Source organism: Zalophus californianus, chromosome 7 (genome assembly GCF_009762305.2).
Source record: "Zalophus californianus isolate mZalCal1 chromosome 7, mZalCal1.pri.v2, whole genome shotgun sequence".
In the NCBI taxonomy this organism is placed as follows: Eukaryota; Metazoa; Chordata; class Mammalia; order Carnivora; family Otariidae; genus Zalophus; species Zalophus californianus.
The window spans coordinates 64914701-65058879 of record NC_045601.1 but is presented as its reverse complement, the minus strand read 5'-3'; positions in this window follow the sequence as shown (position 1 = coordinate 65058879).

Sequence of the window (144179 nt, the reverse complement as noted above, 5' to 3'; positions counted from 1 at the left end):
AACAAAGAAATGATGGTTTATGGGTAGTGTTTTGCGAGCAAGAATAATCAACTCACTGCTCTTTTGAAACCAAAGTCCAACTCTTTGCGGTAGTCACATTCCATTTTGTATTTGATATATTGCAGTACCAAATATGTTGAAAACAAAACATCTTTCACTAAAAATCCACAGGGCATTCTAAGAGTATTTGCAGTTATTTAAAAAATCCACTATACTGCTTATGAAAAATAGGTAAATGCTTGTGATTTCTAATTATTTGATACTACATCGAGAGTAAATAGTGCAATGTATGTAATATGAAAAGATGTAGAAAAACGCCAAGTGCCAGGATCCCAAATAACCTCAAATAGCTGATCACACATTGGCTCAGATTCAGGTGCAATGAATCTTTGTAATTTGCAAGAAGTTTAAATGAAGACTTCAAGACATACTTTTAAATACAATTAATGAAGGTATAATATAAGTGTATGATGTAATGTAACAGACTTACATTGGTGTTTACTAATAATTTATTAAAATTTTTCTAATTTTATCTGGAAAAAGCAACCCACAATGTTTCAAATAATCTCAAAATTTTTCTGTCTTTCATTTTTTCCTTTCAAATCTTAAAGCAACTAAAACTAGGAAACCAAATTCTGCATGATACTTTAACCATTACTACTGCAATGGATTTAAGGTATTGTTGAATAAGATTTTGGAAATATAGCTGAAAGTTGTCAGTAATAGAATTTGATGTTTAACTGGTTATTTTGAAGGAAATGGTGAGCACTTTTGGCATAGATATCCAAAACTATAGGTCTGAGTATCAAAAATTTCTAGTTAATTAAAGAAAATGCATCCTATGGGTAAGTTTTACTGGATTTTGCTTTTAGCAATTTCAATTTTTAAAAAAGTGTGATAAAATATATGAATTCTGTTTATGTATGCCTGGTTGCTGACACTGGGTATTTTGCAATATCATTCCATCTGTCAGGGGCCACAGTCCATGCCTCTACAATGTGGCAACACTTTTTCTCTCCCCGTAATGTCTCTATAGAGCCGTTAGCATGTGTTTTTTAAATGATTGATTTTCACATGTGACTATCTGTGAAGAATATGATCTCTGTAGGTGATAGATCATGTCTTATGCAGGTTTGATTGCTTAGAACCATGCACAGGACCTGACACAGACAACATACCTGAGTCCCTATATATGGTGTGGAATGTAATTTGAGAAACTAGAGAGAAGTTAAGAGTTGCTGACTTTGTGCTTTCAGAGACCTGGCTTGTGTACCAGCTTATCTGCTCTACTGCTTGGGATTTCTGAATGGACTTGAGAACATGACTGGAGATTACAGGTTCTTAATTGTGTTATATTCAAATTGCCAATAAGATTGCTTGCTCACAGGGTTGTCATGAGGATCAACTGCAATAATAATAACAATAGATATTCTTTATTGAGTAACTTTATGGAGGACCTACTCTGTAATAAGTGTGGTCCTCAGTGTGACATGCCAAATTCTCCCCTAAAAATTTTAGATAAATGATTTGATTTAATGTTCAATAACTCCAAAAATTATACATTATTATTTCTTAACTTTACAGATTAAGAAAATCAGACAAATGGAGATTAAATAATATGCTGAAGATCAAAAGAAAGTGGATTTGGAACCCAGGTAATTTGATTCCTCTGGTGCTATGTAAAGGGCCTGGATATAATAATGATCACTAAAGATTTAGATTTAAAAAAACAAAACAAAACAGTTGCTATTCATAAGGCTCCTTTTTTTTTGAGGAAAAATTGCAAAGCTTCTTTGGTCCAATAATTGCTAATGAGTGTGTCATTTTTATGAATGTATGAATATATTTAGGCCTTCAAAGACTCTCACTTCGGCAAGCTGTTGAACACTAAATGGATGTGAATAGCTACAGGGAAGTATTCTCTGCATAATAGGAGTGACTTATTTCTATTAAAGAAAACCACATGTGACTGGGGTAGGACGTGATACTTCTGCCATATGATTTACAACATATCTATTCCTTTAACTCTTCCTGCATGTTTTTGGCTTAAATTGCTCTTGCCTTTTAGTGGAGATTCTATATTTGAAAATATGAAATAAGAAGTATTATTTCCATCTAATTCTTAAAAATTTGGCTTCCATCTATACAGGCACCTGATTTGGAGAAAAGTGAAGGCTCTAGCCAGCTGGAAAGAATGAGAAAGTTAAAAAAGAGTCAAGGTTTCTAAGAATATAGGTCTCTCCCCATTTAAACAGTTCCAAACCACACTCATAATCATAGACCAAAAAAGTCTTGACTCTCTATAGAACCTTTTAAATCATCTATGGCAGGCCAAGGGCTACAGCTCGAGGCAGCCACATGGCCAGAATCTCTGTTCTCATGTCTTTGGCTATAAGAAAAGTCTGTAAACCAATTTCCAGACTGTGTTAAAAGTAGTTTAACTGCCGAGAGAAAAAAAAAGGTGCCTTTGATGTTTAATATTTGAAATTAAACATTTGGTTCATATATGTGTCCTTTTTAGGATTATTAAACTATAACTAGTCACTTATACTTGAATCTCACGTTGTTATACCTAACAATTATATTACTTTTCAGCTGACTCCAGTATTAAGCTCACAAGTGTCAGTTATAATTAAAAAGAAATTTTAAAGAAAACTCATGACAGATTATTCACAATAGTGAATGCATGTACTTTGCGGAGTTCCCTACAGGTAAGCTAAGCTAAATAGGCACAATTTTTCTAAACACTTCTCTCAGATTATTTTTTTCCTTAAATACTAATAGCTCTAAAAAAATGTGTTTTCCATTATTTTCTGATGTATAGCTATTGTAACATATAAGGAGGAACACTAGTTTGAGTGACTCAATTCTAGGAAAGTATATATTTTCTGCAATATAGAAATTTCTTTACTGTCATGATTCTTTCCTCCATTAATATTAGAGAGTCAGGGCACAAATTCCAACACATAGAAATGAAAATTTTAGTATTTGAATAAAATTGAGACCAGTTAGCTTGGTCTATCCCAGAAGACCAGATGAGTTCACGAAAACAGTCTATTTGCTGTCTTACAAACCAATACTGGAGAACATTCTCAAGTCTCTAAGGAGAAGTTCTGTTTCCACAGGACAGTTTCTACAGAATACTATCAAGTGACAGCAATAAGGATGTTTTGGGGTTCTTTATTTCCATCTCTATCAGTTCCCTTGGGTCACCCCATATAAATTGGAGTACGGTGTACTTGCTATTCAAATATATCTTCAGAACAAGTCCCCTACTGTCCCCTTCCAATTAGACTGACCCTCTTAAGCTTCTCTTAAATGGAATTTCTGCAGCTACTATTGGTGGTTATTCCTTCTATTTTGAAACAGCTTAAGCAAATAAATTTCTAGCGAGTTAATTGTCCTATTCTCATACTCTAAATGTTTGCCAACAGTCCTGTTTGTGCTAAGTAAGAACAGTTACTTGTTTTCTTTCCCTTCTGTGAAGTTAGATAAAAGGTCTCTAATTTTGTGTAATAGTGGTAAATTTGAATCATAAAAATTTGCTTCGAATTATCTTGACAGCATCATTTCTAAATTCATTAAAATATTCAAAACTGATAGATTTTGATTACTAAACAGACTTCTTATCAAAGTCCAAATGTATTAAATTTTTAAAAAGCTAATTCCATAAAATTATATTAAAATATTTAAAGTAACATTAATGATATTAACATCTATATTTTTGAAATTAATGAATTTGAAAGAGAACAATGAAAAAGAATAATATTCAAAATATTCAGTTTAGCCTAAATATTCTGTAAGATAAGGTTACATATTCATCCAGAGAATGATTCACATAGGAATATTATGTTCATTTTGGCTTATAGACTTTTCTCTCATACAGTCTATAAGGAAAGTATTTGTGAATACAGTTCAAGAATCCACAAATATTAGTGCTTATTATTTGATGTAATGGTAAGATACATATTGCTAACTTCTTTTAACTATATTATCTATTAGCCTGCAAATATAGAAGGATATCAAAACAAGACTCCTTCTTTTCAAGCTTATTTATAAAGTAATTTCATGAATTTAACATAAACATTTTTCTTACCAATGATTAATATATCATAGAGGCAATTATAAAAGAAGATGATTTGTAAGCTACAATAGGTTGTTTGGAAAAATAATTTTATTTTTACTCTAATTCTTCATTTGTAAAAAGTAGTGTGAAATTAATATAACTATGGTAAAATTATTCATGTAAAAAATCTATGTAATATTTCTTAATATTTAACTTCAACTTTATATTTAACCATGTAAAACATGCACAAAGGTAAGTGAACATATCAGAAGACAGTGGGAAGGGTTGTTTGATTTGTATGCTTACCTATAAAGCTACTAAACAAAGCAAGAAATAGAACTATATTCATATCCCAGAAACCTCTACTATGTATCCTTCTACTTATAATCCACACAAAGGTAAGTAATTTTCCTGCTTTCATAGATTTATTCACCTGGTTTGGAACTTTATATGTTAGAATCATGCAGAATGTACTCTTTTGTGTCCAATGTCTATCAGTCAAATATTTTGATTATGAGATCTATCTGTGTTAATACATGTTACAGTGTCATTTTCATTTCCATTACTGTGTTGTTTTCTGCTGTATGAATGTATCAAAATTTATTTATCTACCTACTATTAATGAACACCAGGATGTTTCCAAATTGAGACAATTTTGAAGAATACTGCTATGATCATTTTTATGCATGTCATCTGGTGCACATATGTACACTTAATTGGGTGAACATATGCACATATGTAGAAAGTATATGTGGAGAGTATACATAGAATTGCTATGTCATATAGTATCTGATGTTCAACATTAGTGAAGGCTGCCACTTTCCAAGTGTATTCTACCAATATGTACCCAACCAGCATGTTTAAGAGTTCCAATTGCACCATATATTTGGCAGTTCTTCATAAGGTCAATGTTTTGTTTGGTTTTAGTTTTGTTTTAATGTTCTGGGTGGATGTGAAATGCCATCTTTATTACAGTTTTAATTTGAATTTCATAATCATATCAAATATGTAATCATGCATTTATACTTTTTTAATATGATGTTTTGATAATTGCCTGTTTTATTAAGTTACTTATTTTTTCAAAATGACTTGTAAGTGATCTTTAATCTAAATTACTAATCTAATCTACTCTTCTGTCAATCAAATATATTGAACATATCCCATTTTATGGCTAGAGATTTCACCCAGTAATGCTTTATGATTTTTTAAATATTAATAGTAATGCAGTCTAAATTATCATTTTTAAAACTTTTATGATTCTTGCTTTTTGTGTCTGTTTATAATATTGATGTTTATCTCCATGGTCATGAAGGGTTTTTTTTTCTTTTTATTTTATTTGTTAGAAGGTAAATTAGTTTAAGATGCATATTTTGCTTGTGAAAACTATGAAAAATTCATTATGACATATTGTGCTATATAGAAACCAAGGTCTTTTATTTTTTTTCATGAAGATATAAAATGACTTAGAACACTTTTTTATTTTATTAAGATATAATTCACATATCAAAGAACTCATCCTTTTGAAGTGTACAATTCAGTGGGGTTTAGTGTATTTGCAAAGTGTACAACCATCACCACCACATTTTATTACTTTTAAAAGAAATTCCATAAAAGTCATTCTCCTTTTTCCCTTTTCCTGAGCACCAGGCAATGACTAATCAACTTTCTGTCTCTATGAATTTGTCTATTCTGGACATTGCATATAAGTGGCACCACAGAAAATGTAACCTCTTGTGTCTGGGTTCTTTCACTTAGCATAATCTTTTCAAGGTGTGATCACTTTGTAGCATGTATCAAGTGCTTCATTCCTTTTTATGGCTGAATAATTATCTATTGTATGGATAAACCATGGATATCCATTTGTCTGCTGAAGGGTATTTGGTTGTTTCTACTTTTTTAGCTATTATTAATTGCTTCTTTGAAGTTTGTGTCTAAGTTGTTGTGTAAACATAACTTTTAATTCTCTTGGTAAATACCTAGAAGTGGAATAGTTGGGTCATGTGGTAACTCTGTTTACATTTTTGAGGAATGTTTTGAGGTGTGTTTTTCAAAGTGGCTGTGCTATTTTTCATTCCAACCAGCAATGTATTATACTTTAATAGTACTCTCACAAAAAATCATATGGTCTATTTTTGATTAACAATCTTGGTGGATATGAAGTAGTATCTAGTGGTTTAGATTTCATTTCACTAATGACTATTAATATTGAACACCTTTTACAGTGCTGACTGGCCATTTTTATAGGCTTTTTAGAGAAATATTTTTTAAATAGTTTAGCCCATTTTTAAACATTTCTTTTTATTGTTGAGTTATAACAGTTCTTTATTTGATTTCGACAGTAGTCCCTTATGATTTTCAAATATTTTTTTGATTCTCTGTATGGTCTTTTTCAAATTATTGATGGTACCTTTTGAAACACAATGGTTTTTAATTTTTATATAGTTGATTTTATCTATTATTTTTCTTTTGTTGCTTTGCTTTGATATTTGGAGAAATATCTAAGAAACCATTGGCTAGTTCAATAATCACAAGGATTTATACCTTATGTTTTCTTCCATGAGTTTTATAGTTTTAGTTCTTACATTTAGGCCTATGATTCATTCTGTGTTAATTTTTTACATGTGCAAGGAAGTCCAAGCCACTCTTTTGCTTGTGAATATCATTTGTTGAAAAGAGTTTATTTTTTAAAGATTTTATTTATTTATTTGGCAGAGAGAAAGACACAGCGAAAGAGGGAACACAAGCAGGGGAGTAGGAGAGGGAGAAGCAGGCTTCCCGCCAAGCAGAGAGCCTGACGCGGGGCTCGATCCCAGGACCCTGGGGTCATGACCTGAGCCGAAGGCAGACACTCAACAGACTGAGCCACCCAGTGCCCCTCATTTGTTGAAAAGAGTTTAATTTCTCCATTGATTTGTCTTTGCAGCTTTGTTGAAAGGTAACTGACCATAATTTAAGTGTTTATTTCTGGACCCTCAATTCTATTCTGTTGACATGTATGTCTGTACTTACGTTGATACCACACTGTCTTGATTACTGTAGCTTTGTAGTGTTTTGAAATCAGGAAGTCTGTGTCCTTCAGTATCCTCTAAATTTGTTTTATTATTCCCTGAGAATTTTTTGACTAATTTTATAATGAACTTGCCAGTTTCTGCATAATGGCAGCTGGGGTTTTGACTGGATTTGCTCTGAGTCTGTCGAATAATTGGGGAAGCGTAGCCAGTATTAGTCTTCCAGTCAAGATCTTTTTTTCCATTTATTTAGGCCTTTAACTTCTTTTAACAGTGTTATAATTTTGTTTATAGAAGTCTTGCACTTTTTTGTAAGCTTATTCCTAGACATTTTATTCTCTTTGATGATATTAGAAATGAAACTGTTAATTTTGGAATTATTAAAGTATTGAAATTCAATTGATTTTCCTATTGATCTTGTGTCCTACCAATTTGGTGAATTTCTTTATTAGATCTAATAATAGATTTCTATTTATTCCTTAAGTTTTTCTAAATAAAAATAAGGTAATATGTGAATGGGGATACTTTTACTTCTTTCTTTCTAATCTGGACACTTTTACTTTTTGTTTTTGTTTTTGTTTTTCCTGCCCAATTGTCCTAGCTATAATATCCAGTCAGTGTTCAACAAAATGGCATATGTGGACATCCTTGTCTTGTTTTTGCTATTAGGATGAAATCTTTCTGTCTTTTCCCATTAAGTTTAATGTTAGCTATAGGTTGTTGTTATTATTTTTGTTTTCATATATTTTACTGGGGCTCCTGGGTGGCTCAGTCTGTTAAGCAACCAACTCATGATTTTGCCTCAGGTCATGATCTCATGGGTTCTGGAATCCAGCCCCATGTAAGGCTCAGTGCTCATCAGGAACTCTGCTTGAGATTCTCTCCCTTTCCCTCTGCCCTGGCCCCCACTCATGCTCTCTCTCTCAAATAAATAAATTTTTATAAACAAACAAATAAATAAATTTTCATCATCTGCTTAAGGAGGTTCCCATCTATTGTGTTCATTTTGTCAAATGCTTTTTACTACATTTACTGAAATGATCATGATTTTGGTTTTTTATCACCTACCTGTTTATTACCTGGGATACATAGCAAGGTAGGGTATCCTATGTCCTCTTGTGCCAAAGTTTACTAGGTCATGTTTCTGGATACAATTTGTTAGTATTTTGTTGAGAAATCTGTCTCTATATTCATAAAGGATATTGTTTTGTATTTTGCACTCCTTGCCATTCTAAATCTGGCTTTAATTTCAGGATAATATTGGTCTAATAAAATGAGTTTGGAAGTATTCCTTCCTCTTCAACTTTTTAGGAAAGTTGGTGAAGGATTAATGTTAAATCTTTAAATGTTTCTTAGAATTCAACAAGGAATACTTTTGGAGAAATTTTTTTAATCAATAATTCAACTACTTGTTATAGATCTACTCAGATTTCCATTTCTTCTTGAGTCATTTTCAGTACTGAGTAGATGTCTTTCTAGGCATATGTCTATTTCATCTAGGTTATCTAACATTGGTATAAACTTGTTCATAGCTTTCCCTTATAATTCTTTTTTTTTAATTCTGTAAGATCAGGAGTTTATCCCTTCTTTCATTACTTATTTTAGTAATTTGGGTCTTCTCTGTGTTTTTGTTGTTCAGTCTAGCTAAAGATTTTTTTTTTATTTTATTGACCTTTGCAAAGGAACAAGCTGTGATTTCATTGATTTTCTGTATATTTTCTATTCTCTATTTCATTTATCTGCTCTAATATTTTCAATTTCCTTCTTTCTCCTCACTCTGAGTTTAGTTTACTCTTCTACTTTAGTTTGTTTATAAATTTGAGATAGTTATTCCTTTCTAATGTATGCATTACTGGTATAAATTTCCCTTTAAGTACTGTTTTAGCAACATTCCAAAAGCTTAGACATGTTTTTATTTTTATTCACCTCAAAGTATTTTGTAAAAATTTCTGTTATGATTTTTTTGACCCAATTTTTATTTTGGAATGTGTTGTTTAACTTCATATATTTGTGAAATTCTCAAATTTCCTTCTGTTTTGACATCTAATTTAATTCCATTGTGATTGAAGAACAAACTTTGATAATGAGTTCTTTTAAAATTTTTCAGGCTTGATTTATGACCTAATATATGGTGTATCCTTAGAATATGTTCATTTTTTTCATTCATTTCCCTTATTGGTTCTCAGAATGGGTAATCTCAATTGTTTTATCTTCAACTGCACCAATTCTTTCTCTGGCTGATGGCCTCTAGGCTTTCATGCCAATTATTATACTATTCAGCTACAGGATTTCTATTTGTTCCTTTTTTTGCTTTTATATCTTTATTGATATTTTCTATTTCATGAGACATTGTTATCATACTTTCTTGTAGTTATTTATACATAATTTTTCCATAGTTCTTTGAAAAAAACTTAAAACAGCTGATCTAAATTTTGTCTCTGAAATCCAGTGTTTGGACTTCCTCTTGGACTTTCTTTTGACTACTGTGCTCTCATGTATTGGCCATATTTTCTACTTTATTTGTATACTTTTATTTCCTTTTTGTTAAAAATGGTTGTTTTAAATCATATAATAATGGCAATTGTGAAAATCAGATTTTTCTCCTTCACCATGGTTTGTTGTCATTACTGTTTAGTGTAGTTACTGTTTGTTTGCTTAGTAACTTTTTAAAACTAATTCTGTAAAGTCTGTCTTCATTGTTATGTATGCTCACTGAAGTCTCTGCTTAACTAGTTTAATGGCCAGCTGTTGATTAGACAGAGATTTTCTTAAATATCCTGGACCAAGAAGTCTTCCAGTCTTTGCTAAGGTGGTCTCTATGTGTTCTGAGTTATGCCTTCACTGTTTAAGCTAGTAATTTACAACACTGTACTATCCTTTATCTCTGCTTGTACAGAACCTCAAGTTAAGTCATATTTGAGAGCTAGAAGCTTCCTCAGGTCTTTTCTGTGCATGCACAAACCCTGAGCATGCACTCTCTTCTGTGCATGTGTCCAGTGGTCTTCTAAATTTTTGGGAACATGTCAGAGCTATTTTTTAAATTAATTAATTAATTTGTTTTGATTCCAGTATAATCAAACACATGAAAAGATGCTCAGCACCACTAATCATCAGAGAAATGCAAATCAAAACCACAGTAAGATATCACCTCACACCTGTCAGAATGGCTAAAATCAGAGCTCTTCAAAATTCCCTATGAACATCCATTCACCAGCTTTCCTTTTTTTTCAACCTCTTGTTTTCCAAAAATGTTATCACAGCCTCGGGCAGCTGAAATGTTAAGCAATTGCTGCTGATAATTTTCACAAACACTCTCAGAGAAGGCTGCATTGAATGAGCTCTGAGTCATGTCAAATATATATAATCTCTGTAGCTGGGAGTCTTCTAGAGACAGGTAAAATCGTGGCTACTATGTAGCTGCAGAGATAGGTGATAAGTGATGGAACAAGGGCAAATTAAAACACCCACAAAGCTCTCTGTTCTTACTGGGATCATTAAAAAAAAGAAAAGTTCCTTGGGTTGCTGCAAGCCTTTGGTTGATATCCAGAGCTCTGAAAAAAATAAAATCTGACTTTTTTTTTTTTTGTAGTTTACTCATTGCTGTTATGAAAGAACAAATTTCTGCAGTTCATACTTTACCATTTTTACTAACTGTCCTTCTCCATTTGTTGTTTGCAGACTGTTTTAGCCAGGTATAAATTTATAGAAAAAGATTTTTTTTTCCATGTAGCACTTTAAGTATGTCATTTTATTATCTCTTCACTTATATGATTTTCAACAAAAGCTTTTTTTAAATTATTTTCCTTATTCATATGTAGATACTCTATTTTTTCTATAGCTATGTTCAAGTTTTTCTCTTTGTGTTTAGTTTTCAGTAGTTTGAAAATGATATTATTTAATTTGCATATTTTTTAACATTTATTTTGCTTGGTGTTCTCTGAGATTCTTGGTTCTGTGGTTGGTGTCAGCCATTAACTTTAGGAATGCTTTGTATGTTTTCAATATTTATCCTGCCCCTTTTCACTTTTTTTTTTTTTGTGATGCCAGTCATGCATATGATAGTTTGATATTGCCCCAAAGCTCTTGGATGTTCTGTTATGTGTTTTTCATTTTCTTCTTTTTGCATTTCACGTTTGTTAACTTCAAATTCTCCTGATAATTCTGGAAAAAATTCTGATGTGTACAGGGTATGATTGTAAAACAGGTGAAGCTATAACTAATACAATGGGCACAATGGTTTTGTGGTAGTAGAAAGAGAACAATAATCTCATCACATGAGGAAACAACACTTCAGACACTGGATGACAAAAATGCTAAGTATTTTTGTCTTTTAGAATTTCCCCTAGAATGTTCCTCATGCAAGAAACCCTTCTCTATGTGACTCTCCTAAATTATTGCAGGTACTTTTAAACTACCTGACTGTAAGATCTGTTAGATCTTGACAGATAGCTCAAATCAAGATTTTGTTGCTGTTCTCTTAATATTTACCCATAAATATATTGGAACACAAAAGAGGGCCCCACGAACTCCACCTCCAACACAAAACATCTGTCAGTGTCTTTGGATATCACAGATCCACATTTCAGAGCCATCATTCAGTCATTCTATGGGGCAGACAAACTTGATCCTGCTGGTAATTTAGACACTCACTGTGGAACAAGAATTAGATCAATTAATCAAATTCAATTTGGAAACCTAAAGTTTATTAGTTTTCTGGGGGAGGGGAGACTATATCAGAGGCATTCTCAATCTCTGTCCCCTGCCAATGGATATTAGTTCCACTTGCAAGGCCCCAAACGTTTGAAAAATAATTTCTTCCTAGCGACGTTATATCTGTCTCTGGCATTGTGATTCTTTTCCAGGAATGGTGAACTAACCTACCAATTTCCCAAAATACAGTACCTTATAATTTAGGAGTAGATATAAGAGACCTTCAGGTGTTTTATGAACAAGTAACAAGAGATCATGCAACCCATATATGACTGTGGATATTTTCAAAATGAGGTGACTTTTGGTTGCTTGGGGATACTTCCAGAGGGTTAGCTGATTTATTATTTATGTCCTCCTTGAAGGCAGTTATCTCTATAATGTGAATCAACAAATTAGGAACCATGTACAAAATTTATCCCTGGCTTTAAGTAAAGTGATCAATTATATTGTAATAACCCTGGAGGGCATTCAGTTCAGCCTGAACTCACTAGTCATGGTTGTTATGGGTGACTGCCTGAGACTGTTTCCATACAGGCCAGGGCAGAGTCTGTACATTCCCTAATGTATCTGCTGTGTCTGGACTAATGCCTCAAGCCAAGTCAAAAGGTCAATGCTGAGGCAAATGGAGAAAGACACCAACCAGGCTTTCTAAGTTAAAACCTGATTTGTTTGTTCAGCTGTGTCTGCTACCTTGGATGGCATATTTGTAGTTAATACTTCAAGTTGTCCTCATTAAGCTGCTTGGAATCTTATTGAGAATAGCATTAGTTAAATGTTGTAAGAAACGATTGACTGGATTTTATTCCTGGTCTCTGTAGGTCAGATTAATCAGAGTGGTCAATGAAGTGACATACTTATTCAAAATGTTACCAAATTCAAGACAATGTAGAAATGAGGGGTGAATATTGTTGGGATACAATTTTCTTCAGAGCTCTCATGTCTCTGCATGTCTTGTGAGTGAGTCATTGATGGCTTTTTCATTACAGCCTGTGTTTTCAATGACATTTGTATAGAGGATCTCCTTAGAAGATAGAAATAGAATCTCCTTCAAGAGCAAATTGCAGACATGCTTAAAATCCAGCAGAAAAAGATGTCTTCCTCCAGAACAATGAGTAAGTGTAATTACTGACTGTAATAAAAAAAACCTCAGGTCCCCTAAACTTACTTGCCTATAACACAACCCACTGCATGTAGCATATCGTACCAAGGTGAAGGTGGGAAATTCTATAGGACATATCAGCCCATTTATTCAACTAACAAATGGCTTGGGAAAAAAAAAAAAAAAAAAACAAGGAAGAAGAATGGATGATGCCCTAGAGTAAGAAAGACATAAAGACTCATCAACCGAATGCAATGTATAGATCTTAAAAAATCTTAGTTTTTCACAAAAAATATATTTGTGAAACAATCAATGACATTAGAATATCAACTATGTATTAGATAATATTGAGGAATTATTATTAATTGTGTTAATAGTGGTTACTAAGTTAAGGTTTTTTAATAAAAGAAAGTTCTACCTTATTTTAAGGATTTCATTTATTTATTTGAGAGAGAGAGGCAGAGACAGAGCACAAGCAGGTGGAAGGGCAAAGGGAAAGGAGGAAGCAGACTCCCTGATGAGCAGGGAGCCAGATGTGGGGCTTAATCCCAGGACTCCGGGATCATGACCTGAGCTGAAGGCAGACGCTTAACCAACTGAGTCACCCAGGAGCCCCGAAAGTTCTATTTATCTTTATTTTAAAAAGAAATATTAACTCATGAAAGGATATTTTGGGGATTGTTTTAAGTTAAAAACTTAATGAAATACTTGCAAAATGAATTAGGATTTAGTAAAGGAAATAAAATACATATGTAGATGAGCAGATACTATGAATATAATCAAGTACAATAAAATTTTAAGTAGTCAAATCCCTAAATTATTTGGCTATTAGGGCTCACAATCATTTTTAGAATGCTGTGTAGGCGCCGGTCTAATGATCCAATACCTGTCCAGTAGTTGTCACTGTAAGAAGACATTTGGCAATGGCTAGAGACACTTTTGTTTGCCACAACTCTAGAGATGCTATTGGCATTTACTGGGTAGAAGCTATGGAGGTTGCTAAACATCCTACAACGCATAGGATAATCCCTCAGAAAAAGAATTATTCAGGTAAAAACGTCAATAGTGCCAAGGTTAGGAAGCCCTGATGATTAAAATAAAGTGTAATTACTCATTGTTGTCATGTTCAAATTAACACAAGTGTGATAATAAGAAAAGCCTGGATGTCCTGGCCTTATTAAGTCAAGTTCTGGACACTTTTGCAAATCTCCCAAGCACACCACTGTCAACCTCAGCTGATTCAAGAGAAGTACGTGATTTTTTAAGCTGCAATGGAGACAGGGAGGGTTTAAAGTCGACATGCACTTAATCCTCCCGGAAAGAGAAATACTAAGGGTGATGTCTGTTCCCACTTAGTCAATACCTTTGCCATCACTTATTATGTTTTCTGGAAGTTTTCAGATAACTGTGACTCTTCTTTGTTTTAAGGTAATAGTCAATGAGCTTAACTTTATCTAGATCTTTGTGTAAGTTCATTGTTTTCCACTTGGCTTTCTGGGAACCAGACTGCTTCTCCACCTCCAGTATTATACCTTGCTTCTCAAGTTTTCTAAATCTAAGATCCCCTTCAGTTCAGCATCACTCTGTTCCCCAAAACTTCAGTACTGACTGCATTTCCATTTCCATAGCAGAACTGGTTGTAACTTAGCCTTCCTTTGCTCCTTTTTGTTAAGAAAAAGTCATTCCTTCGGGGTGTTGCTTTTGTCCATTCCACTATCAGTTTGAGAAGAAAATTCTAAGTCAACAAAGTAATACATTCCCCTAAAAGGGAATTTTCCTTGGTTTTAGATTTAAATGCAAGAAGAGTGTCAGAAGGTTCCTTGTTAATCTGTCACTTAGTCACATCTGTGCCACCAAAAAATATTAAGAAGAGAGTATGTGGGGGAGGATATCACTGAAACAAAATTGGACAAATATTTCTAATTATTGAAACTAGTGATGGATACATAAGGATTCATTATGCTATTATCTTTCCCAACAAAACAGAACAAACATGAACTCTGGAATATAGCTTTTTTAAATTCAAATCCCAGGTCCACTGCTTAATAACTGTGTGACCTAAGGAAATTTCCTTAACATTGTTTCTTCAATTTTTTCAGCTCAGAATGGGGATAATATTAGTATCTGTTTCATAGAGTCACAATGTCTTAACTGTGTTAACATTTTTTGGCACTTAGAATAATGCCTTATATGCATTACTTAAATACTAATATATAAATATTGCTGGTTACAATAATTATAAAACAGAATTTTGCCCCACAATTATGTTTAAGGGATTAATTATTAATGCATGCCATGGAATAAATACATCTAATATTAGATACATAAGTTGTAATCCTCTATAAAGAACCAATTAACATGATTTATAACCACTGATGTCTTCTTGTATTTTTTACCCTCAAATGGTAATGGGAGCCTTTTAGACAATTTGATTCTAATTTAAGATCCCCCAGTATTTTTATAACTTCCACTGCATGGACTAAATCTAGGATGTATTTTAAAAATTATCTTTAACTTACATACAAGTTGAAAAATCATTTCACTTCTCCAAGTCTGAATAAATATAGACCATTTTTACAATAAAAAAATCCCCAGAAAGCAAAGAAGATTTTTTCTTCACTAAAATATACATTCAGAATTGTAGCCTTCATGCCTGGCAGATAGATAGCTTCCATTAATCAAACAACTCAATCAACCAATCAATCAATATTTTTAAATGAGTTACTTAACAGAATTCAAATGTTTCCTGACTCTAGGTAGGCAAGTAAAACTGTCTGCTTCATAAAATTCTACTGTGAATTCATAATAGAGAAAAGAATTCACAGCAAGAAAATCACATTATCTACTTCCACCTCCCCTAGTAAGTTAAAAGTGGTTTTTATATCTACTTCTGCCAGAGATCTCCATTTCCCACTCACTGCTGAATGCCCTTGCCTCAAATATACTTCACAGAGGGATAATAATTTACCTTTCTCAATAAGAAAAAAATGTTCAATGGTTTAGAGGAAAGAAAAGTCTTATATACTTGTTCATTTCAAATATTTCCCCACAAACTCACCCCAGTTATATTGGCTTTCTCTGAATATGAGAATGGAAAGTCCTGGAACAGAGATTCCATTTCCCAAGCTAAATGATGTGATAATTTTACAACTCAAGTGGATTCATTTCACATTATCTCAATTACAGTATAATAAACTCTAGAACCAGTGAATGATTGCTAAGAACTACTAAAGAAAATTAAATAAAAAAGAAAATATAAAGTGAAATAATATTTTTTTTTAGAAAGAACAAGTCTACTTAAGTTATATGATAAACATAATGAAACATTTTTGGGGTAATTTTCGTATGACATAAAATTTAAATGACAGTAACATCAATTCAATCAATAACCTCAGAAATAACTAAATTTGTACTTTAGAATTTGATACCAAATTTTAAAAGTCAACACTTGATCCTATTTTGAATTAATGACTCAATTCTTTGTTTTAGGCATTTGTGTTTGTATAAACTTGGAGAATGGTTTAAAAGTTGCATCTTAAATTTTGATAATTTGAAATACAAATAAGACTATTAATATAAGTATTTATTAGTACTGCATTTATATCTACATTAAATTACTTAAGAAGTTTTATAGTATTAAGTTGTTTTGTACACAGTTAATTTGCTGATGAGAGTGTGAGCTCTCTGATAGCAAGTGTGGGGATATAGTGCTGTGTATTGCTATAGAAATATATATTTTAGAGGTAATATGGGCCAAATTCTAGTTCTGACTCTATCATTTACTAGCTGCATGACCTTGGAAATCACTTAATCTTTCTGAGTCTTAGCTTTCTAATTTTATAAATGAGGATACTATCCATGAAACATAAATACAGATAGAACTTAGAAAATTATTGAAAGCTATATAATCAGGAAGTACATGTAATCCTGATATAACCTGCCAAGATAGCACAAGACAAAGAAAAAATTACAAAGTAGCACATCACAAAGTGTGTTGAATGAAATAATCATTGCTGTGATCATTATTGTTTTAAAAATCATTGCTCTAGGGGCGCCTGGGTGGCTCTGTTGGTTAAGCAACTGCCTTCGGCTCAGGTCATGATCCTGGAGTCCCGGAATGGAGTCCCACATGGGGCTCCCTGCTCAGCAGGGAGTCTACTTCTCCCTCTGACCCTCTTCCCTCTCGTGCTCTCTCTCTCTCATTCTCTCTCTGTCAAATAAATAAATAAAATCTTAAAAAAATCTTTAAAAAATAAAAATCATTGCTCTAAACAGTATATTTATTTCTTTAAAAAAAGATAAATTCTTGATTAAAATAACTGGGATTATACATTTCTATGGGTTGATATATTAATTTCTGTAGTATTTTTCTAAAAAAATAAAGTTTCTAATTCTCACTCATGGAAAAAATGATGTCAATTTCTAAAATACTTTGAGATAAAATTAAACATATGCTAAAAATGTTATGTTTTAAAATTCAAATAAAAAAGGCAAGAAAGGAGAAATAGGTAAACTAAAATTAGAGACAATTGCACAACAAATTATGGAATGGTATATCCAAACCCAACAATATTAATAATTAGATTAAATGCTAATGGACAAACCACTCCAAATAAAAGGCAAAGATTGTCAGAAGAAATTAAAAATCAACAACAACAATTAAAACCCAAGACCCAACTAGTTTTCCATACAGATATTTATATGGCTGTTCAGCACCATTTGGTGAATTAAATGTTATTCCATACTGAATTACCCTACTGTATGTGTCCAATCTTGTTCTTTTTCAAGGTTGTTTTTTACTATTTTAAGTTACCTGCCTTTTCATAAAAGCTGATTGCTTATAAAAAGCTGGGATGTTGATTGCAACCACAGATCAACTTAGATTTGGAAGTTAACAATATAAAAACCTTCAATCCATTCATACCACATCTCCATTTTCTATTTTCTTTAATTTCTCTTTGTAATGCTTTGTACTTCCCTGTCTTAAGCACATGTCATTAAATGTATTCTTTAGTATTTTAATGTTGATGTCATTACTGTTGGTTCATTGCCAGGATTCTGAATTACAAATGGAATTTGTATACTGATCTTGTGTCCTATGATCTTGCTAAAATTACAAAATATTTGTCCTAATATACCTCATTTATATTTTTTTACAGTTTGTTCCTATAATATCAATGCAGTACAATACCTGTAATAAAGACTGTTTTATTTCCATTCTAATTTTCATATCATTTATTTTTCTTCTTTTATTGTCTAATCATTACTGTTGAATAATATTGTAGTAAGCTAAAATAATAAAATAATCATAATAATAATTATTATATATCATAAGTAAATATGTTTACACACATATATTTAACAATAAATATATATTTGTATAAATATGTGTATATGTAAATATATATAAATTATAAGTAAAAATACAAAGAACCTAGATAAACAGATATTTCTAAAAGGAAAATATGCATATGGCCAAGGCACATATGAAAAAGTACTCAACAACAACACTCATTAGAAAAAAATGCAAATTTTACTGTAATGAAATACTATCACATGCAACTAGAATGGCTATGATAAAAACACTGACCCACAAAGGTATACCAAACTCTCCTATATTACTGGTGAAAGTAAAAAAGTATACAACTCCTTTATAATAATTATTTGATAGTTTTTTACAACTATATATCCATCCTATGATTTAGCAGTTCCACTCATATATTTATCCAAGTGAAATAAGGACATATTCACAAACGGTCTCTAAAATCAAATACATAGGAGCTTTCTTCATAATTGTCAAAATTAAAAAAAAATGGAAGCAGTCCATTATAAAAGGGTTGAATAGATAGATTATAAAATTCCATACAATGGAATACTTTCAGCAATTAATAAGAGTGAACAACAATTGGGGCGTCTGGGTGGCTCAGTCGGTTAAGCGGCTGCCTTTGGCTCAGGTCATGGTCCCTGGATCGAGCCCTGCATCGGGCTCCCTGCTCTGCAGGAAGCCTGCTTCTCTCTTTCCCACTCCCCCTGCTTGTGGTTCCCTCTCTCGCTGTGTCTCTCTCTGTCAAATAAATAAATAAGATCTTTAAAAAGAAAAAAAAGAGTGAACAACAATCATAGGCAACAAAACTTGAACCTCACAGAAATCATACTGTGCTTGCAAAAGATTTTTCACCCTCTGATACAACTAACATGAGTTTTAACTGGAGTAACACAGATTGGAATAGTGTCTACCTGTTGAGCAGTAGATTTACTGAGAAGGGACATGAGTGAACTTTCTGAGATATTTTCATATCTTAATATGGTTGTGAGTTATATGGACATATTTATGTGTCAAAACTTATTGAACTAAATACTTAAGATGTGTATTTTCCTATAGTTACTTATACTTACATAGAAAAAGAAGATATTAAAAAAATGAAAGGGAGGGAAACTGCTACATATAAAATTATACCTAAGTAAAAAATAAATAGAAACATATGTAGACCTTGTTTTATTATTATATTCCTTTATTATTATTATAGCTTACTACAATATTGTTCAACAGTGCACTACTAGGAAAATGAAGTGAAACTGCCTTATTTGACAAACTAGCTAAAAACTTTTTTTTTTGTAAATAAGGGACAGATCTCAAATTCCAGACATTTTAGATGGATTAAGATTTTTTGGTAAATTCACTGTGCTTAAAATTTTAAAATAACACTGAATTTATGGTAAAAACTTTTTCTAGAGATACAAACAGAAGTTTTTATAGGTAAATCATATATCTTGAATTTGAAAGAAGAAAAGAAAAATGGCATTAGTAGATAAAATAAAGGAAACAATATAAGAAAAATGTTGATAATCTTTGAAGTGCTACATGGGGATTCATTTTTAATTTCTCTTTTGGATACATTTACAATCTACCTAACAAAAAGGTTAATATGATCACTTTTTATAGCTTTTAGGTTTTATGTCATAAGAAAATTTCCCCACTCTAAGATTTCAAATGTCTCTCGTGATTTATTCTAGTTAAATGCTTTTTTAAAGAAAACATTATTTTTCATCATCAATACATATTAATGGTAGAGCAATTAGAAAATGCAGATTATACCAGAGGAAGAGGAGAAGCATGAACAATCAAACTACTTAGAGATAAGCACAATGTTAATGTTTTTCCATTATATACCTGTCTTCATTGAAGAAATAACAGAAAAACAAATTTTAAAAGCATCTTAGAATATTAAAGACTATGGTAAATACTGCTATATAGGACACTGATTAATTTTGCTTAATTATATCTGTGTATATGTATGTGTGTGCTTGGGTCTGTCATGTAGTGTGCATACCCAAGAATTTATGCAGAAGATTAGGCAAATGTTTTGTTACTATGATTTATAACTCAGTATAGGACACCATCCATTCATATTTTAATATAATTTTATCTTTTGATGTAATAAATAACTTTTTGTCCATCATTTACAGAATTTTTTTCATAAATTTATGTCTAAGTTATCAAATGCCATTTTGGACATATTGAAATGATTGTAGTGTTGTGCATTCATTGTTCTATGGTTGGAGGAATAGTTTCTCAACTATAACATGGGAGAAAGAGTTGAAGACAAAAGCAATGTTACTACTTTTAAATAATATGTAAACTAAAGTTCATGAGAATACACAAGGACTAACATTGCTTTTGAGAAACTATTCCTCCAACTATAGAATGATTTTCCCCAATTCCTTTTTAGAACTTCCTCCTTAGTCCTTTCTTTATGCACAAAATATATGGTGGGATTAACTCACTCTGAAAGGATATCAAAAGATGGTATCCAAGAAGTACTGATGGCTGCTGATGGCTTATAAAGGCCCCCAGGACAAAGTCCTAAATTTCAGATTGATATTTGTCCAGTTTTCTAATTGTTACATGCTCTGAATCTCTAACACAATAAACATATGGTGGAGGGGACTGCATAATTCTTGTTTTGACTGTTTTGGGGTAGTTTATATTATATTTAAGAACCTGGACATGTCAGGCAAAAAGTTGAAGACTAAATGCATGTTTTTTTCAGTCTGGCTCCATCTATCTTTATTTTTTTTCAAAGATTTTATTTATTTATTTGAGAGAGAGAGAGAGTACATGAGAGGGGAGAGGGTCAGAGGGAGAAGCAGATTCCCTGCCGACCAGGGAGCCTGATGTGGGACTCGATGCCTGGACTCCAGGATCATGACCTGAGCCAAAGGCAGTCGCTTAACCAACTGAGCCACCCAGGTGCCCTCCATCTATCTTTAGATACTGTTAATATATCCATGATTCAGGTATTCAATTGTCTGAGAATCTAATGTAGAGAGTACACAAATGTGTTCATGGTTACTTCACCAAAATTTTTGTATGACGATATTGTGGGCTTCTAGCCATATTACTTTTTCTCCCAAGTTTTTCCTCAAATTGAAGTTAACATACTGTTAGTTTCAGGTGTAGAATTTAGTGATTCAGCACTTACATACAAAATCCAGTGCTCATCATAGGTGCCTTCCTTAATCCCTACCACCTATTTCACCCATCCCCCCGCTCCCCTCCCCTCCTAGTCATATTATTTTGAATTGAATGTATACTTACTTAATCAGAGAAATACATTTGTTTGTATATTCTCATAAACTGTTAGAATAATTATAAATCAGCTGAAACTTTTAAGGGTCAATTTGGTGGTATCTACTTCATTCTAAATTTTATATATTTGCTGTCCAAATGTTATAAAGATATGTTCAAAACAGTGCATGATAGTTATATGCTCATTGGTCTTTGTAGCATTACTTAAAATTGAAACAAGCAGGGAAAAATATTTGTCAATTGGGGATTGCTTAAATATTAAACATATCTTTAATAGAAAGATTCGTATACTTGGACTGGTATATAAACTCCTCAAAATTCTATTGTAATGTAAAACAAGTTTTTGTATGCATTTTATTTTCCATTTATGTACATAATGACAATATGAAGATGTAAATACGAATATGTATGTAGTCTTTATAAAAATATATGTGTGTCTCTGTATTAATTTGTTTAATTCAGGTCTATATAGCTGGAGGAATGCATAGCAAAAAGACATGTTATACTTCTGAGTTCATGTAGTCCATTATTATTTTATATTTTAAATACGTTTATTATTTTAATAATTTAAAAAATACTGTTAATGAAAAGGCAAAAGAATATTTTAAAGAAAATAATAGATGCTATTTTAAAGGGTTATTATAGGATTTAAATATGATGTGCATAATTAACCTTTCTAATCTAGCATCCTTCGTGTTTTCCACAGCATAACATTTAAACATAGGATTGTTCACATATTACATAGTGTCCTTTTGTAATATACATATCTATGATAAGATCTTATGGTCCGTCTTTTATAATCATTTAACTCTTACTTATTCTGAAAACTGATTTATCATCAGAATTCTGCTTGCAGACATATATCATCTTAGTTGTGTTTCAGTTGCACTTTAACTCTTAAAAAATAACTTACTAGTTCTTGAAAAAATAAGAAGAATATCCTTTGTATAGTCTTAATAGACAAGAGCTACATTTCAGTTAAATATCAGACTATTCTAATTTTTATGTCCTTGCATGTAAGTTTTTAATAAAAAATATGCTTTCAAATATCATAATGACAAGTAGATAGATATTACTTAAAATATAAACATATCTAATTGTATTTTCTATATTTTCATTTAACATGTTTGACAAATCGACTTGAAAAAGAGCAGTGGGAGAATGTCCTAGCAGATAACAACCATCTGTGTAGGATCAAGATGTCCAATCCAGAGGGCATGTATGTTCATGAAAATTAAGATACTGAATTAAAAATAACTTAGTCTTTTAAACAATAAAGAACTATGGATATAGTTCTTTATATCACAAAATTCATGTTTCTGCAGAGTCATAGACAAGTTAGAAGTAGAGCATACTTTACTAACCAGTGAACAACTTAGCCTTTGTGCATTGGGTGTGAACTTGTGATAAGAGATTACAAATGTCTAATCTCTCTATGTTGACAAATAAAAATGGCTCATGAGCTTTGGTAACTGGCTAGGAACACATCTGTTGAACAAACAACATCCTGGCCTTTCTGTTAGTCTCTTCCTGCCGTCCATTCTCTGAAAGTCATCCAGGGCCCCGCGGTCACTTCCCTTAAGTCCACCAACTGTGCCTCCTTTGCCCCAGTGGGTTTCACTCCTGAGAAGACACATCACTCAATGTCTGAGTGGTTTGATTTAGGGCTTTCTTTCCTCTGTAAAAATCTCTCTAAACCGTAATGTTTAGTTCTTTATGGAACAAAATGAATGGAAATTAGAACTGACACAGTGGTTTTCATGGCAAATGTTATTACAAATATGATGATGTGTAAAGTTCATTAAGCGGTACTCATTTAAAGTTCAAATGCTAATAGATGCTGGATTTTCACAAAGCCAAGCAGAGGCTTTCCTGGAGTCCTGGGTTCTATTCAAGGTCATGGATCTGATTTGTTGAGCCATAGTCACTTATATGGCCTTAACCTAAATCTAGTGGGTTTTTCCTTCCATCTGTAAAAAATTAGGTTAATAACACGTTTATTTGTAAAGCGCTTCGGTATGCTCAGAATAAAAAAGTCACAAGTGCAAATATTGTTAGTATTGTATTTATTAATTGCTGAGGATGGCTTCAGTGCACCTTTGCTATTTAAAAATCCTGCTTGCAGCTGTGAAAACATTATGCTTAACACAGCAATTATCAGTGGTGGTTGATGCAGAACTCACAGGGAAGACAGCTGCTGGAGGGGCCATTTATTAGGAGCACAGTGAGAAGGGAAAAGAAATTACAGGTATTATTTTTAAAGTAAGGGGTAATTATATATGTTATCATGTTATAAGTTATATATTAATAGTGTGTATATATGTATATATATATGTACACGTGTGTGTGTGTATATATATATGTATATATTTAATACTCCCATATCTGTGATCAAAGAAAGAGGACTGAGATTTTTTGTTTTGTTCTATTGCTGTCAATTTCTTGCCTTTACCAGCTTCCCCTAGGCGTATAAATTCCCTTCCTTTCAACCAAGCTTGCTTTGTGTACATGTGTTACTGCACTTTTGTTTCTCGATAGAGATGAACATATAATATTATAATAAAAGAAGGGAGAAACGCTAAAGACAGCAAGTATCAGAAATACATGTCTTTGTGAAAATTGTATTTTCTCCTCTTTTGTTCCTCCAAGCCTAATAGAGCTGGTTCTTGTTCACTTTGGTAACGGAGAGGTTAACAGTGTTTCTCTTCACCTGTATTTTTCATTTTACTGATCATCTCTGGAAATGTGTTATCTAACTAACTATACCCAAATTAACTTATAGTCATGCACTTTTGTTGCCAATTTTTCCGAGATGGTGTGTGTGGGTTCTCTGGGCTTCCTAACATCAGCAGTTGTGTTGCTACTTATGGCAGCACATGGATGGTCAGAAGGTAAGACCCTGCCATGAAGGTGCAGTTAATGTGCCTCCTTCTTGGTTTTCACCTCCAGCCAAATTAAAACTCCTCTATAAAGTTTCCTTTAGTGGAAACAAAGCAAGTTTTCACATACAGGGAGGTTATGATTAGTAAAATAAATTCCTCATTTGCAAAAAGAAAAGAGAGGGAGAAATGGAAAAAGGGATAGATTTGCAATGTCCAGCTTATTGATGACTTTTCTGCTGCTGCTTCTTTCAGTTGAGTCCTTCATCTTTCATTTTTCTTTCTTCTTCTTTTTTTTTTTTTTTCATTTTCTCTTTCATTCTCCTCTGCCTTCTTCTTTCTCTTGACTGTGGAGTTCTATTTGGGTCACTTAACTGATAAGAAAGAAAGTCATCTAAGGAATGTGGCAGCCAGTAAATGGCAATAAAATCATGACAAACTGAAGCGAGTATACAGATTCTTTAGATAAATTAAAAATAAGTCAATATGCAACAGAAGTGACACATTGATTATTTACATCAACCAAATTAAACACCATCCATAACATGTTTCACTTTGGTTTTATGGACTTTCACTAACAAACTCTTGCAAATATGATATTATCAAGCTGTTCATTTTTAGCCTCACTTGAGAGGGTTGGGTTAATAATACTATGTCACATTATCATCCTTGGTCCACAGAAAGACTTTTTTCTCATTTCATATATTCCCTTTAACTCATATACTCCACTTGTCTCCCTGCCCAGTTCCCATTCTGCTATAAAAAGTCTTTCTTATTCTTGTCTTTGTTGTTTCTTTCTTTGTGTTCTTATGAAAATGTACTATGGCATTATGTTATTACACTTATCTTGTTGCTTATGTTTAATTCACTGAGAACTCTGATTTTTAAGATCCATGTGTTGGCTCAGGTAGATTTGTAATGTAATGCTTCTTAAGAGTAGCATCTTTTAAAAGGGAATGAGTTTGATTTGGGAAGGCAGCAGACAATTAAGCTACTTGGGTATCAGTTTGATATTTTCAAATATTGTTAGAGTAGATTTGTGTAACCTTTGCCTTAGGATTAGTACAGCCTTACTACAAGGTATGATCCTTTTGGGGTCTCTACAGAATATCATATTTGTTCAATTAATTCTCTTTGATCTGGCAGGTGGAACTTGAACATCTTCAAGCCCCATTTGAATTTGGGAAGCATTTTATCTTAAATCACCCTAGTTACTGTTCTTTCCCCTGAATTTGTTCTTTTTCAGGTCTTATGGATTCTTATCTTATGCATATACCTCTAAGTATTTACTTAAAAATCAGAATAACCCCCCACATAGATTTCTGGAGCTCTTTATTTATATAGCTTCCTCCTCTCTAGTAATCTGCTTCACAAATTCCAGCTTTTGAGCTCCCTAGAGTTTGAAATCTGTCCCTTTGTCACTTCCTGTTTTCAATTTCTGAAAACACTCATTTCATATTTTTTTTCAATTTTCTATCAAAGGAAGGTAATTACAGTACCATTTCTTCCATTCTGGCCAAAAGTGGACATAAGAAGTAAGTTTGGATTGTTTATCCTTTCTGCTTAGTTAATGTCCCTTAATTATCAAAATTTTAACTTTTCATATACAAAAGAAAAACTCCAAAATTTAAATGTAAAATGCTTTCCAGGATGCTGCAAAAGCAAACTAGTACAAATTTAGGGCATATTAACTAATCTAGGATAATTCATCTAATATTAGCTTAATAAATTTGCATGAGTCCATCCCTAGTGATTTGGTTTCTTCAAAGGAAACCATTATAACATTAGATTACCAGCAAATTAAATACCTGACCTTTAAAATGCCGTAAAAAGCTGGGCATTGGCAACTAGATCATGTGTTATGTCAATTAATAATATATCCATGAGGTATTTATTTATTATCAACTTATAGAAAGCAACGAATTACAGATAACTCTTGTTCTTGGACACTCGTGGTCCAACATGGAGGGAGGAAACCTGGTAAGCAAGTACTTACATCTTTTTTGTTTTTAAATATTTTATTTATTTGACAGAGAGAGAGTACTCAAGCAGGGAGAGTGGCAGAGAGACAGGGAGAAGTGGACTCCCCACTGAGCAGGGAGCCTGATTTGGGGCTGGATCCCAGGACCCTGGGATCATGACCTGAGCCGAAGGGATGTTTGACTGAGTCACCCAGGCACCCCAAATATATACATCTTTAAAAACTCTAAACATCATATAAATAAATCGATTACGTAAGTAAAATATAATTGTACTTAGGAATGTGTAGAAATCATTTACACAGTTTTAATAAATCTTTATGGAATACTGGCATTATTTTGGGCCCTGAATTCCAGAAAGGAGTTTTACACATCTGGAAAAAAAGGAAGGAAATTGGTGCTGGTAGATAAAAAAGAAAGAAACAACGTTTTCTTTTCTTTTTTTTTTTTTAAGATTTTTATTTATTTATTTGAGAAAGCGAATGAGATAGAGAGAGAGCATGAGAGGGGAGAGGGTCAGAGGGAGAAGCAGACTCCCTGCTGAGCAGGGAGCCCCATGTGGGACTCCATCCCGGGACTCCAGGATCATGACCTGAGCCGAAGGCAGTTGCTTAACCAACTGAGCCACCCAGGCGCCCAAGAAACAATGTTTTCATGAACCACAAACATAATGGTAAAGAGGCACAAAAGAATATTCCATTGAGAAGACCATTGTAGTTAAATCAGAATTTGTAGGGGATCACAAAAGATGAAGATTAAAACATAAATGAATGACAACTGTAGAGTGTATTGTTATTAAGATTATGAACTTTACAGTGTAAAATCAGATTTCAAGTTTTTTTCCAACATGTACAGGACAAACAAGTTTGAGAAAATGAAATTTACATTTCTAAAGTCTCACTATCGTCATCTGTAAAAATCTCCACCTAACACCTTGCAAAGTTGTTTTTTTCTCATCAAATGAAACGATGTAGGTTCAAACCTACTGTATTTTGAACATGTTCAAGAAGGTAGATGTCCTGGTGAAAAATTTGATTTAGAATCATAATCTAGAAGTTTGCAAATGATAGATTCCAATAAAGAATGGAGGAAATAATGGAACGAGATGTCTTTTGAAAGATTCCCCCTATTAGATAATAGGGCATAACCTGTTTATTTAGAAAGAGAAAAATGACAGGAAGAGTCTTTCAGGGTTTAGACCCTGAGCTTAGGAGAGATGATACAGTAAGTGGGTTAGTCCACTGTGACTCTAAATGGATTTAAGAAAGTATGATGGATCAGTGTAATGTATTTAAATTGTGATTATAGTAAAATTGCTTAAACTTTCCCATTATGTGAGGTATGGGTCAGATCCACAAATTTAAAAGTAATAAGAAAGATTAGCTACAATTAAGATCAGTTTTCTTATTCCTTTCTTATTTTCATGAATATTAACAAAATTTAGCTCTTCTAAGCAGTGTTTTTTAGAAGTAGTAAAAAAGGGTGCCTGGGTAGCCCAGTTGGTTAAGGGTCTGACTCTTGATTTCAGCTCAGGTCATAATCTCAGGATTGTGAAAGTGAGCCCCACATTGTGTGTTCAGAACAGAGTCTGCTTGGGATTCTCTCTCTCTCTCCCTCTGCCCTTCCCCCTGTTCGTGCTCTCTCTCTATCACTCTCTAAAATAAATAAATAAATCCTTTTAAGAAAAAGTAGTAAACACAACTGATTTAAGCATTCTTGTTTGTTTTTTTTTTCATATAAGGAATGGAAAACATAAAAACTACAGCATCTGGAGAATGTTAAATGAGACAGAGCTTTTTATTAAAAAGCTTAGACTTTAAAATCTGTACAATATAAATGAATAAAGGCCATATATCAACTACTTTTTTAAAAAAGATTTTATTATTTATTTATATTATGGGGTGTCTGGGTGGTTCAGTTGTTAAGCATTTGCCTTCGGCTCAGGTCATGATCCCAGGGTCCTGGGATCCGGCCCCGCATCGGGCTCCCTGCTCAGCACAAAGCCTGCTTCTCCCTCTCCCACTCTCCCTGCTTGTGTTCCTGCTCTCACTATCTGTCTCTCTGTCAAATAAATAGATAAATCTTAAAAAAAAAGATTTTATTATTTATTTTAGAGAGCGAGAGAGCACGTGAGTGAGTAGGAGGAGGAGCAGAGGGAGAGGATCAAGCAGACTCCACGCTGATTGGGAAGCCTGACGTGGGGCTTATGACCCTGAGATCAATCTCATGACCCTGAGATCAGCACCTGAGCCAAAACCAAAAGTCTGTTGCTTAACCAGCTGAGCCACCCAGGGGCCCCATATATCAATTATTTTTTAAAATTAGTTTCCTACATATTTGTTCTGAATTATTTGTGTTTTTTAGACTATTCATATATCCCCTCCAATTTTCTCTCCTATTTTCTTTGAGTAATCATTTTTAACTCCAATAATAATAGATTTCAATCTACATTCAAGTTGAATGTTGTGTTGTAGGGGGGGACATCAGATTAATTCTTGGGGAGAGGGTTGGTGCTATCTCTGCCCTTACTTACACTTGTTTTTATTTCTCCCTTTAAATTTATTCTCCATATTATCATTGTTAATGATTTTTATACTACCTGGAAAATGGTAGTATTAAAACAAACAATGTATTTTGATCTGTTTCTCCTATCCCCAAGTCATTTTGCCCAAATTGAAGACATAGCCAAGCTAGCCAAAAACATGACTATACTAATAAGTACTTTCAGCCAGTTTTCAGACGACTAAATTCCTCTTCTAAATATGGCCTTACATATGCAGAATGATTCTGTGAATACCTATAAATCAGAGCGAAATGGGAAATAATATAAAAAGGATATTTACAGAGGAGGTCATCCAATAAGTGAAGACTCTCAGAAAGAAATAAGTGTCCAAAATCATCAGCAATCATTGTCGGCACTCATTGTCCTAAAGTCTCCTTTTATCTGATAATAATAAGCTACTCCAGTTTTCTTCTAATGCATGTATACTTATGATTCATATATTATTTAATTTTGCCTTGCACATATTATTCCAGCCTATCTAACCTCTGTCAAATGACCGCAAGTGGCGTACACCACAGATGGAAGACCTCAGCCCACCTTCAGCTATGTATATCTGTGTGTCAGTTTGTTCTTGTTAGCTTGCCAGAATCCACATTTTTGCAGGGGTGGCTTGTAAGTGGGTGGTAACACACAGATGTTTTACTTAAAACAGAAAGTATAATCCAAAGACTGAATAAATGCACTTCAACACTGGGGATAAGAATACAAATAACAGGAATTGGAAAAAATTTTACTATTGTGCAGTACATACTTCAAAAAAGCTAAAAGGACATTTAAATAATTTTTCGTCAGATTAGGTGATTCACACACTCAGCAATTTATTCTATTTTGGAGAAGAAAAATATTAAGTTTGTTTTGGGTTGTTTCTAACAAGATTTACATTTAAATATACATGATGAGTGGCCAAATGCAATTCAAAATCTTCCTGTTGCAGATGACTTCGAAGAATAATTCTACAGATATCATACGTGATGTTAGGAACCCTTCATCACAATTACATAGAGCTATGTGGATGCAAAATTGGGTTCATTGTTTTGTTTGCTGATAGAAAATATGAACTTGAAGTTCATATTAACAGTCATAGTCTATGATGTCATTTGTATTTATAAAGTGATAGTACTTCGAATTAAAATAATACAATACAGATGATGATCTAGATAGTACGGATGTTGGTAGCTCTTGTCATTTTGTCCAGAATATCCTTATATACTAATTTTCTTGTTCAGTGGACTAGATTAGAAGTCAAAAGTACAGCACTGACCAGAATTATCTACAAAGAGGAATAGTTCACAACCTCAAATCAGCACAAAATCACATCAACTCAAAATCACTCCAAATACATAATCTATTCTCTAGCTGAGAGTTAAAACAGAACATATGTTGGAGAGATGAAATACGAAGGCAGAGACAAGACCCTGCTGCACTGCCATTCAGGCCTTTCCAGTCAGACACTGAATGAGAGGGCAGTCTTTTTTAAAAAATTGTTAAGTTAAAATGTTTTCTTTAGTTAAAAAGGTCTGTTCTGTTTATAAAAGTCATATATACTTATTATGTAATATTTGGAAAATGCAGAAAAATAAATTTTAAATTACCAGTAATCCAAACATCCAAGATAATGTTGTTGAACAGTTTAATGCAATACTTCATTGCTTTGCTACGTAAATGTAAAAAAATAATTTATTTCTAGCTTTTATTACATGTATATGAGAGAAATCAAAGTACCAAAATTATTTGTACTTCTGTATAAAAAATCAAATTTGTGTGAAATTAAAAAATGACATCCCGTACCTAATAATTGTCAATACATGGTAATTGTACATATATATATTTTCTCTGAAATTAAAATTTTATTTCTTGTAGCACTTTAAGACTTGAGTCAACAAGATTAGTATTTCCTGTTTCTGAATCTTGTATGGCATTAGATTTGTCCAAACATGTATGTCATTGTACAAAAGCAATTTTCTTCTCTTTACTTTTATCTCAAATACTCCTAAATAAATACATTTAAGATGTTTGCCATGTTTTCCACATTGTAAAAGTACGATATTATTTTGCTAATTTTCTCTCTTTTTCATAATTTATTCTTTGTATATACATAACTGTGAAAAATGATATAAAATTGGAAATTATATGTATATGTACATAAGGATTTAATGTTAGAGGTATTGTGCATATGTATATATATATACATGCATGCATATGTATATTTAACATTTCACAAATGCTCAGTTAAAATAGCAAAGAATTACATAGACTCATCAGTTGGAAGTGAAGGAAATATTAGAATGAGACATTTTTGATGAACAGAACAAAACATTTTAAAAAATAATAAAAAGTGATTACCTTAGATGTGTAAAACATTAAGTCGAACATATTTTAGCAACCAAGGATGCAATGTTAGTGAATTTTCTCGGTCCCTGATTTTAAAATGTTTTTAAAGTTACTGTTAGGAAATTGTCTTAAATTTCTAAGATTAATCCATGATTTTTAACACTCCCTATAGTGTCTACCCGTTACTATAAACTATTCCTCTTTGTAGATAATTCTGGTCAATTGTGTACTTTTGATTTTTCTGACTTGTAGAAGGATAACATAGCCAATAATGGAAGGTCAAAAAGCTGAAAAAATAAAGGTTAATTTCATAACAGTCACTAAGGATTTTGTTTATGTCCTTGAAAGCCACTATCAGGTGATGGAATTTTTATATGGATAAATAATAAAGATATGCTAGAAAACTGTACTCTTCTTGCTGCTATGGCAATTCCCCAAACTAACCCACCTTAGGTATTATAGAATTACACCATGAAAAGGATTCCTAAATTATTTTTAAAGATACTTCCAATTGGTTCAGTTCTAACTCACAAAAGTGACTTAAATATCTGTTTCAGATTGCAAACAAATTTTGTTCTGCAAGGATAAAGGCAAAAGGAAGATTGATGACCTAAGATGACCTATTCATTTGGAGTATTTAATTTTAAAACACCTACATTTAACCTACTGAGGAGATAAGGTTGTGACTCTACAATAAACTTATCACAAATAACAATCATTATTTACTTTCTTTTTAAACACTTCAGGCATTATTAAACTATATATTTGTATACTCTAGTAGTAGTAAATGACATCTAACACTTAGGAAAGTGCAGAAACTGGTATAATTGAAAGCAAACTAATTGAAAACAAATTCTAAATTTTACATTAAAGTAAATAGATATTGAGACCAGGTCTAATGTTTTTTCATATTTTCCTCTATTGTAAGCCACATATTTAAACATTAAAGATTTAAATCTAAAGCTTCTAATTCTTTCTTTTTCAGATTTTTATGTTAATCACATTTTTGAATACCTATGAACTAAGGTTAAACTTAAATAAAATCAGTCATTTTTTTTCCTGTCACTTTAGATGTAAGAAGATTCCAGTGAAAAGTTAAGATATAACAAGTGAAACTGGGAGAATTTATTTTTTAATATAAAGCATATGTATGCTTTTTCTCTTAAGTATCAAAACACATGCTTCTAGACATTATTACATATGATGCAAAGGGTAATTTTCTCCTTAGCCTCTTGGAAATTATAATAGATTTATATATAATTTATACAGGAAGGTATGTCCAGAATTAGCCTACAACAAATTTTAACTCATTAACAACATATTGGATATGCTACTAAAATTAAATTTAATGCTTTGAACAAAATTACTATAGACAAAAATAAAATTTATGCGAAGTAGACAAATTGAGCAATTGTGATAATGTAGATGCAAACTTGAAGGCTAAATTTAATGTAAACATACCCCAATCATTAACAAACTTCTTTGACAATATTTTGACAACAGAGAGAGGTATATTCTAGCTTTGTATTGAGGAAATAAACAAACAAAACCTCTAGCAAATCAGATATAAAATATTACATAGACATGGCATAATACCCTCCTCAATAGGGCTAATTCTTTTGTAGTATTTAATTATTTTAACTCAATGAAAAATATATAGTTATTGAAAATTATGAGTACATTTAGTATATAAGACTGAAGTTTGTCATATATATATATTTGTGTATATATATATATATATATACATATATATATATATATATACACACACACACACACCTCAAGGCCCAAGATATAGCACTCCAGGAGCAATTACTTTCCAAAGGGACACAGATGTAACACAATTTAATACTGAAGGAAAGGGAAATAGTACAAAAGAAATGCAAGCCTTGTGTAAAAAGTACATATGTAGAGGGAGATGTAATCACTTCACCAGAAGCACTAGGAATTTCTGTGAAAAGATGTCAAATAAAAGTATCAGTATTTCAATAAGAAGAGGATGGCACAAAAATCTGAGCATATATAAGTAAAGAGAGTAAATATATAAAGAGAGTAAATAAACAAGGAGGGATGGTTACCAGGTGTCAAACATGTGGTTATACACTTTACATACCTTGTCATCTAATCCCTACAAAAATTATTCGAGGTAAAGAGCATCTCCATTTAAAAAAAGATGAGTTAACACCACTTATAACTTCCTTTGAGTCATGGTAGAGCCCATTTTTATAACAATTTAAGCAATCTATTCTTTTTTTTAAGATTTATTTATTTACTTTAGAGAGAGCGAGCACTGGAGCAGAGAGAGTGGCAGAGGGAGAGAGGGGGAGAGAAGCAGACTCCCCACTGAGTGGGTAGCCCTGGAGGGGTTTGATCTCAAGAACTTGAGATCAGGACCTGAGCCGAAACCAGGAGTCCAATGCTTAACTGACTGAGTCACCCAGGTGCCACAAGCAATCTATTCTTATAAACAGAAGAAAGCAATATTTCTGGATCTTGTGCTGATAGGCTAACTTTGGGCATCATTTCAGTACCAGCCAGCCTTTTTATCAAACTAGGTCTGCAGTGAGACATGTAAATCTATTTCGTTTTTCACTTTTAATCTGGACATGTGTAACTTTAGAGAATTTCTGATCAGTTTATGAACTTAGGTAATTTTTTGTCAAACTAGAAGAAAATAAAAGTAAATATGAGAACAAAACCAAATTCAGTGTAATTAAATGTTTAAAATCTGACTCATTTACTTATGCTTTAAGGGCACTGTGTGACGTGGCTTATATTAGGGTATATGAAAAATAAGAGGAAACATGCAAGTTATTTTTAAATGAACACACATATTTAAAAAAGGTAATAATTGATTCAAACAAGAATGCTTAAACGTGATCTTTTATTTTGAGAATAGTAGAAATGCATCCAGTGCATATTTGTCTTATGGGATCTCCATTTTCTCCAGCTTTACTATAGAATAATGATGGTCCTTTCTATAGGGAATTAATAGAGACCATCTTAAATGTTCCTTTTTACCCAATGTCAATTTGTAAACCAAATTATAAAGTATTTCAAAGATTTGTAAAAAAAAAAAGCAAAAGGAGATGAAATTTTTAAAGCATATAGAGGGGTAAGAATATTCTAATTTTCTCCTCACTGGTACAAATATTGCATTTCCTTGAGGCTGTACATAAAGAACTCTGTTTCAACTCCAGTGATTTTTGAAAGTAACCAATTCGGCTTCTAACTAGATATGTGACTTTGAGAAAATAATTCAAACTCTTAGATACTCATTTCTTTCATATGTAAACTGCTAGAATTGAAATATATATTTCTTAAGCCCCAATCAACTTCAACATTCTGTTGGAAGCAGATGTTTTCTTGACTGACAACTGTTAGAGCGTTGAAGGAAAGATATACAGTTATGGTAGACTGATTGGAGTATAACTAGTTTGGTAGGAACACATAAAATTTGAAACCAAATGTACAAATGTTGCAACTAGTTTCTGGACATTGGAAACCCTATTTAATATATTATTTAATATATGCTGTTTTCCTTTAATGGGCAAAAATCAAGAAAATCTATAGGCTTATCGATCAACCTTTCTAAAAAGCAAGTAAAATGTGTTTTTCTATTTGATCATTTTATTACTTCCTTTTGCTACTCAACATAATCAGAAGGATAGAATAGTCTCAAAGTCTGAAACAGTGTAACTTACTTTAAGTAAATTATGACAGTTATATATATATATATATATATTACTCTATATTGAAATAATTTTATTGTTCACATACTTACTTATCATTCTTTGCCATATACACATATGTAAATTACTCTTGTTACTGGGTCTTGCACCTCCCCATCTAATACTTGTAATTAACTCTATTATTTCTACAGTTAAGAAGAACTATGTTTTAGGGCGCCTGGGTGGCTCAGATGGTTAAGCGTCTGCCTTCGGCTCAGGTCATGATCCCAGGGTCCTGGGATCCAGTCCCGCATCAGGCTCCTTGGGAGCCTGCTTCTCCCTCTGCCTCTCTCTCTCTCTCTCTGTCTCTCATGAATAAATAAATAAAATCTTAAAAAAAAAAAAAGGACTATGTTTTAAATGACCTAAATATTTCATTCAACACTATTAGACAACATATAGTCAATAATCACTGGTAAATTTTTGAAAGCATGTTTGAGAATTTATAGGTTATATATTATAGAATATATATCTGTATATGTATCTATCTATATATAAAATGGTAAGGTGCTATATATATATATTCATTAAAAAATATGTAGTCTACCTGATGACAATATTTATCAGTATACCAGGAAGTTCAGTTGCAAGATACCAGGTGGAAACCCTTCCCTATAGTGCAGTTGCAGTGCGATGTCAGTCAGGAACCACTGCCCTGACCCTACTTTTCCCTTGACTCCATGTCATACTCTCAGTGCTGTCCACTGTGAACAGACTAGTTGGTTTCCCATTTCCATCTTAGCTTTGATGATTAGCCATTTTCTCCCAGGTCTAGCAATGTGTCTGAATTTGTTAAACTACTTCTAATCACATACTCTCCTATGTGCATTCATTGAAAATTCTGTGATTGCCACTCAAAACAATAATATAAACAAAATTATCTTCCTAATTTGATGGTTTAGAACTCAAACACAAAATATAATTGACCACAGTATTTTTTTCAAGGTGTCTAACTTAGAGGATTTTAGTTTATCTTTAAGGTACAAATGTCTCAAAAATCTTTAGACTGCAACAATATCTCTACCTCTCATATTTGTGCATGTTTAAGGAAGCATTTCTTCAAACTCTAAGTCGTTTTATAAGAACTATAAATAAATTGAACCCGCAAAAACACACACAGTTACATGTATGAATATGTGAATAAATTATGGAATAAATCAATGAACTATTAGATATATGTTGGCCTTTTTCATTCTACTGTTTTTGACTCTCTTTGATTTTTTTAGTATACTGCATTTTGTGTAATTTCTTCAGATTTCTCAGTTTACCAATCTCCTCATCTGCTATATCTAATATTCTAATTAATCCATGAGTTGTTTTATATTAATAGTTATTTTATGCTTGGAATTTCAATATAGCTCCTTTTCAGTTCAGCATATGTGTATGTGTTGTTTGTATTTGTGTTTCTGTTCTTTTGCTTTATTTTTTGTTTTTTTTATATTTTTAATCATTTAACCATATTTATTTTATATTCTCTTACAGATTATTATCTCTTAGCCTTGGAATTGTGATGGTCTTATTTGGCTAATCTACTATCCTTCGTTATGGAGAATCGCTTCTTTATGCAGTTGTACATTTTTTTATTGTTGAATTCATTCTCAGTGGGAGATTATATTTTATGAGATTCCAATATATTCCTAAAATAAGGAGATATCTCTAGAGAGTGGTTTTGCCCTTGTTTTTGCCCCAGGGGTTTTACTTGTTTTTGTGATATTATTTCATGTCCTAGATTCCAACATCATGTGGACTGGAAAGTCTGTCCATATATACATGCCTGATGTTGGCATGGAGTTCTATTAGTGGAAGTATTTTCCTCATTCACAACTCCATATAGAGTCAAGCTTTCCTACACCAGAAAACAGATTATAGCTTTTCTTTGTTTGTATAGCTCTGTGAATTCAGCTGGACTGTGGACTTTGTGAAGTGACAACTCCAATTTCTAGCTTCTAAAGACTTTATCAGTATACAATATTTCTCTGGGCTTTTCAGAGCACCAATTCACACAATAATTGCTCAGTGACAGCCCTCTGTCAAGAACTGTGAAAGATTACAGATTTTACCCTACTTTCAAATTATCAAGGCAGCCTGCCACAATTTCATAGATGCTGGCAAAAGACATAAGACTCATGGATCAGAGGTAAAGGATAGTCTACTGTTCACAACAATAGCAGTAAACAGAGTATCAGTATTTTCTTGTACTGAATTACCACCCCTCAGATCCCACAAGAAAATGCAGAGGTCCAGATGAAACCTGCATACTCAGTAGGGGTATTATAGGAGAGGGACTATGAGTTTATGGATCCTGAATCTTTTATAATGAGCAACTATCATACCTGACTTTTTCGCAAAAGGCACTATCTTTATCTTCCAAGGCTTTAACCAAATCTGCCCTTTCCTACAGAGGGAAACACCATCTCTGTCTTCCAAGGCTGTTTGCCATACAGCTATCCTTCAAAATATAAGAACAAAATGACAATTTCTCCCTCAAAAGACATGCCCTCCTGTGAGAAATCCACAGGGAATGTTTTCCAACACTTTATTTCTACACCTTAGAAATTTATGATTTTTTAATAGTTCTACATGTTCAATCATTTTGTAGTTAAATTTTAACCAGAATTTCTACATGTTTGAAATGGGAAGAGAGTAGTCCATCTTATTTTATGGCTGCATGTGTTACCTAGTTACTTGTCTCTTTCAAAAATGATATTTTGGCTGGAAAAAAATTTTAGGTTTAAAATTATTTTCCTGGGCGCCTGGGTGGCTCAGATGGTTAAGCGTCTGTCTTCGGCTCAGGTCACGATCCTGGAGTCCGGGGATCGAGTCCCGCATCGGGCTCCCTGCTCCTTGGGAGCCTGTTTCTCCCTCTGCCTTTCTCTCTCTGCCTCTCTCTCTCTCTCTCTCTCTCTGTCTCTCATGAATAAATAAATAAAATCTTTAAAATAAATAAATAAATAAAAATAAATAAATAAAAAATAAAATTATTTTCCTGATCAGATTGATTTTATTCTATTCTATTCTGCCATTTTTATGAATAACAAGAAAAAAATCTGTGATTTTAATGTTCTTGAGTTATAAGTAAGCTGCTTTTTTTGTTTTTCCCTTTGGTACATTTTAAGATTATCTCTGATTGTAGATAGTATGCATCTATACTCCAATGTTCTTTAATGTTCTAGTTATATCAATGTTCTAGTTACAGTACAACTAGATATATTGTTACGTCTAGTTACAACTAGAACATTTACAACTAAAATGTTAAACTTGTCCTTAGAGTGTCTCATTTCATTTTAGATCTCTATGTAGATGCTAATAAAAACCAAATTATCAATCATCTCACTTTTATGTTCCTGGGCACATTATATAAATCAACTTCATTAGTTAATCACTTGGTAAAAAACCACTTATGCCAGTATACTCCACAGATACTAATAAAACTTTTGAGGAACTGAGGACAGTTGAATTACCTGGGTCTCTCTATTTAACATCAGTTATTCTCTGATATCATTCTTGTAGTCTGGGTCACTTCACCAAAAGAATTGTAATCCTGTTTTAGAGGCGGACTTACTATTTTCATACTTGTGATCATTACAGAGTATTTATGCTATCATAAGTGACATGCTGGGTACTGTTGGACTTAAGGCACAATGACTGCATCTCAGAAATAAATTTCTGCTCCTACTACTTTAATTGGACTTTAGCCAAGTGTGTTTGTGTATGCATTTGTGTATTAGACATTTTAATAAAATATAGAAATGTAATTTAATATATTTATAAACATGTTAAGTTTAAGAAACTTTAAGATCCTCATGAAGATGTAATGAGAATATATTCTGAATTTAATTCTTAATTTCCTAAAGTTTCTAAAAAGGCTCAATTCCAGACCTGCCCATAGCCTCTAAATATGACTATGAGTAGTGTTCAGTTTCAAAGAAAATAGCATATTAATGGCATTTTGATACAAATTATATTTTATGTTTTCCAAAAGAGAATTCCATGGCATTTTCTCACACTTAGTTGTAAAAGTTTCATAAATAATGGCTTACTCTAAACGGCTGTTGATAATAACTTTGTTTTTCATTTATCTAGATGACATTACTTAGTCTTATGGAGAATTTTGCTTCCCCCCCCCCCCCGCCCCCCAAACCCACCATTAAGCCAATTTCTCTTTCACCAGACTGATTAAAATGGAATTCTCCTCAGTTGAGCATATTACCTTAAGGCCTACTCTATTACTAGGACATTCACTGGATTCACCTATATATTTCCCTTGTGACCTTTCTTTCTTCATCTTTCTGAATATATTAATGATTGTTTTGCAGTATTAAGGCTTGATTACATAGGATACTGCTCTCCTACTTATCCTGGAGCTTTAACATGTGAAACTCTACAGGACTTTCTCTTGCTATAGTTTTCCTGATAGGTCATACAAAATTGTTAGACGTCTGTTCTTGTTGAACCCCCAAATAATAGTCAAAGTGTTTGGAGATAGGAAATATATGGAAATCACCTTATTTCTCCAGTTATCATTATGAAACTGTTAAATTGTCTTTTTTACTTTCTATTTTCTCTAGATGCCATCTAATATTTCTTTCTACTTTATAGGAATTGCATTTTGATCAAAACAAGATGTAATATATATACAAATGAATATACGTTTCACACTGTAGAGTTAAAATTCTATTACTTGCAAGTGATACTCAATTCAATCATTATATTGCCAATTGAGTACAACTGTTAATCTTTCTCTTTAGAGCTAAATAATATTTTATTGTCTGGGGCACCTGGGTGGCTCAGTCATTAAGCGTCTGCCTTTGGCTCAGGTCATGATCCCAGGGTCCTGGGATCGAGCCCCACATTGGGCTCCTTGCTCAGCGGGGAGCCTGCTTCTCCCTCTGCCTCTGCTGCTCCCCCCTGCTTGTGCTCTCTCTCTCTCTCTCTGTCAGGTAAACAAATAAAATCTTAAAAAAATATTTTATTGTCTGATAGTAACAGAGTTTATTTATTCATTCACATATTGAATGATATCTTGGTTGCTTCTACATTTTGGCAATTATGAATAAAGCTGTTATGAACATTTATATGCAGGTTTTTGTATGGACATGTTTTCAACTCATTTGGGTAAATACCAAGTTGCACAATTGCTGGATAGAATGGTAAGAGTATGTTTAGTTTTATAAGAAACTGTCTTTGAAGGTGGTTGCAATATTTTATATCCCACCCACAATGAATGAGTTTCTTTTGCCCACATTCTTATTAACATTTGGTGTTGTCAGTGTTTTAGTTTGTAGTCATTCTAATAAATATGTAGTGCTCATTGTTATTTTAATTTTTAATTCCCTAATGCCATATACTGTGGAACATCTTTTCATATGCTTATTTTACACTTGCATATCATCTTTGATGAGGTGTCTGTTCAGATATTTTTCCCATTTTTTAATTGGGTTGTTCACTTTCTTATTATTGAGTTTTAGGTGTTCATTATATATAATGGATTGCAGTTTTTTCAGACATGTCTTTTGCAAGTATTTTCTCCCAGTTTGTGGCTTATTCTCTCATTCTCTTGACAATGTCTTTGTAGAGCAGAAGTTTTTAATTTTAATGAAGTTCAACTTATCATTTATTTCTTTCAAGGATAGTCCTTGAAAGAAATAAATTGGTGTTCCTTAAAATCCACTGCCAAATCCAAGATCATCTAGATTTTCTCCTATGTTATCTTCTAGGACTTTAATAATAGTTTTACCTTTTATATCTTAATCTGTGATCCATTTGAAGTTAATTTTTGTGAAGGGTATAGTGTGTCTAGACACATTTTTCCTCTTATAGATGAAGATTTTATTTTTTAGAGCAGATTTAAGTTCACATAAAAATTGAGAGGAAGGTATGAAGAGTTCCTATTTACCCATTTCTTCTACCCATGCATAGCTTCTTCCATTACCAATATCCCCCACCAGAGTGGCATATTTGTTGCAATAAATTAATCTGTACTGACAAAATCATAATCATCCGAAGTCCATAATTCACATTAGGGCTCACTCTTGGTATTGTACATTGGTGGGTTTGAACAAATATATAATGACATGCATCCATCATTATAGTATCACATAAAAATATTTTCACGGCCCTAAAAATTCTGTGCTCTGATTATACATCCTTACCACCTTCCCTGCCCTGCCCCACCCACTGCCCCCTGGCAACTACTGATCTTTTTACTATTTCCATAGTTTTGCCCTTTCCAGAATGTCATATAGTTGGAATGAATGCTGGTAGGTTGGATTCGAGGACCCAGAGGAGGTCCTCCAGGACAAGCCAAGAGGGTCCTTGGCCACACACAGGATGAAAACCAAGTGTGAGCCAGCAGGAGGTGAAAGCAGAGTTTACTAAAGAGATAGAGAGAGAGAGCAGATAACAGATGCAGTGAGTGTCCAGGAGACACAGAAAGGAAAGGAAGGAGTCCTGTCTTTGTCCAGGGTCTGTTTTTTTTTTTTTTTTTTTAATTGAGGATAGAGATCTGGTGTACATGTCTTCTCAGGCATCCAGGAACCAGCTAGAACAAAGATGAAGGCCCAGGTGTTATTCCTTGGAGCTAGGGGATCTTGGCATCGGGATGACTGGCTCCAGTTGTCTGGAATGAACATATGATAGCTTTGGCTCACCTGGTTCTTCCTTAGATGTTATTTATTCTAGGGAATCATTAAATCCTTGTCCCTTACAAGGAGAACATATGCTATTTGCATTATACGGTATGTATACAGTCGGGTAAGGGTGCAGGTCCTAGCAAGAATAGAAGTCAGAAAAGAAGCAAAGGAAAAAAAAAGATTTTTCTCTCATGGGGTCCCTTCAGTTTCCCTGTCTCAGAATCATTCAGTGTGTAGCCTTTTCAGATTGGCTTCTTTGACCTAGTAGTATGCATTTATAGATTCGGTTTTTGCACAAGGATGCCTAGTTGTTCCAGCACTATTTGTTTAAAAAACTATCCTTTCTCCATTGAATTGCCTTTGTTCTTTTGTTAAAGATCAGCTCACTATAGGTGTAGGTCTATATTTGGGCTCTATATAATGTTCCATTGATTGACCTGTCTATTCTTACCCCATTGAATTTTATTTTATATTCTAGGAGGTTATTTCTACAAAGTATCATTTTTTATTATCAATTTCTAGAATAGTAATATTCTCACATCAGTACATTCATGGAATGCATTTAATGTGCACATTTTGGATTTGTTCATCCAGAACTTAAATAAATGCATTGAGTAATTAAACCTTAAAATAATTTTTATTGCACACATCTTTATTATAGACATTTAAGAGTTAATCATGGTGTGATTTGCAATAAGTCCAAATAACGACAATTATAGCTTAATTTAGCCCTGTAAGATAAATATAGTTTGCTTGTCTATTTAGAAAAGAACCAAGATAGATTCTTACCTTGTAGCTTCTTCTAAAATAAATTTCAGATTATAACAAATGAAACCAGAAAATAGCTTTTAAAAAGTGTAGGAGAATATATATCTAATCTTAAGCTGGGGAAGGCCTTACTATGTATTTCAGCAAAGGAAAGATTGACAGATTTGGGTATATAAAAATGTAATTATCCTAAAGTAAAGAGAAAAAGATATTGTAAACAAATGGAAAATGTTTGCCATATATGTAAATCAAAGCTTTAGATTCTTGTTCTATAAAAGTTTTAAGAAATCAATAAGAAAAGATAAACACTCTATTAGAAAAATAAAAGGCAGACCTAAGCAAGGAACATAAGAAGTACTAATGGCCAATAAACTTGTGGAAAAAGTGTTTAATCACAAAGAAATGCACATTAAATCAATAATAAAATACCTTATTTTACTTTTCACATTGGAATTTTTTATTTTAATACCAAATGTTGGCAAGACTGCATAGAAGCAAGTTAATAAAAGGAGCTGATATTTACCGAGCATTCATTTAGAGCCAGGAAATTTCAACTATGTTTGGTAGGATTGTACATTACTACCAAAAACCAAAACAAAAATCTTATACAGTATAATTTAATTATCTTATCACCTCATATTGCTTTATAAAGTCAACAATTGCTCTTTTTTTTTAATTTTTAGATGTGTTTGCTGTTTTGAACCCTAGATTTATGGTTCTTTGATTACACATGAACACTATGTGTTGCATTTCATATAATGGTCGTAAAGTTCATTAATTTAACTTTCACTTTGTTAAAATAATAACATGAAATTTAATTTCTATACTGCTATTTGTTTAGTTCCTTTTTTAGTGGAACAGAACAATGAAGAACTAATCATGTTTCTATATTTCCCTAATGTTTACTGCCTTAGTCAAATCACTTTTGTGCTTTTTCCAGTCTAAATAATTACACATTTTTGCAATTTCTCAAGCTTGTACAGAATCTTCCTACTTAAAGCAAATAGAAGACCATGATATAATCATATAATCAAAATGGAGACAAGGTTGTTTAAGAGAAAAATAGAAAACTGTAACCTGAAACTTGCTAAATATTTTTCTAAAAGAAACAAGAAAATGTGCAGCAAACAGAGAAGACACATTTACTGTAAATTCCACAGGGGGCTAATATTTTCTGTCTTCAATGTCAGAGCATTGCTAATCAGCCCAACATGGTTTTTAGAACAAAGTACATTTCTATCTGAGACCCAAAATATGCCTAGGTCATGGCCAACAGTATGTTCAAAACTTAAATCATACCAGGAAGGGTTTTATACTGCTGGGAGCACTCTGGAACAGTGTTAAAATTAAGAAAAGCAAAGGAACAGCACAAATATGATCAGGAATTATGTGTGTATATAACTATGTTTTGCCTTCTTCTACAGAAAATTTGAGGGGGATACATTAGTCATTCATTAAACTATTACGTATTGAGCACTGATGATGTGTGCAGTACTGTTCTAGGTGCTTGGAAACATCAGTGAAAACAAACAAAAATATGTCCCGTTGACTTCAAATTATAGCAAAAGAATAAAGACTCTATTTAGCAAATTATATAGCATGTTAAAAAGTGATCAATAATGTGGAAACAAGAAAAAAATAGAGATGAGAGGATAAAGGATGGAGTGGGAGTTAAGGGAAATTGTAAATGTTAAGTAAGATGGTCAGAAGTCAAGAAGGTGATAGATAAGCAAATACTTAAAAAAGTGAGGGAGTTAACCATGGGATAGCTGGAGGAAGAACATTTCAGGAAGAAGAAACAGACATTGCAGAGGCTTTAAAGAAGAAGTATGCCAGGCTTGCCTTAGGATCAGCATGGTAGGCAGCATGGCTGGAGTAGAATGAATGGAGAGGAGTGTAGTAAGGAATAAGTTTAGAGAGGTAATGAGAATGAGAGGGTGTAGATCATGTGGGTTTTGCAGGCTGCTCTAAAGACTTTGGAAATTGCTCAATGAAATGGAGAGTCACTAGAGAATGGATACATAATTATATCTTCCAAGGCTGCTCACTACATAAAAATCCTCAAAAAATACTTTTAAAGAAAGGTTAGTCAGTATGTTGCTCAAAGATGTGCAAAACTGTGAGATCCATGGAGAACTCTTTCCCATTGATCAATTTCCCCGTCATATAATTTCCTTTATTTGGCAAAATAATAGTGCCATACACTTTGTCATATACTTGTATAAGTCAGAAACATGAGTCATTTTTAAGCCCTCCATTTATAACAAAGATAAATGCTCTTGCTGCTGTAAGCACCCGTGAAAGATTCTGACATCATATTGGAAATTTGAGCAAAGCCAGCCTTAGGATGAAGCCAGTTATTTGTGAGGAAAACAGAGTACAGAGATACAGAGTAACTGGACTGACAGTGTTCAACAGCTTTCAAGCCTGACCTGAAGCCACACCTATCTTTAAACACTTTAATTCCTACATTGTGAATTTTAGTTGGACCCACAGCTAACATCATACTCAATGGTAACAGATTGAAAATTTTCTCACTAAATGAAGAATTAGACAAGTATGCTCACTTTCAGCACTCTTATTCAGCATAATTCCTAGCCAGAGGAATTAGGCAAGAAAAAGAGAAAAAGGCATCCAAATCAGAAAGATGTAAAATTGTCCCTTCTTGCTGATGATATTATCTTGTATATGGAAAATTATAAATATTCCACCAAAAACACTGTTAGAACTAGTCAAAAATTTCAGTCAAGTAGCAAGATACAAAATCAACGTACAAAAATACTCTTGTCTCTATACACGAACAACAAAGTAAGAAGAAATAAAGACAACAATCCCATTTAAAATACCATCAAAAACAGTGAAATACTTAGGAATAAATTAGCCAAGGGAGTGAAAAATCTGTATAATGAAAACTACAAGACTGATGAAATAAATTGAAGAAGCTATAAATAAATGGAACAATATTCTGTGTTCATGGATCAGAAGAGTTAACATTGTCAAAATGTTTGTACTGCCCAAAGCCAGCTATGAATTCAATGCAATGAAGCAGCAGAAAGGGAAATTAGAACTCAATCCCATTTACAATTGCAAAACAATAGATACCTAGGGAAAAACCTAATCAAAGAGGTGAAAGACCTGTACTCTGAAAACTATAAATTTTAGCACTGATGAAAGAAATTGAAGATGACACAAAGAAATGGAAAGACATTCCATGATCACGGCTTGGATGAACAAATATTGTTAAAATGTCTATACTACCCAAAACAATCCACCCTTTTAATTCAATCCTTATCAAAATACCAACAGCATTTTTCACAGAGCTAGAACAAACAATCCTAAAATCTGTATGGAGACACAAAACACCTGAATAGCCAAAGAAATCCATCAAAATCATAGAGGAGAACATAGGCAATAACCTCTTTGACATTGGCCACAGCAACTTCTTTCAAAATACCTCTCCAAAAGCTAGTGAAACAAAAGCAAAAATGAACTTTTGGGACTTCATCAAGATAAAAAGCTTCTGCACAGCAAAGGAAATAATCAACAAAACAAAGAGGCAACCCACAGAATGAGAGAAGATATTTGCAAATGACACTACAGATAAAGAGCTGGTATCCAAGATCTATAAAGAACTTCTCAAACTCAACACCCAAAAAACAAATAATCAAGTCAAAAAATGGGCAGAAGACATGAACAGACACTTCTCCAAAAAAGACATACAAATGGCTAACAGACACATGAAAAAATGTTCATCATCATTAGCCATCAGGGAAATTTAAATCAAAACCACATTGAGAAACCACCTTACACCAGTTAGAATGGCAGAAATGGACAGGGCAAGAAACAACAAATGTTGGAGCGGTTGTGGAGAAAAGGGAACCTTCTTACACTGTTGGTGGGAATGCAAGTTGGTACAGCCACTTTGGAAAACAGTGTGGAGGTGCCTCAAAAAATTAAAAAATAGAGCTACTCTATAACCCAGCAATTGCACTCCTGGGTATTTACCCCAAAGACACAGATGTAGTGAAAAGAAGAGCCAATATGCACCCCAATGTTCATAGCAACAATGTCCACAATAGCCAAACTGTGGAAAGAGCCGAGATGCCCTTCAACAAACGAATGGATAAAGAAGATGTGGTCCATATATACAATGGAATATTACTCAGCCATCAGAAAGGATGAATTGCCAACTTTTACATCAACATGGATGGGACTGGAGGAGATTATGCTAAGTGAAATAAGTCAAGCAGAGAAAGTCAATTATCATATGGTTTCACTTATCTGTGAAACGTAAGGAATAGCATGGAGGACATCAGGAGAAGGAAGGGAAAATGAAGGGAGGGAAATCGGAGGGAGAGATGAACCATGAGAGACGATGGACTCTGAGAAACAAACTGAGGGTGTTAGAAGGGAGGGGGGTGGGGGAAGTGTTAGCCTGGTAATGGGTATTAAGGAGGGCACGTACTGCATGGAGCACTGGGTGTTATACGAAAACAATGAATCGTGGATCACCACATCAAAAACTAATGATCTATTGTATGGTGACTAACATAATAAAATAAAATTAAAAAAAAACCTTGAAAAAGAAAAGAAAACTGGAGGCATCACAATTACAGACTTCAAGTTATATTATAAAGCTGCAGTGATCAAAACAGTATTGTGCACGCATAAAAAATAGACACATAGAAAATGAAACAAAATAGAAAATCCACAAATAAACCCACAACTCTATGGTCAATTAATCTTCAACAAAGCAGGAAAGAATATCCATTTGGAAAAAGACAGTCTTTTCAGCAAATGGTGTTGGAAAAACTGGATAGCAACATGCAAAAGCATGAAACTGGACCACTTTCTTACACCATACCCAAAAATAAATTCAAAATGAATTAAACACCTAAATGTGAGACTTGAAACCATAAGAATCCTAGAGGAGAACACAGGCAGCAACAATTTGACATTGTCCATAGGAACTTCTTTCTGGTTATGTATCTAGAGGCAAGGGAAACCAAAGCAAAAATAAACTATCAGAACTTCATCAAAATAAAAAGCTTCTGCATAGGGAAGGAAGCAATCAACAAAACTAAAAGGCAACCTAGGGAATGGGAGAAGATATTTGTAAATGACATATCTGATAAAGGGTTAGTATCCAAAATATATAAAGAACTTATGATACTCAACACCCCCAAAATGTATAATCCAATTAAAAAATGGGCAGAATACATGAATAAACATTTATTCCAATGAAGACATACAGAAGGCTAATAGACACATGAAAAGATGCTCAGCATCACTCATCATCGGGGAAAAGAGACTGAAAACTACAATGAGATATCACCTCAAACCTGTCAGAATGTCTAAAATCAACAGCACATAAATAACAGGTGTTGGCAAGGATGCAGAGAAAGGGGAAACTTCTTGCACTATTAGTGGGAATGCAAACTGGTATAGCCACTCTGGAAAACAATACGGAAGTTTCCTCAAAAAGTTAAAAATAGAACTACCCTAAGATCCAACAATTGTATTACTAGGTATTTATCCAAAGGATACAAAAATACTAATTCAAAGGGATACATGCACCCTGATATTTATAGCAGCATTATCTACAATAGACAAATTATGGAAATGGCCTAAGTGTCCATGGACTGATGAATGAATAAAGAAGAAGAATATGGAATATTCCTCAGCCATAAAAAAGAACGAACTCTTTCCATTTGTAATGACATGGATGGAGCTAGAGAGTATTATGGTAAGAGAAATCAGTCAGTCAGCGAAAGATATATATCATATGATTTGCTCATATGTGGAATTTAAGAAACAAAACAAATAAGCAACGGGAAAAAGAGAGAGAGAGGGAGGCAAACCAAAAACAGACTCTTAACTACAGAAAACAAACTGATGGTTACTGGAGGGGAGCGGGTGGGAGGATGGGTGAAATAGGTGATGGGGACTAAGGAGCGCACTTGTTGTGATGAGCAAGGGTGTTGTATGGGAGTGTTGGGTCATTATGTTGTATACCTGAAACCTATATTATACTGTATGTTAACTAACTGCAATTAAAAAAAAAAACACTTTAAAAAATTCCCATGTAATTTTTCACAAAAATAGAAGAAAAAATCCTAAAATCTATATCGAATCACAAATACCCTGAATAACTGAAACAACCTTGAAAAAGAACATAGATAAAGGCATCACACTTCCTGATTTCAAACTACATTACAAAGTTATAGTAAACAAAATAGTATAGTACTGGCATAAAAAGGGACACATATACCAATGGAATAGAATCAAAAGTCCAGAAATAAATCAATGCATATATATGTTTAACTAATATGTGACAAGGGAGTCAAGAACGCTCAATAAGGAAAGGATCATCTCTTCAATATATAGTGTTTATTTAAAACTGGATATTCACATGCAAAGAATGCAATTAGGCTTCTATTTTACGCCACTTACATAAATTAACTCCAAATGGGTTAAAGACTTAAAAAGTAAGACCTGACACTGTAAAATTTCTAGGAGAAATCATAGGGAAAAAGTTCCTTGTCATCAGCACTGGTAGTTATTTTGGAGGGATATGACACCAAAAGCCCAAGTTAAAAAACAGCAACAAATAGTCAACAAGTGAGACTACCAAAAAGCTTCTGCATAGAAAAGAAACTATCAACAAAATGTAAAGGCAGCCTACAGAATGGGAAAAATATTTTTAAAACATATGTCTGATAAAAGTTTATTACCCAAAATACACAGGGAACTCATACAACTCAAGCAAAAAACAAACATCCGACATAAAAACGGGCAGAGGACTTGAATAGATATTTTCCCAAAAGAGGAAAACATAGGCCAACAACTACATGAAAAGGTTCTCAGGATCACTAATCATCAAAAGCACAATCAGATACCTCCTCATGCTGTTAGAATAGTTATCATCAAAAATCAAGAAGTAATAAATATTGGGGAAGATATGGAAAGAATGGAACATTTGTGCACTTTTGGTGGGAATATAAATTGGTGCAGCACTATGGAAAACAGTATGGAGGTTTCTCAAAAAATTAAAAAGCTAACTACCATATGATCCAATAATACTACCACTATGTGTATGTCCAAAGGAGACAAAATCACTATTGAAGAGATATCTGCACTATTTTCATTGCAGCATTATTTACAAAAGCTAAGACATAGAATCAACCAAAATGTCCATCAACAGAAGAATGGATTAAGGAAATATGATATATATGTATAAATAAGCTATAACAAGGAAAGAAATCCTGTCATTTACAAAAACATGGATGGACCCTGAGGGCATTATGCTAAATGAAATAAGCCAGATAGAAAAAGACAAATAATGTATGACATCACTTATGTGTGGAATCTAAAAAAATCAAACTCAGAGAAACAGAGCATAAAGTGGTGGTTTAGCAGGGTCTATAGGTTGGGGGAAATGAGGTGATGTTGATCAAAGGGTACAAACTTTCAGTTATAAGATAAATAAGTTCTGATGATCTAGCATACAGCATGATGACTATAGTTAATAATACTGTATTACAGACTTGAAAGTTGCTATGAGAGGAGAGCTTTAATGTTCTCACCATAACAACAATAACAAAAGGGTAATTATGTGAGATGAAGGATGTGTTAACTAACGTTATTGTGGTAAACATTTCATAATATATATGTGTATCAAATTATCACCCTGTAAACCTTAAACTTGTATAATGTTAATTTTATCACCATAAGGTTGGAAAACAAACCTCAAGCTTCTCAGAGAGTTCTTAGTAATAAGTCAACACACATACTGCATACATACAGAAACAAAATCAAGAAACCTTCTCTATTGATCTCTGACAGTCCAGGAGGTTAGGAAATAAGAATAGAATTACTTACCCTGCCCCCGCGCACCACACACAAAATCAACTCTGCAATGTATTCAGTGATAGAGATATCTCATTTACTGTACATATTCTGGGAAGGCACACATCGTATGTGAATCTACTAAAGTTTTTTTAGGGGGAAAGGAAATAGAGGAGAATGGGTTGCCACATTCCCTTTAATAAGGGAAGGGTAAAATTGTAATTTTAAGTCCTGAAAACTATAAAGAAATGGCAGCTAATTTTAATAGCATGTTTCCAATGCCAGCTATTATTCTTCTTAACACATATTAACTCATTTAATCCTTAACACATGACCATGAGTTAGGCATGTTTGTTATTATTGGGCTACTAAGGCACAGAGAATAACTCACGGGAGATCATGCAAGATTCACAACCAGAGTTCCTGTTTCAACTACATCATGTATTGTTTGTAATCCATCATGGTTCATTCTGCTTCTCATTTCATAAACTAGCCTGAGACTATTATATCATTCTGTTTAAACTGTTCCTTATCAATTGTCATTGCAGTTAGTTTGCTATATTTTATGTGTAACTTTAATGAGAGAAACGCATTTATAAGGAATGGAGCACAAGTTTTCATATTAAAGAAAAACTTCAAGTTTGCCAGATTTGCCCTTGAACTTTTGATGCACTCAAAAGTAAGTTGCAGAAAAGTCCTCTTAATACAAAATTAAGTACAAGGATGAAGATGAGTCTCACAGAGTCAGTCTAATAGTGACTGTTCACCATCTGGCTATTCCATCAAAAGAGTAACACTGAAAAACCACACAGGAAATAAATTAATGATTTTTGTTTCTGCCAAAGAGTTGGTACCTAAGAAACCAAAGAAATGGAATCACTGAGTGATAGGAAAATTCCAACAGTCTGTGTTTACCATTGGTATGAATTTATGACTGTATAAAGCAATACTGTTCTCTCATCTACATACTCATTGTTGGCTGTCTCACTACAAGAATGCCTAATAGTGACTGAAAATACCTCAAGAATAGACTGAAAAATGATAAGTGATGCTGTAATTGCCAGCTCTTGGTGTAGCCTAGAGTTAACAGCGAGCACATATACCTTATTTGTGCCTTTCCAGCACCTCCCAACTAAGGGAAATAATAGCACATTTCGGATTACCACTCTCTATCTCTTAAACCACCCTGTCTCAATTTTGATGTTGTGATTATATCATAGTGTGGTATCTACCTTAAGTACGTGGTTCCTGGCATTACTTGGAGAAACAGAAATGACTGTATAATTATTTGGTGTAGAAGACAAAAGCCCTCAAGGGAATTTTATGAAGGAATTTAAAGTTAAAGATGTGGAGAAATATGATTATCTAATCATCAAGAAGTTAGTTAAATTGTGGTTAAAGAGCAATGCAGAGTAGTTCTATTAACACAGACAAAAAGGTTAGTGAAATCACTACACAAAAATTGGCGGAGCAGGCACAGTGCTGATACTGAATCAGTACTAAGCAGCAGGGTCAAACAGCCTCCTTTGGCTCCCGTTTGTAGGTCCAGGCTTTATCTCAGACGCTGAGGCTGCTAGGTTGCAGGGTTGAATTCAGTTGCTAGGTAGAGTTTGGGACCGACTAAGTGTGTGTGTGTGTGTTTTTTTGGGGGGGTGCGCGCGCGCACATGCACGTAAAATAGAAATATGAACGGTGACTTTGTAGTGGAATATGATTCTAAATTATACTCCAATTTAGTTTTTAATCATATAAAAGTTTTGAGGGTGCCTGGGTGGCTCAGTCGGTTAAGTGTCTGCCTTCAGCTCAGGTCATGATCCCGGGATCCTGGGATTGAGCCCCACATCAGGCTCCCTGCTCCGCGGGAAGCCTGCTTCTCCTTCTCCCACTCCCCCTGCTTGTGTTCCCTCTCTCGCTGTGTCTCTCTCTATCAAATAAATAAATAAAATCTTTAAAAAATAAAAATAAATAAATAAAAGTTTTGATATTTGGAAAAGAAAAGAAAACAAAAGCAGCAAATCTGGTTTTCCTTAAACCAGTTGCATACAGATGCCTCAAATTTTTGAGGGAGAAACGAAGAGTCTGTAGCTAACTAACTTGATTTATTGGCACAAAATATTAAAGTTCTGGTGAGAGGGGCGATAATTTGAGGGAGCTATAGACTCCTTTGAACTCTGGGAAACAAGGTCTACTGCAGCAGGCTTAATTCACCCTTGCCTGTTATTTTTCTTCTGAACCTTACTGTTATTCCTTTTGTCTCTCTAAAGATGTAAAGCAAAGGGGAAAAAGGAGAGGGTGCTTCCTTCCAAGTGGGAATCCTCTGGACTCTGAGAAGCAGTCCTCTAGAGAAAAATTCAAGAGGCCAATTCTCTTTAGCAACAGACAAAAAAAAAAAATCCCTTGTATCATCTTTTTGCACTTAATGTGTATAGTTCTCCCTAAATCTTGTGAAGAAGCATAGATTCAAACTAATGGTATTACCCCAAAAGACTAAACATATACTTTGATAAATTTAGGACTTTGTGTTACATTTCTTATCACAGAGAAATTTGCTTTGGTAGGTAAATTATAAAATGTATGACTATATGGGTCTAAGCCAAAAATACTAATCAATAATCAATAAAACTCAACAGGGTACAATTTTCATAATTATAAGCTGTACTAAGCAGTAGAGCAAGATTTAAGGTAGAGTCTTGTTACTTTATGAGAAATGCATACCCTTCAGTTCTCTTTTAGATAGCATAAATATCAGTTACCACAGGGTGAATTTTCTTTAAGCTTTATTTAGAGATAATACAATTGGATATTTTGCTTCTTAGACAATTTTCAGAAAGGATTTAAGAAAATTATTTTCTTGCTGTAAAATTCTATGTCTTTTGTTAGATAATTCTGGGAATAAGAAAAGGTGAATTAGAGTCTACAGTAGTGCCACAGAGGACTGTCTGAAGATTTCTGAGATTTTGAGGGAAAGTGGACAAAAGCCGGAACTATGGCATTGACAGTGACTGTCATGCAGTGATTTTTTGGAGTTAGAGAAACCTCCCTGAGGGGGAACTGTGTACCTCTGAAATGTAGGAGGCAAACCTAGCATGGTACCTATCCTAGCAGAAATGCAGACACCTTCCTGCCTCAACTTTTCATAGTAATACAAATTTGTTTAATCTTTATCATAGTACAGTTTACCAAAGATACCAACACATACACTGTATATATAATCCTTCACCCTAGATATCCCCCTTTAGGAATTTATCAAAGCACAGGCAGTAAAGAAGACACAAATACTTATGGTGATAGGTCCAACCCAGTACTGGAGTTCTCAGTTTCTCTTCCATCTTGTAGAAAACAGATAGCTCTTGTCTACAGCCTGATCATTTCATTACTGTTACATAATGGTGCATGTGTGATGTATGGTTATTTCTTCTTATAAATTGTGGAAAAATAATAAGATCCTTCCAGTGGCTTAATAAAAAATTATATCCAGAAGCCGGATGTTAAACATGGGTTGCTAAAGGCATTAGAAAAGGTTACTATAAAAGATAATTACCCCAGAATTTTATCATTACCTGGTTTGGAGGCTGAAATGTTGGAAAGCCACACTGAAGGTTTCCCATAATTTTGTAGAAATTCAATCTTTAAACTAATCACCTGGTGACAACTTTAAACTAATCACCACTGATCTAAGCTTCTCTCTCATGAGGACCTTGAGAAACAGAAGAGTCCTGATTGATTACCCAAGGCTGTTTTTTTTTTTTTTTTTATTGCAATGAATCTTTCCGGCTCTTGTAGATAACTGTTACTTATAAAAGACCTATTTGTCAAAGTGTTTATTTTTTCCCAAGGGACACAAAACCAGTCCTGTATGGTCATATATCAGGTATACATGAAAATGTTAAAAACAAAAAATAAACATTTAATATCAGTTTAGCAATGTTTAATACAGAACAATTACTGTCAGGATAGCTGTGAAAACAACAATGATGACAATAAGAACAGTTAATATTTATTGAGCATTCATTTTATGACCATACAAAGGTACTCTTTTAGTGGTTTTACATACAGTAACATTGAATCTTTATGGGAAATCCTTGAGGTTGGTATTATAACTACCTCTATTTTACAGTGTTTGAGACCAGCTGGATTTGATCCCATGTAATCTGACTTTAAAAAGCAGGATTTCTCAGAGGTGCCTGGGTGGCTCAGTCAGTTAAGCATCTGACTCTTGATTTCAGCTCAGGTGATGATCTCAGTGTTCTGAGATTGAGCCGTGTCGTGATCCACCCTAGGCTGGTTGTGGAGCCTTCCTAAGATTTTCCCTCTCCCCCTGCCCCTCCCTTCCTAAAAAAACAAAACAAAACAGGACTGCATATTACTCCATTCATTATTAAAGCAGTTCACATTTTTTTCCTTTCTTTCATTCTTTCATTTTATATAGATTATTATATAGACAGATTATATAAATTATCATATATAAAATATATTATATATAACGTATATATAATTGTATATATGTATGGGTATGTACACACATTGAAAGTCAGGGGATATTTATGAAAATGTTAATGATGTTTATGATGGAAGATTTGGGGGATTTTTTTGGTTTTCATTGTGCTTATCTTTCTACATTATTTGCAATTTTAACAAGACAATATATTATTTTTTATAAAAATTATTCTGAAAATTAAAATATATGTTTGTGGAAAATATTTGAAATATATTGTTTAAAAAAGTAGGTTTCCAAATTGGTATGCACTTATGATGACATTTTTGCACTCTTAAGCCTACACATACACCCACATCCATAACCACACTCACAGGTAAAATGTTGGAAGTACGTCAAAATATTGGTTATAATTATCTGTGGGTGATGAAATTATGTGTAGTTTCAGTATTCTTTTTGGTAAAATATGCTTTATTATTTTAGTACAAATTAACATATATCATTTTGTAATGGGAATTAAAGCCACTAAAAATAAACCTTAAAGAAGAAAAAGAGAGGGAAGTGACAAAACAGCAAGACAGAGCATGGGAGGTGGAGTTGGAAGCATCTGGAGTATAAAATTTAGTTCTGTTGTCATTTTTTAATGGCTCTCATTCACTTACATAACCTCAAATTCCTTATTTGCTAAGAAATGTATAGGAGTAACATTCACTTCATATGATTACTGTGTAAATCAAATTAAATAGTTTACATGAAATATATTTTATTAAAATGAATTCAAATCATAAGAATGACTCTTCTGTTTAGCCTAAAAAAACAATATAACATGATTCCTAGTGGGAAAAAAGAGTTGTGGTTCAGGGTAACATTGAAAAATTATAGTTCTTCCTAAACTAGATCTACTTAACTACTAATTTGACCATGTGTTCTTATCTACTAGCCTTTTTGGTGGTCTTCCCATTTTGTCTTAAACTTTTTCACCTTTGAGCAATTGGTTTCAGAAAAATTGACAAATTCAAGGTTTGCTCTTCTTCTGACTCAATGAAACAGCATAACAAGCAGTTTCTGTATTCCATGCCTACTCCCCAAATAACAGAGCTTAAAATTGAGGTATTTACTCACACCCTGATGAATGCTACAGACATGGAAGTATTGGACCTTCTGGTTGTAGCCAGATTGGTACTTTCTACCTCACCTTTCTCAGACTGAATCCTTCCCCAAATTCCAGATCATTGCTTTTGGCTGGAAAGTCCACCCTAGTCATTATTGGTAACTTCTAAATATGAACATCGCTTCTCTCACTAGACTCCAAAGTGTTGAGAATACCCAGGGTTTTATGCTGTAGAGCACTGCCTTTCTGCTTGTGCTCCCAGAGCAGAGACCCTACAGGTGGTATAGGGAATGACCACTCTGCAGATGCCTACACAACAGATGCTTTTTCAAGCTCTGTATAAGTCCAGGTTCTTTAAAGTATTTAGGCCAGACTGCCTTATGTGATTGCCCGTCTATTGGAGAGGCTCTTATAACTTCATCTGTTAGTCTGTGTTTAAACAATGTTGCTGATCTCTGGAATGAGTAACATGAAAATGCTGACTTTCTCTTGTATCTTTCAGATGTAATCAACTGACCAACTAATCAAGCAAACACCAAAACAAGTTTGATTTCTCTGTTAGCGACTGTTTGCTATCTTATTAGTCTGTCTCTACTACTGACCCATGTCATCACAATGGACATATCACTCTCTTAGCCGCTGCTTTTTACCTACATTAGAGCCTTCTTTGTGATTGATTTTTAAATGTTCATTTTTCCCCCTCTCTGAAATTATACTCTTTGATATCTGAGGGCAAATGCAATATCCAAAACATGTTCCTGCTTCTTCCTGTTCTAGGATTCAGAGGCCTCATTAGGCCTTTTATTCAATCCATCCTCACTGAGAATAAATTCACTTCAGCGTTGAATCTATTCTGGGGAAATAATTTACAGTGATTCATCTGTGCCACATGTATGCAGCGCCCGGCTTTGGATAAATAGAGAATAGTGACACAGTTTTGAGTAAAATTATATAATTGAGTTTGATGGATCAGTTTTATCTCAATGTCATATTTATGTTAAGTACTGAAAATGTTTGTCATAGAAATGATGAGGTAGAATAGAAATAACATTGGAACAGTCATAATGTTGGCTACGAGACATCAGTATTAGACTCCATTTCTAAAATGAGAATTATCTTTTGTGGATCAAATAAGATGACATGTTTGAAAATGTTTTCCCAAAAATAAAGGTTTCAGTAAATGTAAGTTAATTTTAAACTTATTATGCCTAAATGCAAATAACCACTGCAAAGATATTCTGGTATGTTAGATGAGTTGGGATTTGGAGACCAAATATCATTGTCAACATCACCATCATTACCATTGTTACCATCCCGATGTTAACAATAACAACTATAAGTATTGAGTGAGCATAACTATGTGCTATAAATGGTATCTGATATTTGAAAAATATCTCTAATCTTCTGAACTTGAAAGGAGGGTGGCTTGAGTAGCACCCACACAGCCAGTGAATGACAGACACTAAAATATAATTCTAAAGCACACAAGTTCTCATCTGGAATCATAAGGTGCCTGGAACGATAACACAGATTTGTGTTTTTCTTACAAATGTAATGGTTTGTTAAAAACATATGTAGATAAAAGGCAAGCAATTGGAGAGTACTTCTAGATCTGCTATTTGGGATTCTGCATCCACAAGCTGTCCACCCATTCTCTGAAAGATGACTCATCCTTCTGCCATGGTCTCAGCTTGGATACTTGTGATGCATGCATTACTTGGTACAGGAATCACCCAGCTGGACTTGAAGGGCCCAACAATGGTTAAGGATGCAAGTTACTCAAGAATTAACTTCTCCATTTTCTTACAGCTTATTTTTAATAATTTAGTTAGTTCGAAATTGTATTTTATCATTTGACTTCTCAGCCTATGAACACTACAGGACTCCTTTAATGTTTTAAGCTTCAACATCTAGTTTTGCTAAGGCCAATATTTGCAACTGTACCTGGTATAGATTTATGTGAACATTCTCCTGCCATTTATGCCATAATTATTGCGGAAAATTGCCTTCACAATCTCCAGAACAATCTCCATAGCTTTTTATCACCGTTATTTCAGGAAAAGTTTAATCTTTCAGAATTTCATTCCTGACTTTGTATTTATGAGAAACAATTTCTCTACCTTCAAGGTTCACATGTATAAAATGTAGGTAATATTATTGTATGGAAGCTTTCTTTAAATGAGATAATATATGCAGACTACCAAAAGAATGCTTCATACATATATATGTGCTCATTAAATTATAATTTCCTTCCTATTTTCATCCACCTAGGATGAATCAACCTTTGGAGAACACGTGGGTAATAAAAGACTGTGTACGGTTGTATACATGCATGATTTTTTTTAAAAGTACAGTAATTTTATGTGTGTAACACATCAATCTCATACAACAATTTTTCTTAAGAAAAAAACAGAAAATATAGTTTAAGTTTAATATGAAGTGAGGATATACATAACGAAATGTCCCTAAGAATGAAGGTTTATTAAAACTAGGTCTTGTCTGAGCCCTCTCTAGAGGCTTGGAAATCGAGCATAACTTCACTTTATCCCTTTTAACTACATCCACTTAATTTCTCTATTAAGTAGTTCTGCTCCATTTGACCCAGGGACTCTTAACCCTTATTTCAATTCTTCCCACTTTAAGTGGAGAATAATAATAACATCTCTCTTACCCCTCAGAGGGTTGTTGTGAGGAGGAAAATGAGAATGAATGAAAGTGAAAGAACATTAACAAGCTGAAAATGTTGAAATAAATATGTTAAGATTATTCTGTTAGGAGCTACCTTGAGGGGATAGTTTCTTTACTCAGAGATTTCAGGGTCTAAAAAGCTGAGGCAAAGATTGGTATATATATCACACAAATTTATGTTTGCTACTTTTCCTGGGCACATTGTTAGAATACTAGGCCTCCCTTAATTGTGATGGAGTGACTAAGTCATAATCAGGAGAGTATCAGCAGAATGATATATTTGACTCGTAGACTTTGCCCATAAAAACCTCCCATGTAGACTCCTCTATTGTTTGCTGTTGTTGTTGTTTCTTCAAAATGCTAGAATGGAGACAAACTGCAAGGTGATCCTGGGCACTCTTTGTCCAAAGTGGCAAAGTCTCTGTCTGCATGGTTCCATGAATGACTACAAGGAGGAGAGATGCATCCTTGACATATGAGGAAAAAATTAATTTCTATTGCATGTAAGTCCTTACACAGATTTGAGTCAGTTTATTAGTGCAGCCAAAATAAGTCTTACCAAGCTTGAAATCTACTCTAATCATTTTGAGAATAACCTACTTCCACATATTTTGATTCACTTAAGTCCTTCTAACGAACACTTGAAAATTAAAACATTTGCTACAATCGAAATAGGACATTTGCTGCCAACAAAGCCACACAAATATTTTTCGGTACTCCTAAATGGGATCTGTAGATCTGAATAATTCCTATAATGCTAATAAAGTTTTACAATGTTGTCATGATGATTTCTCATATTTTATGTAAAGTATCATTATGTTGCCAGGCTTATAGTTCGTATTCATTAAATAGTGGCTTAATATGAATGGAATTCATTGGGTTTTTCAACCTATCAAAGGATATACTGATAATAATAACTTATTACCAATAAAAATTGCTACATGTTTGGCATACTTTTAGAACTTTACATGCATTTTCTCATTTAATTCACGTAACAACCCTCAGGGTAAATACTATTATCACTCCCATTTTACAGACAAGGTAACAGAATAGCTAAGAGATTAAGCAACTTGCCAAAGGTCACAGACAGTATTTGTGAAGATGAACTCGTTTATGCTGCAATAAACAAACACAAATTTCAGGGGCTTGACAAAACAAGTTTCTTCCTAGGACTACGTATTAGTAGGTTTGCAGGGAGGAATCCATGCTGACTATTGTTGCTCAGGGACCCAAGCTGACCAAGTCCTCCATTGGACAATACCTCCCCCTCTTACTCTGACAAGAGGAAATGAACATGACACATCAGGCACTGGATCTAAAAACTTCTTTCCAGACATGACATATGTTTCTCCTTTCACATTTGGATTAAATCATGTCACAGGGTCACACCAACTTTTAAAGAGTTGTGATCCTACCATATAACGAAAAGGAAGAGACATAAATTCTTATGAATGACCTTAATATCTAAAGGTTACAGCTAGTAAGTAGTGGAGGCAAGGATGCAAAGTCAGACAGTCTGGCTGCAAAGTTAGGACTTTTAACCAGTAAGAATAGGCACTGGGTATAGTGAAATGAGATTCAAGTGAGGACTCAGTAGGTATTGACCTCCTGACAGGAACCTGGTAATTTCTTTGTGACGGTACCATGGAAAGATGACCCCAGCTCATATGGTTTTCATCAATATCCTCTATACCTTGAGGAATTAGGGCCAGTGGCATCAAGGGCCCCTTTGTCCTCCTGTCAAACATCTAAGAATGCAACTATAAAACTGAGCCTCTTTTCCAGGAATCCTTCTGCTGTTGGTTTTGTAGAATGCTTATCCCTGAATCTTACCATAATAACCTGGTTCTAATTCATATCCTTCCTTCAGTTAGCTAAATGACAAGGTCACTTTGCTTTTGCACAATGCATTGCAAATTATAGTGTTTTTTTTCTTTCCACAGTCCCATTTCCTACCATATCCACAAGTTTTGAAGGTGTGGGGGAAAGTAATTTAGAGAGTATCAGAAAGCAGCTTTTCAATTTTCCCAGTGTCCTGCATAGAATTTCTCACTAAGAGATTTCCTCCTTATCCAGGGGTTTGCTTTTCGTGGTTTTAGTCACTCACAGATAACCATGGTGTACAAGCAGATGACCTTCCTTATGATGAATCAAATCATCAGAAGGTCAATAGTAGCCAAAGGATAGGCCACAGTGCCTATCTTATACAACTCACTATCTCATCACTAAGGCTTTCTCTTCCATGCCTCCTTGCAAACAAAACAAAAAAAGCAAATAAATCCCCAAAACACAACATCAAAATGTTGGAATTTTAAAAGACATACTCCTACAAAAGCAAAGAGAATAAAAGAGTAAATGTTTTTTTTTTTCTTATTTTTTATCCCTTACTTTTTGTTGGCCTGTTTAGCATTGTGTGTATAATTTGAAACTTTCTGACATTGTAAACACAGTCTAGATAGTGAATTCTATCCTTTGTATGCTTTTGTAATCCCTCTTCCTCATCTCCCTGCAACCAACAGTCTCTACCTATCTTTAGGCAACCATTGACCAGTTTTCTGTCATTAGTTTGCATTTTCTAGAAATTTATATAAATTGAATCATATGTTGGTTTTATCTTTTTGCTTTTTGTTTTTGTTTTCATTTTTTTTTTTTACTCAGCATAAGAGATTCACCCATGTTGTTGCTGTGTCAATAATTAATTCTTTTAATTGCTAAGTAGTAATCCAATGTGTGGATATAACACAATTTATCCCTTGACTACTTGACAGATATTTCAGTTGTTTCTAGATTCAGGCTTTTACAAATTAAGTAGCTATGAACACTGATGCATGAGATTTAGTATAGATATGTGTCTTCCTTTCTCCTGAATAGAAACCTAGGGATAGAATGGCTGGGTTATCTGGCAGATGAATGTTTAACAATTTAAGAAGATGCCAAACTTTTCTAAAGTGATTGGACCATTTTCATTCTCATCAGTAGGATAAGAGAGCTCAAGTTGTTCCCCATCCTTGACAACACTTGGCAGAATCAGATGTTACATTTTACTCATTTTAATAAATATATACTGGAATCTGATTAGAATTTTAACTTGCATTTTCCTAGTGACTAATGATGTCAAGTATCATTTCATGTGGTTATTTGCCTTCCATTTATATATTCTTGTGAAGTGTTGGCTCAAAATTTTTCCCAAATTTTTAAATTAGATTGCTTGTGGTATTACTGAGTTTGAGATTCTCTCTTTTCTTTCTCCCTTTCCATATATATTTTATTTATGTATCTCTTATTATATGTGATACATTTTATCAATATTTTTCTTTTAAGGATCATGCTTTTAGTGTCATCTGCAAGCACTCTTTGTTTAACCCAAGCCTCTTATGTAATCTTCCATTATTTTTATGGTATTATATTTTACCTAATATAATAAATATATTAGGTAATATAAATATATAATATATAAATTATATGTATATATATATATATATATAAGACCTAAATATATAATATTTAGGTCTATTATCTATTTTGAATATTCTATATGGTGCAAGGTAAGGGAAAAAGTTTATCTTTTTTGCATATGTGTATTTAAAAATCTCAGCATCAAGTGTTGAAACTATTCTCTCTTCACTGATCATCTTTGTAAATGTATCAAAAATCAGTTGTTTATATGTGTGGCCTATTTGTAGACTCTGTTTTGTTTCATTGACTTAGTCTCTCCTTTTGTCTTTACCATGAAGTTTTTATTATCTGTAGCTTTATAATAAGTCTTGAAATCAGTTATTTTTAGCCCTTCAACTCTGTGCTTTTTCAGATATGTTTTGGCTATTCTGAACCCTTTGCTTTCTGTATGAATTTTAGAATCAGCAAGTCAGTTTCTATTAAAACCAACACAAAAACAAAAAAGCCTAATGAGTTTTAATTTGAGATATATGTTTAATGGATAGATCAATTTGGGAGCCTTCCCATCTTAACAATACTGGATCTTCTGATCATAAACAGGGTAAAACTCTCCATGCATTTAGTTATGTTTAGATTTGATAGTTTTCAGTGTACCAATTTTTCATGTCTTTTGTCAGATTTGTCTATACTTCATGTTTTTGATTCTATAATATATGTATTATTGTTTTCTTTCCAATTTTTGTTTGATCATTGGTAGTATATAGAAACCTGATTGATTTTTGAGTTGATCTTGCATTTCTATATAGCTGAATTTATTATTACTCTCTTCTATGAATTTTAGACACTTTGGTCTCCTCAGAATCTCAGCTCTGTCTCCTCAACTCAGAGGTCCACCTGGCTCATCTAGTTTCAACCTTTCTGGGATATATGTGTGTGTGAGTGTGTGTGTGTGTGTGTGTGTGTGTGTGTGTGTGTGTGTAAAATTTAACAGAAGAGAGAAAGCTGAAGTTTATGCTTATGAAAATGGGAGTAGGTATATGTGAGAGACAATCAGGGCTATTATCACTTGCTTACATTATTTTTTCTAGAAAGGCTAGGGGATTTGGTAAAACCAGATGCTTTTGAAGATGACTTACTTCTGAGGGTGGTGTTAAAACTACAGAATTCATTGAAAATTCTTACAAGGAACGATGATCAAACCCAGGCAAATAGGAGACAGCTGCTCAGAATCATAGTGAAAGGACTTCCTGTGACTGGTGTCCATATAAGTGCAGATCAGGGAAAGAAGGCAAAGGACTCCAAGAAAGGGAGGTCACCAGGGATAGGAAATAAAAGCACTTGACAGATTAGCTCTGTCTTTTACTGGCTTATAAGGAAATTTATAGTTTGTCAGGATACTTGGGAATGAATTAATGGTAGGTACTCAGAAATCTAAGCAAATGAAATGAGTCAATTAGCAACTTCAGGGAAAATTAAAAGTTGTACAGGAATGAAAATGTAATCTCTGTGGTCACTTAGTAAGACCAAAGATTTACATAATATGGTGTCATTAGGAATACTGATCTACCAAAACAAAATGAAATAGCATTGGTTGGGAGGGAAGGAGTAGATGCATGCATGTGTGCCTATGCTATGAAAGCACTAATTCTCCTCTTTTTGTAACAGGTAAGAAATAGCATGTACTTAAAAATCAAGAAAGAACAGTATGGGTGGGTTTTGTTTTAGTTTTGGAAATACATAGCTAAATTACAGGAGAAAAGAGAAAATTGAAAGAGGTTGCTTTGAGCTTAAGAATCAGATGAATAGTAGTGACCATAAGACTGCTGGTTATTATCATTGTTTGTAGATCTTCACACATGTATTATTTTGGTGAAAGTAAAAATAAATCATAACAAAATTTATTTCAATATCAAAACTTACATTTAGCAGCTTCAGTGTGTCTGGTTAAGAGCTAAGAACCTGTAGACAGATTGCCTGGTTTAGAATCGCAGATTCTCCAATGACTGAGTTACATTTGAATGTGTTACTTCACCTATTGATGCCTCAATTTTGTGATCTGCAAAATGGAAAAAGTAGCTATATCTGCCTCATTAGACTGTTAAGAGAATCCAGTAAGGTAACGTTTGTGAAGTGCTTAGTATTGGGTGGCACATAGTAAGTACTATCTTGTGGTCTATTATAGCAAAAACAAAACAAAACAAGGACATTGATGTAGAAATATTACCTAGGCTTCATTTTAAAATCTTTACTGAAGAATCAATGCCAAGAACATGGGAACATTTGCACTGATTCTGGATTTAAAATATTCAAAGATTAAAGAAAGTAAAAGTTATTTTTGATGTTCTTAGATCTGCTTAATTTTTTTTTACTTGCACATTACTCAGATTCTGATTGCCCATTTTATTCAAAATATATTCATTCAAGAATTTTTTTCGAAGCACTCAAAACCCTGCAATACAATTTTTCAAAAACGTCAGTGTGGAGAAACAGCCGGCCTGGCCAACCTTCCTGGCCTAATTGTGAGCCTGAGTCTGAGATGGATTATCAGAGAAAAGTTGGCCTACTTTGAATCTTTAGATAGGAGGAGTTTGTTAAAGCAAAAATGGCCCTGAAGGACATTACTGGTGTAAAGAATAGCTCATTCCAGTTTCCACTTATTTGTCAGGCACTAGGGAAAATATAAACTATATTAGCCTCAAGGCAAGAGCTTATCCTATGGAAGCACTGCAAAATTATTCCAAAATATGTATTAAAACCAGCAACAAAACAAAATAAGCCCTTTTCCCTATCTTTTCCTTATTTTAGTAACCTTTCTGGGATTTTTTTGTTGTGAATATATATTGCTATGAGGAATTTAGTATTATAAAAGGGACATAATTATCCTGAGGAAAATATTTTTCATTACCTCAGAAAAAAAAAAAATTAAAGAGCAAAATACAAGGAAAACTTCAGACTTACCTATTTTTAAACTACTTGGCATATCAGGATCTCCTCAAGGGCAGTTACTTTGACTTTATGTGTATGCCTCTGTCCAGGTCACATTCATTGTTCAGTGAATGTTTATTTCATTGAGTTAAATGCTGGTTAAAATTTTTTTTTCTGCCGTTTTATTTTCACTGTAACTCAGAGTCTGTCTTGATGAATATTCAGTTTATTCATAGTATTGTACCATAAAGGTCACCATGACAGGGCAATAGAGAAAATATGAATGTAGGAACTTGAAGATGAGTTGATTCATTTCACAAAGGTAAACACGAAATGCTGCATAGCTGTCTGCTTTTAATTAGCTTGTCAAAAGATTTTGACAAAGATCTCCAGTGGATTACTGAACAAACCTGGATAAAGATTACTTTTATTGAATCACTTATTGTCTTTCATAGGTTTTAAAAGAATTGATCTAATCATGCTCATCCTATTTTCTTATCAATTTTACACCCCTCTTTTGTTTGCATTTGTAACTATAAGGTTTTGTAGAGATAATTTTACCTTCTCCATGTTTGCTGTGCTGCTCTCAGCTTGAACACACACTTCAGATCTCTCCTGATATTTTTATTTGGGTCTGAGACTGATGTTTCTAATGGTGTTTATATTCTTATTTCTCTCTCTTGCTTTTTGATAAACAGCTTCTTATAGCACTCCTCTCCTTCTTACATGTACTATTATAACAAAATAAAGATATGGTCATTAAAAAAAAAAAACTCTAGAAGATAATGTCTTCAGTATAATATCTAATTTCCTTGATCTTCTCTTTCTCATAGATTTTTTTCCATCCTTCTCTTCCTCATTACAAATAAGAACAAAATGTTTCTGAAATTAGCAAGTTATCTACAGAATGAGATGATCTGATACAAATCAATTTTCATCTTCACAGTATTAAATGAATTAATTCACCAAAGTAGCTTGCAAGATAATGAAAGCAAAATGCAAGCAAAGAAATTGAATGACCTTTAACAAGCCTGAGATAGGATTAAATGTCAATGTCCTTAAAAGAAGTTCCCTCTGTTTATTTCTGGTAGCTACATGTTATGTTTTAGCCTAGCCATAGGATGTTGGAGAGTTGTTCTGTGATCCTGATAACTTGTATTTTATTTCTAGTGAAAATTTGCTATTCCTAGCAGGACCACAGTGTATTTTTTACTTTAGTAATTCCTTTCTCTTGAACCTCTCAAAATATTCCATTGTTTTCTAGGAGAGAGAAACTATTTTATCAAGTATTGCCTTTACTTGACATATATTAAAACTGCATATTTAAGTGAAATTTGGTGATAGCATGTGATACAGGTATTTTACAAATGTCACAAATGTTAGAGGTGTTTTTCTGACCAAAAGTCAGAGTAGACAAGCTGTTAAAATGCTGAGCAAATCAAGTGCAATTGTCCATATCAAAATGAAGACATAAAAGATTCAAACTCTTAAGAATCAAATCAAAAAGATAAGGAAGAAGAGAAATAAATAGAAGTAGAAATAATTAACAACAATAATAAAAATAAACCTAGACTTTGTGTGTAATGAATAAAGTCAAGCCAGATTCTAACATCAAATTATTAATACTCATACTCCAGCATATTATAATTGATTGCATATTCTACAGTATGTGAATTTAATTATAACTCCACCAGTCATTTTTATTTTGCATTTGGAAATTTATATATCACTCTTTGCTGGTGCCTCGTGTTCAATTATAAAGAGGTAGGACAAAGAAATGGGAAAAACTCAAGCTAGTGCTTCTCAAAATCATGCCAATATAAAAGGATTTCTTATGTACTGCTGATCTGAGTACATAGAAATACAACAAATTCCTCTAGGTAACATAGATTGCCAATGGAAGGAACTTGAACCAGTGTGTTGATCCCTATTTCAGAGCACTAGCTTGGTGTTATGCACAATAGTGGAAGAACCAACTGTTTTCGGTATAAAAAATAAGAAGAGAAGCATAGAGAATCATGTTTTGAGCCACTGGCTATGATGAGCATAATATTGTGCTTTTCAATGCAGGGACAGTTCTAATTTTTTCTAGGATCTGAAGCACCTCTTTCTACAATTAGAAATGAAAAATTAAGTTGTTGATAAACACTAAACTGCAACACATAGAGAAATTAGTTTTTTCTTACCTGCCTTGGTAACTGAATTTCAGAAATTCAGTCATTTCATTATGTTTAAAATATATTAGGATATGGGGGCGCCTGGGTGGCTCAGTTGGTTAAGCGACTGCCTTAGGCTCAGGTCATGATCCTGGAGTCCCGGGATCGAGTCCCGCATCGGGCTCCCTGCTCAACAGGGAGTCTGCTTCTCCCTCTGACCCTCTTCCCTCTCGTGCTCTCTCTCTCTCATTCTCTCTCTTTCAAATACTCCAAATGGTTGAAAGACCTAAACGTGAGACAGGAGTCCATCAAAATCCTAAAGGAGAACACAGGTAGCAACCTTTTCGACCTTAGCCGCAGCAACTTCTTCCTAGAAACATCGCCAAAGGCACGGGAAGCCAGGGCAAAAATGAACTATTGGGATTTCATCAAGATAAAAAGCTTTTGCACAGCAAAAGAAACAGTCCACAAAACCAAAAGACAACCGACAGAATGGGAGAAAATATTTGCAAATGACATATCAGATAAAGGGCTAGTATCCAAAATCTATAAAGAACTTATCAAACTCAATACCCAAAGAACAAATAATCCAATCAAGAAATGGGCAGAAGACATGAACAGACATTTCTCCAAAGAAGACATCCAAATGGCCAACAGGCACATGAAAAAGTGCTCAACATCCCTCGGCATCAGGGAAATCCAAATCAAAACCTCAATGAGATACCACCTCACACCCGTCAGAATGGCTAAAATTAACAAGTCAGGGAACGACAGATGTTGGCGGGGATGTGGAGAAAGGGGAACCCTCCTACACTGTTGGTGGGAATGCAAGCTGGTGCAACCCCTCTGGAAAACAGTATGGAGGTTCCTCAAACAGTTGAAATTAGAGCTACCGTTCGATCCAGCAATTGCACTACTGGGTATTTACCACAAAGATACAAATGTAGGGACCCGAAGGGGTATGTGTACCCCAATGTTTATAGCAGCAATGTCCACCATAGCCAAACTGTGGAAAGAGCCAAGATGTCCATCGACAGATGAATGGATAAAGAAGAAGTGGTATATATACACAATGGAATATTATGCAGCCATCAAAAGGAATGAGATCTTGCCATTTGCAACGACGTGGATGGAACTGGAGGGTGTTATGCTGAGTGAAATAAGTCAATCAGAGAAAGACATGTATCACATGACCTCACTGATATGAGGAATTCTTAATCTCAGGAAAGAAACTGAGTGTTACTGGAGTGGTTGGGGGTGGGAGGGATGGGGTGGCTGGGTGATAGACATTGGGGAGGGTATGTGCTACGGTGAGCGCTGTGAATTGTGCAAGACTGTTGAATCACAGTTCTGTACTTCTGAAACAAATAACGCAACATATTTTAAGAAAAAAGAAAAAGAAGAAGATAACAGGAGAGGAAGAAAAGGGGAGTATGTCAGAGGGGGAGACGAACCATGAGAGACGATGGACTCTGAAAAACAAACTGAGGGTTCTAGAGGGGAGGGCGGTAGGGGGATGGGTTAGCCTGGTGATGGGTATTGAGGAGGGCACGTTCTGCATGGAGCACTGGGTGTTATGAACAAACAATGAATCATGGAACACTGCACCAAAAACTAATGATGTAATATATGGTGATTAACATAACAATAAAAAATTTTAAAAAAAAAGCTTTTAAAAAATATATATATATTAGGATATGGGACACCTAGGTGGCTCATTCTGTTAAGGCTCTGACTTGATTTCTGCTCAGGTCATGATCTCAGGGTTGTGATATCGAGCTCCACGTTATGTCCACACTGAGCATAGAGCCTGCTTAAGATTCTTTTTCTCCTCTCCTACTGCCCCACCCCCTTCTCATGCGCAATTTCCCTCTCAAAAATTTTTCTCTTAAAAAAAGAAAAAATATATATATATTGGATATATAGATGATATGTAGATATATCCAATTATATATTGGATATATGGATGATATATAGGATAGATGATATGTAATTTCAAACCCCACAGGAAATACTACTAATTGACAATGTGTTTGCACTTTTTGCACTTTTGACAAATGTTTGCACTTTTTTATTTGACTATTTTTCTAATATAGCAAGATATATACCTAAATTCACTCTGCAGATCTTCTTGATTAGAAAAAAGAAAAAAAATTTGTATGTTGGGAACCTACTTTGTGAAAATCACTCTATAAGCATATAAGGGAGACAAAGAAATGCAAGACATAGTTCTCTTCTTTAAAAATATCAAAACTATATTTTATCAATAATATATGCACATAAGAAGCAATTATAATAAGGAACGGTGTATAAAATTACATTCATATATGAATCTAATGATCATCTGCTCTTCTGCATTGTATAAGAATCCAGTGGTGAATACTATCTCTAAACTTTGTACCCTTGTAGTCTTTATAGATTTGGGGGTAATTAGAAAAATATTGTATTGGAGTAAAAATTGTAACAGTGGTCCAAGAAAGAGACATAAATTTCCATTGCTATGGTTCAAGGCTAAATTTATTCTGCATATTAGAAGCTGGTTATGATAAATAAGTTGATAGGAAATAGAACAATCCAGGGAGAGAATGGACATGAGCACACCCCTTCCTCTGGAAGTCATAGTATTGAAGATGTATTATCTTTCTGATTTTAATATAAACACTTTGGGTCCCAATATTTCAATGGATTTATTGATCTTTAAAATTTATTTGTAAATTCTACTTCACCTAGTAACAGGCCTTGGATATAATAGGTGCTCCATAAATTTCTCTTCATTGAATGATATATTTTTCTTATCTATACATTTTTAAAACTTTGCATCTTCAGATAGAACTGATTTCAAAATACATATTTTCATGGATGAAATCCTTTGAGCATGACTTTTGACATATATGAGTTTTAATTTTCCTATGAACAAAATATAGCTTTAATATTTAACATGTATGTATTTAAAATATTTAATCAGAAATGCAGGTAACATGTCCCTAAATTGTGCCTGGAACATGTGTGCTTTTCCTCCTCAACTGAACTCCTTGTTTAAAGCTTAACACCACTGTCACATTTTAAGAGCTGATGGTGTTGAAGAGGAATATGTTCCTCAGCCTGAATTTTGACATTTGTATTAACATTTTGGCAGATTTAGTAAAATTAATCACTCAATATATTTTTCAATTCTGCACATTCTAACATTTGTATATCAGGATTACTTGCACATGTAAAGGTACACTTGGGTTGCCAAGACATGTCTTAGAATATGAAAAGATTTCAGAGGAAAATGCTCTATAGAGAAAAATTTGAAATAAATCCATTCAATATTAGCATTACTAAAATTGTATCTTTTTCCACCCAGAACCGATTTTTGGAGATAGAATGCATTGTGTAGTTCTCAGGGCTGACAGCAAATGGAACTTTTTTTTTTCTACTAAACTCAATAATTTCAGAAGCAGTCATCTAATCTGGATATTACATTTTTGTGTGAAGGTGCCTTTTCCCCATCTCATACGCTAGGCATTTAGTCCTAATGGATGCTATTTGCAGACACTGTCTCACCATAAATAACTGTTTCAATGAGGTCAGGACCCTTTGTGTTCAACTTATAGTCAGTGTTCCAAATGAATGGCATCTGTGCTTATATCCTGCTTCAGGGGGAAAAACACACACACACACACACACACACGAGTCACAACTGTTCCACAAACCACATCTCCATTCTACACATCATTATTTGTGTCAAGAAAGTTTTGGTCAGAATGAAGCAAGGTAAATTGAAGATGACAAAATTTCCCATGTTTTCTAGTCAAGAATCAAAATGTGTTGTGCTCTCCTGTATATCTGCTTGCATCCAGCCTACATATTTGATTTATTTTCTCATTTATTTCTAAATAACTAGACCTAAATGTAAATTTACAGATATAGAACATGGAGCCTCTGGGCATGTTTAAAATACAAGGAAATAAATAAGCATTCTTACAAAAGTGCTATAAAAATCACAATGGAACCCAATTTTCTTTGTATAGCAGATAAAGAGAGAAAAGGCACCTGAGTCTGGAGAGACCAATATTGAAGTAAAATTATAGTTTCATGAGTTTCCTTGTGTTACAGAGGATTGGAATAGCTGTGTAGTAGAATAGTATGGAGAAAAATATGGTTTAATTATACCAAACTTTTTAGTTTAGCATATAGAAAAGTGTCTATTATTTTTTATTACTGCCACCATAATTGTTTTAAATTGCTAAGCTGATTCATTAATATCCCTATATAAGTTAATCTTTGAAGGAATCATTAATATCTCTTGAATCTACTTCATATAATAATTATAAAGCAAAATTTCATAATTTAATCATAATTGAACAAACATTATTGACAAAACAAATGTAATAGATTTTCTTGTTGCAAGGTAACATGCTATTCGAACTCATGTATGACTATGAATATTAGACCTCAGGATGTTTCTACACAGAAGGGAATTTTAAAGAACAGTTTGCTCAGGTAAATTTATTGTACTCTGTAGTAGAACACTATGGAGAAAACAATGATACCAAATCTGCTGTGAAGAAAATAGTTAGGCACACATTTAATAAATGTGCCTATTATTATTGTAATCATTATTATTTAATTTTTAATCTGGTTGTTAAAATCATTGAAGAGTTTAATAATTCTTCTAACAACTATTAACATCTCTTATAGTCCATTACATATAATAATTTTAAATAATCTTGCAATAATTGAATAAACAATAATCATATAATATTAATACTCACATATAATTATGAATATGGGACCTCTGGATGTTCTTAGTAAAGAGAATTTTACAAAGAGAATTTTTCCAGGTTAATTTACTATAATGTAAGCATAAGAATTGAGGACAAATTTAAGTATGAAAAGATTTCTCCTATGATTGTTTTTTTAAGGATGTTAGTCATTGATTAAATTCAAATGGGTTGGGAAAAATGGCCAGACTCACCCATGAAGATTTTCCTTTATAACTAAAATTATATTTGTGTGGTTAATCTTAAATTATATTTTCAGGAAAATAAACTATAGTCTACCAAATGTAAAAAAAAAACTATCAGAAAACTAAATGTATATTCCTTCTGACACAGAAGTAATTCAAAAATATATAGTTTGGGACACTTCTGGGACTCTTGTCCCCAGTGAAAAGCACTAACATTCTTATTAAAATTTAAGCAATTTGTTCTTTTGTAGTTATTCTAAGTATAAATTATTAAATATTTACACTGCATTACTTATTAATGTCTTGATTTGAGTAACAATTGTCATATATGATCTTCCTGATGTTTTATCTGTAATTACATTTCCTCACATAAGAGAAAAGTACATAATAGAAGACTGAGAAACTTTCCTATGGTTTAAATATTTCAAATGTCAGAATCCTGTAGAAGCTAATTATCAATATTTCAAACTTTTCCAGCTCCAGAGAAAAAGAGCATCCTAGAACCAATGAATAGATAGAAATTGTAAAAGCCAGACAACTTTTAACAGTAATTTAGAAGACAAAATTTTATGCTAATAACACTAGGTATTTATTTTCAATTACCCTAGGTAATTTGCTTTCCTTAACCACAGGAAACTAGTTTTCAGTAATTAATATTGCTTTAAATTTTATCTGGAACTCCTTCTTAAGGAGTTCTTCCTAAGTGGCATAGATTTTAAAAATTAATGACCCAATTTAGGAAAAATACCACATTCAGATCCCTGAGTTAGGTAATTGTTAGAGTTAATTCAGAAGAAACATACAGAGCAAACAAGGAAACATGACAATAAGCATGAAATAAAAACCATTTATGTATATTTGTGCATGTGTGTGTGTGTGTATATATATATATTTATATATACATATATACACACATACGTACACATACATATATCTTCTGACCTGAGTGTTAACAATGTGTGCTCCCTTCCCTTTTTTTCCATTTTATTGGGGCACTTAACTGACTTCAAAAGGAGCTAGTATTTAATAAAAAAATGACTGACAAGACAGGGAATTGGAAATATACCTTATTATATACACAGCTTCAGTGCTGGTTTTGTCATTTCCCTGTCTTGATGGTTTAAGAAGGATACTTACAGGTCATCTTGCCCCTCCTTCATAGATATGTGATTCAGGGAACAGCACCATTGTGTAACCACAAACAGAATCCCAAGCCCTACCCCAAACCTACTGAAGTAGAGTCTATATTTTAACAAGGTCCCAGAAGCATTGCACACACACCTTGTTGTTTCAATCAACTTAATAGAAACCATAACCCCCAAAGTAGAGCTTACAATAATTAAGGTTGAAAAGCAGGAGCAGATCATGGAAGGCTTTGTCTGGCATGTGTAAAGATGTATATAAGAGAAATCCTCACTCAGTGGACTTTAACAATAAAGACATTTGCTCAGTGTCCAGAGTCAGGGTGGCCTACAGGGATATTAACTTCAGGGGATGAGTTAAGTTTTACTGCAATTTGTGTTCACTTCATAATCAGGCTGGTGGCTGATTCCGAGCACTACATCAAGAGGTGTCATTTCCTCCCATAAATCTTCCTTAGGAGTAAAGAAATTTTTTCCAAGAATTATCTCATAAAACACTCATTGTTTCTCATCTGCCAGACCTGAACCACATTCCCATCCCTAAAACAATTAGTGGCAATGTAAAACAAGACTGCTGTGATTGGCTTAGATAATCAGCATCGGCCCCAGAATCTCACCGTGGGGTCATTTTCCCCTAAGTCACAGAGTTAGTTTCCAAACTTGAAAAATAGGTGTTCTGCTGAGATAGAAGGGAAGAAAAAGATATTTTGTAAATAACTTCCTCCTATAGTCAAAGTGGAAACAGTGAAAAATTTTAAAGCAGGTTTGTGACATGATTAAATTGTGTATTAAAAACATTGTTGAAGATACATGTTGAATGCAAGGCAGAGAAACTATTGTTAAGAGACTACTATAATTCAAATGAGAATAGACTAGGGATCCAAATCAAAGTAATTGTAGAAATAAAGAAGAAATCAACTTAAGGGGTATAGTATCTAACAAGCAAAATAGAAAGGGGCTAGTGATGTGGCGCCTGGGTGGCTCAGTTGGTTAAGCGACTGCCTTCGGCTCAGGTCACGATTCTGAAGTCCCGGGATTGAGTCCCACATTGGGTTCCCTGCTCAGCAGGGAGTCTGCCTCTCCCTCTGACCCTCTTCCCTCTCGTGCTATTTCTCATTCTCTCTCTCAAATAAATAAATAAAATCTTTAAAAAAAAAAAAGAGGGTTAGTGACCTAGTAGTTGAGTGGATATGAAAAATGAGATAAGAAAGGGCCTAGGAAGGTTTCTGGGCTACACAGATTGAATATTTCCTCAAATGTAGAAATTATGTGTATTTTGTTCACTAGACTATATCAAATCCCTAGCACAGTGAAAGATACACTCTAAGTCATCTATAAATATTTGTAAAGGTAAGAAATGTGTCATTAACTGAAGACATTAATTCAGGTAGGAGAAGATTTGAGGATGAACAAAAATGCCTGTGGCTGTGTGAATTGATGCTCAGTAGACAACTAAAAATTCAGGCCTAGGGGCGACTCAGTGGGACAGTTGGTTGAGCATCTGACTCTTAGTTTTGGCTCAGGTCATGATCTCAGGGTTGTGAGGTTGAGTCCTGCTTGAGGGTCTGCTTAAGACTCTTTCGCTCTCTCCCTTCCGCTCCTGCCCCCACACTCATGCGCTCTCTTTCTCTCCCTCTCTCAAATAAATAAATAAATCTTAAAAAAATATCAGGTCTAGGGGAAGATATTAAAACTCAAGGTGGAATAGATACTTAGAAAAATCTCTAGCTCTTTTTTACTCAAATTCGCTGTTTCTTCCTTCTTTTCCTTTATGTTTCCTCTCTATCCTACTCTCTTCACCAGGGTTACTTTTCCACACTGATGCCAGGAAAAATGAGGATATTGAAAGCCATTCAGGGGAAATCATGGTCTCTGAATTTCATAACTTCAGACTTAGAAATTCTGCATACTTTTTCCATGAAACCACTGTTAACTTTTGTGAGAAAGGTAATAAACTAGGCAAATTTCCAGAAATTAATTTCTGAATCATGTTATAGGATGATCAAATGCTATATATTTTCTCATAACTGCATTTTTCACATTGTTTCTTCTTCCTAAAATGTTCTTATTGCCTTTATCTACCTGCTTAATTTTACTCATCCTTGCAGTTTCGAATAAGTGTCACCTGAATTCAATTTTGAAACATCTATTAAATAACTATTCTGTAACTCTAAACCGTGCTAGGTGCTAGACTTACAAAGATAATGAGATGTAATATCTGTGTTCAAGAAGCTTACCATGTAGGCTTCTTTCCATATAGGAAAACAATCTTAATACAAAGTATGTGAAAAGAATTATGGATGTGCTTTGGATTTTATGAAAGCCAAATGACTGCTAGCCAGACTTTGAATAATGTCAAGGAAATCTTCCAAAATTGAAACTCAATTCTGAGATAATATGGAAAAGGTAGTTTCAATCCAGGAAAAGGAGATTGTGTGAGCAAATGCAAGCAAGTGATAGATAACACTACATGTGCAAGGTGGAGTATGAAGGAGGGTGAGTTGTTGAACCTCAAGCAGGTTTTTTTTTTTTTTTTCTGTATGTATACATGAAGGATGACGTAGGGGATTGACATTTACTGAGGCTGGAAAAGTAGACATAGTTCCTTTCATGGAGGGCCTTAGATGGCAGGTCAGTTAGCTTAAAACTTATCAGATAGATGAGAAGACTTCTTTTCCAACCTTCCATTCCCCCTCCAATCCCACCGGATTTATTTCCAAATCCTTATCTTATACTCTAATACCAAATGCATAGCACTATTAGAATACTTATTTGTGTTTGTTTTCATTTTTCCTTACCATCTGTGAATGTTTTGTTTTACTTATTTAAGTCTGCTTTTATAGTATAATGCCTACACATACTGGACCTTCAATAAATGTTTCTTAAATATATTGATATGTGTACCTCTGTAAAACCAAATTCTCTTGTACAATTCACCAGATTGTTAGACTCTTGAAGTCAAGACCTGTGACTTTTTTGTTATTGTGCTACATTATTCAGTGATTATTCACACACACACACACACACACACTCATACATTTCTCCATAAAATCATAGCTTGAATTAAAGATAAATGGGGAAGGAGATCAAATCTGCTCTTTCAAAAGTTATTATGCCAAAAGAAAAGCTTCATTTTCAGTATTTTATATACTTGCAATTAGTTACTTTTCACTTGGGGAAAAAAAAGAGATGAACTGATACAATAGCTCCTAGATTTCAACCTTCTATGTAACATTTTTGTATACTCTTTACAGTAGCTCCTAGATTTCAACCTTCTATGTAACATTTTTGTATACTCTTTCAAGATCTTCCCCATAATCTAAGGGAATTAAGGTAAAATAAATGACCACTATCACTTGCATGAGTAACTTTGATATCATTTAATAGCCCATCTGCATAGATTTCTGTTACTGAATCTATTGATGTAATACAGACATTAGATTAACCTTCAGATAGACTTTATAGTAAGAGCTATTAAACATGCATGGATGGTTAAAACAGGTATACAAGCAAAATTTATAAACCAGCACGAATGAGAAACATCCTGACTTATTAAAGAGGTTCATTTCACTATCCTATCAAAATAGCAAACACTTAATAGGTTATATTCTGTATCTTCAAATGCTTGAGTCAATGGTTTTGCAGTACATTGCACAAGCAATAGTCCTGTCAAACTACCTGGAAGTTCCTGGAAAGTGTTAATTGACAAGAATCTATGGAATCTGGAGTATAATCTTGAATATTGTGCAGATCAGTTCTTAACTAAAACAGCAAAATATCAAATTATCTTAAGAAACAAATTATGTCTGGCAGGTGAGGTCATTATGAATTTTAAAATATCAAAAGAAAAAGCTTTGTGAAGTTATATTCATCCTATATCTACATTTTATAAGAACACATCAAAAGTGATGTAGTGGGGAAGATAGACTTTGGAGAAAGATAGTCCTTAGTTTGGATCCCTGTTCACCCACTTATTAGTTACCTTCTCTCTTGTTCAAGGTGAGTTGATAATTCCTACCTTGCAGTGTTGCTGTGGGATAAAAGAGTAAATGAAAAGGAGAAGAGAGAGACAAAGATAGGTATGGTGTCAAGCAGGAAAATGATAAAGTGGCTTCTAATGACATAGTTATGCACATGCCAGTAATAGGAATATATTAACATCTTTTATTTGCTAGTAAAGTTTACACTGAAAAGAAAAAAAAAAAAACCTTCTGTTTTCAAAGCACCAAATCTTCTGAATGATGATATGGTAATAAAAAAGCGGAAATTTAATAAAGCACCATATTTGTATATGCCCAACCTCCTCCATATCCTTTGGGATATGTTCCTTCTCTTCCAATTACTTATGGTTTTAATCACTTTTTAAAAACACACAGATGGCTTTGAAATACAGACGCTTGTATCTGCTGGTGAGATGGAGTCTTCAATCCATAAACTCACTTCTTCGGTACCAGGGCAGGCAAGGCCATCATCTGAGAAGACCTAGATTTGGTCAGATTACCAATTGGTATAAGATGAACCCTAGACATGTGCTCTCCCAACTTCAGCTGTCCCTTAACCTCTGCCATTCTGCTAGAAGTGGATGCTTTTTCTTTCCTTTATATATGCCCTTTTCCCAAAGCTGGGTTATAAATTTGCAGAAGCCCTGTTCACTTTGCCATCCATCTTGTAGGAGACAAACCAATGTTATGAATTATCTCTACATGAACCCAATGAAACAAGGTTCTGTTCTAAACAAATTAGTGACAAGGAATAAATGCAATGCTATCCACCTGAACTCTCCTGTTGCTTATTCCTGGAACGTTCTGCTCCTACGCTTCACTGACACACTAGATTCTCTTAAGCATGGGATGTACTATATTAAACTGTATTTCTAGCCCACTCATTTGAATTCTTACCCAAATCCTCATTATTCAGTGGGACAGAGTTCTCAGTATGCCTCAAATCCAGATCAGAATTGACTGTGGCGGACGATATATACCAATGAAAAATTAAGTTTCAGGAATGCAACAAAAACATGTACTCATTCAATCATTACAAACTATAGATATTAGTCAGGCCATTAAAATACACACACATAATTTGAATCTAAAAGAAAAAAGAACTTGCATTCATACTTTTCACATTTGTGCAGAGATAATTGTCATTTAAAAAAAAATCTCCCACAACATTGCAATCATTTTTTCCCAAAAATTTATCCTTTTTGTATGATTTGACACATTCTTTTTTAAAAATACATTCTAAAAAGGAATTTTTCTTAAAATCAATTGTTGTACGTATGTTTTACCAAGATAAATGTGCACATTTTTGAGCATCTTAGATTAGTCAGTTTAGGCTTGTTAAAACAGTACCATAGAGAAATCATTAAGAAATCGAATGAAGAGGTTTATACAATAATGCCCTAGGCCTGAGAAATGGAATAAAAATATACATGATGAGGAAAAGAGAATATTGCAAAAATAGCTCATTCTAAGAAAGTAGAAATGTATGGGCTGGAATCACGTGAATGATATAAGTAAAAGGATTACCCTATGATTATATTTTTTAAGAATAAAAATGCCCTATTTATGTGTTTTTATTTAATTTCTCATACCACATAAGTGTGGCAAACATTGATTTAAATTATATAATAATAGATTCCGATATATAATAACCTGTCACTTAAGGTAACTTTGTCTTCCATCTCACATTATATTTTAGATCGAAAATATCTTTTCTCTTAAATTCCGAAGGGGAAAGAAGTCTCTGTTTCTTAATTTCAAATTTGCAGTAGTATTAAACCACACAGAAAATAAAAAATGAGACACTGGCCTGGATGTATAAGCGTCCCAGTCCACATTCAGCTGAATCGAAGGCCATGCCAGGAGTAGAACATATTCAACTTGCAGTGATGAATAACTGGTGCTAAAAGCAGCTACCAAGGCAGCGCTATTAGAGAGATAGATGAATGTATCAGTAAGCATCACATATCTGCTGATGGAAAGGTCACAAAACAAACATTAACAATTAAGAACATTAATACATTCTCCCACACCAGTGCTTTCTCAAAAGTGACTTTTGACAGGTACAATCTGGCTCCCATATGTCTCCTGTTAAACCTTGGGGACAGTTTTAGTTCGGTACACAAACATGCCCACAGATTTGCCTTTCAAGATGATAGAAACAACTGAGACCAAGCGTTTCACTTTTTTTGTCTTTTGTATCCATTGGAACTAGTCTCTTCCCTGAGTATACAAATGAGACTGGTCTGTGAAGTACTATATCACATAGCATGTGTAAAATAATCATACTTCATTTATTCATTTTTAGGAATTATGTGTGTTGCTCCCTATTGGCATTATATATATATATATATATATATATATATATACATATATATATATATATATATATATATATATTTCAGATTTTTTTTGAAGGGACCAAAATGAATATTAAATAAGGAAGCCATGCTTACACTTTTGGGGAAAGGAGAAAAATAAATGACCAGAGAAGATGGAGAAATTACAAATCAGTTTTCCAGCTGGTGTATTGCTTGTCTTATTGTTGTATTTGGGGCCTGTGAACACCCCCTAGACCAAGAGTTTATACAGATGTCAGGCAAATGGCACATAGGTACCAATGAGTATGAAAAAAATTATTACTTGCATAATAAACAGCAAAAAGACTCTCCAACGAGAGGGGCTCAGATTAGGTCTGGAGTGAAATAAGAGAGATGGAAGTTGGTTACTTTGATTTTTATTTTGGCTAGGACATGGGGCAGCTTTCTTGCAGGCTACTTCATGTGTAGGGGGGAAGGGGAATGGGAATGTATGGGGCTTGAAAGCTGTCAATGGTCAAACATCAAAAATTAAGTTTTTCTCTTTACACTTATTTTACTGTCATAAACAACATAATATCCACCTGCTAAGTGCTGGATAAAATAGTTATTCTGATATTTTCTTTCCCTGAACAGCCACAATTTCCCAATTAGAATAATTATGCTCTGCATTTTCATAGTATTTCTAAGAGATTTTGCCCATTACTTCACTTGACCATCGCTAAATCTGAGAAGGACTTAGACCTGAAATTATTTTGCTCATTAATTAATATTTCCTTCCTCGAGTTAATTGTGATATCACTGCTTAAATTCCAGTTAAAAAATAGAGCTTAGCAATTATTATACTCTTGAACAAGATTTGATTTTACTGGAACTCTGCTGTTCTTATAGAATTGTCAATTGAAATTATTTGCATTTATAGAAACTGGGGTCAGACCAGAAAGCAAATAATTTTTTACAGCAAATGGTAGAGATATTTTGATATATGTGAAAAATATGTGAAGCCTAGCAATCATTGTAAAGATTAGGTATGTTAGCATTTTTAATTTGGGGGAAGGGGCATGGAGAGAAAAGAAAGCTGACATTCATTAAGTGATGATATGTGTCAGCCCCCATACCAGGTGTTTTACTTATTTTTCACACCTCTTCCATGTAAGGAGGGTGTCATTTTTCACAATTTATCTTTGATGATACTGAGATGCAGAGAGATTAAGAAGTCTCCTCAAGATTGCTCATCTACAAAGTTAAAACTAGGATTGACACTACTTCAAAAAGCCATGCTCTTTACGTTTTTTATATTTGCTTTGCCAAACTGTATTAACATATAATTTGTGAAATGATATACCAGTAAAAGGCATAGAACAATTACTTATGTAATTATACACACACACAATTTTGTTATATCACTATTTGAGGTACTATTTAGTCTGTTTTAATCTCAGCTTAATTATAAGTATCTAAATTTCCATTGCAGAATCTACATAGCTCTCTCACATGGTTATTTTTAACACAGTTCATGTTATATTGCCATACTATTTTCATTCATTACCATTGTGGAGTTACTCTTAAAGTAATTCTTGATTTTAAGCTTATTTTCCCAGGACAATTCAAGCTTTCTTGTGATTGTTCTCTGTATAGTATCCTTTTCCAAGCCTCTTACTATTATTCTATTTATAAAAAAATGGCCTTTATTGAGTTATGTTCTTTCTTTATTCAGTTTGTTGAGAGTTTTTATCATGAAAGGATATTGAATTTTGCCAAATGCTTTTTCTGAATCTATTATGATAATCATATGACTTTTATCCTTTATTCTGTTAATGCAGTGTATCTCATTTATTGATTTGCATATGTTGAACCATCCTTGCATATTAGCAAGAAATCCCACTGGATCATGGTGTATGATACTTTTTTTTAAGATTTTATTTATTTATTTGAGAGAGAGAGAGAGAATGAGAGACAGAGAGCACGAGAGGGAAGAGGGTCAGAGGGAGAAGCAGACTCTCCACTGAGCAGGGAGCCCGATGCGGGACTCGATTCTGGGACTCCAGGATCATGACCTGAGCTGAAGGCAATTGCTCAACCAACTGAGCCACCCAGGCACCCATGTATGATACTTTTAACTGAAATTGGTTTGCAAATGTTTTGTTGAGGATATTTTTATCTATGTTCATCAGGGATATGAACTTGTAATTTTCTTCTCTTGTAGTGTCTTGGGTCTCATTCTTTCCATGACTGTTGCACAACCACATTTTCCCTTTATGTAACCAGTTGCTTTTCCAGCCTTCAAATTTTATTTCCAACATCTTCAGTGCTGATGCCTGTAATTTCCAGTCTGTTGTAGCTCTGGGGGCTGATCAATGTCCTGGAGAAAAGAAGATTCAGTTCTTACCCCTACCATTTTAAGTTGTTTGAGATCAAACTTTGCTATTTCTTTCTATTTTTAGATACTTCTCAGTGTTTTTTAAATGTTCTTTTAATTTTATTTTACTGTTACAATTGTTTTCCATTGAGTGATTGCAGGGCCACTTTACTTATTTACCCTTACATGCTCTTTTCCCATTCATTTTTACTGTATGTTTTTCAACTTTTGTAATCACTGTAAAAAATAAGAAGACACTGGGCAATGCATAAATCAATCTTCTTATAAATGCTTATAATATGTACAATATTTATTAGTATATGATTTGCAATAAAATGTTAAAATATGAAGCATACTTTTAGTTATTATAATCTAGTGGAGATATTCCATATTGGAAAATAACAAATATTCTATAAGTATCAATATAAAATAGTTTATTCTATGATGTCATCACCTGGAAAAGCATTATATGGCCATGCTCATTTGGTCTGAAACACTTTGGAAAATTATGAAACAATTTGAATCATGAGATGTTGATATTTCTGGGTGCCATCATTGTAGCTTCTGTCTGGAATTCCTCAGGTCATTTCACTTTTATCTCAGCATGCTACCTAAACTTACGCTCCTACCAAGTAGACTCCAATCCTTCTACATTCTCATATACCATGAGTTTTGTGCCTGACATATCTTTACATTTTCATTAAATACATTCTTGTCTTGTGTTCCAGCTATTAGTTGTTCTAATATTGTACAATGTTATTGTTAGATAGACTTATACAATAAAATGTATGATACCAATCACTAGAGAATCCTAGGGGAGATTTCCCAGCTACCAAACAGTGGTCGTATAATGGTAACGATTTTGATGACCTTTAGGAATGTGTTTTGCATGGTTATCCACTATTCACATATTTTCCACTATATGTTTATTAGTCTGAGTGAAATACAGAAGGTCTTTTTATGCCTCCCAAAGCCTACTGAGATTGAAATAGCCCTCTTGATAATATATCTAAGACCCAAAGCAATCTCATACAGCAATATTTCTTTCTGTCCTTAGTCATCATGTTAGCATCCCTATGAACTTCCTTAGGAGGCACTGGTTAGAAAGAGAAGATACATTAAAGCATATTGCATAAAGAGCCTTAAGGATGAGAAAGAGAAGAGATTTGAAGGGCAATGGTGAGGTGAAAAAAGATCAATATGACATTTAGTAAAAGTTTGATGGAAAGGCATTCAAAGAATATCTCCACACAAGCAGATCAAGATTGTCCTTGCTAAAAGTGTGTGTGTGTATATATATATATATGGTGAGCAATGAGACACGAAGTTCAGAGTTTTGGGAAAAGTGAAGAATATAAGAGTCAGAGAATGTAAAATAGAGATCAAACCAAGAGCAAGTTAAGAGGCTCTGGAAGGCAGTTCACAGGAAGAAAGTGTTTAAGCTTGGTGTGAGTCTGGGAGGTCAGCATATCAGTCATGGAGAAAGTCACCCAGCAAAGAAGTAGAAGGTATTGGACATTTCTGATAATTCCAGTTTGTAAAATAGAAATGTTGTACATTTCTTTTTTAGGAATAAACAGTCCTGAACATAAAACTAAAACATACAAAGCTATTGTACGGAATTCATTATCATATTTGCTGTCATTTAATGTATCTTCATGATGAGATGTTCTATTCTATTACTCTTTCTGCTAACACAGTGCTAATGTTTACACTTAATCATACCAACAACTTCTGATGAAACTTTTTCCCTTAAAAATCGATACCCTCCAAATAGGGCTGCTTGTTAAATTCTCTTTTATGTAGCATGCACATTAAATATTGTGCAGAATTATTGGCCTATTAATGACTTTATTTTTAATGGCATGTATTGACTTTGTTTCTAAACTCAGTATTATTCAGGAAGAAGAGATGAAGAGTTCATTTTGCAAAGTGAATGGAACCACAATAAATTTTGCAGAGACCCAGTTTTGAACTACTGACCCAGGAAAAACTTTCACTGAAAAACCCAAATATAAATGTCAATATACCTAAAGAGAAAAGAGCAAAATTAGAGGATTGGAGGATAAATATGAGTAGTAGAAAAATAAACAAAGAGAAATAGTGTATTACTCTTTTCTTTCCCTTTTTCCTTTTCTTTTTCCTTCTTGCATCCTCTCTTCTCTTTCTTTCTTTTCTTTTTTTGAAGGATAATATAGGAATAGATTTTTACTCTTAATGGGGGAAATTGGATTCTCTTTGGAGATAATTGCAATAACCACATTTCTAGTTTCCGTTTTGATGACTTGGCATCCTACCATGGACTCTACTCCAACCATTAGCCTTGTTTACTACCTTAGGTCTAGCTCTGTCACTGCCCCTTTCAGAAAGGCACACAATTGATGTTATGCAATAACCAGTGCCCTTTAAACCTATGTTAATTTCTTGCATACACCAATGAGAAACTTCTGCTTTTCTCCCTTTCCTGCCATAACCACAAGAAAGGCTCCAGCCTCCAGTTTTCTCTCTCTGTCCACCCACCCTGCCTCAGAGCTTCCCCAATGGGCTGTCTTTGGTATGTTGTGCCTCTTGTTTCCAGAGACCTGTGCATATATTAAAAAAACAAAAACAAAAACAAACAAAAAACTTCTTTCTTCACAACAATTTTTTCTACTCTGAATGTCTTAAAATACCTGAATAAAACAAATCCCAGATACCTTAAAGTAATGATAGTAATGATAGTAATGATTGGTGGGTAAAAGTTATATTATTCTTGTTCATACTACTCTATAAAGTAACAGATACATCATACAATTTACATATATTTACTTATGATATGTTCATATCCCATAATGAAAGTAATGGGCTGGATTTAATTTAATGTTTTATTTTATATACTCAAATGGGTGTTTGAGAAATGTCCATTGTGGGAGAAAATAATTGTCAGCTATCCAAAATTTTAACTCTCTCCACAGTCCTATCTTCCTTTACTTAAGTTGATATCCTTGCTTAAAATTCTCCAGGAAATATCTACATCTTCTGGCAAAACTTACCTTAAATTGAAGTGCACCTAGACATAGAGTGCCTCATTCTGCCAAGACTACATCCTCTCCTGTTTTTTTTGTAATGCTTGATTTATTAGTCTTCTTCCATGCAGCTTTTAATATCCTCTGTGTGTGTGTCTGTGTTTAAGAAAACTAAATCAAACCTCACATGTATGCTAATATGTGCCAAATATATCAAACTTTAAAAATTTTATATCTAATGAATATAAAATAATTTTTCATGATGGTTCTAATTTGAATTTCTGTGACTGTTAAGGAAGTTGAGCCTGTTTATTTATGTTAATAAATTATTCCTGTTTCATCTCCTATGAAAAACTTGCAAGATTGTTATTAGCATCTCATTTTTGCTCATTATTTTTTTTCACTGTATTCTTTTTTTTGTCCCCTTGACATGTGGGTCTTCGTTACATATCTTGGATACTTGTCCTTTTTCACTTAAGATATATGGCAAATAATTTCCCCTGACATCTTTCTATTTTCATTGCCCACCAGTTTCCGGAATATTGGGGTGTCTCCCACCTAGATATCAATTCTTGCTCAAATTTTTCTGAGCATAAATGCCTAGAACCCCATGATATCTTTGTGGGTGTGTGGGCATCATCTAGATTCCCCAGTTGTTCCAGCTGATTAGGAATTGACAACTCCTGAGGGATCATGGGATAGTAACTGCAAAGAAAATGGATTAGCCATAAGATTATGTTCCTGAGCAAAGAAGCACAGTAAGAATTATATTGCCCAAACTGAAGTTTTTGTGCTAAGTTACATGTTTTAGCTCAGCTCATCAAAATTCCTTAGTGGCATTTCTGGTACAAGCCAGGCTAACAATAAAAGTACCTTTTATTCCATTTCCCATTATTCCTTGTTTATCTCCTTCCAGGAACTTAAGGGGGCAGGATGATAGTTCTGCTAAAACAAGATTAAGATATCCCTGTGCAATCTCATTAAAATGCCATGCAATGCCACATCAATTTTTCATAATTTCTAACCTTTAAGAAATATAATCAACTGGATTTAGTGAGCTACAGAACCTGGGAGGTGGGATGAGAGAGGCATCTAGAATAACCTTTATATGTCAGATGAAAAAGGGAGGGTAGATGGCAGTGCTACCATAGATAAAATTACAGAAGAGCATATGACCTTGGAGAATTGAAAAGAAAAATTTTGGGGGGTATATATTCTGTTCCTTTGTATAAAACTAAATGTATTTACTATTATTGACAATATATGTTCACTACCAGTTTCAGTGTTGCCATATATTATTTTATCCTTGCTTTCAGGAACAGAAACAAAGTTCTTCTCTTTATTTCACATTTAATGTGCAGGATATTTTGAAGTACATTATACATGACCTCTGTCGCAACTGAATATCAGTTTAGTTCATCATCACAGTCAGAGTATTAGAGTTTATGTACAGTAGACAGGTAGTAGATAGAACTGACTGACCCTCTGAGAATGATGACAAGGGGACAGATAGAAATTAGATATACTAAGAGGTAGAGGTTGGAACAAATTGTATTGTGTTTTAAAAGCATTACAAGCCAAAAAAAAAAAAAAAAAGCATTACAGGCCAAAAGAAGCAGTGTTTCAGCTTTTGAATGCTTCTTTTCACAAATAATTATTAATAACTATTATTAGTTAGTGCCAAATGGATCACTGTGTTTCCAGCATTTATCTTTATCACATATATACAAAATTTAATGAAACTATATAAACAAGTGTTATTTTTTTCTCAAGAAGCAGATTTTAAAGAAATTTTGATAAAACTGGCTATGCATATAGATCCAAATATAATCTGTTAAAAAAAACAAGATTCAGTTGACTAAATTTGGAGATCTAATTGGCTTCATTAAATGATCCATGAATTGGGCAGCACCCCATCTAGCAAGTAGAGGGGAGCCTCCAGGAGTTTTACAAAATGGGAGGTTTATATAAGAAGGAGGGTCAGGGGGATGCGTAGGTGGCTCAGTCAGTTAAGCGTCTGCTTTCAGCTCAGTCATGATTTCCGGGTCTCGAGCCGCATTGGGGTCCTTGCTCAGAAGGGTGTCTGTTGGTCCCCTTGCTTGTGCTCTCTCTCTCTCTCTCTGACAAATAAATAAATAAAATCTTTAAAAAAAAGGGGGGGAGGGTGGGGGAAGAAAGTTATTAGCAAATGAAAGGATTGATCTGGACAAGACAACTTTCCCTTAGGGGGGAGGGCAAGGGGTCTTATTATGCAGATTAATTCATCTTCCTTAGGGGAAGCCTGAGAGGGTCCAAGTGGCAGATTACTTCTCTGGTGCTGATCAGAAAATTCCTGACTGACCAGTTAAGACTACGTATCTGGAAGAGGTTGAAACCAGAATCCCTGTTTGAGGACTCAGCCATTTGGGGCCTGTGATTTTCTTTTTAACAAAACAAAAGGAATAGCTCATTTTAAATTGTATATTTCTCACATTTGAATTGTCTCAAGTACCTTAGGATTGGAAGTGCTAAACCTGTTAGGTTGTTATTAGCATCTCACTTAGTGGTTTTCCATCATTAGAAAGCAGATAGCCTGTGCTATGGTGAGCGCTGTGAATTGTCTAAGACTGTTGAATCACAGACCTGTACCTCTGAAACAAATAATACGTTGTATGTTAAAAAGAAGAAGAAGAAGAGGAAGATAACAGGAAGGGAAAAATAAAGGGGGGAAATTGGAGCGGGCGATGAACCATGAGAGACTATGGACTCTGAGAAACAAACTGAGGGTTCTAGAGGGGAGGGGGTGGGGGGATGGGTCAGCCTGGTGATGGGTATTAAAGAGGGCATGTACTGCATGGAGCACTGGGTGTTACACACAAACAATGAATCATGGAACACTACATCAAAAACTAATGATGTAATATATGGTGATTAACATAACATAATAAAATAAAATTAGAAAAAAAAGAAAGCAGATAACCTGGTTCTGTGGCTATTTGTAAAACAACAAAAATAAAAGATTTCTGATCCAAATATTTCTGAACTAAATTTAAGTGTATATCAATGAAAGATTGGCAAAAGCTTCTTCCAAATTTCTGGCACAAAATTGCACCCACATTGTCATCTGTAAACCACAGCTTGTGAGCATTTAAGAATCCACAGGCAGTCTAATCAGCTGAAAAATTTATTCTAGTTATGTACAATATCTTCCTGTATAATTAAAGACAGTTACTTCCTCCCTACTCTGATCTCACCCTTCACTGTACCATAATTACAATTTTAAAATAATCTTTACAATTTTAGAATGATTTGGGATTTATAGAAAAATTGCAAAGATAGTACATAGAATTACCATATATCCTACATCCAGATTCCCTTATTATGAACTTCTAACACAAGTGTTTCGAATTAATGAACCATATTGATGCATTTTTATTAACTAAAGCCTATACTTTATTCGGATTTCCTTAGTTTACCTAATGTTCATATTCTGTCCCAGGATCCCATCCAGGATACTACGTTATGTATAATGATCTTTAAGCTCCTCTTGGATGTGACAGTTTCTCACTTTTCTTGCTTTTAATGACCTTGGCAGTTTTGAGGAGGACTGGTCAGGTATTTTGTAGAATATCCTTCAATTTGGAAGTGTCTGTTTTCCTCATAATAAGACTGGGGTTATGTATTTTGGGGAGTAAGACCACAGAGGTAAAGTGTCATTTTCATCACATTATACCAAGGACACATACTATCAACATAACCTATCACTGTTGATGTTGACCTTGCTCAGCTGCCTTAGGTAATGTTTGTGCAGTTTCTCCACCATAAAGTTACTCTTTTTTTCCCCCACTCTTTTTTTTTGCGGGGCGGGGAGAAGTCATACCACTTAAGGAGTAAAGAGTTATGCCCCTCTTCCTTGATTCTGGAATTCTTCTGCACAGGACATAATGTGGGAAACAAAGGCAAAAGAAAAATTAAATTTCCTTACCTCTTACAGAGCATTGACAAGTCCTTGAAACAGGCAGAGTGACATTCCTCTAGAAACTCAGCTGCCTTGATGTTACTACTTTGCTATAGGCAAAAGGCAATCTTAACCTGACCCCCAGGATCCTGTAAGTCTACTTTAACATATAAAAATTCCTTTGGAAATTTCCTTTATCTCCAAACCTCTGAAGATACATGTTGGCAATCACCCCCAAGCATATGGTGCACCGATATACATCTGAAGGGTCTCATGACTAAGGTTTTATTAGACGGTAATAAATGACCCTTCCCAACAATATCTAGCCCCCTCAAGGTCCTGGAAACTTGCTTCCAAAATTCCTTAAAGACTTACACTATCCCTAACGCCCTCCCAACTTGAAAGTTAAATGGACCACTCCTCATGACCCTGATGCAGCTCTTTCTGCCCACGGGTCCTATCCCTGTGCTTTAATAAAACCACCTTCTTACACCAAAGACATCTCAAGAATTCTTTCTCGGCCATTGGCTTTGAACCCTAACATCTTTTCTACATCGATTGTTTTTGTTTTTCTTGCTGGTTTTTTTGTTTGCTTGTTTTTTAGTGCTTTAATTTTGGCAATATAAGATGCTTCACTATCTTAGTCCTGGAAACAGGCATCTCTCCAAGGAGTCAGGATTTTTTTGTTGTTGTTGGGGGAAGGTATTAGAAACCAATTATTTGGATGCTAGTAGGTTTCTTGCTCTCAGTAGCAAACTTTTTGCTTAAAAAAGCCAGAAACATAATATTTTTTCTGTATGCATCTATGTCTATATGCATACAGAACATCTGGATATTTTGTTTCTTCATTGTATTATTCAGTTCAAGTTAACTACAAATGTTATATGTGCCATACAAAGATTCTCAGTCGGGAGTCCAGTCTGTGTGTGTGTGTGTGTGTGTGTGTGTGTGTGTGTGTGTGTGTGTGTGTATGTGTAAAACAAGGAGCTGTATCTCACTATGATATTAATTGAAAGGAAACCAAAGGATGGGCATTTAACCCAGTCTTAGGATGGAAAGAAGGTCTCTTGAGAAATAATATTGAAGTTTTATTAGTTTCCTACTGCCGTATAAAAATTACCACAAACTTAGTGGCTTAAAACAATAACAACAACAACAACAACAACAGCAACAACAACACTCATTTATTATTTCACAGTATCTCCAGATCAGAGCTCCAGTCACAACTAAAGTGGTTCTCTGCTCAGGGTCTCATAATACTAATATAAAGATATTAAATATAAAGGCAAGGCTATGTTCTTATCTAGAGTTTGAGATTCTCTTTCTAAACTCATGTGGTCTGGCAAAATTTAACTCCTCGCCATTGTAGGACTGAGGACCTATTCCATTGCCAGCTGTCTTCCATGTGCCTCTCAGCTTTCAGAGATCACTCATATTCCTTGCCATAATGTTCCTCAACTTCAAAGTCAAAGGAGAATCTCCCTCACACTGAATCCTTCTCGTGCTTTCAATCTTTTTATCTTCCCTCTCTCCCGCCCCAACAAGAGCCTAATGTCTTTTAAGACTTCACCTAATTAGATACTGAATAACTTCCCTTTCTTAAAGCCAATTGTGCCATATCACAAAACCTAATTATGGAAGTGAAATTCATTATATTCCTAAATCCAGTGGATTATACAAGATTTGTAGACTGGGGGCAGAAATCTTGGAGACCATCTTAGAATTCTGCCTACCATAGGTTTGTATTTTGAAAATGTAAAAGAACATTCTCCAGGTGCAAAAATGGAGAAAGCAGGCACTACACAGAAAAGAGATAAGGAAGAGCAAGATATGTAAAGTAAAATTACAAGTAATTCAGGATTAATGCAGCAGAAGATTTCTAGTCAGGGCATTTTGGGACATGAGATTATATACATGCTTTGGCCTGAATTGTGAAGTGCTTCATTTCATGCTAAGCAGCCTGCAATTTTTCTGTACTTGGTGGAACATTTTTTTTAAAGATTTTATTTATTTATTTGAGAGAAAGAATGAGAGAGAGAGCACATGAGAGGGGGAAGGGTCAGAGGGAGAAGCAGACTCCCTGCTGAGCAGGGAGCCCGATGCGGGACTCGATCCCGGGGACTCCAGGATCATGACCTGAGCCGAAGACAGTCACTTAACCAACTGAGCCACCCAGGCGCCCTTGGTGGAACATTTTAATCAAGGGAGTTACAAGGTAAAATTTTTATACTGATAAAATACCTAGGCAAGAGCAGGGGTAATAATTCTGCATGATGCCAAGATGGAATCAGAATCAGTAACTAGGTCCAAGCAAGAGTTGACAAAGGCCTAAAGTAGGAAAATGATAGTGAAAAAGAGGCTTGTGCAATTAGCCTTGAAAATGAGGTGAGGTTCTGTAAGTTGTGTAGGCCATGAAAACATTGTCCAAGGAAAGGCATGAGCAAAGACACAGGCAAGGGAAACTTTGGGGTTGGTCAAGAGAATCTAGAATTTAATTATGAATCACAGGATACATGTAAAAGTTTGAGAGAAATAAGGCTAGAAAGCTGGAACCAAACATTCTTTAAAGTATCTTGAATGGAAACATGCTGAAAAAAAAAATCATCCATTTGCATTTTAGATTATTGAACCATTCCAAATGTGAGACAGGAATCCATCAAAATCATAGAGGAAAACACAGGCAGCAACCTCTGTGACCTCCACCACAGCAACTATTTGCTAGACACGTCCCCAAAAGCAGGGGAAGCAAAGGCAAAAAATGAACCATTGGGACTTCATCAAGATAAAAAGCTTTTGCACAGCAAAGGAAACAGTCGACAAAACCAAAAGACAACCCACAGAATGGGAGAAGATATTTGCAAATGACATATCAGATAAAGGGCTAGTATCCAAAATCCTTAAAGAACGTAGCAAACTCAACACCCAAAGATAAATAATCCCATCAAGAAATGGGCAGAAGACATGAATAGACATTTCTCCAAAGAAGACATCCAAATGGCCAACAGACACATCAAAAAATGTTCAACATCAATCGGCATCAGGGAAATACAAATCAAACCTACAATGAGATCTAACTCACACCAGTCAGAATAGCTAAAATTAACAAGTCAGGAAACGACAGATTTTGGTGAGGATGTGTAGAAAGGGGAACCCTCTTACACTGTTGGTGGGAATGCAATCCAGCCACTCTGGAAACCAGTATGGCAATTCCTCAAAAAGTTAAAAATAGAGCTACCCTACAACCCAGCAATTGAACTACTGGGTATTTACTTCAAAGATACAAATGTAGTGGTCCAAAGGAACACCTGCACCCCAGTGTTTATAGCAGCAATGTCCACAGTAGCCAAACACAACACACACACACACACACACACACACACACACAATGGAATATTACTCAGCCATCAAAAAAATGAAATCTTTCCATTGGCAATGACATGAATGGAACTAGAGGGTATTTATGCTAAGTGAAATAAGTCAATCAGAAAAAGACGGTTATCAAATGATCTCACTGATATGTGGAATTTAAGAACCAAAACAGGATCATAGGGGAAGAGAGGGAAAAATAAACCAAGATGAACCAGAGTGGGAGACAAACAAGAGACCCTTAATCATAGGAAACAAACTGAGGGTTGCTGGAGGGGAGGGGGGTAGAGGCATGGGGTAACTTAGTGATGGACATTAAGGAGGGCATGGGATGTGATGAGCACTGGGTATTATATAAGACTGATGAATCACCGAACTCTACATCTGAAACCAATAATACATTATATGTTAATTAATTGAATTTAAATTAAAAAAAATAAATTCTTCCTGTGGACAGTATCTTCCAAGTTCACGTCCAAAAGTTTCAGCCTGCCCATTTTGATGGCATGCTCTGTGGATTTCAGAACTGCCTAGCTAACAGCCACAGTTTCGTAAGCGAATTCCTTGTAATAAGTCTCTTAATATGTATCTTCTACCAGTTTGCTTCTCTGGTTGAACCCTGACTGATACACACCTACATGTTGAGGCTTTGCTTGGAGTGACAAGTTCCTTCTTGTTTTCTTTTGTAACAACAGCTCTACAAAGCCCCCATATCAAAGGACTTATACTTCCAGTCTCCCTCTTTCCTTTTCTACTTTTCCTTTACTGCAGGATGTCTCCCTCACCTCCTGAATATTCCCTCTACACATCCTGTTATCTCTAGTGTTATTATTTATGTCCTGATTCTGCCCTGAGTGACTCTAAAAATCCTAAGACTTCCATATGTGAAAATATTCTTTGGAGTTTGAGCAAAGATCAGCTTCTGAAAAAGAATTTTTGATGACAAAGGGACTATAATAATAGTCCATCAACTATATTCTTCAAAAAATGTGAATATCATAATAGTTACAGAAATGCTGGTATGATAGGAGATTAAGGAGACATGATAACTCAATACAATATCAGATCCTAGACTAGATCCTGAACTGGAGAAACGCTGTAGAGGATATTACTGGCTGAACTGACATCATTGAAATATAGACAGTAGATTAAATTCTATGTTACTGTTCAAGTTACCAAAGTTGATAACCATACTGGGGTAGGAAACAGAATATCCTTGTTCTTAGGAAATATTCACTGAAATATTCTTAGGAAATATTCACTCAACCATACTGGGGTAGGAAACAGAATATCCTTGTTCTTAGGAAATATTCACTTAGGAAATATTCAATTTAGGAGTAAAGTATAATGATATGTGCAACTTTTTCCCAAACATTTAGGCAAAAGATATGTAAATGTATAGAGAGAGCAAATGGAACAAAATGCTAAAACTAGGTGAATCTGGCCTGTAGGACTAGCAGCGTTCTTACTATTTTTGCAACTTTTCTGTAAATTTGATTTTTTTTTCTCAATACAAGTTTAAAAAATGAAAAAAAAAGATTATTGAACCATTTGGCATAAGTTGTGTTTTTTGTTTGTTTTATAAAGAGAAATCATGAGAACACTGGGACTAGAAAGTGAAAAGAAATGCATAAACAATTACACAGTTGAAAATATCATGGGGCATCTGGGTGTCTCAGTCAGTTAAGTGACTGACTCTTGATTTCAGCTCAGGTCATGATCTCATGGTCCTGGGCTTGTGCCCTGCATCAGGCTCCATGCTCAGTGGGGAGTCTGCTTGAAGATTTCTTTCTTTCTCCCTTTGCCCCTCTTCCCACTTGCACGCATTCTCTCTCTCCCTCCCTCTCTCTCAAATAAATAATCTTAAAAAAAAGGAAAATTTCATTTTACTTAATCATCAGGCAACCAAGATTTAAGTGTTTAATCTTCCACTTAATAAGTAATGCTGTTCAAATTATTTAAGAAAAATAGTCATGTAACAGTTTGTATCACGAGGTTTTGCATAAACTCTCTTTAATTCTGGCAAGACAATATTTAATAGGTACTGTGTTATCTTTGAAATTACTAGTCCCTTCTCCCCCCAGCCCCCAAGATACCTTTCCTCTGTACCCAAACTCCAGAAAAATCACTGGGACAGAAAAAGGAAAGCTACAGAAGTGACATAGTGGAAGAGAAGACACTACCCTCCTCCATCTTTCTTGTTTTGTTTCCTTGAGTCTAGTGCCAGCCAGGGATTATGCAGAGTTGTGAAAAAGACTTCTCAGTTTTATAAATGACAGGTTTCTACTTGATAACCATCATTTCAAAACTGAAATAAATTTTGCCACCTATTAGAATGGAATATGCATCCACATAGAAAACACGTTTCTATTTTTATTTCTGGAACTAAGATTTCTGCAAGTATACAAGCATCTTTAAGTTATATGTAGCTTACAGAGATGATTACACATTGCATTGTCATTAGGAATTAGCTTGATGTACACAGAGTGGAAAGAGAAGTGGGCATACGGCAACTATCCATTTCATTTTATCAGTCTAGAAAATTTGATTTTCTTTGTTTTGACATTGCTTTGATATCTAGATATATCTATTTATCTGATAATAGTTAAATTTCTGTGTCACTTTATGTTTAGATTTAGCTTGAGCCAAGGAAATATTTTTGTCCTGTTTACTTTTAAGATACCTGCTTAGGAATCAGGATGAAGAGAAAATTGCCATGGGAAAGCACAGCAGGGTATATAGTGAAAAAGGAAGAAGTTAATTTTAGAATGTACCAATAAGGTAAAGAAAGAGTAAGTAACTGACAGAGATATAGAATATAGACCAATTAATGAGGAGCTGTGATCAGCAGAAGCACCAGGACTATACATAGAGAGAGAACTCTTTTATCAGTATATAACTTTTTTATGAGTATTGCTTAGTCCACCCATTTAAGGATTGAAAATGTGAATACAAATAGAGATGTGATACACATGTGAAACTCCTCTTGTTTTTCAGAATGTCCTATGTTGCTTTTGCCATTTGCTCTTGCTTTATAATGTACTGTATGTAAATCAGTATTTTTTTTTTTAAATGGTGACAAATTAAGGATATGGAATATGGGTGGAAAAATAATTTGAAATTAAACCATAATCTTTTTACTTTCAAGATTTAAAAATCAGGAGCGCCTGGGTGGCTCAGTCGTTAGGTGTCTGCCTTCGGCTCAGGTCAGGATCCTAGGGTCCTGGGATCGAGCCTGGCATCGGGCTCCCTGCTCCGCGGGAAGCCTGCTTCTCCCTCTCCACTCCCCCTGCTTGTGTTCACTCTCTCACTGTGTCTCTCTCTGTCAAATAAATAAATAAAATCTTTGAAAAAAAAAGATTTAAAAGTCATGTTAAAATTTTATACTTTGCAGTTCGTAATTATGTCCACAGCCTAATTTGGTTTGATCATAATAATTATCATGGAAATAGAATATTTGCTATTATTACATATTGGGGTGAGCACTTTATAAGACTTTGGAGGGAAATCTTGGGGCTCCCGATTCCTTTTAGAACAAATAGATATGCAACTCCAAATTTGTTCCATAATTTCTGATTATCAGACTTCTAGAACCTTTTATTATCTTCCCAGAGTAATTTGTCCCCAGGTAGCAGGAGGGGGCGGTAGCCCCTTCTCAGAGTTCCACGCACCTGTACCTCCTTCAATTTTTCTTCTGTCTAGTGGTTCTTATCTAGTCTCCTAGAATAGGGTAAATTGTGAAGGGTTCTTAATTCTAAGTTTTTAGGCTGAATTTTTCATGACTTTTGCTTTAGGTCCATAAACATCTCTATTTCGTAAATTCCACTTTGTACAAAGCAAAAGACTTGCCTTTCAAGATTCTTGTCTGTGCCATAATTTCAAACTTTTCTCAGGATAGGAGGTTAGGATGGATAGGAGGTAGAATGAATTAAAGACAAACTGACCAATTTTAATCTTGCCTGACTAAATAAATTTCTTTGAATAGGGGAAGGGCCACATGCAAGAGAGGGCAGGAAAAGAAAATAGAGACTGATATTTCAAGATGTTATTCCATTACAATAATTTTACAGATGGCAAAAATGAGGTTTATAGTAATTGTCTTGCATATGACTGTAGAGATAGCTTGGTTGAATCTCATGGCAAGATCTATTGATTCAATAATCTGATTTATCTCACAAAGAAATACACTTAATGGGAGAAATATGGAAGTTGTGTTCTCCTTTTGAAGACTGTATGTTGATTAGATGGAAACTCAAAGATCTCTTTAGACAGTGGCTGAAGGTGTTATGGGAACACTAGGTGTTATGGGAACATTGAGAAACTTTTACATTTTAGTGGTTGGAGAAGTGGTGAAGGGCAAGTGGCATTTTGAGAGAAGGGCAAAATAGAAAACTGGATAATGGAGTTTCATATACAATGGTATTCATATACCAGAAATTGTAAGTTATTTGATCAGGGGATACATTTTGGGTGGGGAAGGGGAAAGGAAAAGAAGGGCCAGTAAAAGTTGTGGAAAATGAGGCTTGTGTATAGGTCAGGAATAATCTTATATGTCATACATTTCAAAGTCAAATTATTTATGATTTCAAGAGACACACAGAAACATGATAAAATTTGTGATTTAGAAAGAGAATTGCTGATGGTACAATGATGAAATAAAACTTTTTAGTAAGAAGAGCAGTTGGGAAATAATAGGAGTAGTCCAAGAAGGACTGATGGTTTGTAGTTGAAATAATTCTAGGACAAGTACTGTTATTAAGAAAAAGGGCGGATCAAGATATATTTAGTAGGAAGAACCAACAGGACATAATGATTGATGGTATGAGAGACTGTGTGTGAAAACATCTGATATGTTCAATAAATGTCTATTCAATAAATGTCCAATATTCAATAAATGTCCAATCTCTCTTCCTTGCAACCTATGTTGCACTGCCTCTGACATGAGTATAACTCAGACCTGTCCGCCATGGAAGTTATGTCAATATAGCTTCTAAAGCAACTGGAATATGATTTGAAAATCCCCCATTATATAAAAAGTCAAGAAAAAGGAAATAATGTTCATATACATGGTTGCCTACATGAGCAGTCATTTACATACAAACATATAATTTCATACACTTAAATACACGTGGGTGTGATGCTAGATATGAAAATGTAGATGCTATATCTATAAATTTAGAATGTTAGAAAACCATTATGGGATCAAACTAGGGTATAATTAATATTTGCAGAACAAAAGATTGGTAATCTTGGTATTTTTTGTAGTTCTACATTTTGCAAGTTAAAAGCAGAATAGAATTTATAGGAGTAAATTCTAATAATATCCAACAAGCAAAATCAGTCAAGTTCTTTTGTTACTTCCTACCTCCACTCTACATTTTGTGCATTTGTTTTCTTCATTTGGATAGATAACAGTTTTAATGGATTAAGATGGTAAGTATTATCAAAAAGCAGAAAGCAATTTAAATAAGAAAGGAATAGAAAGTAATAAAGGAAAAGGAGAGGAATATCATTCTAGTTGGAGTTAAATATGAACCACAAATCTCCCTCATCCTCCATTTGTAAGTTTTATACCCAATGCCCTTTAAATGACCTGTGCTTTTCTATAAATATTCTTAGTCCCACATCACTTGTGTTCTTGCTCTCTACTAATAATATTAATGCAATTGGGAAATCCTGTTTATCTCACTTTAATAAAAATACATCTCCAAATGTTAGAGAAACACTGCTCAGAACGTTGTAATCTGCTGTCTAGTGGTGGGGTTGTAAATAAATTATATTGGGAAATTTGACTACACTACTCTTAAGTGATTTGCATACTACCAAATCCTTTGCAGTCTAAGTATGAGAGGTCCACCAACTACGTTAATCTAATTATTCTTACTTTCAGCACAGACTATGTTAACTGATAAATTAGCTTGGGGAATTATGTAAAGAAGTTTAGAATGAGAACTGGAGTCCCAAGAAAATTAAACCAAAATAGAATTTAAGAGTCAGAAAACTGATACCAGATAATACAAAATAATAAATATTCATGATGATGTTAATAACAACTAATGTGTTAGGATTAAATAAAAGTTATTTTTTTATTTTATTTTTATTTATTTTATTTTTTTAAGTTGGCTCCATGCCCAGTGTACGTGGAGCCCAATACAGGGCTTGAACTCATAATCTTGAAATCAAGACCTGGGCTGAGATCAAGAGTTGGACACTTAATTGACTGAGCCACCCAGATGCCCCATAAGTTTATATTTTAAAGGAAGAGTTCTCATTCCTGACTCTGATTCAAAATCACTTATGGAACATTTAAATTATGGATTGATGGAATTCCCTTACCCCAGCAATTTCCAGAGATTACATATAAGTAAGTATAGGCAGGAACCCTGATACTGGAATTTATAGCTATGTAGAACATAGCAAATCACAGCCAACTTTAAATACTACTGTTTTTAAAAAGGGGTTGCTGCCACTATGTAGACCTGAGATTGTTAAATTCTGGCTTCACATTTGGAAGACTGAGAAACTCTAAAAATACCAATATCCAGTGGTATTTCAAATCAATTAGAATTGATACCAATATCTGGTGTCATTTCAATTTCAATTAGAATCTCCGGGAGTGGAACCCAGCCTTGGTATTTTTAAGTTCCCAGGTGATTCTATGTACAGCCAAGATCAAAAACTGTAGGGTGTAACTTTATTAAACTACAGTGGAAATAAATCCTACAAAATCTAAATGTTTGAATTTTTTATTGACTTAACTAAATATAAAGGATTTTGCCTAGTAATTACCTTTGAATTAATGTTAAAAATTACTATTATAGTTTGTAATATCACTACTTACAATATTTGAAGGATAGATATGATGTGTTTAGTATTTGTTGTTCTGGACAGTTTACCTGATCTCCAACTACCCTGTCATTCATAACCAAATCATTTCTAAAATGTTATTTGCTTTTAAAACTGAATTTTTTATCTACTTTGGTTTCCTGTCAATAGCAAAACTTGTATCAGTTTTAGTATAAAGAATTCAAAAGGTAGTGTCTTAAATTATATTAACACCCTACCATTATAATGGTTGCTTAAGAAGTAACCTAGATACAGTTCTTGACTTCCATTCCCTTCCTCAACCTCTGCCCTTACCACACATCTAATCATCCTTAAAGTTTACTGCTTCCACCTCTTTTTATCTCAAGAACGTTTCTATTTTCCCTCTTTGCAAGGACCACTGTCTTAATTCACGCCTCAATTAACTGGCGCCTGGATTGGTTCAATAACCTCCTTACTTAGTCTTCTGTCTCCAGTTTTGTCAGCTTCAAATAATTCTCCACACTGGAGGCAGAGGTCTTTTTTAAAGCACAGATTTAACCACATTACTTTCTTTATTAGAATACCTCAATGGCCTCCCTACTGGACACAGGATAATACCTTGGCATGTATTTAGGGGCTCAATTGATATTTACTGAACAAATCAACATATTATATTAAAATTCTTCCTTAATCAACAGAGGGACTCACAAGGGGTCCTAGAATCTTTCCCACAAATATACAGGATGTTTAATAACACTTCAAAATTGGAATCTCCTGTTGGAATTAGCTGTGCCTTCCTGCATTTTCAGTTATATAATCTATGACTTTATTTAAAAGGCAAATCTCCCTGTTGTGCCCTGGATTAGTTTCAAAGTCCTAAAACTAACAAAAGCTGCACTCGTATTACTCTCTGGCAGCCAAAAAGAAAAAAGAAAAAAAAGCAATGGCCAAGAAGTTGAGTTTCTGCAAGTCTTGATGTAGGAAAACTCAAGGAAATCTGAGCTCACCATACTGGATTGAGTATTATTTCCACACTTAGTAACATATGTATATGTTTCCAACATACTCACCCGGGGAAGGATTTCATATCCCAACCAATACATCCCTCCACCCAATCAAAGTGACCCAGGTATAACCTCAGAGAGCTAGGGAGAATATGACTGTCTTAGACATGTGAGCCTATGCCTGACTATGGACTAAAGACCACAGGTAAGAGGGAGCGTTCTCAGAGTAATAATGAAAAGGTGTTCTTTCTACCCTCACTGGGTGGAGGGATGTATTGGTTGGGATGAAGTTGCAAATAGTAGAAAGGAATTTATTATAGGTAAGTAATATTTATAGTACCTTTAGATGTGCTGAGGAGCAGGATCAGGACTGAGCTTCTAGCAGCAATGTCTATCATGGGAGCTTCCAGTTCTCCAGCAACAAGTCAGTTAGGAAATCAGGAAATGGATATACAATTATAGGCTCACAATTCACTCCACCAAAATGGATGACACATATACTCTTTCACAATCCCCTTAGGAACTTCTGCTACAGCTTCCACAAAAAGTGAAATGTACCCATGATAATACTTGCCAACAGAAATAGTAGCAGCAGAATAATTGCAGTGACCTCATGCTGTTTTGCATATATGTCTTCCAAGTCAGGGAAAGACAGATATGATTAGAAGAAGCTATATCTAGGTTAGAACAGTAACCGTAAGGGAAGCTGGGTGATAAAGATTTTAGATGTATATTTTAAATCTGGGTTAAGGGGGGATATTATTAGGAGGTTGGAATGAATGTCATTTAAGACAACTTAAAAAATCCTCCACAAGGGCCATGGAGAATTCAGTAGGGTAAGTTTTTGTGTGTTTTTTTTCCAACTTTCGATCAATAGCTCCCAAGGAAAGCAAATGATAAATTTGAGGGGAGTGAGACAAGTAGATAAGGTTCTGATTTTCCCAATGAAATCAGTTTCATGCTTCATGGTATGTATGGATGAATTGCATAACAGGCAGAAGTTCATAATTTTATATAATTACATAAAAGGATTTCATGAAATATGAAGGAATGTGTATAACTAATAGCATACAATTCTGGCAAAAATATTCTTGAAAAAGAAATAATTCATTTATTTTTATACATTTACACTTCAATCAGAGTTAATATTTTCCTAACTCGATTTTGAAAAGATTCTGGAAAATGTGTAAATTAGAGAAGAAAATTTAGCTTACAGAAAAACCTTTAAATACAGAGAATTAGACATGTTTTGCTTGCTGTTCTCTTCTATGTGATTTCATTAGTTAGATTACTATCAACTTGGAAAATATTCAATATTGTACAGAAATTGGGTCAGCAGAATAATATCCAAGCTTTTGTTTTTGGACTGGAGTTTTTAAGACTATATCATAGGCTTAATGTTAAAAAAATACCTTTTTTATATTAGTAGTATTTGAATCTAGGAGCTGTATGAACAAAGGATATTTGTTTTTTAGTTAGTGTATATAATTTCCCAGATATGTCTAATATCAAAACATAGCAAATATTAGATGACATTCAAGTTTAAGACATGGCCTCTATCATTTTAATGACATTTACTGCACAAAATTTTAAAACAAACTGCTGTAGCAGCCAAGATGAGTCAAAGCAAAATCATTTTGATGTTCTACATGAAAAATAGATTTTAAAAAATTGGCTGAATTGAATCATTTCAGATTGCCCACCACCTGCCATTGCTTTTTCTAAACTAAAAGCATCTATTACTTTATATGTGAAACTTCTGCTATTGCAAATCAAACTTCTTTTTCAAAAGGCTATGGAGGCCCATTAGCCCATCATGCAATTGTTCATGCACCGAGAGCCCATGGAATGTATAAAGAGAATGATGATTTTGTGTGAAAGTTTAATTAAACTGGGGGAAGTATGTGAATTGAAGATGGAAGGTGTGTTATGTGCCTCTACAGCAGCCTCATTGCTTTGTTTATCTTTGTTTCAAGGTATCCTTAAATCAGGGTAACAGGCAGACAAATATAACAGAAAATATAAAGAAAAAATATTTAATCATCATATTAGCTTCAAATGAGTATTAATCCCTAGCCTGTATTCTGAGATAAATGGAAATCAAAAAAGTAAACTTCTTTTTTTGTGAAACATCTTAAATCAACACCTTGGATGCTTTGGCATTAGCCAGGTTTGCTTCTTCTGGACTAACAGACCATGACGTGAATTTAGATCCAGTTCCTGGCTTCCTTTGTGGCTGCAGGATTGTTGACTAGACTTTTGTTTTCATATATTTTTTCCATTAAGTGACTCAGCTGTTCAAGTTTGATTTTCTCCAGATTTATTTTTTTTTTGTCTTCAAATTTCACAATCCGCTCCTTCAAATGGAAAATTTAGTGTGAGTTTTTCAAACTTTAGGCTTTCCATTTTTAATTATAAAAGGCATGCTAAACCTAAATTTCTCAAACAATGTAAAATCAGTATGGGGGTCCCACATTTCTTTGATCAGCCCTCTCTCCAGGAATAATGACTGTTAGCAGTTTGCTGTGCATTCCTAAGGTGGGAGCCTCAGAAAGTTTTTCAGCAGAGGTATTACTTACCTTTCAGGATGAGTAGAAATTAAGACAATACTGACTTTATCTTAAAAAAAAAATGTCACCACTTGGATCAAACTCTAAGTAAGCTATTGTTTTTCCTGATTAATAAGGGACGTACTTTACAGAGAATATTCTAAATGAATCCACACATCTTGCAAATATATACACACAACCATATGTATACACAGCAATAAGCCTGAGGCTTCTTCTCATATATTCATTGATCATACCACCAAAAACACTAAAATCTAATCAGAATGCCCCCTGACCAAATCATGTTTCAATAGATAGTATTAAACCTCCCTGTCTCCTTGGTTATTCTGTCAAATCTCCTGATCACTCCATTCCCGGCATCAATGAAACAAGAGAAAAAGATATTTAAATAAAAACAAACAACAATAACAATATAGAGATGCTATTGTTACTGTACATTTTCCAGATACTGATAGCTGAATACAGCTTTCTGAGAAAACTCCATTAAAATCAGTCCAGTATTGCCCAGGCATGCCTTAATACTCGGAGGGAGATTAGGTCCATGAAAATTCAAGTAGAGCAAATAACATAATGTCTGGCAAAAATAAAGAATCCAAGATTGGTATTGAATCTTTTTGAAATGAGTATCTTATTAGGATTCTTGACTTGAGATAAGTTAGATATTCTAAAAAAAAAAACTCTCTTGATAAAGAATATCTAAAATTCTGGATAAAATATTCTTAAAATCCACTTTTAAAAATCAAGTCTGATTGCCAAGAGACGCAACAATAATCCTCAGAGTACAAATTTTTTAAAAAGCGTTCACCTAAGTTTTAAGACAATTGAAACCAACTTAATTATTCCCTTTTATTCATTTTTAAATCCAACACCACAAGGCATTCAGGACTCTTAGCACTCTACATCTCGTAGAATTTTATGCCCATACGCCTTCCTATGCTCTATTCTAACTCAATTTTCTACCCCTACAACTCCTAAAATGTGTATGCACTTTTGCAAACACATATTCAGTCATTCTCTAAATCCTCCAAAAATTCAAACTTTGTTCTGACCTTCCCTTTACCTTCACTCTGTGCCGAGGACACCATCTGTTTGCAAAACTCTTACATAGTAGATACGTTTATACTCTCACCCTCCATTCCATTAGCCTGGTAGTACCCTCCTGTTCTTTTCATTGCCATACTTCCAGATCAGTGATGCTCTCTTCTCCCTAAAACCCATGTCACCACACCATCCCTGATGATTGCCTGTCACTTTCTACCTGTAGTCTTCATTTTCTGTCATCACGAACCATCATTGTTTAAGCTGTCAAGTATCCGAGGCTTCTTCCCTCTCCATACAACCTTGACAGTATCCTATTCTGGCTAAATCCAACTCTCTGCCTAAAACCATGCATCTTCATCTGTCCAACGAGAAATGGAAAGACATGCTGCTAGGTTTTACTTTAGTTTCATGACTGCTGATTAAAACAGTACCATAGAGCTATCTGTCATTTATACTGTATTTATATATCCTGTTCATGCTTCCACTACTTTATACAATTATTGTATACTTCCTTTTTCTCAAACCTCTAATACCTTGTCCCCCATTCTCACCCTTGTTTGATATTTCTTCCTCTTTCTCTAAGACAACTAAAGCAATCTCAGGTACTTAGGATCTCATCTACCATCAACCTGCAAGCTGCCCCTATACCCTGCTTCCACTTTTGTTACTATAGATGAACTATCTCTGCTCTCACATAAAGCTGGTCGCTGGATTGTGTTTTCGATACTTCCTTATCTTTATTATTCAAGGATATAACTCTAGCAGTTGTCCTTTTCTCCTATACCTTGTTTCCTTCTCTGACTGAAGTCCTATAAATAATGCATCATTTATTTCTATATTTATTATATAATTTTCAGTATTTTTCATTCAAAATATAAAGTCTTACATATTATGTAAGACTTACGTAATAACATTACACTGTTATGTCTATTGCCAGGAACCCATATTTTATGTCACCCTAAGTTATACATTTGTTACAAAATTGCATTAGCCATATCTTTGATATTGGGGTTTAGGAATATAATTTATTTTAATATATTTATATTTTTCTATCAATATTGATAGACTTTTAATACTTATAATTCTTAGACTGCTCTTTATCATCTCTGTAGGAAACCATATTATCTGCATATGATGACTCGTTTCCAGTATTTATAATTTTATTTATTTCCTCTTCTGATTTCAGTGACTGGGAACTTCAGAAAACAATGAGTAGAAGTGTTAGTGGGCATGTTTTTCTTGTTCTTGATTTGAAAGGAAATGTCTCTAATATACTTTCAATTTCTATTGTGCAAGAGACTTTTTAAAATCATGAAATGGCGCTGAATTTTATCAAAAGTTGTTTTGAATACATTATAATTATCATTATCATTTTTCTCCTTTATACCTGTTATTAAGCTGAATTACATTGGATGATGCTCTAATTTTGAATTCTTCCTGCAACGCAGAGATAGATCTAAATTTGTCAGTATGTCACTACTATGATTATACACATTCTTATTTTTAATTTGCTAAATTTTTATTTCAAACACCTGAATTTGTGGTTATAGGATGCAATTGTGATTTATTTATTTTTTTGAATTGTGATTTAATTTCCTATGTCCTTGTCTGATGTTAGTGTCATGATCCTATAAGCTTTGTAAAATTTGTTGCAGTTACTCCTTTTGAAAATGTTTTCAAAAGCATGTGAAAAAGCTTAAGAATTTCTCTTGTTGAACATTTTTCATCAGTAAAAGGATGTAACGGGAAGTGTTTTTTAATTTATTCATGTATTCTGTTTTTGTTTATATTATTTTAGAATGCTGTTTATCTAAGTATTAACATTACTGACATAAAAACCTATTCCAAATCTATTTTTTCATTTCTAGTGTTTTCATTGGTGTTTTCTTTGACACCCTTACCTTCCATGACTAATCTTGACTAAAGCTTGCTTCTCTTTTATTTAATTATTTTTGTTGGCATATTCTATTTCATTAATGTATGACCTTCTATATTCCCTTCTTTTACTATTCATAAATTTATTCTCAGTAATCATACCTCTAACAGAATTTCATTATTTGAATTCCTTTCTCAGTTATTCTAGGTTTTATATTTTTACATTAGGAATTTAAAGTATAAATTTTCCTACCAGTACCTCTTTGACCAGATTCTACAAATAATATATATATTATTGCAAATTTAAGAATTTTCTTATTTAATTGTGTTTTTGACACATACATTATTTAGAAGTTATCTTTCTAAACTTCCATATGTGAGAGGTTTTTTTGTTTGTTTTCAAAGTGATTCCCCAATTAATTACCTTGTATAGTAAGTATATGAAATCTATATTCTTTATACTAAGAATTATTTGAGTTGTGTTTAGACGTATTTTATAACCTAATATATCATCACTTTGTGAAATGTTCCATGTGTAACTGAATAAATTATTTAAATTTTTGATGAAATTGGAGGATTTTATTTAAACCTGTATCATCATATATATATATATGTATGTATATGTATGTGTATGTACGTGTTTTTGTAACAAACAAGTTAAATTGTTAGATTTGCCTTATAAATTGTTTCTTTTGTAGTTAAGTTGCTACTTTCTATCTGAAATGCTTTGTCTGATATTGGTATAGATACATATGCATTTGTTGTTGTTCTTCCTATTTTTCTGATGCATCCTTCTCTTCATTTAATTTCAGTGATTTCAGCTTAGATGAAGTTTTAGGTCGTCACATTATGGTTCTATAGTAAGTATTTAACCAATACTACAATGCTTTTAAAGGACAAGTTTATGCAATCTCTATTTGTTACAAAGTATGATTTATTTGGATTTAGTTTTTCACAATATTTTGTGTTTCTTCATGTCTTGCTTTGTTATATTAATATTCATCTGTTTTCTTAACTTTTTTTGGTAACAGCTCTGTTGAAATATAATTTATATATGATACAACTCACACGTTTCAAATGTAAAGTTCAGTGGTCTTTAGTGCATTCACAAAATTGTGCAACCATTGCCACAATTGATTTTAGAATATATTCATCACCATAGAAAGAAACTCCATACCCTTTAGCCATCATTTTGAAATCCCCCAAGTTCCAACTCCATCACTTGGGAACTTCTAAAATACTTTCTGTTCTATAGATTTGCCTATTTCGGACATTTATGTAAAGAGAATTATGCCATCATGTAAAATGTTATTTGTCTGTCTTTGCATCACAATTTGAAGGTTCTTCCATGTTGTACTATGTATCAGTACTTCCTTTTTTTTTAAAGATTTTATTTATTTATTTATTTATTTGAGAGAGAGAGAAAGCATAAGCAGAGGGAGGGGCGGAGAGAGAGGGGCAAGCAGATTCCATGCTGAGCACAGAGCCTGACGTGGTACTCAATCCTTTGACACTGAGATCATGACTTGAGCTGAAATCAAGAGTTGGATGCTCAACCAACTGAGCCACCCACACGCACAAGTACTTTATTTCTTTTTATTGTTGAAAGGTATTCAATTTTATGAATATAACATCTATTTATCCATTCATTAGTTGATAGATATTTACCATTTTTAGTTTGGGGCTATTATGAACAATATCACTATAAACATTGATACACAAATTTTTATGTGGACATGTACTTTCATTTGTCCCACAAAATGGGAAAAACACAACTGAAAATCATATATCTGAAAAGGGATTTCTGTCTTTAGTATCTAATAGAGACCTCAAAATAATTATAATAATAAGTAATTATTACAATGTTATAAAGACAACCCAATTTAAAAATAGGGAAAATGTCTGAATAAAGATTTATCAAAGAAGATGTACAAATGGTAATAGCACATGAAAAGATTCACATTATTAGCCATGAGGGAAATGCAAATCAAAATCATATTGAAACACTTCACAACCACTAGGATGACTGTAATAAAAAAAGACAGATAATAATATGTATTGGCTAGGATATGGAGAAATTGGAATCTTCATACATTACTGGAGTGTATGTATAATGTATGGCCACTTGGAAAACAGTTTGGTAGTTATTGATTTTCTTTTGATCATTTGCAGTCCACTTTCACTTTGTAGGTTTGGAAAATATTTTAATTCTATTATTTTAGTGATTTAAAGTTTTAAAGTCAGGCATAATTAAACAGTCAAAAAAAATAAACAAAGTCAAAGTTATTGTCTTAGAAAGATTTAACTCCAAGTAAATTGTCTCCCATCTCACATGTCAAACCATTCCAGTAGGTTTATTCTGTGCTGTTTTAAACCTTAAACTACATTTTTATTGGCTTATAAATCTTACTTTACATATTGTGCCTATTTACCAGTGTAATTGCTCATCATTCCTTCTTGTCTACCCAAAATTTTTGGAGGTAATTGTGTATCTTCCTCAGTACATTCTTAGAATTTGTTTCAGTTAATATCTATTAATTTTAAACTGTCTCAAGTTTTTATTTTCTGGAAATGCTTTTATATATCTCTCAAACTTGAATGGTAATTTAGTTGGGTATTCAGTTCTAGGTTGACAATTATCTTCTCTAATAACTTGGAAGATATAATTCCACTGACATTTGGCTTTCATTTTTGCTGTTAAATTTCTGTCTAAAATTTAATTATTTTCTAGAAAATCTCATTTATCTTAAAATCTGCCTCTAAGAATCTCTTGTGGGTTTTGGCACTTTGTCATTTTACTATAGAATATCTGGGTTAGTATTTTTTTTCCCTTTTTCTTTTTTTCATGGCCAGTAGTTTGTTGTGATCTTCACATCTGAAAACTTCCTCGATTTTGGAAAATTCTTATCATTATCTTTCGAATATTTTATCTTTCCAATTCACTTCCTTTTTACCTTCTAGAACTTAAATTGATACGTTAGAAATATATACTACTTTTTCATGTCTCTTTTTAAGTTTTATTGTTATGTTAATCACCATACACTGAGTGAAATAAGTCAATCAGAGAAAGACATGTATCATATGACTTCACTGATATGAGGAATTCTTAATCTCAGGAAACAAACTGAGGGTTGCTGGAGTGGTGGGGGGTGGGAGGGATGGGGTGGCTGAGTGATAGACATTGGGGAGGGTATGTGCTATGGTGAGCGCTGTGAATTGTGCAAGACTGTTGAATCACAGATCTGTACCTCTGAAACAAATAATGCAATATATGTTAAGAAAAAAAAAAGAAGAAGAAGATAGCAGGAGGGGAAGAATGAAGGGGAGTAAATCGGAGGGGGAGACGAACCATGAGAGACGATGGACTCTGGAAAACAACCTGAGGGTTCTAGAGGGCAGGGGGGTGGGGGGACGGGTTAGCCTGGTGATGGGTATTAAAGAGGGCACGTTCTACGTGGAGCACTGGGTGTTATGCACAAACAATGAATCATGGAACACTACATCATGTCTTTTACCTTTGTTTTTCTTCATATCTTTCACTGTTTGGGGTTAATTCTGCAGATTTCATCGCCACTTCACTAAATCTCACTTCAGTTCTTCCTTATGTGCTGTTTAATTCATCCACTGAGTTTTGACTTTTAGTTAATGAATATATATATGTGAAATAGATATAAATGCACATATATATATGATATACACACATATATATAGTCATTGACTATATATGACATATATGTGTGTATGTTTGTGTTTATAGAACCACTATATAACCATTTCTTATATCTGCCATGTCATATATTTAATATTTTCAATCTCTTTCCTAATGAGTTGTTTCATATCTTACTTTAAATGTGTAACATCATGATTTTGTCAAAATGTGTTTTCTAAAAATTTTGCTCGTGCTTACTTTAACTTTTAACAGCCTATTTCATGCTGTGCTTTATAATTTCCTTGTGTATAACATGGAACAAAATCAAATTGTGACTTCTTTTGATTTATCCCAGGATTATAATATTGATTTAACAGAGAGCATGCAAAATGCCATTTATTACATTAAGTTTATATTACAGAAGTAAACTTAATAACTCATTAAAAAGAATCTAATAAAAATGTATAATACATATTAATAATGAGAAATTATAGAAACTCTTTAAAAAATTTAAGTCAAGTGGAGATGCCTGGGTGGTGCATCTTTTAAGCCTCTGACTCTTGGTTTCAGCTCAGGTCACAGTCTCAGGGTTGGGGGACCAAGCCCCAGGCTGGAATCCATGCTCAGCATGTTGTCTGCTGGAGATTCTCTGCCTCTGCCGTTCCCCCACTCATGCATGCACACACATGATCTCTTTCTCTCTCTTTCTCAAATAAATAAATAAAATTAAACAAATTAGTCAAGTAAATCATTATCATCATCATTTATATTCAATTTCGATTTTTTTTTTAATGGGGATAGCTGGTCAGGACAGTTACTTGAGGATAATTATTCCTATCCCAAGAATCAGAATGGGAAAAAAAGCACCCAATACTGATTTGTTATCAAATGATATAATCACATAAATAAATAGATAGTGAAAATTAAAAGAAATAATTGAAGCATTTTACAAGTCAGTTGTCTATAATGTTATTACATAAAAATCACATAAGAATCAAATTTGCTTCTATACCCAAACACAAATAAAAAAAAACAGCTAAAATAAGCAGTGTCATGAAAAATTATATACAGTGGATTTTAATGGTATATTTATAAAAAAAGTAACAGAATAAAAAATAAAAGAATATTTAACACAGGGCTACTGGGTGGCTCAGTTGGTTAAGCAGCTGCCTTCGGCTCAGGTCATGATCCTGGAGTCCCTGGATTGAGTCCCGCATCAGGCTCCCTGCTCAGCGGGGAGTGTGCTTCTCCCTCTGACCCTATCCCCTCTCATGTGTTCTCTCTCTCTCATTCTCTCTCTCAAATAAATAAATAAAATCTTTAAAAAAAATAAAATTTAAAAAAGAATATTTAACACAAATTTCAGAAGACTGTTTACTTCCCCTTATTGTATTGAGGAAAAGACATGGGATTGTAAAAGATTCTGAACTATTTTGTTTATTATAATAATTTAGTATATAGCACAGTTTCATTTTTTAAAATATTTTATTTGTATATTTATTTGAGAGAGAGAGAGAGCATGTGTACGCACGTAAGCAGAGAGAGGGGCAGAGGGAGAAGGAGAGCATCTCAAGCAGACTCCGCACGAGCATGGAGCACTACGTGGAGCTCAACCACATGACCTGATGCTAATCATGATCAATGATCATGACCTGAGCATAAATCAAGAGTCAGAGACTTGGGGCGCCAGGGTGGCTCAGTTGTTAAGTGTTTGCCTTCGGCTCAGGTCATGATCCCAGGGTCCTGGGATCGAGCCCCACATCAGGCTCCCTGCTCTGCCATAAGCCGGCTTCTCCCTCTCCCACTCTCCCTGCTTGTGTTCCTGCTCTCTCTCTCTGTCAAATAAATAAATAAATTCTTTATTAAAAAAAAAAAAAGAGTCAGAGGCTTAACCCACTGAGCCACCCAGGTGCCCTGCACATAGTTTCACTTTTAAAGCATACTCTTCAAAAATGTATCTTCGTCTGTTCAGGCTGCTATAACAAAATACTTAGGCTGGGTGGCTTAGAAACATGAGAAATTTATTTCTCATGGTTATGGAGGCTGTAAGTTCAAGATCAGGATATCATCATGGCTGAGTTCTGGTGAAGGATCTCTTCCAGGCTGCAGACTGCTGACTGCTCCTTGCACCCTCACATGGCAGAGAGCAGAGAGAGGAAGCAAGCTCCCACGACTCATAAGAGCACTGATCCCATTCATGAGGCTCCTCTTTCATGACCTCATCTAATCCTAATTACCTCCCAAAGACCTCACCTCCTGATACCATCACATGGAGGTGGGGGCAGAGTTTCAAATTATGAATTATGAGGGGGACATAACATATACTTTATAACATAAAATATTCTTTACAGAGTGCTTTATAGTACTGGGTGAAGTAAAATTCTTTATTTCTGAAGATCACTGTCCTAATTCCTACAATGTGTACCCAATGATTTTCTATTATTATTGAAAAAACTAAAACCAGCTTCGTTTACCATTGTGTTTTACTTGCCTTAGCAATATGTTACATATTAAAGAGGTAAGCCTACTTATAGTATAGATAGTTATACTGATGATATTTTTCTGCTAACGTAACTTTAGAGGAAGGTGAAGCAAGAAAGCAAAGCAAAATAGGAGGGATAACATGGTAAAGAGTGACAAAGAACAAACAGTTGATAATATGTCGATCAGTATTAATAAAATTATCTATAAAATTGTCTTGTTCTTAACTTAACCAGTCTCTTACACGGATTTTAAAGTTTAAGATGTATTTTCCTAATTTAAATCTTCTATCAATCTTGTGTTTTAAGAAATATGCATAAATTGACTTCAAGCTATAAATATTTCAAATTTTAATTCCTGAAATTAATAATCAAAAACATGTCTGAACGTGAACTATCCTGCTGCAGTACTAAATTATTTAACAAGCAATAGCAAGATCAAATTACTATTTGACCCACATAGACACAGAGACAAATCTAGATTTACTCACAGTGGATCAATTTAACAATCTCATTCCATGAGCCATACCCTATTTTATGCACATCTGCACCCAGACAGACTCATCTCCATACTAGTCCCCAAATTTGATTTGTTTTAATCATGCCAGAGGAAGGAGATTAAAAAGCTTCTACTTAAATAGCTGAAAGTTCTCATTGAAAATAAGGGCAACCAGCAATCCTCCCTCCCCAATAAATTCAAGAACTATCAATATCTGTGTTTATTGCTTCTGTGTGCCATTTACTTATCAATCTCTTAAATCCTTTTGGTTTAAAATATTTAGAATATTTAAACAATCCACACAGACACAAAACATGAAAAAACGATCATGAAAATAGGCATCCTAGAAAAATGTGCGTATATGTCAAATTATTACGAATTTGAGGCATGCTGATCAAATGCAGAAAGAATTTCACTAAGTGTTAAAACAGTTGGAAAAGTCTCCCCCACCCTCAAGTCCTACTTTTAAGTTCCTTTGATACAAGGTGGCACAAAGTCAAGAGAGAACTTAAAACAAGCTTCACATTAATATTTGAAAAAGGGCACCCACTGTGTTTGATGTGGCGCCCTTCATGCAAATCATGTAGTCCAAGAGAAATCCCAGTAGGAAAGATGCTGCTTTCTTCTTAGCATGCTCCCTTTTTTTCTGCCGGATAATAATGAACTTCTCACACTCCCTCTGCAACCCCCCTGAGCTATACAGAAATTAAGTTATTACTTGCTAGCTGAGGAATCTTTTTGGCTGATTATCGGGACATCTTTATTATTATTATTATTATTATTATTATTATTATTATTTATTTTGGGTTAAGAGAAAAAGACTCAAATTCTGACTTTCTTTAAGAAAAAAAAATTAACCTATTTTCTAATAATAAGCAAAATCAGGTCTGAGCAAATGTGGCCAAAATAAAATATATTCATTTAAATTATTTCAATGTATGATTGGTATTTATAAAAAAGCATTCCTTTATGTACTGGCAGCATGCAGAGACATTGATTTAGCTGGAGACGGGGATTATTAATGGAGAGAGCCAATGCATAGGAAACATGCCACTAGCTGAACGTGTACTCCTCATAAGGCACCCCCGCCTGGGGAGGTGGGGCAAGAGATGTAGAAATGAAAAGCCAAAGTTAGAATCTACTATGTTGAGAGCACGTATTTTGTTGTATACTGGAGAGCTCTAAATTTTTGGTAACTATGTACATATCTTCAGGAATATTTAGAGAACTGGAGGAAAGCTTGCCTTAACCCTTTCCTTCTTTAATAACAGTATGGAAATTTAATGCTCTCCCCCTACTACCACACCCTCACCAAATTCATTTAAGGGAATCCTGAGTAACTTTGGCTTTTTTAAAATGGCAATCAGTTTTGTTGTAACCAAACCTGAAAGTATTAAGTTCATGTTATTAAATACAATAAAGGAAATATCAACTGTATTTCACTTAATAGTTTATCAAACACTTTCACATACTAATTATTTTATTTGAGCCTCACTGCAACTTGATGAGAAAATTACTCTTTCTGTCCTCGTTCTGCAAATAAGGAAACTGCATTTTAGAGAGATTATGTAACTTACCTCTCTGAGTATTAAAGATTATCTAGTACCTTTGTCCTCTGACTCCAGATCGCCTGAATTTCTTAGAATCTAATTTCTTTGTACCAAAGAATTAAGAATAATTCCTCTGCCTGAAAGTTCTCTGGCCTGAAATCTCCATAGGTCTCCGAGTAAGTGAGCTCCTCTGTATGTACTATTTATATCAGCTCCAGCATGTGAATGTCAACATTTATGGAAATACAAACTGCATGCCAAGGTCCAGGCCAAAATTACACATTTTTTGAGGATGAGATGGTGAGACTTAATTCACCAAAGTAAGATCACCTGAAAATTTTATCATGAGGCTCGTTTTAAAAAGTCCCTCTATCTTCATCCTGGTCTTCCTTCCACATTACCTCCATGCTTTTACTCTAATGAATATAAAATATTGGATAGGAATGTAGAATTGACCATTTCAGCTTTTAGATTATTATTTTTATCTCCTGTATTATTTGCTTAAGAATTTACTTAATAATGTGTTTTCTCACTTCTATGTTATTTTTATTTAGTTAGTTATTTTTAAAGATTTTAATTATTTATTTGAGAGAGAGAATGAGAGACAGAGAGCACGAGAGGGAAGAGGGTCAGAGGGAGAAGCAGACCCCCAGCTGAGCAGGGAGCCTGATGTGGGACTCAATCCCGGGACTCCAGGATCATGACCTAGTCCGAAGGCAGTCGTTTAACCAACTGAGCCACCCAGGCGCCCTAAGTTACTTATTTTTAAGTATACACAATTTTAGCAATACCTAAGTTTGCATATGACCGTCTGACACAGTAGGAAAGTAGATCTCATACCATGGGTATTTTTTTTTTGTTTTTATAATTGATCATTCTGGCTATGACCCATTTCACAAAGTACTAGAATATGATATGGTCAAAATAATTGATTTACCATATCAGAATCTGAATATTACTGGACTTCCCTGTTATTTCTATATAAATATTAGGCTCTTAATAAATATTTTATTCTGATGATGAAAATTACAATGAAGGTATTTATTTCTTTTGCAGTGTGCCCACAGTTTCTTATGGGTTCTTGAGTTTGATGATTTTGACCATGCTACTTTTCTCATATATCTTATTGTTACTGTTTCTAATATGGTATTTTAGGAATTATTTTTCCACTTAATCCATTTCCTATGTAGAATACCATCATACGACCAAACTTTTAAAAATAGGACACCAGATCCCAATTTAAAATTAAGAGCCATAGACATTAAAGACCTATTTTAATATTCTGCTCACATCCTGCAAAAATATCACAGTAAACCTACAAAGACACATCAATAGTCCTGAATTTGAATTTTGGAAAAATCTTGGACAGAGGATTTAGTTTCCTCCTTGAATAAAATTAACATATCTACTGACAAAGAAAAATAAACCCAAGGAAGTAAATAGATGTGAATAATGATGAAAAGGATATGCTTGTCAAAACATGGACTCTAATGATTATTTTACACAATTACCATCACTTTGATATCCTTTAAATAATGATTTCTCATCAGCTCTTCAAATAAGACCATGAATTTCAATATAATGGATCAGACAATTAGTGCATCTAAAGTAAAACCCGCATGCGGTAGATGCCAGTGGGCTGTTTGAGGGAAAGGCTAAACAAATTATACCTATGTACTGCTCTACACAGCATGTGATACTATTCCTCACTTAAACAGATGATATGCGTATGCCTAGCAGCTTCTAATTACTGTCTTAATGATCTTATCTTTCACAGCTAACACACAGGAGCCATTTAAAGATTGAGCAAACAGATATGCTTCCTAATCACGTCTGCGCAGTTTTGTACCAGTATTTAAGTTTTCCTTCTTACACATGTATACATTTTTAAAGTTATTGTGCGTCCACCATTGACTTGGCTTAGAACAGGAGGGCATTTCTAGAACACAAAGAAAAGGGTTACGCTTAACCAAAAACTAATGAAGATGTTGGACTATGAAATCAAATGTTTTGTTTTGTTTTAGCCATCTGAATAATGAAGTATACAATTTGTATGGACTAAAGAATATTTTCTGTAGGATTTGCCTTTAAGAAAACATTAGCAAGGTCTGCTTAAGCATGGAATTACCGATTCAAAGATGTTATCATATCTTTGCAAGTTCTTTCTGTTAGGTGCCTTCTGTTTAATGCCTATTGTTTCAGCATATTTAGTATAGGGTGTCCAGAAGTCAAACTAGTAAGTAGAGCATCCAGTATCTCAAAATTATACTTTGTAGAGATAGGCAGGATTAAGTAACACTATGGAACATAGTATAACATTGTCTTTTTTAAAATCTACCTCTGCACTCTCTGAATATTCTCTGTATATCTTTCAACAACGATATTTTGTGTTAAGTTAATACCTACATCTAGACAATGGAAAAAGCTTTGCAGGCATTATCTACTAATCCTAATAAAATGTCTGCAAAGTCAGGAGTATTATTCTTGTTTTTTATATGTAGATGCTTGAAAAGCTTTAGAAGCTGATTCAAAGTTGTATAAAGTGCCATTCTGGGATAAATTTTATCACTTTATCCACCAAAATACTCTACCTCTTTTAATAATTAATATAAAATGCTGTGCTTGTTATTCCTTTCTATATGAACATTTGTGTAATTATGTTAGGTAAACATGGAGGTTGATAATTGAGATAGAGTTATATGTTAGTGCATCTGTCTTTCTCCAACACAAATTTCTGCAACATGTTAAAATAAATGAAATAAAATAATATAATAAAAAGAACAAGAAGATAATATTAAACACTTGTATATATATTGTTTATTTATATCACAAATAAAAACTTTTAACCAGTTGGAGAGATTTTTTCTTTTTTCTTAACAAGTATTTTGCTGTATCTGAAAGTAAAGAAATTATCACATCTCCCCACTTTTGCAATTATAGTGGTCAGAGAATTGTTTCATTGACTCTATGCCCTCAGGTGGTTTCAATGAAAAGTTAATGCCATTTGACTTTTCTATAAATTGCTTAGAAAGTGCCTACTCTTTTTTAAATCTATTGGGTGAAAATATTTTTGATGTTAATCCATTTGAGGATGTTGAAGTGACCTAATTGTATTTATGTCTTTGAATTTAAAAAGGCCTTTTAATTCCAATTGTGATTTTTAGGAAGTCAGTCTATCTAGCTTCATGGTTTCTAGCCAAAAGTAAAACTTGCATAAAAATCAAATAGTATTAATGTTTTGAATAGATTCACATTTCCATTAAAAATCCTTCTTTAAGTCTGGATAGAGATAGTTGAGAATACATTCGAGGCATTAACTCCTGCTTTAAAACTGAGAGGGAGTGGGGTGGAATGTGCCAACCTAAGTAACTCTGGAAATAAGTGGCATCTTTTAGACTAAAGGCAAAAGAAACTATTACATAAGCACTATACTACAAATGATAAAGTTGACTCCCCTATAGGTAAATGTTAACAATTCTGAAAAAAATATACATGTATACAGGAATTGAACAATTAAGTAAATGAAACTTGGATTGGGGAGTTACACATAACCAAGGGAGGAAGCTAAATGAGCCTCATGTAATGGATTGATGTTGGAAACATCAGCATGAATTCATGTTTACCTTAATGCAGCTATGGATGGTTGCACACGGAAATATTTATAGATTTACATAAATACAAAGGTTAATATGTGCATATGTATTTCCTTGCTGAGAAGCCTAGAAGCAATGACATTCCAGTAGCAACAAGTACACTTAGCACCCAGATCTTGGTTTCATTTTTTTTTTAAGATTTTATTTATTTATTTGTCAGAGAGAAAGAGAGAGAGCACAAGAAGGGGGAGTGGCAGGCAGAGAGAGAAGCAGGCTCCCTGCCGAGCAAGGAGCCCAATGCAGGACCCAATTCCAGGACCCCAGGATCATGACCCACGGCGAAGGCAGATGCTTAACGAACTGAGCCACCCAGGCGTCCCAAGAGATCTTGGTTTCTAATACTATTCTTCAGAACAAGGGATCCTTGGGCAATTGGCTGATTTTAGGACTGGGGCAGAACATATACAAAATGATCCCAGAGTATCTTGTAGTACCCCAAATCAAAAATTAAGGAAGTTTCCCCCTCCCTCCCTCTCCCTGTTACACCCTCACCCACACCTACCCACATACACATGCATGCACACACACACACACACACACACACACACACACACACACGCACAGAGTGATGGATATATGTTAAAGGGACACAGAAACCAAAGGAAAAAGCTCCAAATGGCCAAAGCTGGAACAATCTGAGCAACACGATAAAGTATCATTGGGTTATAACCAAAGTATAAAATCTACATCCGTGAATCTACACTGAAATAAAATAATCTCTCATGAAGAAGAATTCCAAATAATTTATGTTCTTTGCCCTCAAGGAATTAGGCACTCAAATTGTACACAGTGATTACCTTCCAGAGAATACAATTATAGAGTTTTAGGGACCAGGATAGGTCCTCCCTAAGGTAGTTAATTTTAAGATAAAATTGAAGTTGAAGTTGGAGTTAGCAAGGCAAAACAGAATGAAGTGGAAAGGCAACTATTCCGACAGAGACAGTTACGTCTTAATATTGGTCGATGAAAGCCAAGATGAGGCAAACAGCTAGACTGAAAAGAAGTTCTACAAGTATAAATGACATTGGATTTATATTGCAGTGGCAATATGGAGCAGTAAAGCGTTTTGTGCAGGTGTGTAACTGTCCAATATAATTTTTAAAAAAGAATGTTCTACCTGCTCTATATAGCCTGGACTGGAACAGAGCAAGGATGGATGTAATTGGCTACCATGACAGTAATTCAAGTAAGGGATAATGATGCCTTAAACATTTTACTTCTCTGTTTGCATAGACTAGGGATTCTCAAACTTTAGTGAGCTTTTGGATACACGAATTTTAGTCAATAGAGTTTTCTTTTTATTAGTGTTTGTTGCTACATATTTTTCCATTTCTTTCCTTCTACTCTCCTCACATCATTATATTCTAGGTTTTGTATGTGTACAGGTGTTGTTCATGTGTTTACTTTAGGGATTACAATATATATTATTAATGAAATTTTTATGTATACTTATGTTTTATTAATTAAATTGTGAAATTAATTAGAATTGATAATTTATCTCTTTGGAAACATAGAAAACTTACCACCATTATGTCCTTTCCCCTCTTCATTTACTGTTATAATTTTCATAGTTATATACCTATATATGTTGAAACACCTCAGAAGATATTTTAATTTTTAATTTTTTCTTTCCTTTAAATAATCATACATATGTTAAAGAACTTAAAAAAGAAAAAAAAATATACCTACCCAGAAGATTACTAGTTCTTCAATTTTATTTTAATGAAATTTATTTTATTTTCATATAATCACTCATACTAAACTTTAAGATTTTTATATTTTTTCTAGCTTTATTAAATATAAGTAACAAGTATTTGTAGTGATATCCCATTTTGCATTTCTGCCATTGGTAATTTGTGCCCTCTCTCTTTTTGTCTTAGTTAGCCTGACTAAAAGTTTATTAATTTTATTGTTTTTTCAAAGAACCAGCTTTTTGTGTCACTGATTTTTTTTCTCTTGAGGTCCCGTTTTCAATTGTATTGATTTCTATTTTAATTCTTATTATTTCTTTTCTTCTGCATACTTTAAATTTAATTTCTCTTACTTTTGCAGTTTCCTAACATGGAAGCTTAGATTACTGATTTCTTCTTTTTGAATGTCATACATTTCCCTCTATGCACTGCTTTCACTGCATCCCACAAATTTTGATAAGTTGCATTTACCTTTTCATTTAGTTAACTACGTTTAAAATTTCTCTGGAGATTTTTTCTTTGACCCATGTGTTATTTAGAAGTGTGTTATTTAATCTCCAAGTATTATGGGATTTTCCTGTTATCTTTCTGTTATTGATTTCTAGTTAGTTCCATTGTGGTCTAAGAGTAGACATACGATTTCTACTTTTTAAAATTTGTTAAGGTGTGTTTTATCTCCCAGAATGTGGTCTATCTTGGTAAATGTTCCATGTGAGCTTGAGAATGTGCATTCTGCTGTTGTTAGATGAAGTAGTTTAAAGATGTCCATTATTTCCAGTTGATTGATGGTGTTGTTGAGTTCAACTATGTTTCTGTCTGCTGGATCTGTCCATTTTCTCAGAGAGGGGTGTTGAAGTTTCCAATTATGATAGTGGGATTCACCTATTTCTCCTTGTAGTTCTTTCAGTTTTTGCCTCATGTAGTTTGACATTATGTTGATAGGAATATACGCATTAAGAATTGCTATGTCCTCTTGGAGAATTAACTCCTGTATCATTATGTAATGTCCTTCTTTGTCTCTAATAACTTTCCTTCTTAAAAGCTTTTTATTTAAATTCGTTATTTGGGGCGCCTGGGTGGCTCAGTCGGTTAAGCGTCTGCCTTCGGCTCAGGTCATGATCCCAGGGTCCTGGGATTGAGCCCCGCATCGGGCTCCCTGCTCAATGGGGAACCTGCTTCTCCCTCTCCCATTCTCCCTGCTTGTGCTCTCTCTCTCTCTCTCTCTCAAATAAATAAATAAACAAAATCCTTTAAAAAATAGATAAATTCGTGTTATTTAACATACAGTGTAATATTAGTTTCAGGTGTACAATATAGTGATTCAACACTTCCCCATACAACACCCGGTGCTCATCACAACAATTGCACTCCTTAATCCCCATCACCTATTTCACCCATCCCCCACACCCACCTCCCCTGGTAACTGTCAGTTTGTTCTCTATAGTTAAGAGTCTGTTTCTTGGTTTGCCTACCTCTCTCTCTCTCTCTCTCTCTCTCTCTCTTTTCTCCCCTTTGCTCATTTGCTTTGTTTCTTAAATTCTCACATATGAATGAAATCATATGGTATTTGTCTTTCTCTGACTTATTTTGCTTAGCATAATACTCTCTAGCTCCAACCATGTTGTTGCAAATGGCAAGAATTAATCTTTGACAAAGAACGAAGGAATATCCAATAGGAAAAAGGCAGTCTCTTCAACAAACGATGTTGGGAAAACAGGAGAGCAATATGCAAAAAATGAAACTGGACAACTTTCTTATACCATACACAAAAATAAATTCAAAATGAATTAAACACCTAAATGTGAGACTTGAAACCATAAAAATCCTAAAGGAGAACACAGGCATCAGCCATAGCAGCTTCTTTCTAGATTATGTCTCCTGAGGCAAGGGAAACAAAAGCAAAAATAAACTACTGGGACTTCATCAAAATAAAAAGCTTCTTCACAGGAAAGAAAACAATCAACAAAACTAAAAGGCAACCTATGGAATATGAGAAGATATTTGCAAATGACTTAGACAAGTCATAATAAAAGGTTAGTTCCAAAATACATAAAGAAACTCAACACCCCAAAAATGAATAATCCAATTAAAAAGTGGGAAGAGGACATGAATAGACATTTTTCCAAAGAAGACATACAGATGGCCAACAGACACATGAAAAGATGCTTAACACCACTGATCATCAGGGAAATACAAATCAAAACTGCGGTGAGATATCACCTCATACCTGTCAGAATGGCTAAAAATAACACAAGAAACAACAGGTATTAATGAGGATGTGAGAAAGAGGAGCCCTCTTGCACTGTTGGTGGGAATGCGAACTGGTGCAGCCACTGTAGAAAACAGTAGGGAGTTTCCTCAAAAAATTAAAAAGAGAACTACCCTACCATCCAGGAATCACACTACTGGGTATTTACCTCTAAAATACAGAAACACTAATTCAAAGTGATACATGTACCCTGATGTTTATAGTGGCATTATCTACAATAGCCAAATTATGGGAACAGTGTAAGTGTCCATTGACTGATGAATGGATAAAGAAGATGTGATACACACACACACACACACACATACACACACACATACACACACACACACACACGAATATTACTCAGCCATAAAAAGAACTCTTCTTATTTTCAGGTTTGCTTTGTTTGAAATTAATATAGCCACTCCTGCTTTCTTTTTTTTTTTAAAGATTTTATTTATTTGTAGGACAGAGAGAGAGATTGAGAGAAAACATGACCGGGGGGAGGGGCAGAGAGAGAGGGACAACTGACTCCCCACTGAGTGGGGAGCCTTATATCCTCAGCCCAGGACCCTGAGATCATGACCTGAGCTGAAGTCAGATGTTTACGCGACTGAGCCACCAGGCACCGCCTGCTTTCTTTTGATTAGTGGCGTATTTTTCTTAATCCACTCACTTTTAATCTGTGTATCTTCATATTTAAAACGGGTTTCTTGTAGACAACATATAATTGGGTCATATATTTGATCCACTCTGACAATCTCTGTTTTAATTGGTACATGTAGACCACAGATGTTCAAAATGATTATTTATACATTTGGATTAATATCTATCATACCCATTACTATTTTCTACTTGTTCTGATTCTTTATTCCTTGTTTGTCTTCTACTTTTTTGTCTTTGATAGTTTTAATTGAGCACTTTATATGATTCTACTTTTTCTCCTTTCTTTGCATATCAGTTATACATTTTTTGAAAAAGCATTTTTCAGTGGTTCCCCTAGAGTTTGTAATATACATTTATATTGACCCAAGTCCATTTCAAATAACACTGTAGTACTTCACAGGTAGTGTGAATACCTCATAATAACAAGGCTAGTTATTCCCTCCTGTTCCCTGTATTATTGCTATCATTCATTTCACTTACATATAACCCTACACAAGTCTATATCTATCTATCAACTATCATCTACCGATTTATGTATCATCTATTTACATTAATTTCTTTCTCTCTAACGAACTGTTTTTAATAATTTTTTATTGTTATGTTAATCACCATACATTACATCATTAGTTTTTGATGTAGTGTTCCATGATTCATTGTTTGTACATAACACCCAGTGCTCCATGCAGAACGTGCCCTCTTTAATACCCACCACCAGGCTGACCCATCCCCCCACCCCCCTCCCCTCTTGAACCCTCAGTTTGTTTTTCAGAGTCCATCGTCTCTCATGGTAAAGACCTTTTTTTTTTTTTTTAACATTTCTTGCAAGGCATACCTACTGACAACAAATTCCCTCAATTTTTTTTCATCTGAAAAAGTCTTTATTTCTCCCTTTCTTTTGAACAATAACTTTGAAAGGTAAAGACTTTTAGTCTGGTGTTATTTTCCTTTTAATAGTTAAATAAATGCACTCCAATCTCTTCATGCTTACATAGTTTCTGAGGGGAAGTCAGATATAATTCTTAACTACTTTGTTCCTAGGTAGTTAAGGTTATTTTTGTTTGTTTTTACTCTGGCTCTTTCAGAATATTTTTCTCTAGATTTGAATATTTTCCTTTTTTACTTTGGGAAAGTAATATGCCTAGATGTAGAGTTTTTGTTGATAGCTGTTTTTTGGTTGGTTGGTTGGTTGGTTTTGGGTTTTTGAATTATTTTGTTTTGTTTTGTTTTGCATTTATCTGGCTTGGTGTTCTCTGAGCTTCCTGGATCTGTGGTTTGGTGTCTAAAATTAATTCGGAGGGAAATTCTCAATAATTGTTTCAATATTTCTCTGCCCCTTTTTTCTCTTCTGTCTTCTTCTGGTATTCTCATTCTATCTGTTATATTTTTTATAGTTGTTCCCCAGTCCTTGTACATTCTGTTTTTTTTTTTCTTTGCCCTATTTGCTTTTCAGTTTTTGAGTATTTTATTGATAAATACTGTAGCTCAGAGGTTTTTTCCTCAGTTGTGTCTAGTCTTACAATAAGTCTACCAAAGGCATTCTTCAATTTTTTGTTAGGGTTTTTAATTTCTAGCATTTTATTTTATTTTTTTCTTAGAATTTCCATCTTTCTGCATACATTACTCATCTTTTCTTGTGTGCTACTTTATCCATTAGAGCCCTTAGCATATTAATCATAGTTGTTTTAAATTCCCAGTATGATAATTCCAACATCCTTCTTTCTGTGAGTCTGATGCTTGCTCTGTCTCTTCATTATTTTTTTTCCTTGATAGCAGGGCCATGTACTGGGGAAAAGGAACTGCTGTAAATAGGCTTTTAGGAAGGTGATAGTGCAGTGTCAGGGGAGGGAAAGCACTCTATAGATTCTATAGTCCTACGACTAAGTCTCAGTCTTTTGTGAACCTATGCCTCTGGACTGTCAACATCACAAATGTTTCTCAGTTTGTTTGTTTGTTTGTTTTTTCCTCTCTTACATGGGACAGGATGATTAGAGACAGCTTGAGTTGGGTATTTCTCTTCTCCAGGTCAGTTAGGCTCTGAGAATATTCCAGCCTGTTCTAGTTAACTGGTTTCTCCTGAGGGCAAGCCTTGTTAATTTCAAAATTGTTCCCCCCCCCCCCCCTGCCAAAGAAGTCAAAGGTGATTCTTCTCTGATATTTTACTGTGAAAATCCGGTGGAGCTCCTGGGGGTGAATCTCCGAGTACTGTAGGGGATTTCATGTGACTGGTTCTCCCTGGAGCTTTAGCCTTGGGAACTGCCCACATGAACCTCCAGCAATTACAAGTCCATTACAGTTCAGGTTTTCTTACTCTGGTGCGAGTTCCTGTAGTGATTTCTGCTGATGAGTTTTTGGTCAGGTAAGCCATGACTCTGTATTGATTGGCTTGATTTTGTCTGAGTCTCCAATCTTAGGGACAGCGGTTTGCCCTGTGTCTTCCTCTGTCTTAGGAATCTAAGAGTTGTTGCCTTTTCAGTCTGTTCAGCTTTTTATTTGTTGTCATGACACAATGGGGACTTCTAAGATTCTTACACGGGGAACTGGAAACTGGACGTTCCTTCTCGAAGTCTTATAATGATTTTCCTGGCTTTACAAAATCTTTACATCATGTAGGCTTTTTTCCTCCCAAATATTTTTTACAGTTTTACTTGTCATATTTAGGTCTACAAATCCTGGAATTGATATAATTAATATAGTCCTAAAATTCATTTTTATATGTAGCATGAGTTAAAGATCTGATTTTATTTTTACATATACCCAAATATACTAAGATCTCCACTGTAATGTAAGTAGAAATATTAATAGTAGGCATGCTTGACTTGTTTCTGATTTCAATCAGAACACTTCTAATGGTGTGCATTTACAAATGGTACATGGTGTGTAGATGTTGTAGATAGGACTTATCATATGAGGAAGTCCCTTTCTTGTTAAAATATTAAATCATACATAACTACTGAATATTGTCAAACAGTTTTTAATAACTACTGAAATGATTACATATACACATATACATCATATATAGTTTCTTATATAATATGGGATTTATATAATTATATTATGAAGATTTTTAAAGAATATCAGTTTTTATTCTACTTCCCTGTTACCCATTCAGGATGATGGCAGATGACAGGATATTCTTAAGTCAGGAACAAAGAACTTTATTTCTCAAGGCAGAGCATATGAATGTAAGCATAAGTGTGCCATCCAGTTGCTTCCAACTCTCACAAGGTGATTTAGAGGGGCTCGCAGTTCTAGGAATGCAGTGGGTTTGTGTCACACTTTAGGAATGCAGGGCAAAAGCCCAGTGATTTTTCATAAAGCAGGAAATTTTATAGCACACAGAAAACAAGCCAGTCCTTTTGCCCCATTGTGTACTTATTTGCCTGTGTGACCAACTACAGAAATTCTTAACATATATATACATTTGATCATATATAATGTAATATTGGATATGTTTTGCTAATATATTGGTAAGGATTTTTGTAATATTGTTAATCAATGAGATGGGCTTTCTAATTTCCCCTTTTAATACTTTTCTTGTGTGGTGTAGATAATAAAATTAAGTGAGCTTGGGGGCACCTGGTGGCTCAGTCAGTTAAGCATTGAACTTGGTTTTGGCTCAGGTCAGGATATCAGGGTTCTGGGATCTAGCCCCGCCTCAGGCTCTGCTCTTAGCACAAGTTGGCTTGAGTTTCTCTCCCTCTACCCCTCCCCCTGCTCCTTCTCTCTCTCTCTCTCTCAAATAAATACATAAATAAATAACAATCTTAAAAAAAAATAAATGAGCTTATTAGCCTCATAAAATGAGTTGGGTTGTATTTTCCCTTTTCCTATTTCCTAGAAGAATTTACAAAAAAAAAAAAAGGAATGCATTTTTTTTAAAATTTGGTAGGAGCAATTAATTCTATGGGAAAGAGATATAACTGCTGATTAAAAGTCTACTTGAGGTTTTTTGTCCATCTTTTCCTTTCTGTAAATTTATTAGATGGTAAGATAGATCATTATAAATAATGATTATTCAGAAATGTTCATCCTGTTCTTTAATTACATTACTCTGAAAGCATAATATATATGTGCAAGTATAGAAAGAGTATGAATTTAGAATAGAGAATATGTTTTACAAGGTTATGATACTTGATGGACTGGCTTCCCTGACTGAAGTTTACATAGATTATTTGTCTTATTTAAATAATTATTTGATGAGAGATTTTTCAATTGCTTAGATAACAAAGCTTTGTGATCGAGCTGTACAAAGGTAGCATATACTAGAAAATGGGAGAATAATGTTCTTTTAACTGTGAAGTTTTGACGTTCTACAAATACCAGGAATGTTATCTGGGTAATGTTATCTTTGTAAGAGTAAGCCAAATGCAAGGACTGGCTGCGAGTTTTCAGAGCTTTACTGGAGTACACTCTAGCTATCTAACTAATTGGCCATCTTGTGGGTTTTTATATTGGCTCAACTAGGCATAGCTAAAAAGTTTAAAATCTCACGTTCATTTTCTTCTGCTGGGGCTTGGCAATACAATTTAATAACACTCCAATTGAATGCATAATGACCTATAATACTTATGTCTATTTTATGGAGATATTTATAATAGTAACTGCCATAGGACCTTGGAGATAATTACAGAAATTAGAAAAACAATGAGATTACTAAGATATCTCCAGACAGTTACTGAAGCATTTTCCAAATTATTAAGTCTCTTAGAGTTCTACCCAACATAAAACTTAATGTAAACACACCTTATGGTTGTCCATGATGTTTCTGTATAATATAAATGCCTTAGAAAGCTAAGGATTTTTGTTTTGTTTTGTTTTGTTTTGTTTTATCTGTTTGCAGAGCCATGAAAAAATACTTATAGAGAGGAAAACATTACAGGAAGTTTTAGTATTATCCCAAGTTTGAGAATTGACTCAGTGATAAAGAGATTGACTGGTTTATACACCTGGACAGCACAAAACACGCATTTACATGCTGTGTTCTCAGTTACTTTTACAGGACTTTCTCTGGGTTGCAGTGGTAAAAGGAAACCCTCTAGCTGTACATTCATGTGAATAGTTAAGGCTGTGTACTAATCTCTCTTCATGATACTTTCCCAAAGACCACTTGGTTACACATCTTGGCATTTGTTTTGCCTGTAATGCTAAAGAAGAAATAGCATCATGAGGTATATCAGGCCAGCTCAGGAGGAGAAGGAAGCAGGGGGAGATGGCAACCAGATCGGGAATGGGGAAGTGACCAAAAACTCCCCGTTTAGTCAGAAAAGTGATCCATGGGGGACGCCTGGGTGGCTCAGTTGGTTAAGCGGCTGCCTTCAGCTCAGGTCATGGTCCCAGGGTCCTGGAATCGAGTCCCACATCGGGCTCCTTGCTCAGCGGGGAGCCTGCTTCTCCCTCTGCCTCTGCCTCTCCCCCTGCTTGTGCCCTGTCTCTCTCTGACAAATAAATAAAATCTTAAAAAAAAAAAAATGGGCGCCTGGGTGGCTCAGTTGGTTAAGCGACTGCCTTCGGCTCAGGTCATGATCCTGGAGTCCCGGGATCGAGTCCCACATCGGGCTCCCTGCTCAGCAGGGAGTCTACTTCTCCCTCTGACCCTCCTCCCTCTCATGCTCTCTATCTCTCATTGTCTCTGTCTCAAATAAATAAATAAAATCTTTAAAAAATAAAAAAAATAAAAAAAAAAGAAAAGAAAAGTGATCCATGGCAGCTTCTCTAATTAGGGAGAGTCCTGCTTCCAGTCAGATATGGTCCTGTCCCAAAATACCCTTCTCCTCAGAGTTACCACAGAGCACCAAAACCTTACTAAGGCCTACAATTCTGTTTCTCCAGAATGTATTTTGAAACCTGTGTTTTGATATTACAATTATATTGGCTTTTCAAACATTACCTTTTTTGTGAATGACTTCTAACTTAATATCTTGTGGTTTACCTTTAAATTTACTGAGTTTTTTTTATTTTATTGTATTATGTTATGTTAATCACCATACATTACATTAGTTTTTGATGTAGTGTTCCATGATTCATTGTTTGCGTATAACACCCAGTGGCTCCACGCAGTCCATGCCCTCTTTAATACCCATCACCAGGCTAACCCATACCCCCACCGCCTCCCCTCTAGAACCCTCAGTTTCTTTCTCGGAGTCCATAGTCTCTCCTGGTTCATCTCCCCCTGAGATTTCTTTGATTATCTAATCTGTGATCAGGTTCTTAAATGTTCCATGTGTCCTAGTAGAAAATGTGTATTCTGTAACTACTGGGTAAAGTAATTACATGTATCTACCAGAACAAACTATTGACAGTATGGTTCCACTATACTATATTTTTTCTGACTTTTGTTGACTTGAATTTTAATGACTGTGAGGATATAAATGACAAACATGAGTTTCTTTGGTATCTCTTTTTATATTGGAAACTAAGTGTACTTATATGCATTTATAATTTTTATATATTACATATAAAATGAGCTCATTTTCTCTATTCTTTCTTTTCTGGATATCATGTATAAGATAGAGAGTATCTTTCTTAAAATTTTGAAGTAGGATTTGGCCAATTCTGTTTATTTAGTAGTATTTCCATTTGAATTATTTTTCTTCATTGTCCAATTTTAGAATTTTAGCTTTCTATAAATTAATCATTTTTGTCAGATTATTAAATTCATTGGCATATCTCATTGCATCTTTTTTTAATTTTAAAATAATTCTTGTCAGAGATATCTCTTGACAAAAACTTCATACTATCCTTATTTACCGAGTCCCTAGCATATAAAAATACCATTTTTGCCTTTAAGAAACTTACATTCTATTTGATAATACCAGATTATGATAAAAATAGACAAATATATAATTTGCAATGTGATAAGTGATTTTAAAAGCAATTTATGCAAGATGGTGGAGGAAAGGGAATGCATTTAGTGCTTTTGTTATTCAATAAAGGATATCCAGAAAAGACTTCATTAACAAGGTTACCCTTGTCAGAAGCCTTCAGGAAGTGATAGAGGGAACCATCCAGTTATCTGGACAATAAGCCTAACTGGCTGGGGAATACTAAGTGCAAAGGACTAGACTGAGAATGGGGAGTTTTTGGTGAATTCATGGAGCAGTGATGAGGGCAGTGTAGCTGAAGTAACAGAGTGAATAAGAGGAAAGTAGTTAGAAGATGAGCTCAGAGACAGCCAAGGGCCAGTCTTGAGGGCTACTTAAATTATTGTAAAGCATTTACTCAAAATAGTTCTGGTCTGGATGTGAAATTTTATGTACTTTATCTGTACTAGTCTCTTAGGGATGCCATAACAAATATCTATAATCTAGATGGCTTAAACAACACAATTTATTCTTTCAGAGTTCAGGCCATAGTCTGAAATCAAGATGGCAGTAGGTTGGTTTCTTCTATGAACTCTGAAGAGAAATCATTCCATGCATCTCTCCTAGCTTTTTATGGTTTCTAGAAATCCCTTGTCTTCTTTGTTGCCTCCAGGTATGGGTAGCTCTTGGCATTCCTTGGCTTGTGGGAGCATAACTACAATCTATGCTTCCATTTTTACATGAACTTTGAGTCTCTGTGTGTCTTCTTCTCTTATTATAAGGACAGAAGTCATTGGATTTAGGGCCTACCCTAATCCAGTATGACCTCATCTTAGCTCATCACCTTGGCAAAGATCCTATTTCTAAATAAAAGTAACCCCATGTCACAATCTGACCAGAATGGTGGGGTGGGGTGGGGTGGTATATTCAACTCACTACACTAGCCAGAGATGAATCAGGCATGATTTCCTTTCCAGTGTTCAGTCTGCAGGAAACATTTACCATGGCTTGCTGCCAAGGGTATTTCAGTCAGCATCCCCTGCAGTGCTTTCTGCCTGGTCTGCCTTCAAGGAACTCCAGCCATGTTATTCTATGGAGATATTTATAGCTGAGGGTCATGGACCAATCCAACCCCGACAAAGTACATCAGACACAGATCAGACTCTCGTCACATTCTGCTCTTAAGTTTAGTGGCATTAGGGCTCATAGTTTTCTGTACCTCAGCCAGTATTCAGCCAGTGGGAGAAGATGGTCTTTCCTCCTGAAAAGTACCTCTGCTCTGTAAGTAGTAAGGGAAAGAGGGAGGGAATGTACAAAAATCAGGGAACTTCCTGCAAAGAAATCCTTTCCTGATCTTCCTCTACCAGTCACCCCGTTATATACCTTTACGTGTGCTGACGGACAAGGTACAGTTTTCCAGGCCCCTCTTAGTAAATTCTCACAAATAACCTGGCAGTTCTTAGAATGTGTGTTCACTTTATACCCTTTGTTTTAAGCTCATGGGCCTCGGCCAAAACTGAGACAACTGAAAAAATTTTCATTTAACATTCTGATTTCAGAAGAACTAATTAAAGGAATAAAAATGCATCCTTGTCCATTTCGTCTTGTACATTTACCCAATTCAGGGATCTTTAAGCCTATGAAAGTAATGTACTCCCAACCCAAGTTTAAAACAACCACGATGGAAACTCAAAATGTCACATTCAAATTCCAGGATTCATAGATATCCAAGGCTTTTAATTGTCTTCAGCTTAATTAATGTGGCCCAAAATAAACATAGGCCATATTGTAAGGAATAGGAGTGTTATAATTTGGAACAAAAACCCCAGTAGTTTGAGAATGGTAGTCTGACCATGTTAAGCCCTTTTTAAAGACCATGAATCAAAGAATTTCATGCTTCCCCAAAGACCAAACTAAGTAAAAATGGATAATTGACTAACATAATTTTAAACTTTTGTCCTAATTGTAAAATTTATACAAATTAATTATTAAAAGTTCTAAAAGATAAAAACACAAAGCAATTCCATCAGGGATAAGCATTAACATTTTGACATATGTAGTCCCATATTAATATACATATTTTTATAAAGTATAATGTCTTATAAAATTACATTTTACATAGGTTTATTTATATCATACATGCTGTTTGGGTATCTATTTTCTTTTTTTCCAAGGGTCAATAAATAATACATTTAATTATTTTCCCTTTTCCCTTTAAAATCTGTATGCATATTGTACATCATTCAACTCATTGGGTAATCTTGAAGTTTTCTTCAAATACAGCCATTAAAGAATGACAGGGATATTTATTTTCTCAACTTACATGCTTAGTTCCAACATTTTTCTGTGCTGTTTTAGCTATTCTGAGACATTATTTTTTTCTTTACTTTTTATTATAGAAATTTCAAAAATATACAAAAAAGGGAAAATACTATAATAAACGCACATGTACGAATAGTTAGCCTAGGAGAGAGTATCAACATTATTTGTATATGTTTGTTGCATCTGTCTTCCCAATATTTTTATTAGTTTATTTTTAGAATATTATAAAGCACATTTTAAATATAATATTTTATCTGTAAATACGTGACTGTACATTTTTAAAGTAAGACTTTTTGAAAATATAACTCCAGTAATATAATCATATCTAAAAAAATTAACAATAATCTCCTAGTATTATTTAATGCACAGTGTTTGTTATTTCCACTATTGTCTCAAACATGCAATTTTATGATTGACTTATTTAAATCAAGATCCCAAAATGACTGACACATTGAACTTGGTTAACATGTATCTTAAGTCAATTTTAGTCTTTTGAAGTTTACGTCTCTTTATTTTTGCATACTATTTATTTGTAGAAAAGTAAGTTGATCTTTGGACCGTAGAATTTTCTACATTCTGAATTTGACTGGTTTCGTTTTTTGTAGTGTCATTTAGTATCCTCCTCTTCCTACTGTATTTCCTATAAACTGGTATTTAGATCCTGTTTGATTAGATATAGGTTTAATTTTTTTGACAAGAATTTTTGTGCAATCCTATCGTGTAATGTGATATGAATAACGATGTCTGATTTATTTACAGTTACATCACTTGCAATCACTGCTTAGTATTTATATGATGGTAACAATTTCCTTTCCTTTTTTTTTTTTTAATAATCCTCTACTGTTGGACATTGGGAAACCAATATGTGCTTTGTGGAAATGGACAGAATTATAGTATAGTATAAGCAACATCTTCTAATAATAATAACTTCCTTATTAAAGACACAAATTATAAACAGAACTCACCTGATGGATTTTGTAGGGCTTGCCTTCCTTGCATAATTTTTCACTTCTCATCACCTTCAGGGTAAAATAAAGAAAAATCTAGGATCTGGGGTGCCCGGGTGGCTCAGTCATTAAGCGTCTGCCTTCGGCTCAGGTCATGATCCCAGGGTCCTGGGATGGAGCCCCACATCAGGCTCCCTGCTCAGCTGGAAGTCTGCTTCTCCCTCTCCCACTCTCCCACTCCCCCTGCTTGTGTTCCTGCTCTCACTATCTCTCTCTCTCTGTCAAATAAATAAATAAAATCTTAAAAAAAAAAAGGAAAAAATCTAGGATCTGAAGTAAGGTCAGTGTGGGTGGTGTCATGTAAGCTGGGAGTGACTCAAAGTACTGACATTTATTATTGCTCGACTAAACTTTGAAACAAGTGTGTGGTCACATATTAAGGGGAAGATGTAATTTAGAGTGCAGTAAATAATCATGAAATACTTACAATAACTACAATTATAAATGCCTGGCTATAATGTCAAGGAGTTTCTTTACTTAGTAAACTTATGAGTTTCTTCAGTATTCACCATTCGGAACTCTCTTCTGTAGGGCTTATTAATCCAGAGCAGAGGTGATTGGTAACTTGATGCTACCTAGCCTTCAGTTACTAAGAAAGTTTCAAAATCTTAAAGTGAAATATCACTATTTATTGTATTTTAACCCTGACTTGGAAATAAATGACAGCTTCTTGTTTAGAAAGCATATTCAAACTAGTGCTTTCCAATTTCATGAGGTGTCATTAATTTTTCTAATAAGTGATAAAATGGCTCAGCAACAATTGCCATTTATGTAGGACCAAAGAGTAAAATGTAAGTGGCCCAATATTTGAGACAGGACTGTTTTCTATATAAATTATAGAAGTGTGGAAAGCAGGAAGGAAGAAAGGTAGAAAAGTGGCAGTCAACTGACTTATGCATACATCTGACAAAATATGTGTAGAATCTGTATGCCCAAAACTACAAAATACAGATGAGAGGAACTCAAAGAAGACTTAAATAATCAGAAAAATCTATTGTATCCATGGATTTGAACACTCAACATTAAGCTGTCGCCATCCTAGTCAAAACCCTAGCAATAATTTTTGTAGTTAATGATGTGGTGATTTTAAAATTATACACAAAGGCAAAACAACCAGAATATCTAAAATACTTTTGATAAAGTGGAACAAAGTTGAAGAACCCACATTACCTGATTTCAATACTTAATAAAAAATTAACAGTAATTAAGACAGTGTGATTTTAGTGAAAGGACAGATACATAGATAAAATGAATGGAACAGAGTCCAGAAATGGACACACATAAATATATTAGTTTGATTTTGACAGAGGTGCCAGGCAATTCAATAGAAAAAAAAGCATAATCTTTTCCAGCAGTGGTATAGGAATAACTGAGCTCCATATGCAAAACAAACAAAAACTTCAAACCATACCTCACATGTTATATGTAGATTAACTAAAAATGGATCATAGACTTAAAGATAGTATAGCAGAAAATCTTTGTAACCTTAGGTCAGATAAACATTTATTAGATGCAATACCAAAAGCACAATGCACAAAATAATAAATTGACCATTTGGATTTCATTAAAATTAAAAACTTCTGCTATTTGAAAGATACTGTAAAGACAATGAAAATATAAGCTGCAGACTAAAGGAAATTATTTGCAAATCACATACCTCACAGACTATTTATATACAGATTATATAAAGAACTCTCAAAACTCAATAATAAGAAAGCAACTCAATAAAAAAGATGAGCAAAAGATTTGAACAGACATTTCATAAAAAAAAATTATACTCTTGGCAAATATGCAGCAGAAAAGATGCCCAACATTGTTAGTTATTAGAGAAATGCAATTAAAACTACGAGATACCACTGCTCCCTTCTTTACTTAGCCACTGACAATGCTGTGCATTGACAAAGATGTCCCAAAGTTAAGTTTCGATATGCTCTTTCTTCATTATGTTATCTAACTAATCAACTTTTCTCATTCTCAGTTTCCACATCTGTAAAAGGTGGCTGCTAATGCTTATCCTGTTTATGATATTGGGCTGTTGTGAGAAAAAAATGCAAAACATATAGGAAACATTTTGTAAAATACTAAGTACTGATGTAATGAAATAGTACTATAATTTTAGTGGGGTTAAAAGGAAAGATTAAAAAATGCTGAAAACAATGATAACCCATTGGTAAATGAGGTATATTCATATCATTTATTATACAAAACTCTTGAAAGATAAAATACAACAAGAAGCATCATTATCAATTAATACATGACAATGATATTAAGACTAACAATTGCTTTTTGATCATAGAATTATTGGCCCAGAATATCAAGAAATATTAATAACCGAATTAATGATATAAATATTAATTATGCATGTACAAACCCTATGTGATAGTTAAAGCAAACTGATATATTAATTATTTCAATGCCTGCCTTTAAAGTGGCCTTAATTTTAATAAAAGTATTCATCATACAAATATATTTTCCTTTTTGCTTCTCTGATCATTCACTATAGAGCAGACTGATAATACATAGAGCTATCCTGTTCTGCAAAGAAAAGATAAAAAGAAGTAAAATAACAACTCCCAAATCTAAAGAAAAAATTAAAATGTCAACAGTCCCTTGGTGACAGTTTTAAATGAATCTTTAAAAGAAGCTTATTTTGGAAAGCCTTCTGGTCACCCCCAATTACTATGGTTGCCTTGGTTGTGACAGCTGGTGTATAATCTTTGATTACACTGTCATTAAAATGTCTTTTATACCTTTTTTAATGCCATCAACACACCATTTGCTTTTCAAATCACACCCTAAAGTGGGTGGATCATGGGCATTGAGGTATCTATGAAGTTTCTAAGCCTTTTTTCACACTTTTTGAAGCTGGAAATTCATACACAGTATGGGAATCTGATGCTGCTCCAGCTCTGATATACTAAATTTATCCTAGAATTTTTTTAACATCTACTCACACTTTTTATCTTTCACTTCTACCCTCTTTCTCAACAGAAAGAAAGTATTAATTTCATTAGAGTTCATCAGCGTACCTTGTTGAAAATGGCAATAATGAGGTCAAGACAGTGCAGCCACCAAGTACATCAATTACAGCTCCACTGGGAAAAACACACTTGTTTCATAGCCTTAAACCACTTCTTTAACCCAATCAGCCAGCTTGAAAATTTGCCCCAGTATAGTACAGAACATGCAGATTTATCTCCGTGGTGTAGACAGGAAACTTAATGAGGAATCAGAGGGAATCTTTGTCCTTTTTTTGTTTTTTCTTTCCCCGATCATGTGGTTTAAAAAATAAATTCAGATAATTTTAGTAAGTCCCAGTTTCTTTGAAAGTAAAATGAAAATGATAGCTGTTCTTTTTATTTCTTGAAGTTCTTCTAGTCTTTAGAAGACATAAATCTTGACAACATATTGCAATCTGGAAAGCTCTGTAATGTAATACATTGCTGCTGTTAGTAGTACCTCTACAGATGCGTTACTCAGAACAAGTGTCCAAATCCTACTGGGTCAGCAACCTGAGTGCCACAAAAGGAGGACTGGCCAGATCAGCCGAGGTAGTTCTGAGTTCTGTATCCACATGTATCTTCAACCAAAAAACCAGGCAGGAACTAACATCTCAATTTCTCATTAGGGAAAAAAAGGCAGGTTTTCTTTTTAAACAGTTTTGAAAACATTTTGGAAGAAAGATATTTACTATTCTTCCTTGGAGAAATCTTTTATTTTATTTTTAAGATTTATTTATTTATTAGAGAGAGAGCACGAGCACACACGGGTTGCGGGGGGAGCAGAGGAAGAGAATCTTCGAGCAGCCTCCCCGCTGAGCGAGGACCCTCATACCGGGCTCTGTCTCACCATCCATAAGATCATGACCCGAGCCAAAACCAAGAGTCCGATGCTCAACAAACTGAGACACATGGGTGTCAAACATCTTTAAATAGTTTGAGAGATTGTGATAAAATTATAAAAATTAGTTTTTAATAAGAGTTCTTCAGATACTTAAAAGACTGAAATGTTAATAGAAATGGAGATACAGAAGTTGCTCCAAGATTTCAAGAAGTCTGGAAGAAATATATTTAAAACAACACAGACTAAAGTATCTTGCATTTTAATGTTTTAAATTATTTATGTTTTGCTTTTTGCTGTGTAAATACTGCTATTCTAATGCTGATTAAAATATTTGATTAGCAATGTCTTAGAATAATGCAAACCAAACAAACTTAGAAATTATATATTTAGTTAAGAGGTAAAAAGTTGTGAATAATAATAATGTTCATGTAGAAAGGAGTTCTTTAATCAGAAGAAGGCTAGTAATTTCAGTTTCAAACTTTAAAACAATTATCCATCAAGTGTGTTACAATTGTATTAACTAAAATGAACCATCTATTTGCTATATTATTTACTGCATTTCTTAGTTTAAGCTCAGATATCGCTGAAATTTCTCGATTCCCTTTGAATATGGGAAACTTTTCAATCATCAAGTGCTTATAGCTTTTAAGGTCTATCCTTGTCAATATCCCTGCTATTTCACACTATATTTCCTCCATACTTCATCATAGAGCACTTATCCAGTTCCAGGGACCCACTGATGATGACTTTCTAAAGTTGCAACATGAATTCCTTCATAGAGCCTTCACTCTGTTAAATTCATACTGATTTTCCATGAAAAGTGCATTTGGAATTGGAATTTTCCCTTTGTTATATATAGTAAAGTCTATGTAAAATACTGAAGTTTTTTATGTATTAGATATATAGAGGGCTTGGGATTATGAATGTAGCCTTTGCTTAAGAATATACTCGTTCTAAGATAGTTTCTCTTTTTAAACTATATCTGAATAATGAAACATACATGAATTGTTTACAATAAAAAGATACGATTTTTGGTGATATGATATGCACAATGCTACCTAGATGCCCACAGACATATCAAACCCAACATGCACAAATTAGAACCCATCAATTTTTTAATTGCTGTCTCAGTTTTTCTGCCAAAATAAATATATCTTAAGGAAGGAATAATTTGGGGTGCCTGGGGGGCTCAGTTGGTTAAGCGACTGCCTTCGGCTCAGGTCATGATCCCAGAGTTCTGGGATCGAGCCCCACATCGGGCTCCCCTGCTCAGCGGGGAACCTGCTTCTCCCTCTCCCTCTGCCTGCCGCTCTGCCTACTTGTGCTCTCTCTCTCTCTGTGTCAAATAAATAAATAAAATCTTAAAAAAAAAGGAAGGAATAATTTGATGCTTTTGAGTTTTCAATTGTATTCAGGGCCAAGTGTAGGAAAAATATATTTTAAGAAGGAAGTATATTTTAGTGCCCCTCAGTGTTTTCCTATTTTTCTGTGTCCACTGATCCTTATATGGCTCCTTAATGCATAAATTTCATATTAAAGTGCAAATGCATATATGTGAATCTGTGTGTGTATGTATGTGTACATGTATATGAATATATAGGATGTCTATATGATATATATATGTCAAATCATGTGCTATAGATAGATAACTATCCCAGTTGCTGAATGACCTGAGATTAGGTTGATAGCACACAGCTGAGAAGAAAACTATTAAGTTCTCATATCTTATATTCCAAGAGGACTCAGGTCTTGGTGTGAGATGCCCAGTCTGCTTCTGTGCTCAAGAGAAACTAAACCTTTGCCTTTATCAGCATGAGACATTGGAGAAAGTAACATTTCTGAGAACATTCTAGGTGTCTAAATATAAGGTCTATTTGCTCTTGTGAAATGTGTCTCTTAAGGCAAAGGGATATTGGTCCCTGATACTGGTGTCAAGATTTCTAAAGCCAGCAAGTATATAGGAACAGCCCATAGTCAGAACTTCCAAGGACCAAAGTTTAATATGCCCAGGAATGAGAATATAGTTTTTTTCTTCCTAGTTCACTCTTAGAAGTTGGAAATAGGCCTTGACATGAAAGTAGTAGCATAGTGGGGTCACAGTTGTGCAGAGGGAGCATGTCAGCCAAACAGTCTTGTAGACAGCACCACATGAATTATTAGTGGGACTAAGTGAGACATAGCTTAGCCTGTGCAGGTCCCCCATAAAGAAAATACTTGGCTCTCACGTCTAAGCAGGCTTATAAGACACATCTATGTGTCCTTCTTGATTCTGTTCCAGAACCTCATCAATATACTCATTACGTGCCTTCAGGATGCTTTAGATGGAATGATTAGTTAACAAATAATTCAAAATAAGATACTCCAGCAGGATTGCCACCAAAAAATTCCTATTGTCTGAGAAATAAAGGAATTTAAGGCACTGTAGTCCAGAGAAGGAGGGAACTAAACCGATTCTTTTTTCAGATTATGTGGCAAGCAGTGCACTCGGCACCCTGCATGTAGTAAATTGCTTAATCTTTACAACAAGCCTATGAAATAATATTACTCTTGCAATTCATTAGATGAAAAAAGTGGTTTTCAGATTGCTAATTTGTCCAAGATCACAGAGTCAGAAACAAATCAGTCTGTCCTCCTCAAGAGTTAAAATGTTTTTTGTTATGACATCCTTCAGCAAGGAGAACATTTTCATCAGGAGACCTTTTTATACATTAAATTTTTCTTCTCCACTCATTCATAAAATGATTGCTTTTAAGACCTAGTCTCATGACATCTCTGGATACCTATATTAGAAATGTGTATATTAAAATGACTTCTAAATTTTAATCATATACGACTTTAACAAGCTTCTAGATGTATACCTTCCAATACAATTGTGTTTTTTATTTATAAATTCAATAATATTTTAATAAGAGCTAAATATGCTGTATAGAATTCTATATACTTTATAAGTATATAGAATTTATAAGTATTCTATATACTTTTTCTAAATTCAGATGGATCATTTTATGTACCCAGGTTTGGAAAATACTGATATATTTCTAGGAATTTGATCTCCTTTTGACTTTAACAATAATGATGCTATCTTCACATATATTTTGAGAAGAAGGTTTTATTCCTTTACAAAACAAGCAAGAGAGAGAGATAGGAGTTTTATTCCCTCAAAAGGTTTTGTTGACTAGACCCTGAAGATCATCTTTTTGAATAAGAAAGAAGAGAACATATGGAAATTAGTAGCTATCAAAAGGATGATACGACAGAAGCAGTAAGCAGAGTTTAAAAACCACCTGTGGGTTTATAGAGTGTGTCTGTATAATAAACATCCTTCGTAGGAGATCACTTGGGTTTGCAGGAGTGGTTGTATCTTCATATTCTGACTAATTAGAAAAAAAATATCCTCACCTTCTGAAGAAATGCTGTACTATCAGGTGTAAAACCTTTAAAAAGAAAAACAAGCTTTAAATAAACATGTATCTATGTTAAATGCTTCAGCTTTAGCATCATAGAAAAAAAAAGATTGTTTCATTTAGTTTAAAGAAATTCATAGTCAAGTAGGAATTTTTATATAGTAAATAACTAGATTTCTATTATTTGTGCAATTTTTGCTTTGGCAAAAACATGAGTTTTAGTTTCATTGCACATTTCCCTCTGAGTTTTCCCAGCCGCAAGTAGACAGGTAATTTGTATGTCTCAGTGGGGGTGTTTTGGAGTCTGTTTCATACACAATTTCAGAGAGAGGCAAATGAGATAACCAGGAGAGATACCAGAAACTAATTCTTCCTAGGCAGAAGCCCCATTTAAAAAGCATAAAATTATAATAAAAATTAAAAATGCACAAAGTGCATAGAAGCAATGTTTGTAGTTAGAGAAAAAGAAACCTAATTTACTCAATCTTTTTTTGGTAAGAATTCTATTATTTATTGCAGATATGACAGGGAATCCTTTCGGTGATAGAATTTTGCTAGTAGGCAAATGTCAACATGGAATTGCCAGTGTAAATCATCAACCTCAGTCTCAATATCCTTCATCCTGAAATCAGTTCCAACTGAAGTTTCTAGTAAACGAAGGAAGACTCTTCAATTTCAAATACTTTGACTCAATATATTAAAAATATTGAAAATCGACTCTTCAAATCTTGAAAATGTCCTATTTCTCTGTCCTTAGAAAAGTCACTTCAATATAGCTTTGCTTATTATCCTGTCACATTTTTCTAAAAATAAGGGTTACTCCATGAAGAGGAATATAACTTGTGCATTTTGTAGAAGGTTTTTTTCTTTTTTTAAACGAACTTGGAATTCAGGTGTCCCCCAGCACACTTTCACATATACCAAGGCCCACAAGGCTCACCATTAGATTATATTTTCCCAGAAAGTTCTCAGAAGTTACCTTCTAGAAAAGAGAGACATACTAAGAAAAACAAACTTAAAAAAAAAAAGATGTTTTAAATTCAGTGTATACCATGATGAATAGTGGATCTAATTTCTTAAGAGGACCCAGAATCTACCCTACCCATTTAATGTGTTCCTATGCTCACTGGTCCTATAGCCAAATTGAACTAGATAGGTACATTCTCTAGATAAATGCCACATTTTATCAGCAGGGAATAATTCTAAAGCCAATATCCCAAAATTTATTCTTTTTCCATATTTTGAATTACAAGTTATAATAATTTTAATTTGAAAAATGAACTCGAGAAACTATCCAGCCATATAAAATGTTTACTTCAGCCAGTCACTGATAACATATAAATAAGAAAAGAATGATTTAGAATTTGATCTGATCTTAGGCCAAATGGCAGCCAAGGGAGATAATGTCTTATCTAAAAGTGTTTTTTTTTCTCAGAATCTTCAGGAATTATTATACTTCCAGAAAATAAAAGCAACCACAAAATGGAAACGCACACACACGTATATGTATATGTATATAACGTGTAACCTAAATATTTATTAGGATCTACTCCATAGAAGATTTTTTAAATAAAGTATTTTCAAGGATTGCATCCTCTTTCCTAAAGAAGGCACATTGTCTTTGAACTCTCTGTGTTCCATATATTATTTTGCAAATGCTATTTGCATATTGAAGCATTCAAAGTTGAAAAATCCTAACTGGCTTATTTTAAGGAGTACAGTGTCAATTTTCAAATGCTCTGACATTCTACAAGTAGTGCCTTTGGAAGTACAAACACTTGCTACTTGCAAGCCTTGTATTTCAAAAATATCTTACATACCTTTGAATTTGCTTTCTTCTTACAGAATTTTAATGCATTGTTACTATAGAAATCTAACAAATTATAAGCTCCACTTAGGTTACAAGTATTTATTGTATGTCTAATAAATGAGAGACATATTTTAAAGCACTAGAATACTTAATATTTAAAAGCACTGAAATAATTTAGGCATCACATGATGCCTCATTAAATAACTTTTAGATGTGCCCATTCTAATAGCCATTCGTTACGAACATACATTGATTCATTTTCTAGAGCATAGCCATTCTTGCTCAGTGAGTGTTCTGTACTTTGGATCTTCAGAGAAACTATATTTTCTCTCTCTAAACAGATGTTTTCTAATTACTTACGGATTCTACCCAGCTTTGATTTTTTTTTAAAGATTTTATTTATCTTTTGACAGAGAGAGAGCGAGAGAGGGAACACAAGCAGGGGGAGTGGGAGAGGGAGAAGCAGGCTTCCCGCGGAGCAGGGAGCCCGATGTGGCTCTCGATCCCAGGACCCTGGGATCATGACCTGAGTTGAAGGCAGACGCTTAATGACTGAGCCACCCAGATGCCCCAGCCAGCTTTGATTTTCAAAATGGCTTATTTTTGTTTCAGTCTAGTTACTTGAATTTTAAGTCCACTATTTTTACCTCTAAATTCTACATTAGTGAAATTATATTTATAGCACAGTATGTTTATAATAAGACTGCTCGTATTTCACTACGGTTAGATCTTCTTTTGGATATTGTCACTTTACCATTTTCTTATTGTACATCTCATCTTTATTCTCTTAGGCTAGAAGGAAAAGAGATAGAAAGCTACTTTTAATAGGGCTCTTATCCATATAAACAATTTAGTCACCCCAAATCAGCATGTTAACATTATTCTTGCAGTCTTTGGACACATATACACACTGGACAATAGGAGCAGTCTTTTCCCTAAGCCATAATTCTGGAAATACCCCAACCTCAGGGTCCGGGGCTTGTTGGAGCATCTTGTTGGCTCCACAGCAGAGGGTACGGGCTATGGTAGAGGTTCACACAGTCTCCTGAAGGGTCCCAGGCAGTATGTGGGATGCTTTGTTCTACAATGTTATCTATCCTGACAGATCCAGAACACCTGAAAGAAACTTAAAAAAATGTTGAGGAAAGCACACCAGAGTACAAAAGCCCATTTAAGCCAGGGGCCTGAAATTGAGGCATAGCTTACTAAATTGAAGACTGATACTCCTATGGAAGGCCATCCCCCTCTTTTTTATGAAGATGCCTTAACAACCTCCTTTCATTCATAATATAGTTATTTGAGTGACTAAATCACAAGTACATAGTTCTATAACTTTTCTTTAATCACTGTAATTAATACTGAACAGTTTTTATTTTAATTTGAGTTTTAGCTCTTAACTTCAGGTCAGAGAGGTTTTTCCCCTAAAGCACTTAAATATAATGTGAACAGATGGGAACTGAGCAATTTTAAGCATAGTTAAAATCCTTCCTTATAACTGTCCTGCTTTAATTGACCTTACATCTGCCCCTTCTTTGAAAAGAGATATTTGAAATATTCCATGATATTCATTGATGACTTTAAAATTCAATTGTTGCTGGGCTGATTTTAGCCAAAATTATAAAATAAAAATTAGTAATGCCACACTGTATTGAATACAGTATATGTCCTGACACTGTACAAGGAGTTTGAATATTTCATGAATTTTATTTTCATTGCCTTATTTACTCTTTTGATAACCACCGTGCTTTATCAAATTATTTATTCAACAAACATCAAATACTTCTTATGTGCCATACACTAATCTAGGTCTGGATCATATTACAAAACAGGAAAAAAAATCATGCACCTTCACTTACATCAAGACTCTTTGGGCTCCGTTACTCAAACTCAAAGCCTTCTAAACCACTACGCAAAGGCAATTTTGCTTCCTAATTTCAACTCTCTATATGTCTTCACCCATCCATATAGGCCTCATTGCTCTCTTTCTTTCCTATCTTGAAGCTTACCTATATTTGGACAGTATCCCCTGTCCTAGAAAACCTCTTATCTGGAAAACATACTAGTATGGTGTTATGTCAATGATCCATCTTTCTGGCAACATATATTCATTTTAAATTGCTCTCCTGGAGATAACTTCACTGCAGTTTTTGCTCAGTCTTGAGGAGTGATGACTCTCATGCTGGACTGCAAAGTTCATTTCAATTATGAGACAGGGCAATGTAATGGAAAACTACTGAGGAGATCATTCTATTCTTCAGAGGCAGCCTTATGGTTACCTTCCTGTATTATTTAACTCTGAGGTCTAAGCACTGAATCTTTCCTGAGTTACTGACACTTAGGAAAAAAGTCAGTTTTCTCACATTTGCATTCTGTTGTCCTTCCCCCCTATATTTTAAATCAATACTTTATATGCGTAATTTATTTACAATATATAATAAATACATCCTAAGTGTAGAACTAAATGAATTTTTACAAAGGTATATACCCATGTAGTCGTCATCACAATCAAGATGTAAAACACGTACCTCCCCAAAAAGGTCCTCTTGTATCTTTTACAAGACAGTCTTCTAAAATTCCTTGACTTGGGCAACCACTGCTTTTCTTTCTGTTATTACATATTCAGTTTATCTTTTCTAGAGTATTATTAAAATAGGATCATGTTATATGTATGCTGGTATATCTGAATTCTTTCACTCAGCATGCTTTTGAGATTCATTTTTGTAATGTCTATGAGTAGTGTGTTCCTTCATATTACCAAGCAGTATTGCGTCTTACAGATATATTTCAATGTGTTTATCTTTCCACCTGTTGAAGGGCGTTTGAGTCGGTTCCACTTTGGGGTTATCAAAATAAAGCTGTCATGTCATTCCTATTCAGGTTTCTCAGTAAACATCTAAAAGTGGAACTGATGAGCAGTATATAAACAGTGTATACCTAAATACTTAAGAAACTGCTTAAGTGTTTTTCAAAGTACTTACATATTTTACATCCTCAAAAGTAGTACATGAGAATTCCACGTTGCTCCATATTCAGTCCATCATTTGGTATTGCCAAGTTTTAATAATTTTAGTCATTCTAACATCAATGTAATATCTCACTGTGATCTTAATTTCACTTCCTTGACAACATAAAATATTAATTTAATCATCCTCTGCTTACTGATCACTCCTATCCCCTTTCGAGAAGTTTCTGTTTAAATCCTTTGTCCATTTTTTTTTTTATTGGACTGCTTGACTGCTTACTATTGACTATACATACTCTGG